The sequence below is a fragment of the Semicossyphus pulcher genome, unplaced genomic scaffold (assembly GCF_022749685.1).
Source record: "Semicossyphus pulcher isolate SPU_LCO1_2020_fin unplaced genomic scaffold, fSemPul1.0.p SCAF_18, whole genome shotgun sequence".
Classification (NCBI taxonomy): Eukaryota; Metazoa; Chordata; class Actinopteri; order Labriformes; family Labridae; genus Semicossyphus; species Semicossyphus pulcher.
In genome coordinates, this window is record NW_027211691.1 from 14,815,376 (window position 1) to 14,956,100 (window position 140,725).

A 140,725-nucleotide genomic window follows, 5' to 3' on the forward strand; every position below is an offset into this window, starting at 1 on the left:
AATCACAGGGCTGACACATAGAGACAGACAACCTTTCAGGCTCACACGCACACCTATGGGCATTTAAGGGTCACCAGTGAACCTAACGAGCTAATCAACCTAACGAGCATGTCTTTGGACTGTGGGAGAAGTCGGGAACCCTCGCATGCACAGAGTGAACATGGAAACTCCACACAGAAGGACCCACTTTGTCCGAACCAGGGTTCGAACTAGTAGGAACCTTCTAGCTGTGAGGCAACAGCGCTAAACACTGCGCTCCGTGGAGCTGTTTTATTAAGTCACAAAAGTTAGATATTTTCACTCATGATTTAGGCTTCACAGCACGTGAGACGCGTGTGCACGAGGGATGTTGTCAATGATTTAGCGTTTCAAAACAATCGATTGTTACCAAATGCCATCGGCACCTTTTACAAGCTTTAAAACAGATTTAGGTTCATTTTTAAAGGACTGCCACTCAATCAATGAATTTACAGTAGGGACGTCCAAATACAAATGCAACATATCCCATTAAATATAGTTGAGTTGAAATGCAAATACCTCAAAGTTTTATTTTTGTTACAGCACTTGTATGTAAAGACAATGTACTTCTTTTGTTTTCACATTTGCAGTCTTACATTAGTACTGAATTACATTTCTAAATGTTTATGTAAGAAAACTTTTCTGCGCTTTTCTCATTCTGTTTGTCTATCTTTCCCACAGACGTGAGCTCGGGAAGCTCTATAGACTGGGCTTACAGAAACGGGATCCCCTACACATTTGCGTTTGAGCTGAGGGACACGGGATACTTCGGCTTCCTCCTGCCTGAATCTCTCATCAACCCGACCTGCACTGAGACGATGAGGGCGGTGAAGGCCATCGCGTCAGGTCTGCTGAAGAAGTGTGAGACGGACAGGGACAGATTTCCATATATATGACAGCACTGCCACCCTCACGGTTACTTATCTCCACACCTCATATTCCTCTGAGATTTCATATTCCTCCCTGATATTATCGGGTGAGGCGACGATAAGGAACAGCAGAGCATGAATTTTAATTTGCGTTCCTTGTTTTTGAGGTTATTTTCCTGTCTGATAAGATATGAAATAGTGGGTTTTTTTGTGCCAGTACACACAAATCCTATTTATGACCATCCTGTTTACACAAACATAAACAGTGTCAGAGAGCATCCTGCTGGATCAGCGGGCTATTATGCAAATTATGTGTTGCTCTCTACTTACATACATGAATTATGCAGATGTTTTCAAAATATAAGCTTTTTAAAGTGAATGGTGGTCATGTGAGCACTTGTCATGATACAACAGCACTTTTTTTTAAAGAAACAGCTCAAATTTTAAAGTGTTATAATAAACAGCCTTAACACATTAAAGAGATAGTTTGGATTTTTGGACACTAAGTTGTATGAAATACTTGCTAGTAGTGTAGTGGATGCAAAGCAATTAGCTTACTCACCGAGTCCCGTGGTCGGAGTTCTGGCCGGTTCTAAACGTAGAATAAGTAGTTCAGGCGAGATGCCAGGGTCATGAAACCAAAAAGTTTTACCCTACAACACGCAGGCGATGGTGATCCATTTTCAACACAAAATCATCGTCCTACGATTTCATATACTGCGTCGTTCTTTTTGCACTATTTTCTCTCTTGAACAATCCAGTATTACTACGCCTGCTGCAGGCCGGTTTCTCAGGTTAGCCGACCTAGAAGCTGTTTCACGTTGATTCTGACAGATTAATGTCATTGTTGATGTAAACATGTCGGACTATGAAAGTGATGAGGAAGATTGTCAGGAATGTCAGGAAAATTAAATACGTGCGGTGGAAATTTTTTATTACTCCAGCCAGGAAAATCACAAATTCGCACCATTTCGACATGTATTTTCCTCTGTGACAACAAAAGTTTTGGGTTTCATGACCCTGGCATCTCGCGGGAACTACTTATTCTACGTTCAGAACCGGCCGGAACTCCGACCACGGGACTCGGTGAGTAAGCTGATATCTTTGCATCCACCACACTACCAAGTATTTCATACAACTTGGCGTCCAAAAATCTGAACTATCACTTAAACTGTTTTATGAATAAAACCCTCTCTCTATATTTACCCCTGCCTTTTATTTTGAAATTAGCCCTACCGAGTGCCAGTATAGATTTCTGACTATGTATTAATGCCTTTATTACTGCAACATTGTTGGTGTACATACAAAGCTATCACCAGACAATCTTAGGTTTAGTTTATTTTGAAAAGATTTTTTTTTAGATTTATTTTTTTTATTCTGAAATGTGTAAAGAATGACCTGTCATTTCAGCAGCTCACTGTGTCATTATTACTCAGGTATGGATCAATGACAGAGTCAGAAATGTTTACTTTTGACAGCTTATGTGCTTAATATGAGATTATAATAACTGTATACTATCTGACTTGAATAAATGTTGTAATAAAACAAACAAATGTTGTCACTTTAATCTCATCTTCAAACATCTACGTGTCAACCAATCAATGATGGGTTTTTCCGTCATGAAAATGTCACCCATATTTGTGTTTTATACATGTTTTGTACACATGTTGGTAGGTATGTTTAGCCATAAACATTATTTTAGTCACACCACTTTTATTATGATAACCTTACCAACCTATTTTATTGTGAAGGGATACCTTAAAGCACTTGAGATCAAGCTCTCTCTTTCAAACATCCTCCTCTTTCTTTTCCACTCCTCTTCTGTTGTCTCTGAGTCTGCAGCTCTGCTCGTATTTATGGACTCAGAAATGGTTGAACTGACACATAAGACATCCCAAAGTGAAAGTGAACTCTGCCGCCCACAACAGCCACATTTGGGTTTTGTCATATCGCCAGATTTCTGGATATATTTGCTCTCGGACTTTGCTAAATCTTATTCAAGGCTGCAAAAGGCCATGTAGCAACATTAAACAAGTAGGTAGGTACAGTCATAGGTGAGGTGAAGCATGAAGTAAACGAGATTGGGGTTAAATAAAGAGATACAATGATACTTGCAACACAATGACAATTACTAATTATAGGATGCAATCATTATTATTGCAGCAATCATTATTATGAGAATAAAAAAATGCTATTTTTTGTTCTATTTGAACGTACCTGCAATTTAAAGCTACTGTGGGGAACTTTCAGTTTGTGTTGATTTTGGCGCCCCCTGTGGATAAAGCCGTACCTCTTATCTCTGCTGTTTTTGTCCTGTACATGCTTAAGTGGTGTTTTTTAACAAAAAAAATGCATCACTTAATTTTTGCACTGGAAAATGTAAACAAAGTCAGCGTGCAGGTAATAACGTCGTCTGACACCTACCCCCCACCAGCAGTTTCATGCATTAAAATTTTATATATAGAAATAATCAATCTGGTCGCTGATGGTCTGGTTTGCTTTTGTAGGTCATCAGAATTAATTTCAGTCTGTTTCATAACCAGCGACAAACTCCTCACAGGAGATTTAACTGTTAAAAAACATAATGGGTACTTAATTTTCTCATTCAACTGGTTAACAACAATATACAGGCTTAAATAACTGCACTTACATAGGCCTCTCATACATAAGTATAGTGTATAGTGCATTTATTATTATGTGAGGAAAAGTTACAGTTTTATAAAAAAACATTTATAAAACAAAAAATCTGCACATTTTGAAATGCATACTTGGTTGTTGAATTAATTACATGAACAATTTAATTCCAGTTATTTTAATTTTGAATGATTTGAATGATCTGCTCGTTATCAACCAACTGAAGCGAAACATTCGAATCAGGTGTGTTAGAGTGCGGAGAAACCTAAAACATGCAGGAGGGTGGCTCTCCAGGAGCAGGGTTGGCCACCCCTGGCTTAGCAGTAAGACTACACTCATGACACCTCTCCTCTCTCTCCCTGCTGCCTCACTGCGGCCGCTCTCCAACGTACGTGACGTCGCTTCCTCTCTCCAACATGGCGCAGGAGGCAGGTCGTTAATGGAAATCTGAGGGATTTACCCCACCTTCTGTGTTTATTTATGTTTGTCTGTTAGGGGCTCTGCGGCTGACATTTGTAAAGGAATACATCTCCATTCGAGGCGGCTGCAGCCCCCCCTCCCCTTGGGACCAGGCACACCTCGCCCCAAATTCCGGTGCGACATGTTTGAGGGCAAAAAGACGAAAAACATGTTCCTCACACGAGCTTTGGAAAAGATCCTGGCCGACAAGGAGGTGAAAAAGGCTCACCACTCACAATTGCGCAAAGCCTGCGAGGTGGCACTAGGTGAGTTACCTTGTTTTAGCATCACATATGAGCTGTCTTGGACTCATTGATTTAGACACGTCATGCACCCTTTCACTTATTAACCGGTTATTCTGCAACAATGTCGCAGCGTTTAGCAACACAGCTTATTATATATCTATGGCGGCTGATACTGTCTCATTGTATTTTATTACAGTTCAGCAAAAACCTTTGTATTTAATTGACGTGGCATGAGCTCCGTGAAATGATTCCGTCTAAAACACGGAAATGGTGCAGCAGGAGGGGTGGGTGTTTGGAACATTGAACCGATGCTGCGAAACTAGTAGCGATGTGAAGCAGGCCGAGCACTGGACCGAAAACAAAGTTGCTAGTCGCTGTATCCTCCTTCAATATTCTGCCTACTCTCGACTGCACCTTAACCATTCGTCAAATGTGCACTATATGTATTTAAACTGGTTAATTTTACGTGTTTAACCTCATAAAGGTGATATGTTTGTGTCTCTTCCTGGTACACAGGAGTAGTGTTGTGACGTTCGCGAACGATCCGATTCTTTTGAACGGCTCTTTGGTGCGAACGACGGGAACCGGGTTGTAGTTGAGAGCCGTTCTTATTATAGTCGTGATCTAGACCTAGATCCACTCCCCTTTATGTTGGATTACCACAGGTAGCTTTTTCAACTGCAACTCCGCTATACTAGGTCATGTACAGCAGAATCATGTCACTGCAACATGGTGCCAACAGTGAGCAACATAAAGAAGCCTGCCAAGTTTGTTGTTTTTTTGTTGACATCTCTGTAGTCATACAGAGTTGTATCATAAATTATTGGCAAATCAATGACTGTAATTAATTGTTCCTAATTATTCTGCTGTTTCCTTTTTAATTTTATAAGCACAGAATTTTAAATATGTGTGCGTGTTGATAAGGGAGAATAGAGTGCAGGCACGTTAGCGAGTCCCACCGACCACTCTCTCGCCTCAGATCTTATAGAGCCATAAGATCCGGCTCCCTTCATAGAGCCGTAATTCCCAACACTACACAAGAGACGTAGCCGTGCCCGTTCAGTACAGGGAGTGTTGGAAAACATATTTGTTACTTTATTACATCTTTTATTTATTAACCAGTTTAATCATTGAATGCTCTTGGCCCTCCCCTATATTATAATGTTGTAAAATACATGTGAACTTGGGACAGGGAAAGCAAAAAGTGACAGCTGTCTGTAGCACCTTTCATGCTAAAACAATGTCAAGGTATCCGAAATTACAAAATACTACATCCGGTCAGAGCTAAAATTTTATTACATTTAAAAAAACACGTGAAATTGTCCAACATGTCAAAACTTTAAAATACATACTTGAAAAATACAAGTATATTCAAGAAATAATTAATGTGGAATAACATACAGTACTTTGATGTACATTTTCCCTCAGCGTTAGCATGGCCACTAGCTGTTGCGAGATTGACCGCGCTTTTATTTTGAAGTCAACAGCACTTAACGTCCGGTTTAAATTGAACAAAAAGGTGTTAGCTTTACGAAAGTATGTGTTAGCAGGTGTATTTTTGAATACGTCCTTTGTGGTGACTACTTATAATAAATCTAACATTTTAAGGCAATAAAGTCAAAACAAAAATGTACATAGGGTCAGACCAGATAAGATTTGATGTTATAAAGCTATAGCTAATGTTTCTTTTATCTGTTCTGTGTCATGGAACAAGCCGGGTTTTGTTGTGCAAAGGGAGTAATATGACACTACCAGAGACACAATGAGTCCATGTTGTGCAGCAGCCACACATCCTACCTGCCTGGAGAGTTGCTATCTCAGTGAAGTCATTCAGCTGTTGTAGGGTTTTGCACTGGCCTTGAATGTGTTTGTCAAGGCTTGCTCTTTTGTTTTTTACAACCATTCCACCCACACAAATTATATATTCCTTCCCCCACTGTATTGTGCATGGAGAAATATAAAAAAAAACAGAGCTGAGTGCAGGAGGTTAGCTTTCATTGAAATAGTGAGGCTCTGTCATGCATGAATTCAAAGGGAAAATACTCTATTTTGCATACTCGTGCTCGGTGATTTGTAGAGAGAGGCGTCTTTTGTTTTTTTTTAACTGGGAATCAGAGCATGAAGAGTTGAATTGATGATGTCATCAGGTGACTGTTTTCTCCATTGTGTGGGAGTTAATCACCCATCCTATGGGTTTTATTAAAATGTAGGTCATCCAACTGTGAGTCCAAAAATAACCACTTACAGGTAAAAACCATAAAGGTGCTGACTGTCGTATAGCACCATAGAAGTAGTCCAATTATGTATGTTAATGGAGCAGCTCCATATTTACTCCAGATCATCACTACAGTCTGTGTCTATGCTACTGATTTAAGCATCACTTAACACCCTGAATTCTATTTCAGGATGTGTTTTACCTATAAAAGGCAGAATTAGTCACACACTCAGTCATTGTGGGTCTTTTCAGGTCAGAACAGAAAAGAACATATTCAGGTAAAAGCCTTAACACTGTGCGAGATTACACTGCAGAAACCAAATAGTATAAATGCTCTCAATAATTAACTGTCTATCATTCTGAAGCTCAGCCTTACAATACAAACCTCCAAAATGAGAGTCTCTGCAAGGAGCGTAGCAGCTCTACAGTAGTAGTGCATATCAAAAACGACTGGGTGACCCAGTATACTGAGTGACTTACATAATCCCTTCCAGCTCTTGGGGCTCTGAGACATCTCAGAGAGAGTGCCTGTGCCAGAGTCTCCTCTTTTGCTGTCACTTAAAGTTCTCCTGTCATTCATAGACGCTATTCTTAAACTGTGTATTGTTTGACTTTTTCCTTGTACAACACTGGATGGAATTTACATTTAGCTTTTCATTCCTTGGGCGTCCAAGATTTCAACCCTTATGTATTTTTGGGTGCAGCCTAGATAGGGACTTTATCGCTGCAGGGTTATATGTGTAGGTAGAGGTAAAAGGATCTGCAAAGGCTACCTTTGGAGACTCCTGAACTGACCTTTCTCTTGGATTATCAAAATGTCACTCACCAGTTTCCCCAAAAAGAAAACCATCTCAATTTCTTACACGCTCTAACCTACAGCAGTGCAGGCCAGGGTCCTATTATCTTTGGATCACACAGTCGGCTTCTTTGAGAGGAGCTGTCTGATAGCCTAGAACAGAAAGAGAGTAGGACTGACAGGTAACTGAAAATATCAAAGGCCCTCAGGCTGTATGCCCACCACCTCTCAGAAGCAAACATAGAAGCTTTGCTTCATTGTTGTCATGTGTTGCGAGCTTCCTACGATGCTGGCTTTGTTGGTGGTCGCATTGTTTTTAAAACCGACCTGTCCTCTTTGTCTTGAGAGGTCCTCGTGGCTTTGCTGCTGCTAATCAAACTGTCAATGTAACCAGGTGAATGAGGGGACTCTGAGTCTGGCACACTAACAGGACTTGTTTCCGGGCTTGTAGTTACTTAAGAAGTCGAGTCCTGCTGAGCACATTTCTCATTATCTCTTCCCTTCTGAGGGTCAGCTGCAGAGGTCAGAGCAACCTGGAAACCCGTTACAGCTGCATTCATAATGCTTATGTCTGGAGCTTTGTTTTAATGTCAATATGTTTATGTTTGTTTTCTACTCACAGATTACTGAAGATCATTATTTACTCAGTACCTGTGGTTGTGGCGCACATTCAGTGGCCAATACATTGCAGTTAAATGAGTGGTATAACTGCTTAATGTGTAAGTTAACAATCCTAGTTAACAGACACAGAGCCACATGGACATCCCATGGGTACATCTAGAGCTGCAACAAATAGTCAGTTAGTTGATTAATCGACTGAAAGAAAAATAATTGACAGTTTTTATAATCGATTAATCGTCTTCCTTTTTTCAAGCAAAATTGTTAAAGGAGTAACTCGCCCCTTGAAAAAGCTACTGTCAGTCAAAGCTGGGGTTCTCTGTATTCAGTAGAAGCAATAATATTTGAAATTGGTGCCATGGTTGTGGAGAAAGTCATTCCCACAACACCCAGCATGCATTGCGCCCCTCCCTCTGAAAGGAACGGCCCAGCGAGAGACGCTGGAGTGAAATACTACCGTTTTTGCTGCGGGCAATTGCTCAGAGCGGTACAGAATCTGAAATACGACGAGAATATACCGGTGGATCATCTAAAAAATCTTGGGTCTGCAGTCTTTATTTCAAACCTGACGATTTTGAACGAGACATGACATCAGAGGCGGGCGTCCTACATTGAGGAAGTGAAGTTTAGCAAGCTCCCTGGCCTCCACCAGATGACGCGTTTAATGTAGTCTGGTGGAGGTTTTCCAGGACCCATTGGAGAAGCGATAGCGTCTTCCAAAGGCACAGAACAAAATTGCATTTTTTCCTACCATAATGGCATTAGCTCCACATAATAGCACGATAGGACTGAGGTTGAACATCGGTGAACTGGCCCTTTAAATATTTGCTGTTTTCAGATTCTTTAATGTGACACTAATCGGTAGTTGCAGCAATAGAAATGTCCTGTTTCGATCAGCCTCTCATTGCTTTCTAAATGCTCCATGTTTCTCATCAGGTTCTTGTTTACATCACTTATTTTAGGCAGGTACAGTTGGGTTGTCTGGGTTTACTTGCTCAAAAAGGAAGCATTTGGTTTTAAATGGGTTATTACGAAAGCAGTGTGTCAACTTTCATCTAGGAAGTTGTATTTTTTCTCGAGCAGCAGTGCTGACACTTTGCATGTCCGCTTGCTAGCTCTCAGATATTGACAGTCTGACTGCCTGTTGTGTGTTCCTGGTGGTCTGAGGGATTTGACATTCATTAAATCTGAATGTTCTGCAACATGGGGCGGTTATAAGAGCAGAATTTACAATCACCCAGGTGCTTGCAGCTATATTGACATGGACCACTGACTCTTGGCATGCTCTAATGGTAGTGTTTATTTCTGTTATTTGATTTATTGCTCCCTGTGTTCCCTAATCTAGTCGACCTTATCCTTTTCCTCATTAGAACATAATATCTCTTTTACATGTTTAATGCTTTTAAAAGTTTTTTGTTACCATATCATTTCTGGTTTTGGGGTGTTAATGGCGCTCCAAAACTTTTGCTAATATCCATTTACAATTTGTTGTTTCATTAGGCAACTTTATGTGTGTTTTTCATGTGTAGAAATCCCTCGAAGATAGCTGTAAATCAGTTGTTTTTGTAAAGAAATCCCTGAACTAGAGAAGCAATTTACTTTACTGGTCCTCTGCTATGTTATGGTTCTTCAGAAATGAATACTTCCAAACCCTACAGAAAGATAACGGACGTCTGTTTGCTGGACATAATCACATTTAAGATCTACAAAAATCTTAAATCAAAAGTGAAACATTAATATCCCTACTTGTGATGTACGCAACTTTCTACTTTTTAAAACATTTCCTGCTTGTAATTATTTGCCATGCTCAACTATTGCCACTACATTTCTGCATTTGTGGCGCATCTATTAAAAAATATTTCCCCATCCGAGGTCAAAGCAACATTGAATAAAAGCTGTAAGCACAGATGAAATCAACAACAGTAACAAGCTGTTCTTTTGAACCACACTCAAGGCCACTGCCTGCATGGACCACCTTTTCTTCAGAGTGTGCAAACCTGGCAGAGACGCCAAAGGGCCAAATGTTCCTCTGATCGTCAAGGATGACAAACACATGCTGCTTCATGATAAGCTGCGCCATAGTCACCACATGCTCGGCCGTGATAAGCACCAGGCTATAAATGATCCCGTTTGTTAATTAAGGTTTTTACCATGACTCCCTAAAGACCCAAAATATGAAGGGGGGCTGCTGTCACTGCAAGCCTGTTTGCACTTTTACTGAATTATAAAAGCTTTCCTGATTTGTGTACCTGACAACCTTTTTACCGGCATCCGTCAAATTCCTGGCAGAAATTTATCAACCCTGAAGTTGAAATCCGACAGGTTCATTTTGATTTCCATGCAGCTTCCCTGCTGACGAAACTTGAAGGCATCGCTGGCGATGAGAACGAGTGAATTAGGGAAGAAACGGCAGCTGTCAGCTACATTTTTATGTCACATATATTTGTCAGGGTGCTGTTAATGTTCATGGGACTATGTGTCATATTGAGGCTGGGCCCCTGCTTTGACTTAAACTGGTATTAGATATATGTGCAGCTTCAGATTCAAATTTTATCTCACTACAAAAGCAGAAAGTTACTCTTTTTTTGTCAACTTAATTTTCAGTATGAAAACTGACTAAAGAACGTGAGAAGTCTCACCTGGATTTGCCATACATGTTACACAGTACAGTACATATGTTGAGATAAATTGTTCCGTAATCAAGCTACTCCTACATTGCCCTGAAGTAAAAGGAAAAATGAGACAGGGTGAGGCCCCGTGCCTGGTTTCTGTCTCAATTCTCCCCTCCAGACTAAGTGCAAACACTTAAGCTGCTTGTAACCCCAAAGGTTGACTGGTATTCAGATAATGAGCAGTGGAGTAGTCAACATGGCAGGGCCCGTGCTTGCTCTGAAGGCATAAATAATCCTTTTTATCTATACTGAGAAGACAGTTTAGAGTTAAGAAGGAAGTCTGTTTTTTTGCCTTCCACTTTTTAATTTATTTTCTTACACTGATCGCTCCATACATAATGCATTATTTCTCTCCCTCTGATGCCTCCTTCAGTCCTGGGACAGGTGATAAATTAATTATACCGCAAACAGATGAGCTCTTTTTACCGTTTCGTCTCATGGTGCCTGTATTTATTTGTAGTATCCATCTTGTATTGGTCATCTGTATTCATCTGAAGAAAGTTGGCACCAAGCAGATAATACATCACCATTACTGAGGAGGATGACGGGAGGAAGAGGCAGTTAAAAAGATGGAAGGGCTGTGAACAAGGAGGCAATTTAACTCGGAGGATATTAGGATTTAATCATGTAGTTCATACCAGCAGACATAAGGGCAGTTAGCTTGTTAGCCCGTGCATAGCCTACAGAAGCTAGCCCTATGTTACCTTGACTCTGTTCAGCACTTAAGGTTATGTGTAATAAAACATTGAATGTGCTGCTAATAACTTATTTAGGCTTCTTAAAATAATGTAACATTCATCATCATGTACTTCATGCCAGCAGATATAAGGGCAGTTAGCTAGGGTGGCTGAAGGTTTTAGCCGTTGCATAGCTAACGTAAGCTAGCCTTATGTTGCTTTGTATCTCTGGACATGACTTCAGGTTATGTGTAATGACATGTTGAATATGCTGCCAATAACTCAGTTGGTCTTTTTAAGGGCCGGTATCTGTGCTAGCTTCCACTTTTTGAGTGAAAGCTAGTTGGCTTTGTTTGCTAGCTTCCTCATTCAGAGTTAAATCCATATTTAACAGCATGATGTTTGTTTCCAAAATGATAACATATTTAAAGGGGCAGGGGTAGGTTGAAATCACTTAAGTGTAACCTACTAATGTTATGTGGGCTTGTTGAAGTGGGGAAAACATTGTATCAATGCTAGTAGGCTATACAGGGCTCTAGCTAGCTACCACATCATGCAAGTTAACTTTGTGTCACCTAGAAACACGAGCTAACTGCTGCTAAGTGAGGCTTGGAACCTTAAAGCTGAAATATTTTTGTGGTTTATATTTCAAATGTTATTAATATTAAATATAAAGTGGGGGGAATTCAAAATTAGCTTAATTGAAGAAAATAAACAACTTATTTGGTGTGGAAGTCTCACAAAGGACAAACTGGTGAAGTTTTTACTCAGCTAAAGCTTGCCGCAAAGCATGCTGGGACCTTCATGAGGGCAGCTTGGATGAGAAAGGGCACATTGGCTGAATGAGTTGAGGAGGATGCAATTCAGTACACATATTTATCTTCCATTGACTCGCTATTAATCTCCAGCTTGTGCAGCACAGTCCTGCACACTCACAATAACCCCATTTCAGAGGACAGAAAGTGCAATTCATAGCTTTAGAGCCGAGAAGTGCCAAATCATGTATCAGCAGCGGAGTTATTAGACATGAATTCATTTCAATAACAAAGCCAACAGCTGAGTAATCAAGGCCTTGTGGAGGCCGAGTGCTTTGTGACTTTTTGGCTTGAATATGAGAGCCTTGATTCAGCCATGGGAGTGAGACTATTGATTAGACACAGGCTTATGCAAGTGCGAGTGAGTGGGTCGGTTGCACACAGACGCGACGCGCACATACAGGCACACATGAGCGCACACACGATTAGGTAGTCCAGACAACCTCTGCTAGTGTTTCCCTCTTCCCCTCCAAATGTAATTACTGCTATGCAACCTTTGCTTTCAGCCTGAACAATAGAAATGTCAGGGGGCTGATTTTTCTCAGGCTGTCCGTGGTGGTCGCAGCGGCCCTGTGTTTATCTGTGTTCGGTAGGAGGTGGATGTGGACACCTACACATAGATTCCTGCTCAGATTAGCCAATGTTAGCAGTGCAAACTAACAGTGTCGTCCTTATTATTATGCTCTTGGACTATTCTCAAATTGCTATCTCTTGATTACTTTCAAAAGTTGACGGCCTGGATAATCTGGTCAATATTGGACTCTGAAGGGAGATAAAAAATGTATTTTTTTACCATCATAAACGCACAATTTATGTCTGTCTGAGCCCTAAGGCTTCTTTTCTTGCCTCCTCAGCTTATTTTCCTCAATCTATAGCACCTTTTTCTTCAGCTCCTTGAGCATCCTGCACAGTCAGAGGTCTGTAAACACACCATCACTGTGACCATGGTGGTTAACTGAGGTGAAAGTAACCCGGGCACTGGATTGAATTTTATCTGATCGCTGCATACGGAGATGTTGGAGCCAACCGTGGGATGTATGCCAGATGCAGATGGGCTCTAAGCTCTTTGAAATGGAAATGCTTGCTGCAGAAGGCGAGGTGCCCTTTCTCAGTGTCCGGCTCCTTGCTCAGGTGATGCAAACTGAGTCAGGGAATGACCTCTGACCTCTCCTGTGTGTATTCAGAGATTGTTAAAAGCCAATTAGGAAGGAGCTGTGTTTACATTTAGCTGATTTTTGACCCAACAAAGGGCAGGAAGTGAATATCCTTTCAATTTTTCCTTTTCTATGCTCTTCCCTCTCTTTCTTCAATTCCTTCTATTATACAGGAGTTTAATATTGTGTAAGATTGAACACAAAAATGACCCAAAACACAGCTTACAACAGTGTTCAAATGAGACCTAGCTTCCTTTTCCCTTCCAGTGGCCTTGTAATATGAGCACCAACAAACACTCATTCAGCACGTGGAGCTGCTGAGCGACAGGTTTATATAGCTGATTTGTTTTGGATCCCAGCCTCGTCCTTGTCCCTGCTCTCTCTCTCTCTCTCTCGCTCTCTTTTCTCTATGTCTGGACCCCCGTCCCCTCCCGGCGAGCTGTTTTCTTGCTGCTGCTCTTGTGACGTAGTGCAGAGCCTCTCCAGAGAGCTGTCTGTTTATCTCCGTCCCTCCCGCCAGTGGAGCAGCCGTGTACAGGCTCTGCTCCGTCTTAATTGATGAAATGTTCTCAGGAGGTTCTTGGTGTGTGTGCTTGTATGAGTGCATGCGCAAAAAAATGTGTGCTTATACTGTTGTATTAGTGCATGTTTAATTGTGATTCTGTGTGTGAACTTCTTGCTGGAAGGATGTCTACTTATTGAATTAGTGTTGATCCAACAGCTTTAGTCAGCATGAATATTTGCCCAGGTGTGTGCAGCCTCAAAGGCCTGTCATTGCACGGCTCTACCTGCTGAATACACTGATGAAGTCGACTGAAAGATGATGCTTTTTAGATGAGTGCAGTAAATGGATAGAAGTACTTTATTGGGGATCGGGTTGATCAAGGCAGTTTTAAGCAGCTTTATAGAATACCTGCAACATAACTTTGTTGATTGTGGTCAAGGTGTACTGTCTTAATTGGTACACTTTCAAAAAACAAGAACCTTCTCCTGACAGCTTTGAAAGAGAGCCGCAGGGCTACATGAACAAATAAATAGCAGCCCGGGTATTTTTAAATGAAGTGACAGCATGAGTCTGCCAGCATAGCAAGCAGACCCCCCTTTGGGTTGAAATAATGGTCGATATGCCTCTGTGTGAACATTTTGCAGATGTACCGCACCACAGATGAACTGCTGCTCGTTGAAAATTGCATTTGGAGTTTTGTTTGTTGATAATCTAAATCCTGTCCAAGCCTTCTTACAAAACAAATTGACACGAGTACCTTTATAAACACTAGATCTCTGCTCACTTCCTCGCAGTCCTCTTTCCTGTCTTTGTTGGCGCATTGCTGCATATCTTGGCGTGTCCCCGCCACCTGTTGTTCAGTGGAATATTTCGAAACCATTGGCTGGACTGTTTCACGACACATGCATGTGCATGTTCTGCCTTGTGTACCAGCAAAATATAACAAAACATGAAAACACCACAGGCTGCGTTTGATTGGGGAGCAGCTGTTGTTTTTCACTTGCAATAGGGATCCTATTTCTGACTGTAACTGTAGACATACGAAGCAACATTACAAAGGCAACTTCATCACTAATTGTGGAGATGTTCCGAAACAATGTTTTCCTTTCTGATACCTTGACCTGAGTATTGGTCCATGCTGATAAATGATGGTATTTGCTTAATGCACTATTGCACAAGCACACATAACATGAACCCAAACACACAGCTGCAGAGAGGGGGTCGGACCTGGATTCCTGTGTTAATATATCTGGGGAGCTGGCGTCCGTCTCGTGGACACTCCCAGCGGCGTGCTCGGCTGCTGCTGCTGGCTGAGGAATGCTTTGTCACGCCACTAAGGCAGGGTAGCACCCAGGAAGAAGGAGTTAGCCTGCTAGTAGCTCCTGTCAGCAGTGAGAGACGGGGAGCAGGTTGTTTTGTCACGCTGCCTCGTGAATCAGGTGGACTTTGATGTGATGCATCATGAAAGCAGACGGCACTCTGCCTCTATGTGTTAATAGGGGTTGCATTTTTTATGATCAGATATTGTAGCTTATTAGCCTCTCTTTAGTGTTTATTTATTCAGTGAAGGGTGTATAATTATGCATGCTAATCTTTTATCAACACTGTTTACGTTCATCCAGATACATAAACTCACATTTGGATCATAGGGTGTAAGCTGCATTGCTCCGGGGATCTTAGTAGTGGTGGTTGCTGCACGAGTGGAGCGCATTCCTCATTCACTCGGCTCAGATTTTCCTCCAGATATCAGAGGGATTTGAACTGGTAACCCTGCTACAATCCTGCTTCAAACCTTTGGCTTAGGGTTGCCAAATACTTCCCCTGCTGATTCATCGGCCTTATCTATTACTGCCGCATATTTGCATCACAAGAGGCTGACTACACCATGGTGTACTTTATATCTAAGCCATGATCAGTTTGCTTTAGCTCGGTGTAAGTGTGACTGAAGGGATCACTTATAAGCCCCTTTGAAACATGTATTAAAGCTCTGCAGAAACCTGTGTTTGCTCACTGACAGGTTCAGTAACAGAGTGTTGTGTCGTTGTGTTTCTGTCTGAAACTGTGAGGTTGTTGTGCATTTGTTTCTCGAGCTAACAGCTATCTTTCTCGTAGGATTTCAGAAGCACTCACTTATAGCGCCCCATGCATTCTTTTCCCATGCAAGTGCAACATTATCCCTGCGCTCCGTTACGCTGACAGAGGTGGCATTTGGTTGTTTTGTGCGAGATGACTTCAGGCTGAGGTGCTGAACCTTTTCCTCTTTGTGTCGTCATCACCTCATGTATTTTTCACAGGCAGACGGCCTTGTTGTGTAGGTGTCGTATATCAGACTGTGTTGCACTGAGGGACTCCGTTCATGTTTGCTTCAATAAGTCTGCCACTGAGGCTGATATACAGGCTGGTTTGTCCTCACTAGAAATGGAGATATACAAGAATAAGAAAGATATGTGTCATGAATTAATCTTGTTGCAGTGGTTGGAAGCATTGCCTCAACAACTTTCATGTGCCATTGAATTAAAACAGTAGCAGATGTTGCAGAGCTAAATGTTTTCTGAAAATCAGGAAGAGTTTTATTTCCTCATCAGGAGGACAATAGCGCTATAATATCATCTGACAGGTAGGAAGTACCTGACTAGAGTGTGTGCACATACCCTGCTGCATTATTGCATTACCCCTCTGTACACTTGCTAGCTCTCAGAAACCTCCCTCAGCCCACTCTTTATTCAAGGCTTTCAACTGCAGTCACTCCAGAGCAAAGTGGAGAAATGATTAGCCGGCTTTTGAGTGGCCCGCTTTTTGTAGACCTAGAATGGATGACAACCACAGGATAGATGGGATTCATTCAAACTCAAACCAGAGTAAAAGTCTCACATTCACACTGTATCTGACCTGGCTTTGGTTTGAAGTGGATTGGTTAGCTCTCCATTGTGGACATTGCTGCTCTAGTACCTACAGCAGGAGCCCATTGTGATGATACACCAGAGCAAAAGACAGATTCTACATGTATTTGACCCACTTGTCTCCTGATGATGAAAGAATAAATGTAGGCCTTAAATGACTCTCTCCAGGGGGAACTTAATGTCTTACTGTCATGTACTGTAAGGATCTGGGTCAAAGTCAGGGTAAGAGCAAAAAGTACATTGAAGATGATGGAAGTGGTTGAGGTGAAACAGGGCTTAGCAGGCCTCTGTCATACATAATGCAGCTCTCAAAGGCTTTGTGTTGAGGTTTGGTCAGGGCTGTTTCTCACAGGAGAGCAGGGCGGCTTCCTCTAATGTATCTGGTCAGGAAAATAGCTGCCTCATACATGGCACTATCTCCCTGGGGTTTGGTTAAAGTCGTGGTTAAGCCTCAGTGTTTTTAAAAGGAGCATTGTGGGCCAGCTGTTCTATTCTCACCAGGAGCACTATTAAATGATGCACAGCAACATCCAAGTATTATGATTACAAATTTAAAGCAATTTATCCTCATTAGCAATGCCTTTCAGCTACGAATCAATTTGTTTTAAGAGTTTCTTTGAGTTAAAACTGAAATAATTAACTTAATTTTCACATTGATATTTTCACAAAATAGTTTTGCCCTCTTAGAGAATATGTGAAGGATAAAATGAATCCACCAATTTCCTGCCTTGCGGGGGTCTCAGTATCACATTTCTAAAGTTTCACCAGGTGTCCCACAAAGCCCCTCTCTGGGCCCCTGGTCTTTTTCATCTGCACTCATTACATTGAAAAGAGTTGAGCCATTGGGTTTCATCTGCACCGCTGTCGTCTTCTGTGACAGCAGTGTGCAGGGGCTTTTAACCACTCCACTGAACTGCTGCTGCTGCTGCTGCTGCTTCTCCCTGGATAATACCTGGGCCTTGGCACAAAACAGGGCACCGAGCACAGCGTCGTTAAGGTCAGCAGTACTTAGCTGCCGCAGAAGTGAGGTAGAGGGAAAGTGGGGTTGGATTAATCAGTGACAAATAGCTGCCATTTATGGGCTCTCGAAAGGCTGTAAGGAAGAAATTAGAGATGTTCACTCCGTCTACTCTGTTACCTAGACCTAAGTACTGATACCAAGTCCCCCTCTGATACTAGTGCGATGAAAAATATTATTCAACAGCTGTAGACTTTAAACCATGTATGGACAGACACTATTGCTATCGTTGTGATAGTACTGAAGGAATCTTAACCCTAAAATCATGCTAAGCACCTAGGGACAAGCTAAGCTAACGTTAACTGCAGCGCAGCTTGTTGCCTCTCCTGCTGTTCTCCTGTTGTCCACCATAAATGGTCATAGAAATAATGATTTTAAACATGAAACAGAGTATGTCCTATGTTTATTTTATCTTAACATCAAGTAAAAAGCTTTAAAATATGTGATTGGAAAACATGGATTGATTATAGTTAAGCTAGCTTTACCTAACATTACACTCTTAGCTAGCAGGGACATGCTGATACCCAATACTCCATTTGAGGCTGCTTGGTTTCTTTCATTGCAGCATTCAATACAATTATATCATGGCTAATTTGGTTAAAATTAGATATGTATGATTAAATAATTGTTTAGCCTTGCGTGTGTTAGTCCCACTCGGCTGTGTGTGCCTCCCTCCTGGCATACGTCTGCTCTCTGTGTGTGTTTGTTTTTAAACTGGTATCTGGCAGATCAGACGTGATTTCACAGCTTTAATTTTCAGCCTGCTCCCAGGAGTATCCAGTGCTTATATATATTTATATCTGTTCTTTCTCATCACTGCACACCGCTGCCATGGTTTCATTGTTTAAATCCTTGGGTGACATCAGCACACTCCTGACACACACCGAGCTAATTATCTGACAGTTACTTACACAGTCAATACGACGAACCCCACCCCTCCCATCAAACTGTCTGCTTGTGCGCCGGTCCGCCTGTCTTCTTGTTTGATTTATGTGTGTATTTGCATAACTCAGGCTTCAGAAATCATTTGACGTGAAGCTAATATTAAAGAGAAATAGCCGGGGTCAGTGCGAGTTTGTAATTTCACACATCCTGGAAGAGAGACCTCTGGAGTCCTGCTGTAGCTTTGATATTATAGACCACAGACGTGCACTGACACCAAACAGAGAGAGACAGACTTACAGCTTCTTCTTTCATTGTAGCGTGCCGTACAGTGTGATATTGCACTACATTTCTCCCGGGTCCGGCTCTATGATGTTGGCCTTTTTTGTCTTTCAGTGGAGCTAAAGAGAAGGGGAAGCTAGCAGAGATAAAAGATCGGACTGTGCTGATTATTCACTTTCAAGAGCTGATTGGTTGCGTAGAATCTCAAAGTTTGACGGAAATACACAGAGCGTGAGGATTACATGGATGAATATTAATGAGTATAGTAATGCAGTATTAATGATAGAGATAATAAGCAGAGAAACGAGTATTAATTTACTGGATTAGTAGATCAGCAGAAAATGAATCTGCAATCAACTGCTAAAAAGCAAATAATTTATTTCCTAAATAGTACATTTTGCAGCTTTTATCTTTTTAATATCATTGTAAACATAGAAACCCTTTAAATTTTGGATTGTTAGTGAGACGAAACAAGCAATTAAAGATGTCACTAAGGATTCTGGGAACTTAGGGAATACAGTATGTGAATGAGCAGACAAAAAGCAGCAGTAAAATTAGACAAAAAAGACACTTACTGTTTAAGTCAGCACCTCTAAAGAGCCAAAACCTACTCATGCAATTATGGCTAGATTTAACCTGCAGTGGGGAAGTTCAGATGGTATTCTCCAGAGAAAAATGCACAACACAAACACTATAAAAGGAAAAGTTTTCCTAAAAAGTTCCTGACGATAACAACCAAAAGGTCAACGCCGGTATGAGGCAGTCGTCTTCATTATAACAATTACATGAGCAGAGTCTGGTATCCGCTCCTACATACATCTCTCATCTTTCTGTTTTTGTTTGTTCCTCTTGAGTCTGATGCTACACACACACACACACACACACACACACACACAAACACGCACTGACTAAATCAGTCTGTCGGCTGGAGCCAGAAGTTCCATTCATTTCAGACTGAATGAAACCACTCTGTCCTTTTGTGGCAGCTCGAGTGCATTTCAGGCCAAGCATCCAGATATCCATCCTGTCAGCTTTAGTGCATTTACAGAACAAGAAATATCGGTATACCTGCTTTTCTCCTAGCCACTACAAATAGTTTATATGTAGTTTATTATTTCATTTATATATTAGTTAATTGAAATCACCCTTCTGACAATCTGAGGAGAAATCTGGATGGGGGGACTTGGACGAGCACGCACGTAGCCCAGATTATCCAGTAATGTAAGGTCTTACGGATCCAGTCCTAAACTCCCCCAACAGAGCCGCCATAATGATTTCAAACATGTTTCATGTTTAGTATTTAAAATCTGGATGTTTACGTCACGACTTTCTGAGCCGGACAGTTGTAGCAAATGAGAGAGAAAGGGAGAGAAGGAGCAGCTGACTATGACAGCTGACTTTCCAAGATATGGTAAACACTGTAGCCCCTGAGGCTAACGTTAGCTAGCATGCCACTGCTCTAACTTCAGCGGGTTGTAGTCAATGTGATGGGCACTTTTTTACAATTTTTTTTATAGTTTAAAGCAATTGTAACTTGCAGCCCTATTGTTTATTCATATTTCACAAGTGATTTCTCCAGAAAAACAAGAGAGCTTGCTAAACTACACTTCCTCAATCTAGGACGCCCGCCTCCGATGTCATGTCTCGTTCAAAATCATCAGGTTTGAAATGTAGACTGCAGACCTGAAGATTCTTTAGACGATCCACCGGTATATTCTCGCCGTATTTCCGATTTTGTACCGCTCTGACCCGATGTCTGCAGCAATCAATGTCCTTGACTGGAAAAGGGTAGTATTTCACTCCGACTTATCTCCCTGAGCCGTTCCATTCAGAGGGAGGGGCGCAATGCATGCAGGTGGTTGTAGGAAGGTAGAATGGGCGAAACCACAAGCTGTTTGTACAACTTTCTCCACAGCTATGGCGCCAATTTCAAATATTATTGCTTCTATCGATTACAGAGAACACCAGCTTTGACTGACAGTGGCTTTTTCCAGGGGAGAATTGCTCCTTTACAATGTATAAAATACATATGATAGACGCTTGAATCTTGAGTCAGATTTAGATCCACCGAGACCATTGAGACTGCATGTATGTAACGGATGAATGAATTAGCATCAGACAATTCCAAATCAAAAAGCGACACATGGCTTATCGTCTTCTTGTACTTGTGGCTTTTCCCCCTCATGTCCCACTTGGTTAGTACAGCAAAACACGGTTGAAACCAGCATTAATTTAATTCCACCGAGTGTTTGGCGCTAAATATCCTCGCCAAGTGGATTTCTTTGAAAGGACTGTTAGCCTTCCAGCAGTGAAATAATTGGGCTGTCATTGCGCTACTGCATTTTTTTTCCCAACCCATCCCAGGCTGGTGCAATTCTGTGAGGACTCTGCCGATTGCCACTGTGTTTTAAAAAGCCTCCTCAGTGAAGGCCCCCTTTAATGTCTAGTACCAATTGGCCTCTCTTTCGCTCTATTTCTGTCTCGTTTTCTCTCTCTCCCCTCCCTCTGTGTGTCTGTCTGTCTGTTTTTTTTTTCTCCCCTGCTTTTCTGTGCCAGTGCTCAGCGAGTTCATACAACTGCTTTCATGTCAGGAGATCTGTGAAATAAACACAAATGTTGAGCTGAGCTGCAGCTGAGGCAATGCATTTATCAGGCTCCTTTCTGCACTGTTGTGAGGCATCAACGAGACTATTATGATGGAGACACACAAAAAACACTAATTTTTCTGCTTAAATACTATAACAAATGTGTGCCTGAGAGCTGAAACTCTACTCTTGCATCTAGAATTTGTCAGATATTCAGATTTTTTACTCAAAGTGTCTGCAAATTGTAGTATGTAGCCTAATCCTCTGGGAGGGAAATTGGTTGCTGCACACACACAAGCAACTTCAGCTCCCACACGGCTGTGAAAATACCATCATGTGCAAACACTTAAGATGTGCATTTAGTACTTTTTAGATGACATTCTCTAAAAAACCGCCCTTCATGAATACGTCGAATCCTCTGCGCTGCTCGGCTTGATACGTGCTAATCTCCCCGTGGTATCATTAGCTGAGTAAAACACGGCAGAGTTTACATTCCCCCAAAGCTCATGCTTGACTAATTTAACATCTCTTCTCCTTCTTTTTCCATTTCAGAGGAAATCAAAGAGGAATCAGAAAAATTAAGGTAAGAAATGAATTAATTTCATAACACAGTAAGGCATGGGGGGTCATTACTGGGGGTGTGGGTGTCTTTCTGCATGCTCAGGCACTGTAAAATTCATGGCTTAACTGCAGGCCTGTCTGTTGCCTCCTCCTGTGGTAGGACTAGTAAAGGGGATTAGATCAGTTAGTGTGCAGCGTCCTGTGTGTTTTTGTTTGTGTCTATCTGCCTGGCTTGTTTCCAACAGCCCCTTGCCTTCTCATTAATGGCTTTCTTCACGAACCCCTGCCTAATGCTCAACTTGTTTTGTGTGTGTGTGTGTGTGTGTGTGTGTGTGTATGTGTGTGTATGTGTGTGTGTGTGTGTGTGTGTGTGTGTGTGTGTGTGTGTGTGTGTGTGTGTGTGTGTGTGTGTGTGTTTGCTCATGTATGTGCTGCCTAGTAACGTGGGCTTTGGAATGAAACATAGCATGGGTCCTACGCATCCTTTCTTCTTCCTGCCATTTCATTAATATATCCATCCTATAATTTATCCCTCTGTTCCCTTTCTCACACCCTCCTCTTCTTCTTTATTTTTACTTCCTGTTACATCGATCAAGCTTTTCTATTCTCTCCAATTTAGAGGCACATATAGCCAAATTCATTCAGATTTTACCCTTTCAGTTTAGGACTCATAGATCAAAGATAGCAGCTAGAAGCTGTCTGCAGCCACACCCAGCTCACTCAAACGCTCCTGCTTTTAGATTCATCTCAGGTACTTTACAACTCTCCTGTTTTTCATCTTATAAAGATGCAATAGTCTCACAGTTTTACTCAGGAATACAAATATGCTTTTGTGAGCCTGCAGTCCTGTTTAAATAGTCTCCCTTTGTGTATTCATTCTGTAGCGTAGACGCGTACGAGGCCGGATTTAACAACAGGATGTCTTTAAAATGTGAACAGTAGGGAGGGAAAATATGCATCAGAGTAAATTCAAGATAGAAACTATGAATACGGGAGATAAAGGAACAGATGGTCAATAGCACCCTGCAGTATACATACTGTGATATTTTTAGAACAACACCTAAATATTGTTTAACGGAGATATAATATAGGAATCCTTATGGTACTGTAGGAGAAGCTTTCAAAATACAGATATACAAGATTTTCTGCATTCAAAGACCACTTACTCTACTTATGGAGCTTTCAACTGCCTTACACAGTCTTCATTAGAAGATAAAGTTTGCACCATTAACCGTTAGCGTTACATGTTCAAACTTTCCCTCATTCCAAGTTATCGTTGGTCTCTTGGTCACTGTTGCCTTTAAATAAATACAGTCGAATGAATAGTTAAAACATTTAAGGGAAAAGTTGAGGCCATGTCAAACTGGGAGGAGACCCTGGGGTAGACCCAGAGCTCGTTGGAGGGATTATATATCCCACCTGGTCTGGGAACGCCTCAGGAGGAGCTGGAAAATGATGCTAGGGAGAGGGGCGGGACTCCCTAAAAACAGGGTATTTCACCCGGATGGGTGTGGCTTTGCAGGACGTAACAGTGCGCGCCACGCTGCTGATCGTCAGCCGTCTCAGCGCTAACTGTTAGCAAGCTAACTTTACGTTAACAGGTTTGCTTTGAAACAAGCCTCACGTGCGGAGCGCTTGGTAACATTTGCCCTATGGGGCTATGAAGAATGAAGTTACCAGAGTCTGTTGTTAACGTAGGTTAAATGCTATAATCCCAACGTCAGCAGTTTGTCAGCAAATTTAACGTTGCTCGTAATGCTAACGTTTGTGCTGCTAGCTTCAAACGCAAAACCCTACACTAGCACCAGCAAGACTAAGATGTCGTCCATTGCTGTCAGACCAAAACCAATTTAATGTCCATATTATGTTTTATAAGCAGGCTAAGTGTGACGTTGGGCTGATTATAGGGGAGCGAGGAATAAGCCCGAGGAGAGGAGCTCCCTGCAGACACACAGCAGCACAAAAGCAGAGAGAGGCGGAGAGTGGGTCAAACCGCACACACGAGCCTGTGGAGTGAATCACGGCTACAATTTGATGTGGTTGTCCAAAAGGTTTTGAAAATAATGAAGAGTCTATTACATAGAATTACATTTGACAAAATTGCTATATTTAGTATTTGTACCATCACTGATTCCCTCTCTCATTTGTGCTGCTCAGTGCCCCTCTCCTCTTTACTGTTTTTGCTGTTTTCTCCCTTAAGCTCTTATCTTTTCCTCCCATCTTCCGTCTCTCTCCGTGATCTCTTGATCTCCCTCTAATTCCTCTTTAATTCACGCTACTCGATGTCTGTTTCCTCCTTTGTTTTCAAATAGCCCTCTTTATAACAATTTATCCTCCTTCGCTTCCTCTACAAGGCACTTCATCCTCCCTTTCTTCTTCTGTGTCTCTCTCTGATTGCTCCCTGCTATACTTAGTGAGGTCGTCCCTCTGTAAAAAAGCTGAAGTCATCCTTTTTCATTGCCAAGACATAAACAATGCAACCCCTCCCTCCCCCTCTGTCTCCTCCCTCCCTCCCTCCGTGTCTCAGCCAGTGCAGTCTGGGTGTGGTGGGGATGCTGTAGACACATGGCTCCATATTTTACGTCTGTGCCTCCGGTCTTTAAAAATTCAGGAATAATATAATAGCTGTATCATTTTTATGAAGATTTAGTCACAGGCCAGGAGATGCTTTGTCAGCATGAACACGTGGCAAAGTCTGAGTCTGAATAACAAGCCTCTGGGATTAGAGCCCCTCCCCGAGACAGACCAAGTGAAACATTTGAAGCAGTCAGGCTCTACATTAAATTCAGTCTACTTAAGATTTTGTGACTCTGCATTTTCTCTGAGGAACAGGACGTTTTTAGGTTAAGCAAGTTTAATGTCTTGTGGATCAGAAGAGGTTGAAACATGCCAGTCTTCACTCTTTCATGCACTGGTGCTCACGCCAGGATGTCAGTGGGAGTTTAATTTATCCTCTCTGGAGACTCCCAGTTGACAGACTGGACCATGTGATGGCTGTGTTTATCTCAAAGTCTCTGTCTCTTCTTTCCTCCTGTATTGTTCTCTCCCTAGTCCGCCCAGTGGAGACAGCAAATCGGGCTCCAGCACTTTACCGCCAATCAAATCAAAGACCAACTTCATTGAAGCCGACAAGTACTTCTTGCCGTTTGAGTTGGCATGTCAGTCCAAATGTCCCCGCATCGTCATCACCTCGCTCGACTGTTTACAGGTCAGTGGCAGGACTCCAAAATGCCTACATGAGTGTTTTAGTGTGCTTGATTCTTCATTTGTAATATCCATTAAGACGTCACGTCTACATTAGCCAAGTCATGTAGAGAAACAGTTAGAAATAACAACGTCAGCAGAAGTATTTTAGGGTCATTGTGCTAAAATCCTCATGACATTGAAGGCTAGCAGGTCACAGTCTCAGGCATCAAAGGTTGTGCTTGTGTGTGTGTGGTTGTGCTCATGTTTGCATATGTGTCCGCTTTGTAGAAGCTGATAGCGTACGGCCACCTGACAGGCAGCGCCCCGGACAGCACGGCCCCGGGCAAGAAGCTCATCGACAGGATCATCGAGACCATCTGCGCCTGTTTCCAGGGGCCGCAGACTGATGAGGGCGTGCAGCTACAGATTATCAAGGTGTGCTGCTGTCCGCTTTCATTCGCCATCATAATCACAATATTTCTCAAAGCAAATCGTCTCTGTATTACTTTGAAATGAAGTCAGTTTTACTGATATGGAAAAGGGACCTTCCTCTGTGGAGTTTGCATGTTCTCCCCGTGCATGCGTGGGTTCCTCTTTGGGTACTCCGACTTCCTCCCATAGTACAAAGCGACAAGCTCATTATCTTAGTTGTTGACTCTAAGTTGGTGTTATTGTGAGAGTGAAAGGTCATCTGTCTCTATGTATCAGCCCTGTGACTGACGATGATCAGTCCAGGGTGTACCCCGCCTCTCGCCCAATGACAGCAGGGATAGGCTCCAGCCCCCCGCAACCCTGAATAGGATTGTTTTCGCTGGAGATAAGCAGCAAGTTGGAAAATGTTGCTACAAAGATAGACACAAAGATTTTATGTTGGTTTTGAATCACTCCTCATTGCCATAGCTTGATGCTAATGACAGGCATTGTGGGGTGAAAGTTTCAAACCCTCTTTAAACTATGAAAGCCTCTCAGACCATGAAATTTCATTCACAGATTTACAGTGCAATATGAATTGTAATACTGCTAAAACTGTTACAATAGGATTTTGTGGTGCTGCACTGTGCAGAAGAAGATTTCCCTCATACTTATGATCTTTATTTTAATAATTAAATAAAGAGCTATTGGAGTGCTAACCAGGTCCTGAGCAGGTAAACTCTCAGCCGGTCATGGCGATAGAGTCAGGGCTCTAGTTGACACTTGCATGTAAAGTTTCCAGAGTATTTATGAAGTAATACATGTGTGTGAAAAAGGCCTTAGAGACAAACTGACATTCTGAATACTGACAAGTATTCAAAAATGTTCCCATGGTTCAACAGAAAAACTACAAATTAACCTTGTCATAACAAAGTGAAAACGTGACTATTCAACTCCACCTTTGACCTCTTCTCCCAGGCTCTGCTGACGGCGGTGACCTCCCAGCACATAGAAATCCACGAGGGCACCGTGCTGCAGGCCGTCCGCACGTGTTACAACATCTACCTGGCCAGCAAGAACCTCATCAACCAGACCACGGCCAAGGCCACGCTCACGCAGATGCTCAACGTCATCTTTGCACGCATGGAAAATCAAGCAGTATGTCCTACCCTCTTATCTGGAAACATTTCACTTAAACACAAAATGCTATTTACGTAAATATCGCACAGAAGTGAGAGAGAGGGCGACTTCTCCCTTCAGCTATTGACACTAAACAAAAGCAAATGTAGCCACTTTTACACTCAAAAATCAGCAAGGTTGCAGTTTTAAAATGCTGCAACAAATTGGCAGATTTTGGCACAGAGTCAAATTGGGTTGTAATATAATGAAAGACATTATATTATTGTGGGAAAGTCTGATGTTTGCTTTGTGTCCAGAGGGACATTTTAGGTGTTGCCTTCAAAACAAAAGCTTGCTCTAATGTCATCTTTTTCTTTTTGAATGACACTTTTCCCCTCCTCACCTGCCTCCCTCCCTTCCTTTTGGACACATAGCTTACAAATCACAAGCTATCTTGGTCTCTGGCCTCCAGAAAGCGTGACCGCCAGGTAAAGCGTGCAGGACTGCCGTGAACTTGCCTGATCAGAACTCTTTAAACTCTTCTCTGTGTATCTGTGTTTGCGCATTACGCTTCTTTCCTCATCCATTCATGCACTCATCCGTTCTCTTCCTTTGCTCCTACACTGCACAGGAGCAGGTTATGCTGTGTAACTTTTTTCCACCGTATGCTTGCCGTGGCTTTTGTTGACTTGCCTACAAATCATTTCCCGCACCGATTTACATCTTAGTTAAGATCCACACCAGGGCGTGGTGAGTGTTTTATCGCAGGTCAACTCCGCCTGTTTCATTCCTGACAGCTTTGTGTTGTGTTTTGTTCCTCCAAAGGCTTAATATAGTTCTTCTAGAACAATGAGCGACTGGTATTGAGTCAGACGCAGACGGAGAAATATAAAGAAGCAGTCAGGGGTAGAGATAGAGAGACAAGGCACACTTTGAGGCAAAAGCCTATTGTTGTGTTGTGCTGCTGCACAGGGAGATCCACTTTCTGTGTGTGTGTGTAGATGGATCCTCCTGACTGCAGCTCAGCATGGTGTGATCATGCACACACACACACTGCCACACAGCCTCAGCCTTCACTATCCGACTGAGGTGGCATTTAAATAATGAGCTTAGTTTGTTTGTCCCCTCCAGCCGAGGTCGTTGTCTGTCTCGCTAATATTCAATACTAATTGTTTCATTGAGGATGCTGTGTTATTGAATCAGGTGCTTACATTTGAGTGTGACAATAGAAGCAGGATATTAAATTAGAGTGAAAGTTTTAAAACAAGACATAACAGGTTTAAGAAGTTTGTATATGTTTTAGATGTGAAATGCAGCTTTTGGTTTGTCATGTGAGAGAGATTGTATGATTGTCGCTTGAGGCTCAAAGTGATTGCTACACTGAGACACTGAGGCAGATTTATACTGTTAATTACAGGTGTTAATTTAAAGAGGGTGTATTATGCTGTTTCACATTTTAAGACTTGTGTACAATTTTACAATGTTGGATCTTCATACTAAGGAAGCCCTGAGCGGACATGCATCCATAAATTTTATTTACTCCGTTTAATCTAATAACGACTTATTTCTGGTCTTTTTTTCCGAGATCTCGACTTATTCATCTCGTTATCACGAGATAGCGACGCTGCACCCCCGTAACGTCATCATAACTCGTATCCCCAGAGCTGCAAAAGCACAACACAAACATAGAAACAGGCTTAACTTACCTCATTAGTGTTGGCAATGTCAGCATGACGTGTCCTGGTCAGTAATATCACAGTGAGCGGCCTGTTGCTCGGTTTTCTTGAGATAATGGGCCAAATTAATCCGTTCTAATCAAATCAGCTGATCAGAAAATCAGCTTTGTTATCCAGAGATAAAAAGAAATATAAGTCGAGATCTCCAGAAAACGACCAGAAATAACTCTATCTATCACGGTAAAACGGGGTAAATAAAATGTATGGATCAGGTCCACTAAGGGCTTCCATAGCAGACTAAACGTGGGTGAAGTTTCACATCTGTAGGTAAAAGTATGTTGGAGTAACTCCCTGGCTTCTCAGCTCAGTCTGCAGGCTGCTGTAAACGCCAGGTTTCACACAGTTTTTTCTACACTCTGCACTTTGTGACGTCACAGAGAGCTGGCCAATCAGAGGAAAGTGGGACTGTAGGGGTGGGGTTTCTTAAAAGGACAGAGCTAATTGAGTCGTTTCAGGCAGAGGCTGTATGAGGGCCCGCACAAAGCACCAGTGTGAGAAAAATGAGTCTTTTTTAACTGTAACTGATGCTAAGCTACTCCACAGAGTTAAATATGAAGCTTGAAATTAGCATAGTAACCCCCCTTTAAAGCTGGCCTCCTGTAGACAGAAGGATCTCCATCTATCACCACTGTTTTGTAAATGTGTCACAAATGTGTTTATATTCCATCTGTAACCTCACGTCTCTCTTCAGTTACCGTGCTTTTCCCTCCTCGAGTCACTCAAGTCTATAATTTGTTTTTTCTTTAACATTTATGCCCGACAAATCTACGAATGCACTTGGATTGAAAATGCACCATGGGCTGTTGTTAATTTATCTTGGCTGAGAGAACTTCCACTGCTTGTAATTGTTTGCTCTCTTTTCTTGGAACTTGTCTTGGTGTTTGCTATGAAATAGTGAAGTGTGTGACCTTGCATATAAGTGCATTTTCCCTCTTAGATCGGCAGCAGCGTTAGTTTCACTCTCCTCAAAATCCAATTATTATCGGAAATAGCAAAATATTCACTATCATCGCACATTCCTTGGGCTGGAAGCGTGTGCAAATGTCTTGTGACCCACTTCTACCTCATGGCCCACCAAGCTAAAGCATAGCAACACTTCCCAGTTCTCCATATCAGAAGCAGTGGTAACACACGCCAGCCATGACACATCAGCCAGGACACGGCTGTATGAGCCATTTTCCATCAGAAATGTAGTTTTCTGCCACCAGCCGACTGAAATAGACACACGAGCCAGCATGTATCGACTCCACAAAGTTTGTCTCATCGCTGTTTTAGTCGCATGTCCTACTTCTCAGTGAGCGCGTATTCATGTACATTTCCATGATGTATGCTGACACACTCAAGCTGTTAGAAAAAAATGTTTCCTCTTTGCTTAGACACCAGGAAGTGTTTGGGTTCAGTGCACCCACAGGGAATCTAGACAGGTTGTTCAAACTTGTATTTGCTGTTATGAGTGTGTTTACATAGTCCTAACCTGTCTTCTTTCTGTGTGTGCGTTTGTGTGTCTTGCACGTGCTTGTTCTTTGAATGCTTTTCTTTGTGCGTCCTTTCGGTGTGTGTGTTTTGGTTTGCTTTTATTTTTTTTGTACGCGTGTGTGCGTCCTCCAGCTGCAGGAAGCGAAGCAGCTGGAGCGAGAGCGTCACCGGCAGCACTCCCCGGTCACCCAGCACACCGAGCCAGACTCCCCGCAGCTCCAGACTCACATCCACCCGCCCGCCAAGGGTCCGAGCCAGGAGGCCAACGGGCCGGTCACGCCTCCAACTCCCAGCATCAACATCCCATCCACCCCGTCCACCCCGTCGACACCCGCCCCGGAGAGCAGCAGCAGGTCTGTGTCTGGGGAGCAGGAGGAGCAGGAGGAGCAGGGAGAGCAGGGAGAGCAGGGAGAGCAGGGGCCGGTGTACGAGAGCCCAGATCCTGAAAATGGATCGGATTTCTGCGTGGCTGAAAATGAGCAGACTGAGGCGGATCAGGCCACGACAGCAGCACAGAGTAAGACCACTTATATTAAAGATTTGTTTTAATTATTGTATTTTTTGCAATTGCAATGAAAGAGAAGAAATCAGCCTGAGTCAGTGTTTTCTGTTGCAAACATTTGATACCACATTCAACCCAACAACACTTCATCCACTGAGAGAGCTTCTGAAGGAGGATTAAAAATAGTCTGTCAGTCATATTTTAGGTTTATGCATGCTGGCCCAGAAAGCACCACGCTCAGCAGAACGCATGCTTTGATGCCCTCTGCACCTTTTAGTCAAAAGAGAGGGTGAGTGTTTTTCTCTTAAACTGTGTGTGTTGCTCAGATGCAGAAGCCCAGCAGCATCCAGAGGCGGGCGAGGAGGAGGACGAGGAGACTCCGAACTACGAGGAGAAAGCCCAGGAAATCGTCCAGAGTATTCTGCAGGAGGTGGTCAATACAGTTGCAGGAGGTGAGTGTGTTCTGCATGCAGTAGAACACATTAACAAATAGGGGTACAAAAGAATAGGTAACTGTCAAGTTTGTTGTGGTGCATTAGCTCAATTCAAGCACTTCAGCCACAGCTACCTCTCTGCTTTTTGTTCATGACAGCTCCTGTGAGATGTTTTCAGTTTACTGTCTGTTTGTGTGCTAGGTTTTGTCTGCAGAATATCAAATAACTGTGCAAAATGTAATGCAACTGACCCTAACGGTACATATTTAGTGATCCAGCAGAATGCAAACTCCTAACTTAAATGCATAAAGTAAGGACAAAGGTGCATTTAACTGATTAAACAAGCTGCACCCCAGCCAGCGAGAAGCGACCTGTGATTCCAGTCTGCTGCTTTTGTTCAATAAATAACAAGCACCTCTGTGGGTACAAAATGTGTCTGAAATACAAACTGTAAACCCAGCCCTCAGTCTGTTATTTTAGGTCAGGTCAAGCCCTCTGAAGTTCCCCTAGATGCTGACAAAAGAAGGAAAAGCACTCTGTCAAAGTCTGTTTTCTATGGCTGCAAAAAAAAGCTTTATTAACTTGCACACAACAAAGAATAGTGCTTGAGCTTCCTTTTTCAAATACACTTCACCCTTGAGCAGAAATTTGTCAAACAGGCCATAATGGTGGGGAGGAACATTGAACAGAAACAGCACTTTAGTATCCTCTTTAACCTGAAGGTCTCGCAAAGGCTGCTGAACATGCTGTTAGTGAATTTGTCACATAAAAAACATGTAGTCCTAACAAACAAAGTATCTTCCTATCAAGACAAATAATCAGCATGTAACGCTTGTCAATCCACCTCCTCCTTCTTCCATCATCACCACAGGACACTGCTTGGACCCCACAAACCTTTGCTCCGACACCAAGGAGTCTGCTGGCGAGAGCGAGCCGACAGAGTCGGAGCCGGCTGAAGCGGTGACGGAGGGCACCCAGAGCTCCCTGGAGGACGAGGTCACCCTGGGCAGCGACAGCGAGCACGTGCACGCTAACGGCATCCCCGGCACGCCTATTTCCGCCAGCTTCACCCCCTCGCTGCCTGATGACAGACTGTCTGTCTCGTCCAATGACACTCAGGTACAGGATGGAGGAGAGATTCTGATACGAAGTTTAAGATTTACTGGTTAAAGTAAGAGAGAGAAACAGCTGAATCCTTTTTTATGGGTTTAATAATCATGTGGAGTTCACACACACAACACAAAAAATATTAAATTCTTGTTGATGATGTAACATTTCGGCCCTGCCTAATAGCTCAGCTGGCTGAGTGTCAGAGGAGAAGGATCTACTTGATTTAATCAAAAGGAATAAGCTTGTATAAGCTTGTCAACACTCAGGCTTTAAGGACTTCTTATCATTAATCAACATTAAACAAATCTAATAGACCTCGAGGTGTATAATCTGCAGGATGTGAGTGATAGAAAATACACTAATTTCTACTATCTGTCTTGTTTTTCTAGGAATCAGGAGCAGCACCCGGCCAGCCACCAGGTGCAAAATTCTCCCACATCCTCCAGAAAGATGCCTTCCTTGTCTTTCGCTCGCTCTGCAAGCTGTCGATGAAGCCGCTGTCAGATGGACCGCCTGATCCCAAGTAAGCGGCATGCCAAATTGGGGTTGCACAATTATTTGCTTCTTCGTTTTTTGTTTAGTAATTTAGCTTTTCTTAATGAATTCACGCAGATAGTTTCCAAGTACACAATCATAAAGTGTGAGTGTGAGGAAACAGGGTGTAGTCTGACAGAGAAATAACTCAAGTGATGGTAACGGTGTTTGGATTGGTTGTGAATAGCTGTCCCTCCAGCAGTCACTCCAGGAGCTTTTACGCAACCTTGCAATTTGGGCCACTCTCTGAAAATTTGACCAATCAACCTATTTCCCCCACTGGTGTCGATGTGTACGTCACCTAATATTGATCTTCATAGGTCTGCGATGGTGTATAAGCATAGGAGAGTATCGTTAACTGTGCAGCTGCAGCGCTCTAACGAGGCTCCAGTGCGATCGTCTCCCTCTAGTGCGCTACCTGATCCAGCCTCTCTTTATTGAGAATCTATACAGTGAATCCATGATAACAAATCCAACACTCAATGTCTTCTTGTGGTTATTTATCCATGTTGAAAACTGTTAGAGCTCACACTTCTCTCCGAATCCTAACTTTCCACCAATCGGAGGCTGCGTTACAAATGTTAGTCAGTGTTGATCTCAAAGAGAGGTTGTATAGTGTAATGTACGGCGTCACCTATAAATGGTTTTATACAAGCGAAGCAGCCGAAATAACAAATACAACAGCTTGAATGTAATAATTAATGTGTAGATTCTTCTTTAGGTACATCGTCTTGCAATTGGCATATCTTTTACACATTTTATTACTGCAGCTTTATCCCAGTAACCGACAGTGCATGTTTAACGTGTTATACACAAAAAAAGCCTTAAAAAACATTGTGACTTGCATTGCAACTTTCTCAAAAATCTGCTGCGAAATCAGGCATTTCAGGCCGCAGCAATCAGCCTGCGAAATCCTGGAGGGACTGATATATTGTGAGCGAAAAGAGACTCAAGTGTACCTATGATTCACTGTGCTTATCTCTGAAGACCCCCGACATAAAAGATATTGCTGCTGAAATGAATCAACAACTATATTATTTTCAATTAATCATTTAAGACATTTTTAAGCATATTATTTTTTAAAAAAAAACCTTACTCTAAATGAGAATTTTTGACTTTTGGACTGTTAGTCTGACAGATTGAGCTAATTTAAACATATCACTATAGGCAACGGGAAATTGTGACAGATATTTGTTATTTATTAATGAAATCTTAATGACCAAACAAGTTCAAGAATGAGCACAAGTATTGTTTTGATAATGTGTTCTTTGTCATTTTGATTTTATCTCAGTTTTTGTTCCTAAATTCATCCACAGATGAAGCTCATTCTCTGCTTTGAAAATCTACATGTCTGTAGAAAGGCTGTCGAATCTGCAGAGTATTAGTATGTCTCCCCTCCCATTGCCTCGGTTGTTACTGTGTGTGAGTGTGTTGGGTTTAAGAATAGCCGTGACTCATGGTTTATAATGAGGATTGCTCCAGTGATAGCACCGCTGTGTGATAAATGGTGATGAAGGAGACAATGAGGCATCGCTCAGCCTTTTTCTGAATCACTTCCTGTTTTCATGAATCCACCATTTAACAGTTTCCTGTTTCAAAGCACTAGAAAGGGGTAAATAATGTGATTGTGCCATCATTCAGTATTTCTTCTGACCATGCTCCTGGTTCCAGAATAGAGGACTCTGATTGGCTCGTAGCTTTTGTGAAACAGAATTTCCTGCCTCTGGTTTTTGTGTGTAACTCAATTCACTCATTTTTAGTCCGTCTTTGAAAAAGGTTAAAAAACATGAATGTGCTACAAATGAAAGACGGAGTCTGATGAAGGCCATGCCAATTACCTCAGCACTGATGTGGCATGTCATTGGCAGACAAAAACCTTTTAGCCCTCTAACAAGGCTGTTTCACTCTCTGTCACACACACACACATACAGCACAGCACAGGCTGAAAAGCTTCATTATTATTACATTAACCATCAGAAACTGCTTCCTTTTATCCTCAAGGTGGATCAGAAGGCACAAATCTTTTCTCAAGAGGGATTATAATGAGACTTCTGCTATGAATTATGGAACAAAATGTACAAAAAGGTCCTCTGTTTGTATTTTCAGGGTTGTTTCAGGCAAAGAAACATAATATAAAACAATAGTATATTTCATAAATAAATTACCCTCTCTTGACCAGGGCCACATCAGACGCAAGGATTTGTCCTTCCTGTTACCATTACTTTGTGTGTAATCTCTATTTACAAATTCTACATAGAAATGTAGACACGTAGTAAGGGATGTGGATTTTAGGGATGGCAAGTCTGTAGTGGAGGGCAAAAGCAGACGGAACGTTGTGCGCCCTAATGACATCCCGGCTCCCATCAGCGGTCATCTGACAATGTTTTACCTTCTTATTAATCTCTATGAACAGACATCTGCAGCAAGTTCAGCTAACAATCTGCTCTAGATCCAAAATTCCTAAAACAAATTCCCTTGACGCTGTGTCACGAAAGCCGTTCAGTGTCTGGATTTTCCGACTTCATTGAATGCATCAGAAATGATCGATCCGACCGGATCCGACCTCCATTCAAAAACAAGCATTTTAAAAGTTCTTTTATTCCTGACAAAGCCTCATTTTTACTTTTTACTAATCTGCATCATGATGTTGTTATTTGCGGAAAGGTAAGACCCATTAATTAAAGTAAATCACATGAAAAACGGTTTCTTTTTCGGGTTCATATGGCAGTAGTTAGTTAGAGTGAAGCCTCTATGTGAATCACTAGGATCAGATGAAAGGGCTAGTAAGTACCCCATCCGTCCCGGCTGCCTGATCCGTTCTGCGCATGCTCATACTCGTTCCTGCCCGATTTGTACCTCACGCGTGAACGTTTGATGGCAGCAAGTCTTTTTTTTAATAACTTTACACAACATTAGAAAAATACACTACACTGCAATACAAATAACAATACGTGGTCGTTATTAGCCAACATAAAAGCACAGAAAGGTTGCACAACTGCTTTATTTTATTAACATTGACAGAACTCTGTATCATACATACTAATTAGCTAATTTGGTAAAACTAGTTAATTTGAAAGCCAACACAATGACTCAACTCTCTAATTTAATGTAACACGCCAATTCGACCGCCAGCACACGAACACACAGCTGACTTTTGTGCATGCGCAGAACGGATCGGGCAGCTGGGACGGATGGGGTACTGACAGGGCGCTCCTCCAGGGATCCATACATTATATTTACTCCGTTTTCTCATGATAACCAGTTATTTCTGGTCGTTTTCTCGAGATCTCGACTTATTTATCTCGTTATCACGAGATAATGACGCGGCACCACCATAACGTCAGATGACCATAACTCGTATCCCCAGATTTTTAAAAGCACAAACATAGGAACAGGCTTCACTTCCCTCATCAGTGTGGGCAATGTCAGCATGGCATGTCCTGGTCTGTAATATCACAGTGACCAGCCTGTTGTTTTGTTTTCTAGATGGCCGGAAAATTATCCCGTTATCACGAGAAAACAAGCTTTGTTATCTCGAGATAACGAGATAAGCAAGTCGAGATCTCGAGAAAACGACCAGAAATAACTCGTTATCACGGGAAAACGGGGTACATAAAATGTATGGATGCATGTCCGCTAAGGGCTTCCGTATTAATGAACCGAGAAATGACGGCATTTATTTTGCCGACATATCTAGAAGTGGAAAAATTTGCTTCACATTTGATCTGAAGACACGCTCGCTTCTCAAGTTACTAACGTCACTGTAAACAATCTAGCATGCGGAGAAGGAAGTCTTGACTGGAAGTCGTTTATCGCTAACCGGCACAGAGGCTAAATCGTCTCAAACGACAGCTGATGGGTTCTAAGATTGCTTTGTGTAAATGACAATGATATTCATATGAAATAATACTTTTTACAGCATCTCATAAAAAATTATATCATGAATATTATTTTTATATATATAAAAAAATATATTTCTACGTAGACGTTAACAATTTGAATGCATGTGCACATTTAGCCAGAAGTAGCACTTTTTGGGAGGGAAAAAGTCCATATTTTTGGCCACTTGAAGAAGAAGAAGTAGGGACACATTTTTGTTGTGCCACATAAATCCTTCTTTGTCTGCTCGCCAGAGATGGAAGACACTGCAGAGAGGCAGCCAATCTCAGCATATAAAGTAGCTGAAAGTATGTTTTTTTGAGCTCCGGTTTTTCTGTCCTGCTGCTGCAGAAAAACAGTTCAGACAAGCGGAGGCTCTGCACGCAGAGAGGCTTTGATTTAGTTGGCCTAGCATTTTCTTTGATGGCTGTTGAAGATCTTAACTCTCATATGGAGAGAGATACAGTGTGATGTGGTCTCAGTGTGCGATACACTTCAGCTTCTGTGAGGTGTAACTTTGTTGAAGGACAGATAATTTACCCAGAAGTACTTGGTTTTTGTGAGACTTCTTTATTGTTATTGCTGGATGTATTGTCTCTCTGAAATGTTAATGCGCATCAGATTGGACAGTGTGTTCCCAGAGTCTTGAGCAGATGGCGTGTAGTTTTATGTTGGAGCCAGCTTCATTCTCACAGGGCCTGACTACATACAATACAATATAAGAGCTAAAGATACAGACCGCAGCCTTCACTTAGAAATACACATATGCTCACTGAGTCATTCCTCTTCTACTCACAAGGCTGCGTTATATGCTGTCTTACATACATGGCAGCGCTGATTCAACATCCTCCTCTTCCTCCCCTCCGCCTCAGGTCCCACGAGCTGCGATCGAAGGTCTTGTCCCTCCAGCTGCTCCTGTCCATCCTGCAGAATGCCGGGCCCATCTTCAAGACCAATGAGATGTTCATCAACGCCATCAAGCAGTACCTGTGCGTGGCCCTGTCCAAGAACGGCGTCTCCTCCGTGCCTGAGGTCTTCGAACTCTCGCTCTCCATTTTCCTCACTCTGCTCTCCCACTTCAAGACGCACCTCAAGATGCAGATCGAGGTAACAAACTCACTTTTGCCTCTTTGATTTCAGGTTTTGTTGTCAGCATCTCAGACTTAAAGTGTAAAGGTTTGTCTGTTGTAGCGAACAACAATTTTCCTACTGACACTCTGACTAGACCTTAATGTGATGAATAAAACATCAACATTGTTTCAGGGATTTCTCAGGCTAAGGTCTTAACACACCAACGTAGTTTTTTAACAACTTCACTCCTACTACAGACACTCTTAGCTCTCTGCGACACAACAAACAGATACCTGCACTGGAAAGCTTTCAGTTTGATGTAACGGAGGCCGTACATACCAAACCACACACTGACAACTGCTGTCATTTATAAGCTGTGTGCTCTCCATGTGGTGTGCTTTTTTCATTTGGGTTTCATTTCGAAACAGAGGGAAGACCTGATGAACAAGTTGGCTTTGCACAGTTGCTATATTTATGAAAACACCCACCGCTTCTTGATGGGAGCGACTGTTTCACACCTTCTTCAGCCAACAGCCTTTCTGGGAAATTAAAGCCTTAAAACAGAAACATTGAGGAAGAGGGTGAAAAATATAAATAGCAACAGAAGACATGTTTAAAAGCGGCACTTTTAGTTTCTACCCATGTGCATCCCTTTCTAAATACATTTTTAAATATACAACAACTCACCCACAAAGTCCCAGAACCTGCCGGTTGTGTCGAAGTCTGTTCCCCCGACACATGCAGGAGGGATCGCCGGATATGTACCATATTGTTGTGTAATTTATAGTCTGATAAACAGTCATCAACATAATTTTGCTTCTTCTTTTTTCTTACATAATTCAGTTGCCGGTTAATGGGTGTCAGTTTTCTAATAGCAAAATTAACCGAAACTGACATCCCTACTCGCATGACCTTGATTGCTCTGTTGTATCGATTTGCCCTGTGCAACTCTGGAAAGATCAGACCCTACCTGTCAGAGCATGCAACAACTGCTGGTACAGGCTCTCGTAATATCACGACTACTGCAACACCCTACTAGCAGGCGGATACAGATGATCAGAACGCAGCAGCATGTCACTTTCCTGTTCATATCCCTCCACTGGCTCCCAGCTGTCGCTCGCATCAAATTCAAAACCCTGTCACTCGCTTACAAAACAGCAACAAAAATGGCTCCTGCCTACCTGAACGCCCTCATCCAGGTCTCCACTCCCTCCCGCCTACCTTGTCTGCCAATTCAAGCAGGCAGCTGACACAAGTGATGTACGTGAGACGCGGTTTCTCACACAGCGATGCAACATTCCTCTACCTCAGTGCAATTGCGGCTCGCACGATAACCTTCTTTCTGCTGCCGACTGTTATTATTCTCTTTGAGCTGGTTCACTGTTTATAATGCAGGACTTCCTGCTGTGTCGCCTGTGTATGAAGCGCGTCTGTCATTCTGGATAAAATCATGTGTTGTGTTGGTCATGCAGGCGGATAATGGTGTTTTCTCGCTCTGTCTGCAGGTGTTCTTCAAGGAGATTTTCCTCTACATTCTTGAGACGTCCACGAGCTCCTACGACCACAAATGGATGGTCATACAAACCCTCACCAGAATATGCGCAGGTTTGCCTCTCTGTTTTAAAGGACATTTTAAAACTGATCTTTATGTGTACTTAATAAATATTGCTCCTTTGATAATGAGGCGGTAATTAAGGGTTAGCAGAAAAGCTACTGGTACAAAGAAACCTGCTGTTTTGCAAAACACTTGTTGGCTAAATAAACACACAATTATTTGGAAAGGTTTCAATTAATTTAATGATTATGATTCACACTTTATAAACGGTGTAATTTCCTCCGTAACAGCAGTGTGCGCTGTTATTGATGAACTCCCTCTGCGTCCCGTCTGTCTCTCTCAGATGCCCAGAGTGTGGTGGACATCTACGTGAACTATGATTGTGACTTGAATGCTGCTAACATATTTGAACGGTTGGTCAATGACCTCTCGAAAATCGCGCAGGGCCGCGGGGGCCATGAACTCGGCACGACACCCCTACAGGTGAAGTTTAACTCTTACTCTTCTCATTATTTATACAGTTATGCTATGTGAAGATATTTGGATAACATTTTTTTTATCATTTTCTAGGAGCTGACCCTGAGAAAGAAAGGCCTTGAATGTCTAGTCTCCATCCTGAAATGTATGGTGGAATGGAGTAAAGACCAATACGTCAACCCCAACTCGCAGACCAGCCTCGGTAAGACACTGATGGATGAATTATTATATCAAGTCATGATCAGAAGTGGTTCTAACTCGCAGCTTAAATACAGATTGTACATATCAAATGTGCCTCAGTGTGATGTTTCGTCCGCTTTGCCTATTAGTCCTGATATAGTTTTCTCTTGCGCAGAACTGAACATGTGTTTTTTTTAATGCGTGTGTCAGAGGAGAGACTGCCAAGGTTGCTAGTCTCTCCCTCGATCAGCTCCGTTTTGGCAGCAGTTTATCATCAAGGTTAACTGGGGTTAAAGATAAAGCTCGCATCCGTCAGCTCGCCTGCAATCAGTTGCGGGATTGACAGTTGGCATTCATCAGGTACGGCTCTGAGAAGGAAGCGAGCATCCATCAGCCAGAGGGAGGCAGTGAGATAATACCCAGAGGGTCAGGCTAATACAGGAGGTTTCCTCTGAAACAGAGCCATACCTAAAGCTGAGCCATGAAGCATTTACAACACACATCATGTGTGAGGGAGGCGGAGAGTGGCCCATGGGTCTTCAGCAGAGGTGGATTTCTGTTGTTTTCCAAACTGAGGAAGGGCTGGAAAGATAACTCTCTGAATATTTCCATCGGCTAGCCCCGGGCTGAGCTGTCAAGGCTAACCAGCCGAGTCGGTTGTGTTCGCTCGCAGAGGCGTTATCTTGCCAAAACTTATAAAAACTCATTAGTAATCTAACAGGAGCTTATAGGTCAGAATTTGAATGTTGAATGTTAAATTTGCTCCGCAGGCTGCAGGGGAATCAGACTAAGATAATGTTCTCGCTCGTAGGTGGAAGTGCAGTAGGATTTGTGAATACAGAAGATTGAATTGCATACAATATATCACCTTCATCCTTTAATTAAAGCTTTCTGTGTAATTTTCTCCTCTTTTTGTTTGACTTCAAAGCGAGAGCAGGTAACAGTAGAAGAGATATCTAGAACGTGTTGCTGTGATGAGTGTTTTTACCTTGTTGTGCATTTAGCTTTAGAAGATTTTGAACTAGTTCAATCAAATAACCTATGTTTGTGGTAGGATTGTAACCCAAACTAGGTGTGGATTCAGTTAAACTAATGGTACAGGTGTGCATAAATATGATTCCTCTTATTCGTATTTTTACCAGCTTACACTCTCTTTTCCCCTCCTCCCCTTTATTCTCTCTCCTCTGTAAGCCCAACAAAATAAAGCTCAGCTCATGTTACCGTGACACAGTCCTGAATGTTTTAACGACTTTCCGATGGGTAATCAGACGCCCGGGCCTGAAGCTCAGGGTTACAGGGTGGAGCTGCTCCAGCAGCTGCAGGCAGCAGATCCCTGAGCTCCCCTCGGCAGGCTTTATAAACCACCTTTTCTTGGCCTTTAAGTTCTGGCTGCTTCCTCTTTGACCGCCTGGAGCTTTTTAGATAACCCACATTTTCTAATTTCCTCCCCTCATACCTCGCCTCGCACTTGCTCTGTGTGAATAAGTGTTTTCTGGAGTTTGTTAGGCTGTGGTCTTTGTGTTGCATGTGAGTAACGCCGGTGTGCATCCCCTCCGTGCTAACAACAATCATTAAGAAGCCCTCAGGGTCATTTTGTTCTCTGTGCTGCAGTTTCCCCTTTCAATTACTCAAGTCTCTCCTGCAGTACAAGATTTAAGCTGGCTCCCTTTTTAAGTCTCCAGGCTGAGTTTGTGCCAGCGACACACTTTCAATTAAAAACTCTCACCTTTGTGATGGTTGCAGGCGGTTTGCTTCTAACAGTACAAATAGAAATACTTGTTATTTCCACTCATCTTTCATCCCTTCAGGGTTGTCTCATCTCGTATTTTTTTGCTTGTCAGGTCAAGAGAAACCTTCAGAACAGGAGAGCACAGAGACCAAGGCCCCGGAGACCATAAACCGCTATGGGAGCATTAACTCGCTGGACTCCACGGCCTCGTCTGGCATCGGCAGCTACAGCACGCAGATGTCTGGGACTGACAACCCGGAGCAGTTCGAGGTCCTCAAGCAGCAGAAAGAGATCATCGAGCAAGGCATTGACCTGTGGGTTCAACACGCGCACTCAAAATGTTAATTTAATCTGTTGATACAGTGATACCGCAGCGGCTACAGTGTGTTTGTGTCTCGTACTCTACACAGGTTCAACAAGAAACCAAAGAGAGGAATCCAGTACCTTCAAGAGCAAGGCATGCTGGGTACAACCCCAGAAGATCTTGCTCAGTTCTTGCACCAGGAAGAGAGGCTTGATTCGGTAATAAATCATCCTGTGTGTATTGGATTGTCTCTGTGTGGACTGCACAATCTAAAGCATGTTGTTACTGTGTGTAAAGGTCTTAATGGACAATAGACAGCTCATTCAACTCCAGCAACTTTTTTGTTTGTTTAGTTTTCCTCAAGAAAATAAGCGACTAGCAAATTCCCCACAAATAGGCTCTGCTCTTTGTGCCCTGTGTCTCAGCTAACCAAACCACACAGAAGCCACAAAATAATCTAATTCCTGTCAACCGGCATTAAACAGCCACCCCTGCCTCTCTAGACCAGAGTCCTATAAGGAGGGTAAATGTTAACTCTAATGAGCAGCACACTCTGCCTTGATTGGACAGCCTCGAGGGTGTCTGCACGGAGCGGTAATCAGCGATAAAGAGCTTTCATAACATCTTGTTAGAAACGAGGGCCCTCAGATGCAGTGGCATTTAAACAGAGTCAAAACCATGAAAGTGTAACATGTATTTATCTAATCCACAACCAGAAACGTGTTTTAAGAGCTAGTGGAAACTGGTGAAAAATACTTTTTCCCCTCTATGAGAAACAGTGTGGCCTTGGACTGTCTTACTCTAGTTTTAATGTTACATGGATGGAAGTATTTTAGAATAAGTCTCACCTCTGCTCCCTTAGACCCAAGTGGGAGAATTCCTGGGGGATAATGACCGCTTCAATAAGGAGGTGATGTACGCCTACGTGGATCAAATGGACTTCCAGGGCAAAGACTTTGTCTCTGCACTTCGGATGTTCCTGGAGGGCTTTCGGCTCCCCGGAGAGGCCCAGAAGATCGACCGGCTCATGGAGAAATTTGCAGCGAGATATCTTGAATGCAATCAGGGGTGGGTTTACACCTCTTGCCGGAGGATCCTACAATATGCTGTTTCATTTATATGCATTCTGTTGCATTCTCTCTTTCCTTACCCTACTCTTCTCTCCAATTTTCCAGACAAACCCTCTTTGCAAGTGCTGACACCGCATACGTCCTTGCTTACTCAATCATCATGTTGACAACAGACCTTCACAGTCCACAGGTGAGCACTGCGCCTCAGCGAGGCGGCAGCCTTTTGGGAACGTGTTATCGCAGCAGTGAATCCCTTTAGATATCAGTGCAACATAAATCACAGGCAGCTTTTGACCCTTATCCTTCTTACTGTCTGCGAAAGGTGAAAAATAAGATGACAAAAGAGCAATACATCAAGATGAACCGCGGCATCAACGACAGCAAAGACCTACCTGAGGAATATCTCTCAGCCATCTATGACGAGATTGCAGGGAAAAAGATCGCCATGAAGGAGACGAAGGAGCTCACCATGAAATCCAACAAGCAGAGTGAGTCTCGCTGCTATTGGATGTCGGCAGTTTGACAGTCATCAGCATAGAAATGAAAATCAAACTTTAGAATATTCTGTCTAAGGCAATTTTTGTAAACAGTAAATAATAGTGGGCCCAGAACGCAACCTTGAGGGACCCCCCTTGTGGAATAATATCTCTGAGATGGCTAGCAATAGTTTGTTTGGTCGCTGTAAAAACTCTTTGTGTGTGTTTGATTGTGTGTTTGTTATCGTTCAGGTGTGGCCAGTGAGAAGCAGAGACGTCTGCTCTACAACGTGGAGATGGAGCAGATGGCCAAGACGGCCAAAGCTCTGATGGAGGCCGTCAGCCACGTCCAGGCTCCCTTCACCAGCGCCACACATCTGGAGCACGTCAGGCCCATGTTCAAGGTAACACAAGCAGACACAAACACACACACATAAACAGTTTCACACACAAATTGTACATCTCATCCCTTTGTTGTTTCCTCAGCTGGCATGGACGCCCTTCCTGGCTGCTTTCAGCGTCGGCCTGCAGGACTGTGACGACACTGAGGTGGCCTCGCTGTGTCTGGAAGGAATCCGCTGTGCCATCAGGATAGCATGCATCTTCTCCATACAGGTACTGCAGTCTGAACTGGGGGATTAGTGTCTTTCTGGATCTCCTGCCATTCAGTATCGTGACACAGTGCACTGTTTTGTTTTTGCAACAGTTGGAGAGGGATGCATATGTGCAGGCTCTGGCGAGGTTCACCCTGCTGACTGCCAGCTCTGGCATCTCAGAAATGAAGCAGAAGAACATCGACACCATCAAGACCCTCATCACTGTGGCCCACACTGACGGCAACTACTTGGGCAACTCCTGGCACGAGGTTTGTAGTTCTCATTTCAATTAAACTGTCAATCTCTGTATTTCCTCACAAAACTCTCTACTGTCTCACCTCTTCTTATTTTTTTCGTAATATCTTCAATTCCTGTTCAAAGCAGGGAGCCACAAAAAGCCTCAATTTCTGAAGGAATATTATGTTTTTTTTCTTGTAATCGTTGCAGGGAACAACATGAAACAAACAAACGCAGTCTCCTGTGGGTTGTTACTTTAAAAAGAAGTCTAAAAACAACAACACTGTGTTAAAACCAATACAGGATTTATCTCTCTCTAAACAAGAACTACAGCTTCAAAACTGCAGCAACCTAAAATAGATGCTGAACCCCAAATCACTGGATTTTTCATTTAAGCATTATGCTGTCAGTAGCTTATTTTCGCTGGGAATTGGAGGAGTATTTTACATGAACATCCATAATGCGTTTGTTACTCTAAATGTTGCCCTGTTTTGTCTCTTCATCTTCTCTCAGATCATGAAGTGCATCAGTCAGCTGGAGCTGGCTCAGCTGATCGGTACGGGGGTGAAGGCTCGCTACATCTCAGGGACGGTGCGGGGCAAAGAGGGCTTCATCACAAGCACGAAGGAGCAGAGCAACGACGAGTATCTTGGCCTAGGTCAGCACCATATGATAAATACATATTAGAGCTAGGGATGTGCACTTTAGCCGGTTAACTGTTAACCGACCGTTAAGAATTTTAACCGCTTAATACTACCAGTTAAACGGTTAAATAAAATGTTGTCTTTCTTTTTGGAAAACACATGTTTCGTTGTCGTTAGTTGAGCTGAGCCTGTGAGGAGTGCAAAATAAAATGAGCAGTTTAACAGTAAAAAAAACCCTGAAAAAACTAAACTTCTTAAACTTCTGCTCCTTGGACGTCGGTACCGTCTGAGCGGGTCTCACAGTCAACAGACTGCGCACCAGACTAACTGCACAGCATGTTAGCATGTTGCTCTTTCTTCATCAAAACCAGTAGAGAAACTGTCTGGCACATCAGATTGAGCGCACATGATGGAGAGCTCGTTGGCTGTTCTTTCTAAAAATGATATTTAATTCTTAGAGGTTAACGATTAATGACCTTTAACGGGGCTTGTTTATTGGTCAGGAAAAAAATTCTAAATTAGCATACCTAGTCCCCGACTTTTATCCAATCCAAAAAGTACATTTTAATCTTGTCGGTTAACCGGTTATGAACCATTGAGAGTGTCGATTAACCGGTCAAAACAAAATTCCAAATGCACATACCTAATTAGAGCACAAGTTCGATGGCGCAGCCTTGTCCTGCTACACTTTTAGCAGATAATTCTATGTTGTAATCCTCTGTGCTTTGCTCTGTAGTGGGAGGGACAGTGGACAGAAAGCAGATCGCCAGCATTCAGGAGTCCATCGGAGAGACAAGCTCTCAGAGCGTCGTGGTGGCTGTGGACAGGTACTACAGTTCTACTAATACTAACCCTGAACTGTGATAATAACAAAAACATAGACTGTGTTTCTCTATTTTTTCTTCTTCCTCTTTGTTTGTGGCAAAAATGCTAATCTGTGTTGTCTAACATCACGGCACGTAATCACGCTTTCTTTGCTGCAGGATATTCACCGGTTCCACCAGACTGGACGGTAACGCAATAGGTGAGTCAAGTTGATCTAGAAACATGCTGTGTTTTTCTAATACCTCCAAGGACAGGCACCTTCAAACTATTCCTGATCACTGTGAGTCACTCTGCCCGTACACTTTGCTTATTGCCAACATCTTCTGTCTGTTATCAGTGGACTTTGTGCGCTGGCTGTGTGCTGTGTCCATGGATGAGCTGGCCTCGCCCACACACCCACGTATGTTCAGCCTGCAGAAGATAGTAGAGATCTCCTACTACAACATGGGCCGCATCAGGCTGCAGTGGTCCAGGATCTGGGAGGTTATCGGAGACCACTTCAACAAGGTCGGAGAAATCAGAAGGATGTTTTTAAGACATTTTCTTATTGTTAGGGTTCTTCTTAATTTAATTGGTCGATATCTTGAGGATAAACTTTCACAGTTGCTTCTGAGTGAGCTGTAAAAGAAGGTGTTTATTTCTCACCCACCTTCTGTTTAACTGAAGGCTGATTTCACTCACTGATAAACACAAAGAGTTGCCAGAGAAGCTTTTTAGTAGTTTGGTTCATTCAAGGACACATGTCTCTCTGAGGCTTTTCACAGAGTAAGTGCAAACGAGGATAGGCGAGTGAAAATGAAATCCTCATAATATTCATTCATCATGTGAAAGTGGATTACAAGACGTATTTTTTCCTGCTGGTGAGTTCAAGTGTTGAATTTAAAGGTGGGATATTGTGCTAATTTCAAGTTTCATATTTCACTTTGTAATACCTGTGGAGTAGCTTAGCATAATTTACAGTTAAAAAATGTTACCAATTTATCTCAAACTGGTGCTCTGTGCAAGCCCTCATACAGCCTCTGCCTGAAACGACTCAGTCAGCTCTGTCCCTTTAAAGGGCCAGTTCGCCAATTTCCAGCCTCAGTCCTATCATGCTATTATGGGGAGCTAATGCCATTATGGTAGGAAAAAAAATGCAACTTCGCTCTGTCCACTTCTCCAATGGGCCCTGGAAAACCTCCGCCAGACTGCGAAAACGGTAGCATTTCACTCCAGCGTCTCTCGCTGAGCCGTTCCTTTCAGAGGGAGGGGCGCAATGCACTCTGGGTGTTGTAGGAATGTAGAATGGGAGGAACCACGAGCTGTTTGTACAACTTTCTCCACAGCTATGGCGCCAATTTCAAATATTATTGCTTCTATCGATTACAGAGAACACCAGCTTTGATTGACAAGCTGGCTTTTTCCAGGGGCCACTTGCTCCTTTAAGAAACCCCGCCCCTACAAGCCCACTTTCTTCTGATTGGCCAGCTCTCAGAAGCCTGCTGAGGCTGCACTTTGTGACATCACAAAGGCAAACAAACTTTGTAAACTTATATAGATATGTCTTAAAATGTGAAACAGCATAATACCCCCTCTTTAGGAAGATGTTGCTGATGTCTTTTGTCTCCGTGCAGGTTGGCTGTAACTCAAACGAAGATGTGGCGATCTTCGCCGTGGACTCTCTCCGGCAGCTGTCCATGAAATTTCTGGAGAAGGGCGAGCTGGCCAACTTCCGATTCCAGAAAGACTTCCTGAGGCCTTTTGAGCACATCATGAAAAAGAACAGGTAAAGAGATATTTATAAAGTGGATAAATGTTACCCCTCCCTTGTAGATGTGTAGTTGTGGGTGGTGCAAACACAAGGCGTGCACTGTTGCTTTAAGAAGATACTTTTTCTGGGCTGTTTCTCCCCTGGCTGCAGACTCTCCCCCTCTATAGCTCATCTGTTATTCACTCTCCTTGCTGTCTTTGTCTCATTCTCTCTGTCTTTCTTAAAGCAGTGAGTAAGCATGTTGTTTTGTTTCTCTCTCAGAAAAGCAGCAGCCAAACATTTGACTGACCCATTTCAGTCTGTTTGCATTACGCCTTTCAGTGAATTAATGTAAAAGCCTTTTTTCCCCCTCTTGCTCGTTCCCAGCTCTTTCTGAATGGATTTTGAACAGCTTTCGGTTATAAATGAGTTTGCTTCATGTTAATGTCTGCGTGCGGCACGTCAAAAGGCAAGCTGTTTTACTGCAGCACCCTTTTTCATTCATGTGAAAGAGGAGTAGCAGTGTAAGTATAAATCCACCCACAGATTGAACAGGCTGAGAGCTTCCACAGAGAGGAGATGGCAGGCGGCCATGTAAACCCTGCAGCGCAGTGTGTCCATTAGACTCACTCATGCTGTCCTCCAGTGTGCTGGTGTGTGTGTGTATCTGTGTTTGTGTGTGCAATGCTAAGTGGAGGCAGAGTTTTTCTCTCATTCATAACTACAGAGCAATTAGAAAAGCTCTTCACTATGGCAACAGTTACTGTAAAAACCTGTCGTGCAGAGAACAGCCAGAGCTGGAAGAATGAGTCCGCCTGAGAATGAGATTGAGGATGTTATCAGAAGCTTTTAAAGATAATTGACACCAATGAAGAGGTGAATTTCTTACGCTTCTTCCTCCTTCCACCACCTCACCAGTCTTTGCCTCTTTCTTGTTCGGTCTTCATCTGCCTTTTTCTTCTTTGTTTTGTGCCTGTCTTTCTTCTCATTCACTCTCCTCCTCCTCCTCTTATCCCCCGTCCAGGTCTCCCACCATCAGAGACATGGTGGTCCGCTGTATAGCCCAGATGGTGAACTCCCAGGCGGCGAACATCCGCTCAGGCTGGAAGAACATTTTCTCCGTCTTTCACCTGGCTGCTTCCGACCAGGACGAGAGCATTGTAGAGCTGGCCTTCCAGACCACCGGCCACATCGTCAGTAAGTACAGCTCACAGGCACAGACAACGAATACCCCTTTCCCACCTAAATTTAGCGTGTGGACGCAGATTTTTCAGACCTGGGAAGACCCGCTTATAGATGCCGATTGTCTCTTTTCCCACTGCCAGTGGAGTATACTCCTGTCGGTCATCGTCTGACAGTCTGTGTATCAAACTCGGCGTTGACAAATTTGGAACGATGTTCGAGCGCTGCTTGGACGGAGACGGGCGGAATTTGTAGCTGAGATGACAAGGAGTCACAGAAGTTACCAACGGAGCATAGCATCGCTTTGGAAAGGGGGCGGAGATTAGCGTGACGACACAGGTTTTGTGTTCCCATCATTGCCGATCGGAGCCGAGGCGATAATTACCTGAGTCTACTGCAGAGTCATTTGACCCGGGTCTAAATGCCGATTGTAACTTTTCCCACTCAGCAGAAAAGCCGGGTGTTAGCGGGTGTTAGCTGGTAATTCGACCAGTGGGAAAGCGGCTTCAGAAGTATGTATTAACTTAACCCTATGAAAGTGGGGCGGCCAGGGTAGATCATGTTTTGCAGACACCTCTTAAAATATATCTTAGGTCTGTCTTTCACTCATTTTTATGGCTGTGAAGCATTAGAAATAACTCCATTTTATTAAGTTCACTGCTTACATTTCTCTTCATCTTTCCCCCTCCATCCATCCATACCTCCCTCCCCCCACCCCTCTATCATACTGCCTTTTTGTCCCTCTATCCGTCTTCCAGCGAATGTATTTGAAAAGCACTTTGCGGCCACCATCGACTCCTTCCAGGATGCTGTTAAGTGTCTGTCGGAGTTTGCCTGTAATGCCTCCTTCCCCGACACCAGCATGGAAGCCATCCGCCTCATCCGACACTGCGCCAAATACGTATCAGAGAGGCCACAGGTCGGTACCAAGCCTGCTTTGTACAGAACATAATATATAGTAATATATAGTATACCTCCCCATGTCTATTGACATTTTCCAGCTAAGCTTAAGCGGTACTGCTACAATCATTTTCTTGCCTTTGACATCATAAAGAGTTAAATCTGTGCATCAGGAGAGAATAAAAGACAGTGTGTGGGTATAAAGCATATCAGGGGCACGTTCATCATTCATGGAAATGTGTATTTCCTTAGTAGGGTTAATTCTCCTCCCGAGGCAGATGCAACAATGAATCTTATTTCTCTGGCAGGCCTTCAAAGACTACACCAGTGATGACATGAATGTAGCGCCTGAGGACCGAGTGTGGGTGCGCGGGTGGTTCCCCATCCTCTTCGAGCTCTCCTGCATCATCAACAGGTGTAAACTGGATGTCAGGACAAGGTAGGTGGGGCTTAGGGCTCAGGCGTAATTGAAGGCATGAAAATGGATATTTAAATACATAGCAGTTGCAATAAAAACAAATGCATGTTTGTAGTTTGGCTGCACATCAGAAGATGCAGTAAGGCAAGACCAAACCTGTGTGTGTTCATGTCCCAGGGGTCTGACGGTGATGTTTGAGGTGATGAAGACATACGGGCACACCTTCGAGAAACACTGGTGGCAAGACTTGTTCAGAATCGTCTTCAGGATCTTTGACAACATGAAGCTGCCGGAGCAACAGACCGAGGTACAAGAAAACAAGTGTTTTACATCTGGAATTTAATGCAAACGATACTGATGTTCGTGTGCTGAATGAGTTTCTTAAATATCACAGTACAATCTCTGAGCTGCTGTATTGATTTGTGGCTTTTGTTGATTGAAAAAACTCACCAAGCTTGATTCCAACCCTCAGAAAGCAGAGTGGATGACCACCACCTGCAACCACGCACTTTACGCCATCTGTGATGTCTTCACCCAATACTTCGAGTCCCTCAGCGACGTCCTGCTGGACGATATTCTGGCTCAGCTCTACTGGTGTGTGCAGCAAGGTGAGAATACAGCCAACCCTTCCTCTCTTCTTTGCAATGATTCTCTGTGCAGTGTTGGGGTCCAGCCAGTTTGCCTATTTCAACCTCAGTCCTATCATGCTATTATGGGGAGCTAATGCCATTATGGTAGGAAAAAAAACACAATTTGTCTCTGTGTCTTTGGAGGACGCTATCTGCTTCGCCAATGGGCCCTGGAAAACCTCTGTCAGATTATGTAAAACACATCATCAGGCGGAGTAGTATTTCACTCCAGCGTCTCTCGCTGGGCCGTTCCTTTCAGAGGGAGGGGCGCAATGCATGCTGGGTGTTGTAGGAATGTAGAATGGGCGAAACCACAAGCTGTTTGTTCAACTTTCTCCACAGCTATGGCGCCAAATTCAAATATTATTCCCTCTATCGATTACAGAGAACACCAGCTTTGACTGACGGCGGCTTTTTCCAGGGGCGAATTGCTCCTTTAAGCAGTGACACACAAAACGCATGTTGATAATGCAGGTTATAGAAGTAAAAATAATAACATGTATTAGGACTGTTACTGGCATTGGCCGAGATGACCTGCGGTTGGAAATAAGGATAGCCTCATACAGCTTTTATTCTGCATCAATACTGCTCCACTTTATAAAAAGAGGAAGGTTAAGAAGAAGATCAATAAACCATCTGCGTGTTTTTCTGGTTGTTTGTTGGAAAGTAGATAAACAGGCGTAAATCTCTGCAGGCTTGATGTATCAATACATCTTTCCTTTTTTAAACTCTACTTTAATTTGCCTCTCTCCCTCCTCCTCCTCCTCCTCCTCCTCCTCCTCCTCCTCCTCCTCCTCCTCCGTGCCCCTGTAGATAATGAGCAGCTTGCCCGTTCAGGCACAAACTGTCTAGAGAATGTGGTCATCCTGAATGGAGAGAAGTTCTCCCTGGAGACCTGGGACAAGACGTGTAACTGCATGCTGGACATCTTCAAGACCACCATCCCACACGCGTAAGCTGCTGCACTGTTTATCAAACCACCTTCTCATCAGTGTTTACATGCACTTGTTTTAAGATGCATCTCTTCTGTCATCACATTTTTGTATTAAAAGCAAACTGGCATCTGTTAAAACTTAAACATCAATCAGCAGACTCTTTAAGGCCGTGTTTGGCTTGATGGATTTTCTAGCTCAGGCCATTTTCCAGCTTGGAAGTTGGAAGTTGTTTGTCATTCTGTCCGAGAATGAGTGTGATTTACTGAGTAAACTGTTTTTCAGGCTGTTAACATGGAGACCAGCAGGAGCGGAGGGAGAACACTTGACAACACAGAGCCTGTCAGACAAACAGCTGGTGAGGAAACACAGAGATTTCCTGCTTTCACTGAGAATGAATCAGTATTTATTCTGCTTCCATTCATATTTGTTTGAGTCTATTTGCATATCTACTGGAGAATTAGTTTCATAGGAAACAAAATATTTTTCCTCTTTTACACAGATTTCTTACACATAATTTTTATCCCTGTACTGTGTGAAGTCCTGTATATATACACGCCTGACATGTTCACCTCTGAGGCTATATCATCGTCAGACTATATCCGACGGGATCCGTGATTGGGCATGAACTGACTCTTTCCTCTTTGCTCTCAGGACTCCATTTCCCAGAAGTCAGTGGACATTCAGTCCCGCTCTGACGACCAACACTCCATCAGCAGTGCGGACAGGGTAGCCATGGAGAGCCGTCGGCAGAGTCAGTACAGCTCCGCCTCGGGCATGTTAGAGGACGGCTCCAGGAGCAGGACCCCAACAAGTACGCCTGTCACTTTACTCAAAGAAGGATAAATAATGTGTGTGTGTGTGTGTGTGTGTTTGTGTGTTCTAATGGAAGTTTTTCCTGTGTATCCCACAGAGGTCCAGGAGCAGCGCTTATTCTCAGCCCTGCTGATAAAGTGTGTGGTGCAGCTGGAGCTCATCCAGACTATTGATAACATCGTGTTTTTTCCTGCCACCAGTCGGAAGGAGGATGCTGAGAACTTTGCTGCTGCTCAGGTACAAACACACACAACACAGATGTTTCTCTGATATAGAAGTAGGATCACCTGTCTGTAGTTTTTCATTGAAGTGTTAGATGCTGCCTCTCCTTGATTTCTGTTTTTATCACTCTGTGCAATGAGATAAAGCCGATAACAATCTGTCATGTGTTCGTCTGCTCAAAGCGGGATGCAGGGTACGTAGCAGACGTCCCAGTGGAGACCCAGGACCAGGGCATGTACCGCTACCTGACCTCAGAACAGCTCTTCAAGCTGTTGGACTGCCTGCTGGAGTCGCACTGCTTCGCAAAGGCCTTCAACTCTAACAACGAGCAGAGGACGTTACTGTGGAAAGCAGGTAGAGCGAGAAATAACTGCATCTTTGCTGCTTTGTTCTGACACTGAATGTGGCTGTAATTAGCACATTACCCCGGGCTGTGTTGCTTCTTACAATAGTTTGGGGGATACTGTATGATAATAGAAACATTTAAAATTACTGTTACTGTAACTGTGTGTATATGTATGCGTGTGTGTGTTCTAGGTTTCAAAGGAAAGTCGAAGCCCAACCTGTTGAAGCAGGAGACGAGCAGCCTGGCGTGCGGCCTCCGCATCCTGTTTCGCATGTACACAGACAAGAGCCGGCAGGACGCCTGGGAGGAGGTGCAGAGACGGCTGCTCAAGTAAGAAACAAACGTGATGAATTCATGTCCCACTGCAACAGCTGATGGTAGTAGATCTGAGAATTACACCTACTCAGCCTTCTCCATTCATATTAAGTATGATTTGTAGATGCCCTGTTAGCACCATCTATAAAGGCTGAGTCTAGGCCCCTTTACTGCATGTCATGCAATGATTGAATAGCACAAGGATGCCTCTGTTAGTCAACACAACACACATTAGCAGGCATAGTAGTCTAAACTCCCTTAACAGGTTGACATACTGATCTTTGCAATGGTTTTTGTTCTGCTGCCTATTTTTATCCGACTAATGACACCACCTGCAGCTCATCACCTCTTTACAGAGTGCACTGATCCAGCTAAACATACTGTGTGTTGCAATTTGTGCTGTTGAAGTTGGTGGTTTGCAATATAAACATGATTAATGCATTCAGACAGGATTCTCTGCAAATGCGTGAATTTAAAGAGGGGGTGTTAAATTAAACTGTTTCACATTTTAAGACACATATATAATGTTACCATGTTGGATGTCCAGACTAAACGTGGGTGAAGTTTCAAATCTGTAGGTAAAAGTATGTTGGAGTAATCCCCAGGCTTCTCAGCTCAGTCTGCAGGCTGCTGTGAACGCCAGGTTTCACACAGTTTTTTCTACGCGCTGCATTTTGTGACATCACAAAGTGCAGCCTCAGCAGGCTTCGAAGAGCTGGCCAATCAGAAGAAAGTGGGCTTGTAGGGACGGGATTTCTTAAAGAGACGCGGCTGTTTCAGGCAGAGGCTGTATGAGGGCCTGCACAGAGCACCAGTGCAATATACATTTTTTAGATAAAGTTTTTTTTAACTGTAAATGATGCTAAGCTACTCCACAGGTGTCACAGAGTGAAACATTAAGCTTTAAATTAGCATTAAACATAACATTAAACACTCCCCTTTAAATGAACTCCATAAAGTCATTAAATTAGATGCATGGATGAAATAAACGGATATGGAAACTTTGCTTAGATTATAATTACAACATCAGGTATTTTTCCTGGGGCTCTGGTGTAGATCAGTTGGTAGAGCAAGCGCTCTATGTACAGAGGCCAAAAGTTCTTGACGCACTGTTCGCAGGCTCGACTCCCGATTTGCTGATCATTTGGTGCATGTCATCCCCCACCATCTACTCGCCACATTTCCTGTATTTTTTGCTCTCTTTTGACTTTATCCTAAAGAAAATTAGAATAATGTTCAATTTGAATATTGATATAGTTGCAGATATTTTAAGCCCCCTTTAACATAATCCTGCAGATGTTATTGCTAATACATCTGTAAAATATTAACATGTCTGATAGCCATCAGTTCGCTCCACCCTGTGTGCGTGAGTACATGCAAATGTTCTCCGAGCTAAGGGGCATTTCAGCGTCACATCGCGGTTAAGCCCAACACGTCTGTCACGCGTTCACCAACACTCCCTCCAACGTGCCAATAAAGCAATCACACTTCTCCAGGCGGATCTGTCACCAGCGACCTCATACGAAGGAGAAATCAGAAGACGGCGCGGGGAGAGGAGGGGTGTGGTTGATTTGATGTCACTATCTACACACAGTGTGCACAGCTCTCTGAAACAGACGCTGTGAGCTCTATAGATCCAAAGGAATCAGCAACACTGATGTTTCATTGTTCAGCCAGCACTGCTGTCATCGCTGCGTCTTTATTCAGCGCCTCACAAGCGGCCGTCACCCCCTTTCTCTCGCAGCAGCCTCACCCTGAAATGAATGATGCTATCAGGATAAAGCAGAATCATTGCCTGTCTCTGCTACTTGCAGTCATTATTAGCGAGAAGATTACAAAGAAGAGGAGAAGGAGGAAGTGTCTTGTATTTTGTGTTCCGTCCCTTCTTTTCAGACGTACGTCATCCTGTTATCCAGAAGCAAAACAGGCACACATTTATTCTTACATTGCACACTTTACCAGAGGCTTTGTGCCAGGGTTGATTAGTGCAAAGCAGATTTGGGAGACGATTAGGTCACAGAGAAGTGGAGTGCAAGGGAGCTGTAAGTGTGAAGGGAGGAGGAAGAGAGCGAGAGAGAGAGAGAGAGAGAGGGGGGAAGAATTGCAAACAGATGGCGTTGATGTCAGAGAAGGGCCGCGGGGTCGGAGGAGAAAGGTCAGAGGTTGCATCAGTTGTCCCGAAGCTCAAACTGAGAGGAAAAAATCTCTTAATTGTGTTTGTTATAGCCTCAGTCAGAGGCTTTAATTAGCTGTTACTGAGCAAAAACAATCTTCATCATCCCAGCAATTATGCATGTGAGAAGCGAGGCGGAGAGGCAGACGCTTTGTTGCAGGAATACATCACAGACTGTAAGACTCTGCGTTTCTATTTCTCTGTTCTCTCATGATTTTCTGTTCATTTAAATAGTTTTTTCTCTGTTTGTGTTGTAGTGTGTGCAGTGAGGCTGTAGCATACTTCTTGGCTCTGACCTCAGAGAGCCACAGAGAAGCCTGGACCAACCTGCTGCTGCTCTTCCTCACAAAGGTGCTGAGGATCAGCGATGAAAGGGTAAGGAGCCGAAACACTTGATTGTGCCCGTCTTGGCTGTGCAGAACCCTGTACACATATTTACCTCTTTCCCACCAAAATTAGCGCGTTGACGCAGGTTTTTCAGACCCGGGAAGACCCGCATATAGATGTCGAGTCTCTCATTGCCAGTGGAGTATACTCCTGTCGGCCTCTTTTCTGCTGCGTCACCGTCTGACGCCAGAAACGGTTAGTAAACAGCAAAGATGTTACGGTGGTGAGGTCCATATTGTATCCATTACTCATGCAGTCTGTTTATCAAACTCGGCGCCGACAAATTTGGAACGATGTTCGAGCGCTGCTCGGACGGAGACAGGTGGAATTTGTAGCTGAGATGACAAAGAGTCGCAGAAGTTATCGACGGAGCATAGCATCACGCCGGGAAGGGGGCGGAGATTAGAGTGTCCCATCAATGCGGATCGGAGCCGAGGTCGGAATGCCGATTGTAGCCTTTCCCACTAAGCAAAAAAGCCGGTTGTTAGCGGGTGTTGGCGGGTTATTTGACCAGTGGGAAAAGGACTATTGATTGAGTTACAACAAGGTCTGATATCCAAGAATAACAGACGAGGCAGCTAGTTCCTCTGTCATAACACTTTAGAGCAGACCTATAGAATTAGCACCAACATATGGATGTCTCTGTCTTTGTCTCACTTTGCCTCACTTTGTCTCATTCCTCCTCCCCCTTCAGTTTAAGGCCCATGCGTCCAGGTACTACCCCCTGCTATGCGAGATCATGCAGTTCGACCTGATCCCCGAGCTCCGGGCCGTTTTGAGAAAGTTCTTCCTTCGCATCGGCCTCGTGTTCCACATCGCACAGCTGCCTGAGCCAGAAGCAGACCCTCAGCCGGCACATGTTGAGCAGGAGGCAGACGCGGAGGAGGCCCAGTGATGCTGCACCACAAACAGCCTGGAACGCAGAGCTCCACCTCGGATCCTCCACGTGGTTTATGACAAACACTTGACTTGAATAGCTGATTATGAATTGGCTGATAGGTACCACACACCTGCACCCTTAACCCCGTCTTCAGACACACACACCCCTATACACACAAACAGCCCAGACGGAGTACATGACAGTGACAACAGTAATGTCTTGTACAAGGTGTAGCGATAAAACTACTGATTAACTGACAGTAATCATATCTGATCTGCTCAGAAGGAACATGTTTGTGCTTCTTACTGTATATTTAAAAAGTTAAGAAAGGTTTCAACAACATGCAAAAGGACATTTTCAGTAACTATGAAATGTGACACACATTGATAGTAATGATCTTCTGGCTAACATTAGCATCGATAGCCTCCTGGATGATACTAGTTGTACAGATCTGCCGCTATGTAACATAATCTTATAACACTAGATTTCATTTATTTTGTTTATTTTCCTCCTCTGGATTTGCTGCACTTGATCTCTTTTTTGAATGCACTGGAGATTTTACTTTTGTGATAATTTATTTGACTGTACCATCTCCTGCAGATTGTCCTATACAGTATGATTTGTAATTGAACCAGACCACGGAAAGTGAAGGGTTAAATTATTCCATTTTATATGTTCTTAGGTTTTTATCAGAGAAACAGTAGACGATAACTGGAAGAGAAGAGAGCGACCTGATTCTAGCTGCTTTTGAGTCACTAGTCTGTTTTTATGTTTAGTTTTCACTCATGTGTACAAAATCAAAAGTTAATAATATATTTAATGTTTTTTTTCTTTGGTTTGGGGGAAAGGTATATGTATAGAGAAGATGACAAACGTTAGCTGTGCTTTAAGTATGAATGGGATGCATTCCTGCTCATGGATGTAGAAAACAAAATGTATATGATACAGCAATGTAAAGTTTTCTATGTTGCAAAAAAGATTATGTACAACTTTCTGTACGATACATCATCTGGCATTCTAATCAGGTTCTAGGTCAATAAAGTTTTTGAACTTGGTTGATTTGAAAAGCTGAATCACTGACTTCTAAATGATCGCACTGCTAGCTGTTTGCTAGCCATTTAAGATGAACCAAGAGCACATGAAATAAGAACTTCTTTATTATGAAACATATATATTTTTTATTTACATTTATCACAAAAATAACTACATTAACACGGACATACATTTATTTATGTGCATTCACAGATAATGCATCTTACTTCATGGGCTGAATCTAATCTGCAGGGTTCAAAGTGCACTTTTCTTGCTGAGGCCAAACTAGTGGATAAAAGTAACAATTAAAAATTGTGTAAAATAACATTACACAAGACATTCATGGCTGTTGAAGCTACATAATCCAGCTAATTACAAGAGCAATGTTTGTTCACAGTAGCACCACGAACTACATCCAAACAAAAGGGGTTTTCTTGGACACATAAATGAAGAAATAAAAGCTATGTGACGCGGTGTGTCAGCCACGGTGGAGCATCTATCCTACTGTTAGGTCTCTCCCTGCAGCCTCCTCTCCCTTTCACAGCATCCGACGTGCCGGGCCGCAGCCAGGGCTCTGTGGCAACTGTATCAACAGAGACGCGCCTCTCGAGGGCAGAGCGCAGAGATAAGGCATCCGCTTCATCGCCATGCGGCCCCTCTGGAGGGTACAGAAGGTTATCCATCAAACATATCTTTAGGCATTTGAAAATAAAAGGATGCTCAAATTCAACATGCATCATTATTTTTTTACATTAAAATTGTTTATAATATTTTTACATCTGTCTCGTTTTTCTTGAAAAGGTGACAAAGCTTTGGAAAGAGGCTGTGGAAAAATGCTTTTGTTTAATCAGCACGCAGTTAGTTTAAATACCTCAAATGTAAAATGCTTCCTCTCACCTGATCTGCTCTTGTGATCACCAGTGCGAGTGTCTTGTCTTGTGATGTGGCGCTGGTTGTGGGGTCTGACTTTAGAGTCAAGGTTCAAACTGGTCACTGAATGCAAAGACTGAGCATCTGGCTGATCCGTGGACAGCGCCACCTCCTGGACAACACAAGAAGAGATCAGAGGGTGAGATCCACTTTTAATCAAGGTTGTACTATCAGATAACAAAGGGTACTTGTGTAATAGTTGTAGTTAGTCTGACTTTACTGATCAGCAGCATACATCATAGCCATGTCTCCTCCGAGGGGCTGTACTCCCTGCAGATGATTGACGAGATCTCTGCCGATGAGCCCGCTCTTCACTTGCATCCCCACTGTAAACATCTGACAAAGCCCAGCAAAGATTAGGGACCTTAAACGTGTCATATGAAAATCATTCCATCCTGCAAAACCTTCTGCTAAAAGGGCACGCCATGGAAAAGCACTCGATCGCCTCCCTTTCTGCACCAGGCTTTTCAACAATTTCTCATTCCCAGCGGCTGGCACTGTTCTATCACCACCCTGCAGCTGGCCTGTGCGCCTTGCGCCCAGCGCTGGCAGCAGCTGCAACACAGAGACACAGGCTGGCGTGTGCTACAATTATCCTGGCGCGGACACAAAGAGCTAAATTAGCCTGGCAGCGAGGCTGTTTTGGTGTGGCATTGTGACAGAGTATGTAGCTGACCTCCCAAGCCATGTCACCTTTTGTGGAAAATGACTGAAGCCTTAGAAAAAAAAAGGCCCAAAGCACATTGTGTTCCCACTGATGTAAACACTTTCTTTAAACTTGAAAGAAACAGACATTTTAACAAACGGCAGTGTTTAGCTCGGCTTACCAATAAAAGCACTCTGAGACGGCAATATGGAGTCTCTGTGCAGGAAGCGTCCAGGTATGTTCCTCTGAAAGAAGGAATAAACACACACAGGCACCAATTCAACACTTTCCCTTAACAGGAGCAGACACACACACAATGCTAGATGCTTTTTGTCATCACTTACAGGACGATAGTGGTTCAGATCCTGGTCCAAAAAGTCTGAAATGAAACACGGAGCAATGAGTTAAAGAGCACAACAGTCTGAGAAGTTTGCGTACGTTGTCTGCTCACTGACCGCGCTCTTCCTCTCTCTTCATGAGCCTGTTTTCACGCTGTTGTTCTCGAAGAAGAGCCTGCTGCTGGATGTCCAGACTCTGTGCATCAGTGGGAGGGTCAGGGTACATGTGGCGGACTTCTTTTCGAGAGGCTGTGTCTGACAAATACAGGAAAGGTAGTGTCTCAGACTTAAGGTCATATTTAAAAGAGAAACTAACAATTTATATATCTTTTAGAGTAATTGCAAATGCTCCGCTCTCTGAAACAGCACTTTGGTTGTGACTCAGCCCTGCAGACTGGCTACACTTCCCACTATACCCATCAATGTTTGACTGCACAGAATATATCTAATGCAGCTTTCAGATGTAAGGTCGTATACATCCGTTACAAATATGTGGAAGTTTGATAAGTGATTTTGTTAATTGCTCACAAAGTAGCATTTCTGTCTTTTTTCTTGGTTCTAACAAGCCGGGGCTCTGAGCGTCTCACAGACCCCTGCATTAGCTCAGTCTGGGAACACGTCCAAAGCCATTTCCTTGGTCGCTTGCAATAAATTCTCTGTTTATGCTGCCAAGCTGCCTTTTTGTGTACGGTGGTCTCACAAGATTAAAGTTTCAGTGTGGCTAGAGGGAGACAGACTTTGGAAAGTCTAAAGCGGTGATCCTCATCCTCATCGTGACCTTTCATCAACGCCACGACCAAAGCAATTACACGACGGTATCGCTTTTTAAAGTTGGAAAAATAGAGCGAGAGAGCAGACGCAGAGTAAGCAGCGTCCAATTGGTTTCAGATAAATGGAATTTGTCGCCAAAGATGATCTTAAGTACACCGCTACGATACGAGCGATAGAAGTAACATGAAGCGATATTTCACTTTCACGAAAAAGTAGCAAAAACTTTTAATGTAGTTTCTCAGCGCGTTGTACGACCTCTTCTTGCAGCTGTGAATACTTTGTTACCTCTGGGTCATAGAGAAATAATTAACACTCACCGGCAGGCAGAGGGTCTCTGCTCATGATACTGCGGGATCACACACAGATCGCTCATTAAACCCACTAAGGGTGCGTTTTTTGCAGTGATCTGAAGTGATTAAAGCTGCAAGAAAAAGTTACTTGCTATAAAATGAAACCAACGTCCGATCAGTGTCTGGTATTACCTCTGTATTTCAGCTGGTTGAACTCCCTGATATTTTGCATATGAACACGTGCAGCACCAGAAGAAGGACTCCTGATTGAAGGCTGAGCAGCTTGTGTGTGCGGCGATTCAAAGGCGTTCACCCTGGGTCGACCTCTGGGCCTGAGCAAAGGAGAGCACGCTAGCACATTCAAAATGCAACATGACAGCATGCAGTTCCACTTGATACAATGGCCCCTGTAATTGCGGCTCAATTCTAAAGGCATTAAGTGAGTATTGCTTAAAAATAGTAAGGACACAACACCTGGTTTGTGTGTGTGTGTTAAGCGTTTCCAAATGCTTTCGTGAGGCCTGAAGCTTGAGGCGTCTGTGTAAGCAGCTTATATTGGAAGCAAAGGAAAGCTGTGAAACTGGCAGCATTTCAAAGCTTTTCCTCTGATCATTTGCAACAAACTTATTGAATAGAAGCAGATATTTTAGCTTGTCGGACATTCCTGACTGTACATACAAAGTTACATGTTTTTCAGTTCGTTTAGAGCGGGTCCAAAGTAGCAAAATGTCGTGCTGACGTGTTCAGCGGCTTTCTGGCCTTCCGAGGCAAAGACAGGTGAAAAGAACATTTCCCTTTAGGGAGCACTCTGTGACATTACTGCCATAATGAGCCTCTGAAACAAATCTGGATGGAGATTAGAAGATAGCCAATTTGACCTCCATTAGCTCGGAGCGCGAGAAAAACCTCCTTAAATACTAATAGCAAATCAAATTTGCCATTTAACGCGACCGGATTAGTATTGTGTCTTCACCTTCATGCATCGTGGGCTGTATTAGGTGAAATTGGACCTTAAGGGGTAGAGCACGTCTAATAAGTTCTCTAAATGACTATTTTTTAAGCCAGGAAGTAAATGATCAAATCTAATTAATTCTGGGTGTGCTACACCTTCGCAAATTACCCTGCTGCTCAGGGGAGTGTGTTACCTGCTGGGGGGAGAGTAGCGACCGTCCTGGCGATCTGTCTGGCCGAGCTGAACCTCCAGTTGTCTCTGCTCTTTCCTCAGGTACCTACGGAGAGCCGACAGCTCTCGAAACACTTCCTGCTGATTGTCTGAAGCAAGCACAGGACAAAATGTACGACTTACAAGAAGCCAGGTGTTGATATGTTAATTGGAGGTAAGGTCGAAACCTTACCTTGTACATTTGCAGGGACGTTTCGGTAGCTTGGTGCCGACACAGATCGTTCCTGGAAATGTGAGCATTTTAATTCTAGATTTACATCCAAACAGCGTTAATTTAAAAATATTACATGCATGTGTAACTCAGTGACTTACAGTCCTGGAGGAGAGTTGGCTCACAACAGAGGGAGGTCTGGATGTCACGAGATTCGTCTGCTTCTTCCGCAAGGTTGGGATGGGAGGAGACGGCTCTCTCTGCACGCAGCACAAGCAGGATCACATCACTCAATGTTCAACAAAGCTGCATTGTACACTGCCCATGACTTCTCAGGCGTACTGTACCTCGTAAAACAGCGTCATTTTCTCCTCTCTGCCTCTGGCGCTATCAGGTTCTTTCATCCTCATCTCTTCTTCCCTTCTCGTCCTCTTTTCTCTCTGGGTTTGTGTTTTATGTTCATGGATCCAGTTTTGGTTTTCCTGCCTTTGCTGCAGAGTAAAGAAAAACTGTTCTTAATCGCAAGCCCGGCATGAGGAGACCCCATTAACTGACAGATGATGAACTCCTCACATCTACCTTCTTTTGCTTCCTTTGCTCCTCCTCGTATTCCCGCTGAATGCAAGCCCTCTGGTCCTCCAGCCTCTTCTCTTCTTTCTCCTCCTCAAGCCTCATGCGTTCTCGCTCCTCTTCCTGTTTTCGCTTCTTTTCCTCTATCTGGTGGTCAAGACGAGGTTAATTTGCACTCGTAACCGATAAAAAGTTTACATAGTTTAGAAAAGACATCATGTTTTGTTTCATTCATGCCTTCCAAGCAGTTTCCTCCCCAGGACCTACTTGTTTTTTCAGCTCTCCTTTGTATCCTTCCTCAGTGAAACCTGCAAAGCAAAGTGAGACACCAGGTGATTCATCTTTAAAAGATCGCATGGTATACAGTGCTCTAACAAATGCACATAAATGCACAGATCATCCGTCAACACTGAAATCTACCTGACAGTTGATGGGAGAGAGGAGCCCTGGCTTCACCGCGAGGAGTGTGTCCATTCCTCACCAAATAGCTTTGTGTATGTCCGCTGTCCCTGGGGACATGATTCCTATACGACTCCTCGTTGATCCTGTGCATTTGCGTCAGGTTACCTTACCACAAGGAGACATTTATAGTTAGCTTCAATATGCTGTATTAGTGTTTATCTTAAGTCATTTGAAGATAAAAAGCATCTCAGGTTTGGCAGCCCCTCATTAAAACGAAGAAGTGAAAGCCAACTTACTAACAAGATTGCCGTTTTGGTCTTTAATCGGAGCGCCTCCCCCACTTCTCCCCCAGGGGTTGTACGCCATCAGCTCGGCTTCTATCTTGGCATCATAACGCTCCTTCTCTTCTTTCTCTCGTCTTTTACGCTCCTCTCTGTCTTTAATCTGGACACAAGAAAGGCAGGATGTTTCAAAAGTTGGTGTCTGTCTGCCAGTTTTGCTCGTATCTCAAGACGGCCCCAAACACTTCTCGGTCACAAACTGTCATACCTGCCTTGTGATGTTAGTTAGTTTGTAAAGCATTGGCTCTGACATCATACCTGCTGTCTGAGTGCTTCTTGGTAGCTCTGCGTACTCTCTCTCCTCTGCTTGGACTTGTCTGGAGGAGCCTCTCCTATTATCAGCGGAGACGCTCTGTGATCAGTTACTCTATAAGCAAAGAGATGACAAATGACGAAGAGGTACATTTACAGGGGGTACTGACAGACAGCAGTGAGGCCCTCTTCTGCAATATACTAAAGCTATCACACACTGAGTCAATTAATTGTGAAGATTAAGGTGGTGGGATGATCACTGACTCTGTGCGGTCCCTGCGTCTGAGAGGAGGTGCTCTTTGAAGAGGGCTGTGGAAACTGCCAGATTGATGCTCCCTGTCAGGTGCGCCATCTATCAAACAAGATGTTAAATACAAACAGAATTAAGAGCTGCATCTGTCTGCCAGCTTTTTTTTCATTAAGGGGCAGAAAAGTTGCTGCAATAATTAAAATGGAAAGAAATGACTGTATCCAAGCAGACCAGCTGGATGAAGCTGGATCAATCTGCATCTGATGAACAATAAACTGTATATCCTCTTAGCAATATAATCAATTCTGCTGTAAAATCAGATTTATGAACTACTATGTCAAGTCCTCTTAGCTGTAAATGTGGTGATAGAGTGGCTCTATAATAAATGGTAATGTTCTCTACAAGACTATGAGATGTCTGGGAGTTTATTTAAACCAATGTAAGTAACTCCCATGTAAGGAAAACCCCCATTTTAAATAGAGAATGTTGTAACACTGTACTCTGATAGTGTTGAAGATTGGGATCTAATGGATTCCTGGTTCCATAGTAGTAATAGGCTGCATCATGAGGAGTCTTGTAATGATCCATTACAGCGGGAGGAACAGGCGGAGGAACAGCAGCAACCCTGAAAAGTTAAAAAACCCCACAAAAACAATGAATTTACAGCAGAGTTGTTTCATGACATAAACGGGAATACAAAGAAACAATTAGCTACCTCGGCACGGCCACCTCTCCCAGCGTGTTTGAGAAGTCCCTGTGGTAGTCCTCGTTAAAGTAGTCCAGCGAGGGAACACCTTGTGCTGCCCTTGTACCCGACCCAGACACTGTTGTACCTGTCAGCTGACTGAAGTCCACTTGGGAATTTCCGGAGGAGGCTTTACGTTCTCGGTGCTCAGTGGGTTTGTCATCTCCAGGCCTCGGATTTGGGTGCTTTCCTCTGGGCTCCAGATCTATTCCATGCTTGGAGGAGATGTCTTGTTTTCTGTTGTTATAGCGCTGATTTACACCACTAAAGTGCGTGATGCGGTCAGGCTGGAAGAGAGGATCCATCATGCAAAAGAGAAGAAGATTTTTTTTTTTTTTTGACATACAGCAAAAAATGCTGTGCTGAGTGATGACTAAGTAAGATGATATATTTTAAGAGTCACTTTTAGACTGTTCTTGCCATCCTGCTGTACCTCTTTCTCTGGGTCTGTTGCTCCGGTGACAGCAACCCTCAGCCCAAGCGTCTTCTCCCTGAAAAAAAAAAAGCATCCCATCCTTTGTGTCTTGTTAAAGTGCCACAGAAACAACTCAAAATGTTGATGAAGTGAATAAACACTCACCTGATCTTGTTCCTCTGCCGTTCAGCGATTTGTTGCAGCAGCTCTTGCTTATACTGCTCTTTCCTCAGCTGGGATGCCGTCTGCTCTTCTGCTCTTCCTGCAGGACAATAGAACGTACAACAGCTGTCAGTTATGATGTTTAAAATTGGACAAATTCATGCATTAAGAATAGTATTTACCAATCATTAACCCAGTAGCAAACTCGGCTTCATCCCGACTGGTAGCAGGTCTAGATCTTGCAGCCGTCCTCATTCTGTCTGGCATTTGGAGACTGTTTAACACAGACAGACAGATCCTGACACTCCACAAGACTCATCCAATTACAGGCAGGATATAAGGTTTACAGCACAGCTATCAGTTCCCCTGAGCCACGCCCTGCTACCGTGTTATATCACACACAAGCTCACTGTTTGCATGCACAGCTTTGTGTTCTCAGAGAAAGGGAGTGAAGCCTTGCGCTCAAATCAATCCAGCTCCTCTGATAAAACCGGGTTGAGTAAATTGTGTGCCTGGAGCTGGGCCAAGACTCATCCCTCCATCACGGCTCTACATGTTAACAGCTTACTCAGAGTGGCTCAGTGTAATGGCATAACAGGAAACAATGAAACAACAGCTTAGTAAGAGAAGTGCTGAAGAGCATTAATTGCATATGGCAGGAATGATCTATACATGTCTTTTGTTACCCTGTGTCGGCTCATTCAATCAGATTTCTTTATTGATTGGGAATATTTATGTGACTCTCCATGTCCAGCTCTGCATGTGCATACTGTTGCAATCAAGGATAATTCTGTTTCAGCACTAAAAATCTCATAATGAATCTTGTCTTACACTGACTCCCCAAACCGTTGATTGTTATTCTGGTCATGAACACCAGGGGCCTCCACCTCCTTTGTGTCCGGAGGAGCTCTGCAAATAAGAGAGACATGGTAGGTAAAGAGGATTTATCATACCTGACCTTCTGACAATGGTGTAAAAACTAGGAGTGAGAAATCTGCTGCCCTCACTTAGAGTAGAGTACTGACACATGATGCAATTATCATCCCCTTAAGTTCAATATTAACAAGATCAAAGAGCTTGTTGTGGATCACCAGAGGAACAGGAGGCCCCCTGTCCTGGTTGTCATCCAGTGAGAGGAAGTGAAAAGGGTGGATTCATACAAGTAGCTTGGGGTCTAAATCAATAAGAATTGGATTGGAGTGACAATATGAAGCATTATGCTGTCACAGTGAAGTTGACCTTTCAGCTTTTGGGTATAAAATGTCATCACTTCATCATTTTAAACCTATTGTGTGAAATTTGTTTGAAATGTCATAAGTAAGAGTATGAATTCTTGAGTTATGGCCACAAATGTGTTTTGTGAGGTCACAGTTGACCTTGACCTTTGAGCTTTGACCACCAAAATCTACTCAGTTCATCCTTGACTCCAAGTAGATGTTTGTGCAAAATTTTAAGAAATTCCTTCAAGGCATTCCTGAGATATTGTGTTCACAAGCATGGGATGGACGTGAGATCACAGTGACCTTTGACCTTTGACCAACAAAATCTAATCAGTTCATTCTTGAGTCCATGAGGACAATTGTGACAAATTTGAAGAAATTCCCTCAAGGCATTTCTAAGATATTGTGTTCGCAAGAATGGGACGGGCGAACAGACGGACAACCCCGAAAAAATAATACCTCCGGCCAAATTAAAATCACACTACAGAGAATTACCTGTTAGCTCTGTGCTCTCTTGTCCTCCTCTCCTCCTTGTAATCAGGAGTGTGTCTGTCTTGCCTCCTCCTGAGTCTGACCTCCAACTCCTCCTCTTTGTCAGTGTTAAACTCCTCCTCGGAGCTATACGGCTCCTTTGGTCTGATGAGTTGCCATCGCCTTCGTCCCCTGTGGCCTGAAACCCAAGTCCCTGTCCTGTTTCCATTATCCACTGCCTCAGTCAGAGTGGCTGCATCTCTTCTGGATGTAGGGCGCTCCCGGGGAGGAGGGTGATAATTTGTATGCATGTTGGGGATCAGCAGAGGAGAGGCTGGAGAGGGAATGGACACAGCATCTAACGCTTGGACATGCCCAGGCTGAAAGTGAAAATGTGAAAAAAAAAGATATACGTTAAACTTTTAATTTGTTTTGAGTGAAAGCAGAACTGCAATTATCTTGTAAAAAAATTTAACTATCAATTTGCATGTTTGTTCATTGATTATTCGTATGACCTTTGTAGTGACAGCAGCTACACCCCTCCTTAAGCTTCTGTTTTGAGCTTGTTTCTGTAAGAAGAGGTTGTATTCTTTATTCCTCTCCTCTCGTAGTTTTTCCTGTGAGAGAAACAAAATCAAAGTAAAGTCTCTCATCTTTCTAATCTAACTCAACACTCACATAACATATAACAATCAAACTACATTTACAAGGCCAGCAATATACAGAAGACATCTCAGATCCTTTTGTCCACTACATGGGTTCAATTTCTTGTAAGAGGTGGATTAATCATCCACAGGATATTGTTTCAATGTTTTGATCAGCCCACAATCAGACACAGATGGACTTTAGAACGTAATGTCTCCATAAACTTCAATCATCCTTTATATGTAAATGTGATTAAATCGACCCAGGTGGGACTCGAACCCACAATCCCCAGCTCCGGAGGCTGATGCCTTATCCATTAGGCCACTGGGCCACATGCACACATTAAGGAACCCTTCAGCATTTTGATAGTAAGCTTTAATTAGGCTGAAAGCACTAGCAAGCAATACAGTACAGTTGCTATGACAAACAAAACACTGTGCAGTCATATCAGCTTAAATGCAGGCTCTGCAGTAAATCAAGTCCAACTCGATGACAATGAAGAGTTACCTGGCTCCTGTTATATCACACAAAGGATTCTACACACACATAAGTGTGCTCAAAGAAGTAACCCCTCAGACACACATGCACACACCTGAACTGATATCTTGTCATCAATAGGTAGGGAGAGACCCTGGGGTTGTGGACGAGGTTCCCTTGCTTGCAGGTCCTTCTTCTGGAGGAAGAAAGAACAGGATAATGAGTCAGCAAAATACAATATATGTCTTAACATTTTGAAATTATCATTTAAAAACACATCTACAGACCGTGGCAACATATTGTTTGTAGTCCAACTGAAGCTCCTGCTTTAGTTGATTTTTCCTCCTTTCATAGCCTGTTCCAAGCGGCAAGCTTAAGCCCAAACCTGCAAAGTATAAAACATATAAGATGTCTACATAACACTATACTCAAATAATATAACCTACCCTGTATCAGAGGCGTATATAATACCTGTGTCTGCATTAGAGGATATTCCCTGTGCTGCTGATGCTGGAGGCATGTCCACCAATGCTGTTTATATTACCAGCCCTTCAAAGTAGACAACATTTAAATATTACAGTAAATCATTCAATATATTTGCTCTATTGTAACAACTAGTCATCCAAGAATTGATCATTAACGTATCTCGATTGGCAATGTGAATGGTGTATCACACTTAAATGATTATATATCTTTCCTACCTTCGAATGTGTAGATAAGTCCACAGAAGTCATTCATAACAATATCAAATGTAATATTATTTATAATCAATTGATAATTAATAGATAGTTTGCCTTTAAAGACTAAAACCTGACACACGCTCATGTCTAAAAGTGTCAACATGGCGCAAAGCATCATTATGTTGCTATGGGTAACCATGACACACAGGTTCCCCTGATAGAGGCTAGCAAACACGGAAGTCTGAAATAAAGAATACTTATCAGAGGCCGGACATATTCACTGAATAATAGTTGAAAAATGATTCAGTTATTCTGATTAATTGTCGTCGTTGGCTGCTGAAAGTGTTGTAATTGTATTAATTCCAGCAGAAATCAAGTAACCAAGTTAGCTAACATATCAACAAAAGCTAGCTTTCACGTACCAACTAGAAGCCGTTTGTACATGACATGCGGGCTTTGTTTAAATATCATCATTTTTTATTAATGAACATAAGCTGCAGTCTGGTCGTCATTCGTCAAATACCTTAAACCCCATTCATATAATTGCAGGGCCAAAGACTTGAAAGGGAAAAAAGTCTTCATGAGCTTGTTTCCTACGTGCGCCGCTAGATGGCAGTACATCCCCGGCGGTTGGATGAAGTCCTCCCAGGACTAAACCATGTTTTCTGTCAGAGGGGTGGCTGTATTTTTAAATGAGGGCTGACTGCTATAAAAATCGCTTTAGGTGGATTAAAAATGTCACATATGGTTTCATTTTCATGTCAAAAAATGCCCTGTAACATACAAATACATCGACGGTGTATTTGTTTAAAATTAGGATAAACGTCCCCTGCGAGCGCACTTTGATACATTGGTTTGATTCACTGTCATGGCTCCCTGACTGAGTCGGCATTTGGCCTGTTACGGTATCAAACTCTTTGGAAAAATACAACATTTCTTCGCGTATTTGTTTACAAGTAGGGGTATTGACGACTCACTTTTTTTGTGATTAGATAATTCATCATGGCAGGGAGTAGCACGGCTCAGAAAACATGGGAGCTAACAAACAGCATGCAGGAAGTACAGAGCATAGATGAAATTTACAAATATGACAAAAAGCAACAACAAGAAATCCTCGCTGCGAAGCCATGGACAAAGGAGTAAGTAAAAAGACAATAACGTAGCATTTAGTTATCAGTGTCAAGTGTTTATGTGATTGTTAAGCTAAATGCTTGGTGTCGTATGTTTCTCGTCTGTGTGTTGTTCGAACACCCTTGATAGGCTACAAACTAGCATATCCGTTTGTTTGTAAACAGCAGTCCAGCAAACGGGTTGTTGTTTGTATTCATGAATGTAATCTTAATAACTATCCTTGCTCTTCTTGATATTAAATATACGACTTTCTTTAAACCCATAGTCATCACTATTTCAAGTACTGCAAGATATCAGCCTTGGCCCTGTTGAAGATGGTGATGCACGCCAGGTCTGGGGGTAACCTGGAGGTGATGGGCCTCATGCTGGGGAAGGTGGACGGTGAAACCATGATCATCATGGACAGCTTTGCCTTGCCCGTGGAGGGCACAGAAACCCGGGTCAACGCCCAGGCTGCAGCATATGAATACATGGCTGCCTACATTGAAAATGCTAAACAGGTTAGATTAAAGGGAATCTCACAGATTTGAGAAAAGGGTAACTAAACTCTGCATATCAGAGTTAAAATATATTGACGTTACGATTTATGATGCATCAAATTCTGATGATGTAAATGATTCCAACCATATTTTTATTTTATTTTATTTCAAAACATATTTCCTTCAACTGTTCTAGAAAAACCTCCCTTTGTTATTTGTATTGTGGAATAGAATTACACCTACATTATTTTTGACCCTAAATGTGATTGGTTGGGCAATATAAAAATAAATATTAATGATATATATATATATATATATATATATATATATATATATTAGACCATTAATACAACTATTTATATCAGCCTTTATTGCATTGGGCCATTATGGGCAAAGTTGCTAAGCAAAAATGCGGACATACTATATGGTAATTTGGATATTTAATTATAATTTAAGGGGGATTCAATTTCAGGTTTAGTCAAAACCAAACATTATTACCTGGTTACTTTATCCATAAAAACAGATTTTTAAATGGACTATATCACTATAAGCTGATATTGAAATATGCAATTATTGTTATAACTTTTATATAATTGTTATATATCTTAATAACTGTGTAAAACACAGTTTCTTTTCTAATGTTGCTGCTTTTTTTTTCGTTCTCCAAAAAAATTACAAAATTAAACGCTATTTGTATTTTCTCAGTATACTGTTACTTTTGTATAAAGGTTTATTTCCTTGAATAATAACCTACATCTCTAATCCCCAGGTCGGCCGGCTGGAGAACGCTATTGGCTGGTACCACAGTCACCCTGGCTATGGATGCTGGCTCTCAGGCATCGATGTCAGCACTCAGATGCTCAACCAGCAGTTTCAGGAGCCGTTTGTGGCCGTTGTGGTGAGTCTGCGGAAAAGTTATTTTTCATTTCAAGCTAAATGCCTTGATTTCTTCTTGCACCCCATTTAACTGTAACTCATGAAAGTAAGATGCTTCCTTTCTAAGTATGACAGTATAAGTACATGTGTTTGTAACCGAGAAGGGGGCACGATTATTGATGTATGAGTTGTAGCCGTCTGATGAATATTTTGCTATTGCAACCATATATGCTATTTACACTTCATTACGTTGAGCCTTTGGTTTAAATGCCATGGGCGGCATATAATTAAGTGTGTATTTTCAGCGCTCTGACAGCCGTAGTAAAAGGCTCCTGGTGGCCAGATTTGAGTGGTCCCTGGAGGTTCGTATGACCCCTGACTTTGTTTTCCTGTTCTACTGTATCTTGCTTCCTACAGATCGACCCCACTCGGACTATTTCTGCAGGGAAAGTCAACCTTGGCGCCTTCAGGACCTACCCTAAGGTACAGAAAATCTGTTAATAGTTCCAGTTGTGTATTTCTTTTAGTTCTGTAACAGGATTCATGTGCACGTTTGTTTTGGTTCATATTTTAGTTTGAATTTGAGTTGTATTGCCCTAATATTCACAGTAATTAATGAGTGTAGTATTTACCTGTGTATATTGGTGTGAAAGATTTTTTATTTGTTGTCATTTCTCTCCATTTCCTCTTTATATTTTCAGGGTTACAAGCCTCCTGATGAGGGACCCTCAGAATATCAAACAATCCCCTTGAACAAGATTGAAGACTTTGGTGTTCACTGTAAACAGTGAGTATTTTTCTCTTTGTTACCATATATGAGATAATATAAATGAGATAAAACAGTACTTCTAGTACACATCAAGTTAAATGTATTGTTGAACATTAATATATGACTGTATCTTGTATACTGCTAATGTTTTTTCTTTGATTTGTTTTATTTAGGTATTACGCCCTGGAGGTGACTTACTTCAAGTCCTCCCTTGACAGAAAGCTTCTGGAGCTCCTTTGGAATAAATATTGGGTCAATACCTTAAGTTCCTCAAGTCTCCTCACGGTATGTAGGCAACTTCAGAAAAAGCAAAATGTTGGCTAATTGTTTGACATTTTGATTTATGGTTAATTATTACTCTATAACTCATTGAGACATGCGGTCACCCGCTTGTGATGTTGTGATTTATTGCAGCGTAGTAGCCAGGAGTCCCTGTTTATTGATTTTACTAATAAGCTTAATTTAACTTTTTAGCAAAGGAAGATAAGTGTTAAAGTTGGACCCGGCTCCAGTGATACAGATGCTGCCGTAGTTCACCATGGATCATCTCTCTTCCCCCCGCGGTTCATTCTAAAGATTGAAAGCCCCTCATGTGAATTCCCATTGTGGATGCAGTCACTCTGTCCCGAGCTTGACTAAACAGTCTAAATAGGCATCAGGCTTATCCAAACAGTTAGCTCTCCGGCATTCTGGATGAAGATGAATTGACTACATGTCAAGAACGAGCTGCTCCTTGGGTGACAGGCTTTGTCAGTTGCTACACTGTCGCCCTAGCCGGGGGCCCCTGTGTCATTGTGTTTTAATTACCTTTTCCACTAAAAACACGGCCTCACCTTAAGCAAACTTTCCCCCCCGACTTCTTTTCATTCACCAGAAGACTCAGAGTGGTCCTCCAGCTTGTTAGACCGATTTGTTGCCATTCTGCAAAATTCTCTTTCTTTGTGAAAAATCTGTTATCTGGCTTTTGATGGCAAATTGTGCATGAATGGGTTTCTGTGTGTTTGTTGGATGGTCAGAACTCGGACTACACCACGGGCCAGGTGTTTGACCTGTCGGAGAAGCTGGAGCAGTCGGAGGCTCAGCTGGGCAGAGGCAGCTTCATGCTCGGCTTGGACACACATGACAGGAAGTCTGAGGACAAACTGGCCAAAGCAACACGAGATAGGTAAACCTTTTCTTACAGAAAAAGAGGCTGCAAACATAAATGTATTTTGGGCAACATATTTTCAGTTCTTTGGCAGCAGCCTGCTTCCCCTTTGCTTACTTTATATTTGTGTTTTTACTTTTAAATTCTTTCAGGTGCAGTATTTGGCGATTCAGTTTATTTATTAAGGATACTTTGCCATAATGTTAAAACTAATCTTTATCTCATATAAAATGTATAGTTTTCTGCAACATTCCACAAATACTTTAATCTTCTTGAACACTGTTATGATGAAAAGCTGATAACGGAATTTTTTTTGTCTAATATTGACATTTAATTTTGTTCAACGTTTGAATCAGGGCTGAAACCAACATTATTTTTATCCTTGATTAATTTGCGAGTCATTTCCTCAATTAAAGCTCAATCACCGTATGCAGAGAGACTTTTTTAAATGATTTATTTCTGAAAATGTGTTTGAAACTAAAAGAGATTCAGTTAATTATGATAAAAAAAAGAAGAGAATTATTCAAATTTGTTAATGATGATAAAATAGGTGCTGATTAGTTTTCTGTTGATCCACTGATGACTCATTTTATGATCTATAGTCTTTTGAGTTTCCAACTGTTTTTTTTACAAGTAATGTTATTAAAAGAGCAAGAGAAAGCCTAAAGCACTGTAACATTTTCCATTATTTTATCTTTTCCAGCAATATTATTAAAAATGTCTATGATTCAAATTGACCATCAGACGACCTAAACCGAATAATCTCTTCAGCCATATCTGAAGCTTAGATACAAACATCTTTACCAATTACTGTTCTTGGAAGTTTACTGACACCGTTGTAGATGTAGCATCTCTGTATGCTGCATGTTTTCATTGGGTCAATTTAACCGATTTTGCACTTTGGTTTGTTTCAGCTGCAAAACAACCATCGAGGCGATTCATGGCCTGATGTCTCAAGTCATCAAGGACAAACTCTTCAATCAAATCAACACCTCTGCAAACTCAAACTGAACAACGATTTGGAATTCACCTGGATCTCTTGTGCATGTGGAGCACTTAGTGGTTTATCTGTAACTGCTAAGGGTAATATTCTCTGTGATTTCTTTAGGGAGTGCTTTTTTATTAAATTTCTTCTTATGTCCTAGAACTACAGATCATAGAGCCAAGACCCATACAAAAATAAAGCATAAGTGGAAGCTGTGTGTGTCTGGGTATTTCATACTTATATATACTTTAATTGCAGTCAGTAATATGCAATAGGAACTACTTTTTGTCTGGGTAATTGAACAATTCACCGGTTAAATGTTGGATATTTTACTTAACTTTTCTTTCACTTTTCTGTGTGCATATATTGTTAATTTAGCAGTATTATTTTTGCATGCTAGTATTCTTCTGCAGCCCGACATGTGACCACACCAGTCAGTCATTCAAGTGTCGCTCGTCACATCATTACATAATGGAACAACAAACTCTAACCTCTGCATAGGCTCAAAGGGAATCGGCTGCCATGTGTGGGATGTCTCTGCGGAGTCACTCCCCGCACAGTTTGGCTTTCGTTGGTACACACTCCGGCAGAGCGGCCAGCTCGTCAGGTTTGGTGTGGCAGTGATGCAGCGCAGAAACAGAAGCCGTGCACACTGGAGTCTATTCAGCCAGCGTGTCTGCTCTCCATCGAAGCAGGCACTCACCCAGTCTGCCTTTTTTTACAGACAGACAGTTTGGCCGGGGTTTGTGTCAAGTCTTTTTTTGTGGTATTGTAATGGCTAAATGTATATTTTTGATGTCATGTATCACAGAGGAGACAGTCCCAGGGGGATCCAGGAGGTGACTGTTTTTTCTCATGTGCATGAGCTTTGGCACCACTTCTTATAATGATTTTCTTTAACCTTTATTTAAGCCTTGTCCTAAATTGCAGGGTGTTCAGTATAGCGGTTTAGGAATAGGAAACTTATTAGATTATATTTAACGTAATTAAGAAAATCTGAAATTGTTGAATAGGCTGTCTGCACATGCGGTCTACTGAATAGCTCATGTTTTTGCCAGATATTTAAATGTATTACATGGATGACTGTCACACTGCTAAGGAAGTATTTGGAGAATGCTTTTCTAAAATAGTTTCACCTCTTGTTTGGTCTTTCTTGGTGATTTAAGAATCAGTGAAACATATTGAACTCGTTGGACATGTAAATATTGTGATTATCACCAGATGGACATTTGTATGCATGACTAAATGTGGACTAGGAACATTTATGTAAATTCTATTCAAGTCAAATTGTGGGCAGCCAAAAATCCATTACTTGTGTGTTTTAGCTTACTTTTTTAACATTTAGCGATTCTCTAATTTCAAAGTATGTTCCCCATTACGATAAAAAATGGGCTTCACAGATTGCAGTGGAATGCCTTCTGCTTTGCTGTCCACAGAAATATTAGGGGTGAAGGACTGGGTGATAGGAGAGCAGCAGATTAATACGGCCAAGGATAAATAGAAATGGATAACTACAATATTTAGGCCCTAAAGGTCTAGTGACCCTGCTATGGTCTGGACATGTTATGTTTAGTTTGGCTCTCAAAAGAATTGACCCCACAAGCCTGGAACCATGTGTGAAGAAGTTGATCCCAGCTAAGAAAGCTGGAGGTGCTACACTTCCTTTCCACCATGTGCTCCTGCATAAGTGGAAGCAAGTCACTCTAACAGGAAACTCAAGTCTTGACATAATATAGATTAGCAATGCAGGGGTCACTGGCAGAAGAGACTGATTAGGAATGTCACCTTACTACAAAAGAAAGCAAGATTGCAAATTAAAAACAGCATTAAATTCTAGTATACACTTAGCTTGGTGTATGTTGTCTGTGTTATATGCTTTTCTTAAGGCCGGTGTAAGACTCTTAACCCTTATATAGTTTGTAACTTTGCTGTTAAATCCCTAATGTATAGTAACCAATTCTTTTTTCAGAGCCATTACTGGGTTGTACAGTACAAACGAATATGGTGAATGACTCATTTTTGTCCCAACCATAATTAATTTGTAACCCTTATTCTTGCTTTTACTTACAATTCATGATTAAAATACGAATAAATCAAATTAGAATTATCTAATACAGTATCTGGTTTAGCAGATACTGTTATTTTCCTGGCGATACCAGTTTTGAATGTTTGATTCAAACCCAAATAATACAGTTTACGGAACCAAATGCCACTAATCATAATTAGTTCATTGTTTACTTCCGCTTTGCCGGGTGTTGCACCCAATTCTGTGACCCGTCGGATTCAGTAACTGACGCGTTGCTTCCGTGGTTTCCATAGCAACATGATGTCACAAACAAAGCAGTAAAGTAGCGGTTAGGTTGTTAAATAACTAACATAAACTATTTTGCTACGTCGCATTTAAATTTTGATTAAGAGCTTCAGAGGTAGGTAATTAACTTTTATTTTATTCTATGTGTCCAAATTTACTTTACAAAGATGCACGTTGAAGCTAAATGTGAACGTCAGTTTTACGATAGCTTTTAAGCTAACTTTTAAAGTAGTCATCGTAATGCACCGAAAATCATTGCCCTTGTTTTTTTATAACACCCAATTGAATCTTTCTGGGCCTCCTCCAGCTGTGTGGAACACATTTCCTTTCGCTGCCCTGTCTGCATTAACTTTGGCATTAGCTGTATTTCCTGTCTCTCATGTTCTGCACTATGACATCTTTGTTTGTCGCACTTTCTTTGACAGTGATAAACTGCTGTCCCCTTGTCCCTGAGGAGGGAAGGCCCAGCGGTATCTGTTCAGTTAGCATATAGCTTCTGTCCATAGTTCAGCTCTGGTCTATCGATCAGGGTCTCCTGTCTCCTATAACCTCAGCCTGATGCCTTTAGATCAAGTGTGAAAAAGACCTGCTGTCACGTCTCACTGCCTTTATCTACCCATCACATTTTGGCTTTACACACTGACTGCTGTATAATTAGCAGCTGGAGAGTTGATGTATGATTATACCTATTTGCAAAGTAAAACCAAACTGCAAATTTTCATATCTCAATGTCAGATGAGGATTATTATGAAGCCCCATGGGTGCTGAGTGACAGGAAGTAGTAGAAGCTCTGTTCAGTCGGCTTTGGGAATTGACTGCTCTAATTACAACATAAATTGAGTGGTCATCCAACCTTTGGCCTCATAGCAAGTTTCCTTGAGAATAATGATGCTTTTGTCATCGATTATCCCTAATTTTTAATTGACAATTCTGTTTAAGGCCGTTTAAACTTCTGTAAAAGGTTAATCTTGTCCTGTCATTTGCAATTACAAATGCTAAAGTAATATGGAATGTATAGATTCAGGTGAATATTTGTGCACCTGCTAAGGTGTATATCAGCTCACATGTGTCTGTTTTTCTCCCTTACAGACAGCTCTGGGCTCTGCCGTGCGCTGAATGCTTGGCTGACGCTGAAAAGGATCCTCTCTGAAGCAGCGTCTGTGACGAGCCACCATGGTGCGCCTGACCCTAGATCTGATCGCTAAATCTAAAAACCACTTCAAAAAGAAAAGGGGCCTCTCCTTTGCAGAGTATCTCAAGACCCTGACACACCTTCATTTTTCCAGCAAGAATATTGAGGATATTGTAAGTAGCCATTATTAATGCAGAGATTTGTTATCTCTGTGTGTCTTTCTTCTGTAATCCATTACTTATTCTATTTTCAGGGTGATCTCTCCATGTGTAGAAACCTCACTGTCCTTTACCTTTACGGTAATCAGATAACACAAATTTGCAACCTTGACTTTGCGTCCAACCTCACCCATCTGTACATGCAGAACAACAACATCACTCATATAGACAATCTCTTCAATCTGCGGAAGCTCTCCAAACTGTGAGTACACAAGTTTAACTGATTGTTTTCCCGTGCTTGGCAAATCATTTAAAGTCTAAGGTGTGTCTGAACATGTGTGTGGTTCTCCTGCTCTGTAGGTATCTGGGTACAAACAGGATTGCAGTAGTGGAGGGTTTAGAGCAGCTCTGTGAGCTGAAGGAGCTTCATCTGGAGAACCAAAGGCTGGCGCCAGGGGAAAAGTTGCTCTTTGACCCCAGGACTCTGCTCTCACTGGCTGTATGACCTATTTTTACACTGTTCTGTACAAAAGATAGCATGTGAAAAGGAGGATGATTCACACTCTTTAAAGAATTTCTTCATTTAATATCATATATTTTTAAGTACTTAAAATGTCAGAGGAAAGCCTTTTTTTTTTCTTTTTATACACAAATATATGGTATCAACTTTGTACGTTATCACATCCAGTTGAAAAGATCTCCGATTTCTCAGAGGCCAGTGATCTATGTGAGAGCAGTATTGTGCCGGGTTTGATGATGTCAAAGAGACCTCTGTAGCTCTCTCTGCTCTGACAAATCAGTTAGGTCCGTTCACTTCGTTTACCGCCCAGGCCATGGATAAACACACCAAAAGTCTCAGCTTCTGGTTTGTTTGGATAATTAAAGAAATTGCTGTGCAAATTTAAAGAGTTCCAGCGTATATAAATGTGCCATTATAGAACTTCAAACCTAAATGAATATTAAGCAACGGCACGAGTCGGAGTGGAGTCGGATTCGGACATGATCTTAGTACTTCAGGCGTGCACTTTAAGGGGAACAAATCTACGTGCTTAATCTGAAGTGCATATTTATTTTGTGGACACATAAAGGTGCTGTAACGTGTTTCCTGCAAGTATGTTTATGTCGTTATTCTTTGAGGGCCTAGAACAAATTCATAGTTATATATCTTTTTGACTCTTTCTGTTTGTTTTTATTACATATTTAATATAGAGTAGTCCACAAAAACGTGCTATTGTAATACAGTGTCATTGTAATAACTGCAATCTGAATTGTTGCACAGGAATCTCTTTGTGTCCTGAATATCAATAACAACAACATTGATGACATCAAGGACCTGACTGTGCTGAGGGAACTCCAGCAGTTTTCTGCTGCTGACAATAAGTTGCACAATATTGAGGTAAGTAAAGCAGTAAAGTAAACAACTAACAGTATCTGTAAAACCATTTAAGACTTCTTAATGGAAGTAAAAACTGTCTGCAGTCTCTGCGCTGCAGTCAAAGTAAACAGCACCGCATCACTGCAACTATGCATGACAGGGAGTATTAAAGTCAACACAGCGTCTTTTAGTTGATCGGGTCAGCATTAACATTGTTCCGTAGCTTTCTGCAGTCATGTGTGAAATGATATGGAGAACAGGGTTCTAAAGAACCAAATCCTGCAAATCCCGCCATAGGTTCCCAGTCTCCATGACTCGCACAGGGTCAGAATTATTCAACAAATCAGCGAGCTATTCCCCCGAGACTTTTCTCGCTGACAGCTTTAAACAAGCACAAGTTTCTCTCTTTCCTTGGGAGGCTGATTTTTCCTCCCTGCCTCAGAATCCTCTATTTGAACCTTAAACCTCCAGAACTTTACGGGAGAATCATCTGAAGAAGAGATGATTTATGTTCACCACGCCTTTGAAAAATGACCTGCTTTGTTTTGCTCACTCTCTGATGGCAGAATGTTTTCTGTTTAGATTGATATATTAACTGATAACGCTGATGACTTTTATGACTGACTACATTGCAGAGGCGACTTTTCTTAACGCGAGTGATTTCCTTTTGAGTTGTTGATGCAGGTAATTGCTGTACACGTGTCATTTTTAGCAGATATCTCCTTTAATTTATACAACCCGTCTGCCACTATTGATCCTGCAAAGACAGCACTCCAAAGGATCAATCCCTTCTTTTGCGCCATTTGCTCTGAATCCAGAGAAACATTATGGATTTTTTAAAATAGATTATGACAGGCAGTCAGCCAGGGTGACAAATGGGGAGCATCTTCGGAGGCCGTTAGCTGTGTGCAGGGCAGAGAGGACAGGGGAATCGAAGGCCTGGTCAAATACAGGTTCATAACTGGCCCATCATTAGTCCAGGCGAGCGAGCCAGCCGAGCTCGGTGAGTATCCTGCCTCTGCTGTTCTCCACGCCCCCGCGTGGGGGGCAATTTGGCGCTGGGCTGCTCTTCGGTGAGGGCCTTCTGAGTGACGGCCCTGACACGATCATTTATCAAAGCCTGGGAGCGCGCCGTGCTCAGGGGTCCCCTCTGAACTGATTGCAGCACGAGCTGGAAAAGTGGAAGCGCTTTGGCCAAGACAGGAAGGCAATGAACAATCAGAGCGTGTCCAGAGAGTATTCATATTTCCAGGCTTGGATTAATGTGCCTTTAGATAAACATACAACTGCAGGCAACTGGCTGGAGGAGCCAGCCTCACACCGCCCCAGGAGGAAACTTGTAGTTACATGACACCGGCGACACTGTTTATTAAAATGGACTGATGTGTTGTTTATGCACCTCCTTTGGCCCTTGTACTTCACATTAACATCCACTCATACCGAGTCTTTTAAAGTTGGCCTGGTGTTTTAGAAATCATATTATAAAAATGCATTATATTTGTTTAAAAGAAAGTTGTCCAGTTCTTCCTGTTTAGTAACTGAGCATAACTTTAGAGACACACTTAATAATGAGTGTTAAAACACAAGTTTCTTTTTGTGTGTATTTTCAGGAGTTGGAGGATGTGTTCAGCCTCTGGCCTCAGCTGCTTCAGATGGACTTAAGCGGAAATCCTGTGTGCAAAAAAGCGAAGTACAGAGACCGCCTGATAACCGTGTGCACAAACCTCGGTGAGACATTATACATGATCTTTCTCATTTGCACCCTAATCTGACTGACCCAGGCTAATTACAGTAAAGATACACCCTGTTTTATTTTAATTTTAAGATGTATTTTCCTTCATTTTCTTTCTTTATGTAGAAATTCTCAATGGAAGGGAAATTAATGAGTTAAACAGACAGTTCCTTATTAACTGGAAAGCATGCAAAGAGGCCAAGAAGAAAAAAAACAACCAACGTATGACGACCGGACAGTTGGTCCCTCATCCCTTATCAAGTAAGTCACTCTATTCTGTAGTTTTAAATTGCCACATTATCACAATTATCCACTAATATAATTAATGAGATCAGTTATATATATATGTGTATATTTGTTTAACAAATTAGCCCTTAAGAGTGAACGCATTTTTCTGTCACAACTTTAATTTAGTTGCATTTATCTGTTATTAAAAACCCAATAGCCAAAGTATTGACAGGCAGCTTCACCATAGTAAAACATATTTATCGTTCTTTCCTTAATTCTCATAGCTTTTTTTACACGTTTGAATGTATGTGTGTGTTAGCATCTTCTGGTGTGACTTTGTTTATATTCCAGGTAACATGGGTCAGGGTCCACATCCTGGTCACGTCTACAGCCACACTATGCAGAGGTGGAAGCCGGAGCAGTCTCTCAGGTCGGCTATCATAGCAGATCTCACCTACTAAGATGCTAAGAGACATTATATTCTTGGTGTTACAACCAGCCATCACACAGAATTCTCCCAAAGATGCAGAAGAAATATTCTTAGATTTGTTTGATGTAAATTTAATTTTTCTCTTAAATTATGTGTCTGTTGTTTCAATTTCCCCTCAATCTTCCTTTTTGACAAATTACTTGCTACTTTATGAGCATGATTTGCCCCCAATCTCAATTAAACATTCTTTGAAGTAATTGTACAGTAAGAGAAATGTGTCATTGTTGCTGACCCATGATAACATCATTCTTGTCCTTCTTTTTCCTCTGTTATCACAGGGCACATAAATTAAACATCAGTGGACTCCTAGGCCGTGTTGCTGTCTCACCATCCCTCATCAACGGTCATGGGGATGCGTAAAATCTCAACCGCCTCCACACGCACAATTGGTGTTTGGTCATACTCGCTGTGGATCATTTATCCTTTTACATTTAGCAGGACAGAGAAACAGCCAGCACGCTGCGATGTCCATCGCTGCAGAGTCACTGCAGTATCCTTCTTTCACCTTGTACATTCTAGGGGTTTTAAAAATGGATGGGTTTTTTTTGTACAGAATATTTTTTAATGCTTTGATTTTATCTTTCTGTTATAAGTGAATCAAAGTTCCTATAAATAAAATAGTGGATTCAGTAGTTTTAAGGGGAAATTAAAGAGTAAGAAAATGAATTAAAGGTGTGTGCACGCCTCTCCTGACTCTCACAGCTGGTTTATTTCTAACTACATTTTTAGGCTCTCAGGATATAAATAATCTATCCAAATTAAGCTATTTCTGGCTGATAGTCCTGTAAGTAGTTTTTCATCTGCGTGAATGTCAGCAAATAAGTGAACAAGAGATGCAGAGTGGCACAATCTAAATGATCTCTCTGCCCTCTTGTTACAAGGCTTTACATTATCTAAAGCTAACAATGCATGCCTCTGTTTAAACAGCCGTGATAAACGACTCTGTCCTTCTTTATTGCAAATACAGTAACGATCCGGATGTATTTATTGTCATCATTAAAAGTTTGAATGAGCTTTAAAGAGCCACGTGGGTGTTTGACTCCGGGAAGATGCGGGGTTATTAGGGAAACAAGCTTATTTAACCTCCTTCTACTCCTCTGTATAATTAGTGGCCCGGAGCAATACTGTTACTCCATCCTTACAAAAACAATGTTTATTAAGAACAGTCCGAGGATATACATATTATGAATAATTCCTTTCATTAATTTGCCGACATCTCCGTTTGGAGCCTTGGAAATCAGAGTGATTAATTTATGAGTCTCACAAGAATTTCCTCAATGCCTGCCTGTTGATTGCAGCGCCGGGCTTTATTTATTAGCTGTTCCAATGAGCTTTGCGATTCAACACACACTGGCAATTAGTCAAATGTTTTGCATATCGCCTTACACGTGTCAGCTTGTCTTCACGGTCTGCTGCAAATAGCGTTTTTGAAAGACTAACCTTTATTTGTGACCATGACGGGCACATTTTTTGAGGTGATTTTGACTAGCATTCCTCCACCCTTTGATAGGCTTATAAAGAAAATACAGGGTCAGGTTCGCAGCCAATTAGAGCGGGACATGGCCTGAACACATATGAGAGTTAGAGAGTCCTGCCTCTGGCGTTGAAAACGAGCCTCTGCTGCCCTCAGACAGAAGAGTTAGGAAAAGGGAGAGAGCAGTCCTCTCTTCAGTGTTATGGACCGAGTGATTAATTACTCCGGAGTGAAATACTTGTCCACCGCTTTGTGTATCCAATAAATTAAAGGCTCCTGAGACTTTTGCGCACACAGGTGAAGTGTTGGATGAGCGCGCAGGGACTGCTGCGCACCGCTTTCTGCAGACGCACCGCTTTATAAGGATACGCTGGACGCAGAGTGGGACTATATCCTGCATTGAAGACATAATTCTCCATCGAAGAACTCTTTGGATTGCCTTCATGACGGTTTTGAAGACAGTGGCTTTGAGAGAAAACAGAGGTAAACTTTATATCAAAGCAGCAGCCAGAAAGTGATCTCATGAGTTTGTGCACTGGCATTATGCCTGGCATGATCTTCATTTGTGTCAAACCCATACTCACCCATGTCTCATGAGTTACCTTTGACAGCTGTCTGCTGTCATTTGTTCTTTTTAGGATTTGTTTGTTTAATTTGCAGTATCATGCAATTTTTGATATGCTCCATAATTAAATGTACACCAAATAACTTAAGTTATGGTTTAATAAATAAATGCATGTGCAATAAGTTACATTTTCATTTAAATTACAAATTAATTTAAAGATTGAACTGGTGCATATTGACTACAATAAATAATTCATAAGTTGCCTCTGAAACAGTCCTATAAGTTACAACTTTTGCTTATGCAATATAAAGGCCAGGTTAGCACTAAAAGTGATGTTTTTCTCAGGTCTGTAAGTGCACCCGGATGGTTGGAAGACAGTCCCTCCAGATGGACAGCGCATCTTGCTCCGGGGTGGTGGTGGATGACAGCCCTACATCCAGTCCGAGCTCCAGTCCCAGTCCAGACGGCCGTCGTCGGGAGCTCCAGCGGGCCAACAGGGTGCTGCAGAGCGGCGGGCTCGGCGGCAGAGGACGCCCGGCAGCAGCTAACGCAGCGCGGGAGAGGAGCCGCGTGCAGACCCTGAGAACCGCGTTCCTGGAGCTACAGAGGACTTTGCCGTCCGTGCCGCCGGACACCAAGCTGTCCAAACTCGACGTGTTGATACTGGCCACCACCTATATTGCCCATTTGACTCGAACACTACAGGAAGAAGGAGCGGAGGAGGGAGAGAGCACAAAACAAACAGAGGCGTTACAGTCTTTGAAAGGTGACGGCTACCTGCACCCAGTCAAGGTCAGTAATGATAATAATAATTATAATAACAATAATAATAATAATAATGATAATAAAGGTGTGTTAGATGTCACTCTGTATTTGTTTTCAATTGTGAAACAGTATTTTTATTTTGAAATTGTTTTTTATTAAACGAACATTTTCACTGCATATGTCTACACTGCAAAACATGTAAATGACTGATCAGTTATTCTTAGTTGATATAAAAAAAAATTATAAAGCATGCGTCATACTTTTTAGAGGCGTATTTATTAACAAAGTAAATGTCTTTGCAGAAATGGCCTATGCGATCCAGACTGTACGTCGGAGCATCCGGACAGTTCCTCAACACCTCAAATCCTTCAGAGTCAGAGAATCAAGGCCCTTCATCCTCCACCTCTCACTAACAGGCTAAAAGCATTTATATGAGAAGGTTTCATATATGCATGAGTCCATGCTGTAAACAATACTTCCTTTACTTCCACTGAAGCCCTGCCAATAGAAATACATTGTAAATTAATATATGAATTTTAATGTATAGATTTTGAGGAGACATATATTATGTTTCTCTGTTGTTGTTTGGGTTCACCCTGTTTGCCCTGCATTGTGCAGCTCCATACATGTCCCAGGTATGATATTTGTAAATTCCACGGGCTAACGAGTCCGTCATGCTTGAGGTGTGCACTTTCAGTAGAGACTTTTGCACTAAATGCATGTGTGAATAACTCGACATCTGTCATGTGAAGTGGTCTGTCAGAGAGTCAACAATGGAGGCTCTTCTTCTCATGTTCCTTCTTATTTTTAACATGCATGGCTGTAAATGTGTTTGTGAATAAATGACTTCAGTGAAAGAGACGAGTCTCCTTTGACGACAATAGAAATTCTATGAAGTGTCCTTTTTATTAGCCTGTTTATGAAAATAAAAAACTATGGTAATTGTAATTACTGAAAGTAATCATAGAGGTTTTCAGCCAATAACTGTTGATTTTTTTATGTTGTAATATTGTAACACTTCCTTGCTATTTAATCTTTTTTGTGTTCACCAGACAGTTGGTTCTTTAAGTGACAAATAACATTAAGTAAAATTAATAAAATAGAGTGGTAGGCTTAATAAGGAATTTGTTTTTTTAATAGGCACAACACAAAACTTAAATGCAGCAAATTTACTGCTACTGAATTTTGTATAAGCAGTAGGCCTTTAGGTTAAACAATAATAAATATAGGCTATACATAGATGTGTTGTTTCAGCTGTGTTTATGTCAACATCAAGTTGACAGAAAGCAAACAACAATTTGTACAGATTAAATCTGAAATGTAAAGAAAATTAGCTCTTCATATGAAACATTTTTACTTTTTTTTCATTATTAGTATTTCAGTGTAATCAAAGGTGGTATGAAGTTGCCTGAATTTTTGACACTGACTGGAATATGTTTTAATTTACTTGGACAAAATGATAATATGATGTAACCTTCTAAAATAATGATAAATGAATTGGCAAACCGTTCCATGTTTAATGAAAACAGGGAATAATATGGTTATTGTAGCAAGATTGACAAATATGAGGGAGGCTTAATTTATACAAGTTAGCAGGTACAAAGCTCGGTGTCTGTTTTATCTGCAATGAGCTGAAGAAAAAAGATAATAAATTACTCATTCGTCACAAACATGTTGCGTAGTGTAATTAAATGTAGAGTATGCAATTATTGGCAATTTTCTTTTAAAATATCATCTTCAGTAAACAAAAAAAGGGATATAGGGAGTTGCTGCTGACGATACAATAATGCCCAGCTGCGCGCTTCATAAGCTGCAGTGCGCAGCTTTGGGGCGCAGCTAAAGGAGGTCGGATCCGGAAATCCTTCCTCTTCTCCTGGAGCTGCAACCACGAGCAGGGAACAGCCCTGCTCCGCACGACATCTGCAAACTAAGAAGCTTGAATCATGTTTAATCTTCAGTATGAAGGTAAGCAAAAGTGAGATGGCTTTTCCATGTGTCCTCAGCTTTTTTTTTTGCGTGTCGTGGACGTTTTTAAAGGCGAATTTGGAACTAGCTCCTGAACACGTTAGCAGCATGTTAGCTCGACTCTTCGCCACGTGGGAGAAAAGAGCCTAGCTCAACAGTTGATTTAGCTGAGTCTTTATTATAACTTAAGCCAAACACGTTATATATTATTATTATTATTATAACTTAAATTAAGTCTTCGTTTTACAACACTAAAAAAAATCGTGTTGTCATGAAGGCTTGCTAACGTAAGCGCACATGGGCTTGGTGTGAATTTAAAGCAGGGCCTGATCTCTAATTATTCTAACATTTACAGGCAATTATGCGGCAAGTCAAATGACCAATCCAGGACTTCAAGGCAACTTTATAATTATAATGTAAATCTTCAGTAGCCTTTACACAACATACTGCTAAATCTGAATCGATGTCTTACGACAGACAGGTCTCATCCCCGAAGTAATGCAATAAATCATCTTTAAGACAGTTCAAATGGGAAAAACGCCCTCTGTGTCATTCAAATTCTTGCAGACCTGACCATATCTGGTTATGTCCAGAGGTCAGCAGAAGAGCTGCTGGTCAGGGAATTGCCCTCTTCCATTATTTAACCAGTGAAAGTCATCATGGCTCTCTCGGAGGGCCTGAGGTCATGGCAGAGGTCGTGACCTGCTGTTGAACCCGTCCTCAAACCTGCGATGTTAGCCATGCTCCCAAGCTGTGTTACACAGCACCCTTTGACCTTAAGGTGATCAGTCATCTTTCGTCACCATATTGGCTATTTCTTGAGCACATCTTATTAACGCAAGCTAAAAATCAATGGGTCACTCCTGAGAGTAATTACTTAAGAGGTTTGGTAAAGTTGGTGCGATGGACTTAGTCAATCTTGTTGGAAAAGTCTCATGTCCGAGACTCAATGTATTTATTTTATACCATAATTGTTGCTTGTGTTTTTCTAATAGATATGCAGAAGCAGATGGCAAATTTGATGTATGACTGGTACACCTGATAGGGTAAGTTTAATGCAATTAAACAAAATCAAAATTAAATGTACTTTTAAAAAAAAAGGGGGCTGTAAATGATGAGTGATCATTTTCTTTTAGATGTCAGGTGACCTCTGCAATCTACAGATGACCAAGTATTGGCTTTCACCGCATGAACATGAAGGTAAGACCAAAGTATTTGACATTTTTTGGCTTGTTGTGTTGTAGCTCAGTCCTGCAGCTGGTATAATGATGACTTCACACTTTTGCCGTTTACCCATCAGACAATAAGGTGGTGAGACTGTGACTAACTGATAACCAGCGTAATAAAATCTGTCTGGACTGGTGTTACAAGAGAGTAAATTACAGATGGATAATGGTGTCAGTTTTTAAATTAATCCAGGTCCTGTTCATGTGTTCTTTCAGTTCAGACATCATGCTGTGGTCAGATGCACTGGATGTACTCCTTTGTCTAACGTGCTCATCAGGAGGTGAGTTCTGTACCACAGTATATTGTATTGAGTGTATTTATGCTGACTTAATGGCATTGTCATATTGTTAGTTAAAAAGCAATAGTTGGTGAGAATAGCAGTAATTATCTCAAAATGTTTTTCTGAACTTGCATTAATTTTTGATGAAATGACTTTGGAAGGCATTGACGCCAACCTGGTAAAACAAATAGTTTTACTAATTTTGCTGCTGGAATAATGATGACTTCACACTTTTGCCGTTTACCCATCAGACAATAAGGTGGTGAGACTGTGACTAACTGATAACCAGCATAATAAAATGGACTGGTGTTACAAGAGAGTAAATTACAGATGGATAATGGTGTCAGTTGTTAAATTAATCCAGGTCCTGTTAATGTGTTCTTTCAGTTCAGACATCATGCTGTGGTCAGATGCACTGGATGTACTCCTTTGTCTAATTTGCTCATCAGGAGGTGAGTTCTGTACCACAGTATATTGCATTGAGTGTATTTATGCTGACTTAATGGCATTGTCATACTGTTAGTTAAAAAATATAGTTGGTGAGAATAGCGGTAATTATCTTTCAAAAAAAAGTTCCAAACTTGCATTAATTTCTGATAAAATGACTTTGGAAGGCATTGATGCCAACCTGGTAAAACAAATAGTTTTACTAATTTTGCTGCTGGTATAATGATGACTTCACACTTTTGCCGTTTACCCATCAGACAATAAGGTGGTGAGACTGTGACTAACTGATAACCAGCGTAATAAAATCTGTCTGGACTGGTGTTACAAGAGAGTAAATTACAGATGGATAATGGTGTCAGTTTTTAAATTAATCCAGGTCCTGTTCATGTGTTCTTTCAGTTCAGACATCATGCTGTGGTCAGATGCACTGGATGTACTCCTTTGTCTAATTTGCTCATCAGGAGGTGAGTTCTGTACCACAGTATATTGTATTGAGTGTATTTATGCTGATTTAATAGCACTGTTGTACTGTTAGTTAAAAGATGCAAACCAAACGTAATTAATTTTTGATAAAATGACTTTGGAAGTCATTGCCGCCGACCTGGTAAAAACAAATAGTTTTACTAATTTTGCTGCTGGAATAATGATGAGTTCAACCTTTTCGCCGTTTACCCATCAGACAACAGAGTGGTGAGACTGTGACTACTGAATAACCAGCAGCAACTTTAGTTTTCCGCTATTAAAATGTGTCTGATCTTGATTATACATGTTAACAATAACAAACATGTTGCATAGGACTCAAGTAATTGTAATCTGCGTGATGGACGAATTGAACATTCTTCCACATTTCCCTACAGATGAGCAGCTGGAGCATGAGTGAAACAGAAACACACTTGGCGTTTGCTTCATCCATTTAGTGGTAAGTAACGTCCATATTTAACTGTTTGTGTTCTAACTTATCAATACTGCAGTGTTGGCTTTGTCGTTGAGAAGTAATGATGAGTTCATCTTTTCGCCGTTTACCCATCAGACCAAAATGGGCTGCTGAGAATGTGACTAACTGAACTTGTACATAAAGTTGTAAAACCATAAAAATGGACTTTTTACACCCAATCTGATAATATATTTTATTTATTGGCTAGGTTAAAGAGGACACGGCCCATGGAGAAGAAGATGGAGAAGCCTCAAGGTATGTACTAAAAGCAATCATTAAATCCATATCCATGTGCACTTTCTGTATATTTATATTCATGTTCATTTTGTTTAAACAGAGTTTTCACTTTTGTTACAGTGTTGCTGGTGCTGATGGATGAACATTTTGGGGGGAAGTCTTTGGCTTTTGACCAGAGTTTTTTTTTTTTTAACAATTGACTTGCATTAATAAAATCTGTCTGCAAAAAATGCTGTTATCTTGTTTGTTAATATTCTGTGTTCAGATCCTTCACCTTTTTGTTTTAAATTTAAGGTGGCTTTGTAGATTTTTTTTTTTTGCAGAGTTTTTAATGATGCGATAATAAAACTAATACACGTCAATAATTGGGTGTATGGTTTGAGCAATCTTGTGCCTACCTGTTTTTCCACCTCTAGAGAGGTCTTACTCCTCTGTGATGTATGCGTCTGCTCCTGGCGCGTAGGCGTAGATGAAGCGTAGGATATTCTGGTGGAGCTCGTCCAGGGTCACGTCCCTCCTGTGCAAACCATCCACGTCTCTCAGGTCACAAGGAAACACTGCGTCCGGTGGAATAACGAGAGCAGAGGCCCCTGTGGAAAGAGGAAGCCATACCTTGAAACGGCCTACGCAGAGCCCTTAGTGGGTATTAACAGAGTGGCAAATGTGGTTGCCTAGTTAGTTTCTTTTTCACAAGTGTAGATAATAAAACAAATCGGACAACCCATACATATAAAATACAGAAAAAAGTACCGTGCTTGAGAGTGACTGAGTTTTCACAGAGCAGCACAGCAATCACAGCATCTTCCTCCATCACTTGGGTTCTGAGACACAACTTGCAGTGAGCCTCAGCCAAAGAGATCCTTTGACCAAAAATACAAAGACCCATTTATGAATGCCTGAGTAGTTTCCTTTTAATATGAATGAACCAGTGGAATTGTATAAAGTAGGATATAAATTAAGTGTAAAAGATTTGTAGCTCACTGTAACATTTTTCTTCTACAGTAAAAACATTTATTTTCATAGTTTAAGCTCCACATTAAATATGTCAGCACAGTGAAATAGATTTGTAAACATTTGTCACAACCCAATGAAAAATCGCCTCTAGAGTATGAAAGTTCTCCACCTAGTGGATTAAAGCGACATTACACTGGACAACCACTGCTGATCTTTTCATACAGTTTCTGCTTGTGGTGCAGAAAATTGAGATTAAATATTAAAGCAGCAACTTAAACATTTCTAGTAGCTTACAGTAGCTTGATAGAAGCCACAGACATCTTGACAGCCTGGCTCTGTGTTCTGACTCTTCGGCTGGCCATGTAGTAACCGTGGATTATCTTCTCCGCTCTGGGGCTGAGCTCCACTGGCAGACTCTGTGCATGAGCCACCAGCTGGATGGCAAATAATTTAACGTCAATGTCTAAATAATAAAAACAAGGCGGTGTATTTTACAGAACATGTTTCTTCACCTCCTTGTAGTCTTGAGTAGAAAACTCCCAGCAGGAGGAGTAAAGGGGTTTTCCAGGCTGTACTGCCTGCTGCAGGGTGTGGACGGTCTGTGCAAGCAGGGCATGCTCTCCCACCACATCCCTACACTGTATGACCAAGCCAAAGGCGTCTGCCAGCTGAATTGGTACACTACCCATTTCCTGCTCATAAAGAGAAGATGGTAGCAGAATACTCTCTGGTGAGCTGCTTGACAACATTCTGGAGTGACAGACAATCATCCTTTAAATCAGAAAGTACACTGGAATGGAAAGCAGCACTGAAAGTTGTCATATGGTTTACTGTCAACCTTTCCTCTTCAAAAAGGAAAAAAACATAGCGTTGATTGTTTTTCTCAAGTGCCCTGCTGTGAGGTAACATCCACTGGGCAGGGCACTTCCTTGTAGAAAGTAAATTGTCTCAATTTCCTGTTTTGTCCTTTACTATCTGCAAATAACATCTGAGTTTAATTAAATGTTGGGTTTCCTGAACTAAGCACACATTCCCGCACAATCTGTTTTTCAGTGGAGACCTGATTCTGTACATTAAGATCATGTTTTAAGTGAGCAAAACAAAGGTAATAAAACACCATATTTTGATTGAACCCACTGCTGTTCCTAGTATGGCACAGTCTGACTTGCCAGACCGTCGAGAGGCATCCGTGATGGCCCAGAAGCTGCATTGCACCGGGAAGGAAAGCTGCTGGTCTGCCTCCTCACCATACTTCTTCCCAGGGATGAACACTGACACTGAGCTGCTCTCCAGGACTGAATATAGGTAAAACAGTGTGAAAGAACAGAAAAGTACAGGTGCTTTTATCCATAATGTGATTTGCTGACATAATCCTTAACCACTTTTGTGCTCTACCTGATTGAATGGCATCCAGTTTGTCCTTTCTGTAACAGCCCAGGTCTCCCAACATGCAAACCCCACCAGTAGCGAGCAGCGCAGAGCCAGCATGGATGTTAGCAGTGCCTGCCCCGTGACCGTCCCGGGAAAGAGATGCAAACATCTCCCCTGAGCCCTGATGCCTGACCCCACGGCACGCCAAGCCCAGGCCGTATGTCATGAGTCTAGCACAAACACAAGGGTAAGGGGTAATGAGGGGGATTAAATATCAGGTTTCATAAGCACTGTGTCCATGTACCTGTCCAGTATGAGAGTGTCAGTGGTGACAACGAGGAGGTCCAGGTTGTGAAATGTGTCCTTCGCATCTGCTCTAGTCTGCACCAGGCTGAGCAACAAGGCCAGCTTTACAGTGTTGTAGAGGCCTGGAGGAGCCACGTCCAACCCAAAGCAGTGAGCCACGATCGCAGAGAACCTCCAGGGAGAGCTGGCTGTGGCCTTCAAGAGCTCCTGGAAGCTGGCGCTGACTTTATGCGGACCTGTAAGTAGAGTTATATCAAAATGGTACAGCGCCTAATTGTTCAGATTCATCAGAATATACCCTATCAGATTCATAAATGTTATCAGTACGTCTTCAGGTGGGTTTTATGTCTTACTCTCTGGCTCCCACGGTTGGACGTTATTCGCCTCTACACTCCAGGTAATGCTGGGCCACTGGTGCACATGCGCAGGAATGCCTAGCACCCTGTAGAGTCGACCGATTCTCATTGAGTTACACAGCTCATCTGCGTGAATGGGGAAAACAAAGCAAAGGGGTGGATCTGTGCTGCCTGGTGATTATTGAAGAAACATGCACGCCACCTACAAACCAGTGCCAAGAGAAACACAGAGCGAGGCCTTCAGAACAAAGATTTCTCTGTGTAAGAATCGCGCAGCCAGCTAATGAGTGTTCCTTGCACTTATTAACATATATGTTTAGTAACGGGAGCCCAGTGTATTGAATTCCTCTACAGGACTGGGTCAACAGAATATGTTAATCTTAGTGCTGAGATTTGCTAAGCCCTCATGGGTACAATGTTATTAGAGGGGACAGAAACACTTAATATCCCACCGTGAGGCGCAGTGTGCGGCTGGCTGCACAAAAATCTATTTATTTGAACTCTCCCCCACTTAGTTTGTGTTCCGAAGTGAGGCTCATTTAGAAAGCCGGAGAAAATTAATGACAAACCTCAACGCATCTGACTGTGTGTAAATATCAGCTATTACTACCACATTTTTCAGGATCAGGGGGGAATATAATGGATGAGGTTCTACAAACAAATACCCTTTTAAATTCAGAGGATATTAATTTACAGTGCAGTACCTCCTTTATGTTTTCGACTTACAAATGTATTATTATTGCAGAATTTTAACACAATGGAACTAATTTGTTTTAGCTATACAAACAAAAAAAGGCAACGTTCTTTACGGTGCAGTGTGAGGTGTGATCAAGGACACTTCAGTTGACGTGGCTGCGTGTTCATATGGATGCTTGATGGTGAAAGCAGCTCCCTGGTTGATGTGCAGTCTCCATCTGTCTTCAGATACAGGTTCATATTTGTGACAGGGATTCCTTTTCATTCTCCATTAGAGGGAGATAAACTGATTTTGTAGGCTTCTGTTAAGGAGGATTTCTTATAGACTTTTACATGCCCAAAACGGAAACTAATTCAAATCCTGTTTGAAAGAGCAGAACTTCACTAAGAAGTAGCAAAACTTTCCTCTCTGCATATGATCATTTTGTATTGTGACGACCCTGCGGTTGACCTGTTCAGTGGGTGCATCTTGGTTACTGATGCTGTTGTTTTTTTAGGTTGCCTTTAAGTGGGGTAGAGGTCAGAGTCACCAAGACAGATTCAACACACTTGATCTCAGCTGTATTTAACATAGCTGCAGACCATCTTCCCTCTCTCACTCTCACCATGTGACACCCGGGGAAACACCAGCTCTCCATATGAACTTTCAGTTTTATTCTTATTTTTACAAACACTTAATGATACACTCATCCATACACTTTTGACACTACTGATAATACAGATGTATGTCTGGGTTTAAATATTTTGTGTGCTTTCTTAAGACTTAACTGAGTCACTAAGATCATGCGTCTATGTTGTTTTAGGATTAGGTTGCTATGGTATGAACCTTTGATATGTGTATTTGCTTGACACTGTTACTGTTGCTGATCATGATGTGTTATAATACGTGCTGCTGGTGCACTTTCTTTCACTTGCCACATAACCCACACTTTTCTCACATGATATACCACTAGATTTGTTTCCTCTCACATAGTATGTTGCTATGAATGGATGCATTTATCAAAGAAAACATTGGCAACCAACATTCGTTTTTTGTACATTTTAATGGGGGACAAAATTGTGTGAGTGTTTGAGAAATGTAAAGCTTGTACATTTTGTAACCTTATCTAATATAGACCTACCTCTGAGAAACAGGGTGACAGACTGGTACCTGAAGGAGCCTTGCTGATTGGCACTTAGAGCATCCAGTGCTTTTACATGGATCATCTCCACAAGCTGTTTATCTGCCTCCACAAAGACACATTTACCAACATACACATTATTACAAAGCACAAATTTGTCTTTAACTTCTTGCTTACTTCTCAGAAACAGTGACATTTAGTTTCTGCTATGTTCTCACCTCCCAGCACTCTAAATTTCACATCCTCTTTCAATGGGGAGCTGCAGATCATGCAGCTGAAGTCGTTTCTCACGGTGGCTGACTCTGTGGCTCCAGGTGTGTGGACACGAATGTGGTGTAACCCTAAAGTCAGCGTCAGGGAAATTAGGTCAAATCATGCAAGTCAATGAATGTTAGAGTTCTGAGAATTGCTAGAACATCGTAAAATTTTGTGTACAAACATCTTATTGTGGCCTGTTTTTACAGTTAGAATTACAAGAAGCTAAGGCGAATGAGGGTTAAGAGGTGACAATGTATCTCTCCCCGCGTACCTGTAGAGCAGGGACAGTCATCATTGATGCAGAGGAACCTGGCCCCCTGGGTGTATTTGGTGACCCTTGTTATGGCAGTGACCAGGCCCTCCATGCAGAGAGGTCTCATGGGACCATAACCACGAGGAAAACTACCAAGGTCCAGCATGTACTCGGGGAATGGAGGCAGGTGAGTCAACTTCAGAATTACATTTACCTCAAAAGGAACAACCACATGACACATTAATACATGATTAAGTTGCTGATCAAGTTTTAATAGCCTATCAGGTGCATTCACGTAGTATTTGAGGAAATGGACCATGTGACTCTTCAGCTTAAGGTAAGAAACACAGTGACCATGAACTCATACCTGGTTCTCTGTGTGTATTTTCTCAAGAAGTGAAAGTGTCTTTATGGCCAGGAAGCAAACCTGAATGAGGAATTAGGGAAATTAAGCTGGCCTTACAGTAGAAGTTTACATTTAATTAAAGCTAGCTCAACTTACAGACTGAAACAAGGCTGTTGCTCTGATGGGATCCCGCAGGATACAGTCACCTAATACAGCATCCACCTCTATTAAATCAGAGGGATTCACACCAATACAAAACCTGTAAACTGCCTCGATCCGTAGGGGGTCTGGAAAGAGCAGGAAAAAGTTAGCAGTGTTTATATCCTAGCTTAAACACAATTGTTAGCTAGTTTCTTATTTCCCTCTCACGCAGGCCTACCGTTAAATCTTTTACAGTCGTCTATCAGTTTCTGAAGACCACCACTTCTATCTAAATAAACCAGAACTGATTCCTTCAACGATAAAATGTCTGCCATTTTCACTAAATGTTATTAAAACTAGCTAGCATGATGAAGTTGGTGGCAATATTTCGTGTTTACATGTTGCTTTGGCGGGCTATCTTAAGCCGCGTTGCCATGGTGAGCAGAAGCAAACAGGTCCCGGATGTATTGCGTTTTTAAATGTAAACGTTTTCCACGGCTATGCGGATGACGTCATTGCGTTCGATTTTGTCACCCCACTTCCACCTGAGAGGGACCGAGATAATGCATTTATTTATTACAGTTTAGCAATCAAAGTTATTCGAAATTAATACATTTAAAAAACACGTTTCATACGAAATAAATAAAGACACTCTCCAGGTACTTTTCTTCGATGTTTTTATTACTGTGCAGGAGTACAGGCCTTTTAAATTGCAAGGCGAAGCAAAGTACTGTGAATTTAAAATTTCTGTAAGTGTGTTAAGGCAATGAATAGAAAAAAAACAATAAAAAACAATCCATTCAGTATTTGCAAATACAATATAAAGGGTAACTGTAGAAGTAGAAGAGATTTTGTACAAATGTGACCTATAAACCTAAATGCTTTATCCAGTGGTCTGTCAAGTAATCCCTATTTCCAGCTTAATAAAAATGAATATGATACATGAATTATTTTTTTTTACAGTAATTACATGGACTAACACACTTCAATCCAACAGTCAAATGTGTGATTATAAGTCCAGTGAACTTTTCAAGTTTTTCAGAAAACTGTATAAATTTTATTTAAGGGACAAGGCTTTGTATATAAAGGCTCAATATAGAAACCACCAGAAATAACATTAATAGAGGATGTCTGTCCTTAATTTTTAAAAAATATCATCTGTTATGTAAATATTTATATATTTATATAAATACAAATTGGTAAAATATAAAGACTTTATTGGCACATGTTGTTCCATCCAAAATCTATGTAAGTGCTGTGTCTTCTCAGCTGCTTGCTTTGGCTTCATAGAACAAGTTCATCCATGGTAGAAATTCTTCCCTTTAGTTAAAAGAAGTTATGATGGTTAAGGCAAGTGAAGTGAAGTCCTCATTAGGAATGTTTCATAGAAAAGAGTCATCAGAAGGTGGGGCATAAGAGAAGCCCACGAAGGCATCGTCGGCCTCCATCACACTGGCGTTGACTATGGAGTGGTCCTGAGACCAACAGATGGAGTTGGGGACCATCTCATCTGTGAACTCGGGATCGAAGTTTGAGATATCGGAGTAAGAGCTCTGGAAAACCATCAGGGGAAGAGGGAATGAAGACATGGATCATGTTAGCATTCATCATCAAACAGAAAGAGAACAAAATGCAAGTGTATTTCTAGACAGGGACAGACAGACACTTAATTTGACCATTAAAAAAGAATAAATCGAATAGAAATTCTTACATTTGCAAAGTGATATAAAGAGGAATAAAATAATTACCGGTCAAATATATGTGAAAGAAAAGAAATAGAAATTGAAAAACCTATAACACTATTTTTAATGACATGAAATTTGACGACTTTAAACAAATGACTTTTGTTAAAGCAAACAGACAGGATTTAAATTGGATAGATAAAATATATAACATTCTCTAAATCTGTTATAATGCAGCTTTTGTGTGCTGAGTGTTGTCACCCAAAAGTCTATTTACTGTAGAATACTTACAAGGTTACTAATTACCGGACAAGAGACAAATATTTACCACATTGGGCGTAAATGGGGGGGTGATTCTCTTCTGTTCAAGGTCATCCCAGTTGATGGAGGAGAAGAAGCTGTGTGATTTGATCTCATTCTGAAAAAGTAGAATAAATAACAACCTTATTTAAATAGGTATTTACAGGAAGTTGGTTTAAAAAAGATGACTAAGTTAAGTCATCAGTGACTATAAAATCTGTATTAGCAGCAGTGACATGATGTACACCAAACTGGCCACCAGAGGGAGCCCCAAAATGGTGAATTCTGCTGTAGGTATATGCAGTCTGTATCAGGATAGTGCATTTACTAATCCCACTCACAAAGTCGTCCCTGGACCCCAGTCTGTGCGTGCCGTCTTTCTCCAGCAGCCCCTGGAGGAGCGACCAGGCCGTGCTGGACGCACCAGGACGCATCGCCAACGGCTTGTGCAGGATGTTGTCGTACATTTCATGCGTGTCCCTGCTGTAGAACGGCGGCTGGATGAAAGTGGAAAAAAGAGAAGTAGAAGCATGCAATTGAGCGTGACCTCTGATATTAAGCAAGTAGTCAAGGCTGTAAGCAAAACAAAAATAACAGTCACTGTTACATGTGAGCTCAGAGTAAAAACTCACCAGGCCAAAGAGCATTTCATACAGCACTGAACCCAGACACCACCAGTCTACTGTGTTATCATACGGCTGCTTCCTCAGGACCTCTGGAGCTAAGTACTGGTCGGAAGAAGAACACAAACATAATAATATAACATTAACATTTTTTTCCCCGACTTAAAATACATCAAGCAAATGTATATCCATGACTATTTTTGCTCATTAAAGCCAATTTTCCTCTTTGGAAAATGTGACTCATATCTTACACATACAGAACTATGGCCTCGAGATGGAATACACTCACTTGTAAAATTATTAACCACACTTTACTCCAAAAACTGTTAATGATTATTATGCTTTGTCTTCTTTGGAACACATTGGCAGTAATCAGACATCCGAGTCAATCCCCATACCTCAGGTGTTCCACAAAACGTCGTGGTGGTGTCCGTCTGCGAAATGCCTTCCTTGCACAATCCAAAGTCCGTCAAAATGATATGCCCCTTTAAAGAGAGGACACAGGGACGTTTTTAGACAACATGTGCCGCACAAACAGCTCATTATCCCCGGGGACTGAGGATTCTATTGTTGCCCAGGAATGTTGGCGGCGGCGTTGCTCGGTCCCATTCACCGTTCACTCACTTTCGCAATAAGGCTGGGCAGGAAAATCATTAGTAAGACATAATCAAATTACACGCTCTATGTCCAGCTGGGACAGGAAATGATACTGCTGTCCAACGGTGGCACAAGTATGACAGTTGGCCTTTAGTGTATATTTAGCGTTATGACTGTAAAAGTGATTGTATTTCAGTTACACAGGAATGTGTATGATTAAACACATTAATACTCACTTCATGGTCAAGGAGGATGTTTTCTGGCTTCAAGTCTCTGGAAAGAAGGAACACAAATTAATGCATTTCAGGAAGTTAGCCCTCACATCCCTGAGAAATATTTGAGTAGCCAGCAGAAAAAGTAAGATGATACAGCAATCAAAAAAATCTATATTTTGGTCAACTTTATCTGCTCATATGATGATTTAATGCTGATTCAAAGAGATCTCTACAATGCCAGGAAGATAAATCTGGTGAATCTAAAAATATCAGCATTTTTTTTTAAAAGATCGTAGAATAAACTTTTCTTTTCAAGTCATTACAACCTCTAAAAAAACTCGAGCTGCTCTGATTTCACTCTTGACATGCGTCACTCTCCACAATCACCTGACAAACACTTCTTCCCAATTTGGCGCTCTATGTAAGCTGCAAGATTCTCGGTCTCTCCCTCTGCTCTGTCATTGCCGCCGCTGCCCTGCACCAGTACTGCGCTCATACTTTCAGCCCCACCACCACCCCAGCATTCACCCGCAGGCTCTGGCTATAGGGGGGTTTAAGATAAGATCTCCTCACTCCTCAAATTTCTGCATTTAAAATAAATCTGTGCGGAGCGATGAGGTCGGAGCCTAGACGCTGAACACAAACTATGTTCTGCTGCTGCAATAAACATTTTTAACTATCACAAACGTGAGTTGTCTGACTAAAATGTAAGCAATGGCTGTGAAGACATATTATCATTTGAGTTAGCCAACATGGGCCACATCTTCAATTGTATTTTAACTGTATAACTTTGAAAACTTCTTAGCATCAATGTCTGACTAAAGGAGCAGTTCGCCCCTGGAAAAAGCCACTGCCAGTCAAAACTGGTGTTCTCTGTAATCCATAGAAGCAATAATATTTGAAATTGGTGCCATAGCTGTGGAGAAAGTTGTACAAACAGCTCGTGGTTTCGCCCATTCTACATTCCTACAACACCCAGGGTGCATTGCGCCCGTCCCTCTGAAAGGAACGGCCCAACGAGCGACGCTGGAGTAAAGTACTACCGTTTTACTGCGGGCAATGGCTCAGAGCGGTACAGAATCTGAAATACGAAGCGAATATACCTGTGGATCGTCTAAAAGTCTTCAGGTCTGCAGTCTACATTTCAAACCTGATAATTTGAGGAAGTCTAGTTTAGCTAGTTCCATGGCCTCCGTCAGATTTTACGCGTTTTACGTAGTCTGGCGGAGGTTTTCCAGGGCCCACTGGAAACGGATAGTCCAAAGGCACAGAGTGAAATTGCATTTTTTTTCCTACCATAATGGCATTAGCTCCCCGTAATAGCATGATAGGACAAAGGTTGAAAATCGGCGAACTGGCCGAAGTGTAATAAGCCCCCAAACATACCTGTAAACAATGTTGAGAGAGTGCAGGTAACCCAGTGCGCTTGCCATTTCAGCAATGTAGAATTTTGCTCTGGGCTCTGGAAAGGTCCGCTCTTTTTGAAGATGGAAGAAAAGCTGCAATGAAAATGTTCCATTTGATTATTGTAATACACGCTAGCTGTGTTGTAGGAGCATCCAAAGCAAATCAAACAATCAATCATGATGTGAAAATGTTGCTAAAACTATTCTCATGTATACAAGTCATTTATCTGGTTCTTACACAAATAATTCTGACTGGCTGGTGTAAATATTAATCGGATTATATTTACATGTTGCTGGTCTTATTTAGAAGGGCATGAGGTAGATTTCCTTGTATACAGATTTCAGTTAGTCACTCTCACGCAGTCAGTCACACATGGCAGCTTTAAAAAGGCTGATCACACTTAAAGGAGATCAACAGAGGAAGTTGCACTCAGGAGCCGTGCTGAGTAATGTCGTGATCTCTAATAGGACTGTCACACATGGAGTCGTGTAAACGAGTTACACAGATTTTAGTAATCAAAGTTCTTTCATACGTATGCCATCCTCAGCCTTTCTTCACCTTGTGACTCATGTCTGTGTGAGGCGAGCGTATTATTCACAGTGAAACGACTCACTTCTCCTCCGTTGACGAAGTCCAACACGAAGTATAGCTTGTCTGTGGTCTGGAAGGAGTAATGAAGCCCGACCAGGAAGGGGTGTTTCACGTTCTTCAGCAGCACATTGCGCTCTGCCATGATGTGTTTTTGCTGATTGGAAGCAGTGATATAGTCGGATTATAATTCACACATGCATGCTGGACATACTGACAGTTTCATGGTTGTGTTTGACGGTAGTGTTACCTCTTTTCTGTTGAGAATGACCTTTTTCTGTAAGACCTTGACTGCATAATACTTTGCATCGTGTTTCCTTTTTGCAAGGAAAACCTACGGAGGAGAGAGCGTGTTGATCATCGCATCAACAGTTAAAACCAGAGTTGCTCCATATCTGATTCTCACTTCCAGCATGGAAAGGCCAACACATGCAGAACCAAAACTTGTGATAGAGAAACAACCCAGACAGCTCAGACTGGACACATATTTTAGTCACCATCTTTTTTGTTGATTCGTAAAACTGCTGTCTACGTAATATTACAATAGTACAATACGAAATTATTACATTAACGATAATAATAAATCCAAACAGTTCTATGAATTAGATTTTCCCCTGTGAGAACGAATAGAAAGTGACTTTTGCTTTCGAGTGTGGTGTTCACGTACCTTCCCAAAACTCCCCTTTCCGATGACTTTCAAAAAGTCAAAGTCTGTGGGTTTGGCACTGAAACAGAAATGAAACCACATTAATTTCACTTATGTAAAAATGTACTTTATGTGATTACACAACCGCAAAGTTTGATACGGTTAATCAAAAAAGAAAGGCAGGCGTCTTTGTGCTACATACTGTGGATTTCCAGAGGGTCCCAGGTTAATGTTTCTGGAGGTAGAGTTGTTCTGTTAAACAGCAGAGAAAACATGATCAAGATAGAACTACAAGCTAAAACTACAGAAACTCACCAATCCAATAATCTAGTCCTTTATCTGCTACAATAATGACATAAGGGACTCTTGTTTACTGTGTGTATTTACTTTGAGTCTATCAAGTATGAACCACACCCTGGGATACATGGCTGAATAAACACCTCTCTGGCACAGCCCGATAATTACACAAACAGAGGCGGAGGACCTAACTACTCCACACTAACTGAAAAGGTGCAGCCAGCCAGCAATTTAAAAGACAAATCAGAATTGGTCGATCAGTTTCTTACTTTGTCGTCCTCATCCTCAGAGGCGTCGGAAAACTGCTGCATTTTGTCCATCAGAAGAAAGGTCCTCACATCTGGCCTGTAAGGTTTAAGAGAGACCGAGCAGTTATATAAAAGAAGTTAAGTAATGGATTCTGACCATTCAAACTCTTCTTCTCATTATAGTCCAGATGTAATATAATGAACACTTACTGGTTGCAAAGCTGAGCATGTGACACAAGTCGCTTGATGAACTCATGAAGCCCGGCTCGTCTCTGCTTGATGAACTCTATTTGGTAAATGCATGCAGTGTTAAAAACATATAATTGGCCTTAATGCACATACATCAGCGGAATTTGAACACTTACCAGGGTCAAAATTGTCCCCGAATATCCTCTTGGCAGGAATTTTTAAGTTCATAGATGGAAACTGTTTCCTTAACTGCATTTAAAGACATGGGAGCGACAGAGAAAACGACTATGAAACGTCAATGGTTAGAAGTCAGCAGAAGATTTTTGGTGATGTGTTGTGTAACGTCACTCACTATGTTGTAGAGTTTATCAAACTCTGCGTAACGCCTGAAGACAAACCATTCCTGCTGTCCAACATTGACTATCACTTTGTAAACCTGAAAGCAAGGACAGTCCATGTAAACACAAAGAGTACTATAAAATGTTCAATTAATATGACTTTATCACATTTATTGCACGTACTGTGTAACGCTTTTTCTTGTCCCTCTGCTCGTTGTGGCAGGGTATGCTGACACTGGGGTGACTGGATTCTTCCATCTTCGGGCGCTGTCCGCATTCAAAGGGTGCAAGGTCAGGTCATAAAGTGATGCTTCCTCCTCAGGATAAGGCTTCAAGTGTGCTAGTGACCCATCTCCATCCTGGGTCACTGCTAGACAGGAGGAAAGAGAACAGACCACTCTGTTATTCAGGAAGTGAAAGTGGTGTTCTTCTACTGCTCGGTCTACTTGGTCATGTTGCCTGAACCTGGTATGGTATCAACTCTAACTTTCTTTATTAATTGATCTGATTCTGAAGCATGTGACTGAGGTTATTCCTTTGATGTTTGAGCTGCAACACGTCCTGTTGACTGTTGAACAAAAGCAAAAGCTGCTATCAAGCCCATTAGCCCATCCATGAATCTATCCCTCTATTAATCGCTATTGAATTCATAGCTAACTGCTTTGTTTTAGCCGTTACCTGACCAGGTATCACAGTATTACACATTGCTTGTCGGAATGTCGCTATTCCGGGATATTTTATCAAATCATTGTGATGCAAACAGGCAGTTATTTAGGGCATTAAGTAAAAAGCATCAACTACAGGAGACTTGCAAATGAATGTCACTTCTTCCCTCTGAGAGCATTGCTTGTATAAAACCTTGACTTGTGGTTTCCGTGCTTTCTGTGAGGACTGAACACTGTAGCGAGACAGCAAAGGCAACAACAGTAAGGTCAGTGAGCTGCAACATGACAGCAGGCGGGCTCCCTCCCCCCCTCAGCGACCAGTTAACTCCCTCCTTCCTCTGAGCATGAATACCTCATCCTCCCTCTCATCTGACACTTAAATAAACATTACCAATCAGATACTGCTTTAATGACTCTCATTCAATCTCCCTTGCATGAGAATTTCAGTTAACTCTCCATACGTGCCGCCTCTTCTACATGCATTCATCTCACACATATCTAGGGTTGCGAACGCCTACTCTCATTCACAAACACATCGACACACACGAGCGTTCGCACTCATGCTGGGTCTGTGACATTCTCCCCTGTTCCGGTCAGTAGACAGGCCCTTTTTAAATAGTCTTCCAGGAGTCTTTGAAGCTGGAGTTACACAATAGGTCAAGAGCAAGCCCCCCGGAGCTGCTCTTCCTTAACCTTTAAGGAGGTATAAATGGACTCCTTCCTCTGACAACTGTAGGATGGATACCTCATTTCCCTCATGGTGAAAAAGGGGAGACAGTTTGGAAATCATGTAATAAGTGAAGCAGTTGTGATGGATGTTATTTCCTGTATACAAATGATCCAAAGACATTATATGTGTAGGGTTAATCTTGAACCCTAAAAGGGAATATCTCTCTTCCTCTCCGTGAGTTATGCAATGTCTGTTTCTTCTACAACAAAGCTCTTTGTCCGCCGCTCTGACTCGTCCATTGTTTCATGCGAGTGAGGTCAGCCTTGCTTGTTCAGTAGTTTTTGTCTTTCTAGGCACAACCGTTCATACTTTCAGTGTTGTTTGCTAACAACACAAGGAAAACCTGCCTCGGGGTCAACCATTTCAGTCTGCGTATTGATCTTGAACGCATCCTGGAGGGGATTGCTCATTCTGCTCACGTCGGGGGTGAGGGTAAGGCAAAAGAGCGGCCCTCTTTAAGATGCATGTGTGCATTCAGAGGGACCTGCGCGCCCTCTTCATCACTAGTTTCTTTTTTGTTTCTACTTTTCTTCTGGTTTCGCTTTCACGCACATTCATTGAGACATATCACAAAGGCATCATCAACATTTCCCTGTCACACGTGTCTTTTTTAAAACCTGCAAGAGACAACTGAAGCGAGTTTGTGTAACTGTGCCTGTTACACACAAAAATCATCGGCTATTTCCCGGGCTGCCACACATCTGTACATGCTTTCATGGTTAATTGACTCTAAACGTCACCGGGTAGGACTCGCTTTTTAACATTCCAGAAATACCTTTGTTCATTCGGGGAAACACAACCTATAACCGTCGACTACAACTTACATTTTCAGCTGACACTGCTACTCCTTCATATGGAATGCTGCAGCTCACCACTCCCTTTAGAAATGTGTTATAAGCAATGAAAAATTGAAAAGGTGTACGGATTGATGTTGAGCACATTCCCGGGCTGCACTTTAAGCCCAGCGTGCTCTGCATTCACGCCCCAACATGAATTAACTTGTGCTGACAGGCACAAATATGCCGGACTACTACACAGGATCAAAAATAGCATTCTTCCTGCTTTTGCTCAAACACACATCCTTGCATGTGGATATCCTATGAGGATGTTGAACATGGTTTTTTCTGCGTGTGTGTGGTTGTGTGGCTGTCTGTCATTCTTAAGAAGAAACGTTAGTGGGAAACAAAGCAGAAGTCAGCCTACAATGGTAGATAAGATGTGAAAGCCAAAAGCACGCATGGATCCACAGACTGTTGTGAGACAAAATGGTTGGAGGAGATAACCACACAAGGACCTGAAAGAGGGGGGTAACCTATTTTTTAAAGAGCTGTTATTTGAGCAGGTAACTTAACTTAAAATATGTTTAAATTAACTTGTAATGTTTGAACTTTGAGCATACACCTGATGTGTGATTGTATCGGTTTCATTTGGGATAAAACTGAAAGACAAACATAATTCCAGTTACGAGGTATCTCATTGTAATGCAACACAGACAGATCTCCGGTTGAGGAAGTGCAGCTGCAGAAGTGTGAGGGGCATGAACTCAGTCAACCCCATGCAGTTTCGTGCAACCGACCTCAGCATCTGGACAAATTCCTTACCTAACCTGACTGTCCAGACGGCTCACACAGACATCCCCTGTGAGCAAACTGTGGCGCTTACTTCCTTTTACAAACAGCTTGTGCGCTGACTGAACTACAGGATCATCAGCGGGAGCAAATGAGATCACCAAAGGTAAAGTGATCTAGCTGGGCAGGCCTAAGCCACCTCTGTGAACAACAAGTCTGCGTGCAAGATCGAGCTCTCAAATGATGTGCTTTTGGATCCATCTAGCCATTTTCATAACATGAAACATGTCGTGTTATACCAAACATGTTCTTCACAACCACCTGTTACATCAAGAAACCAGATATTTAATTTGGGATGCACGATGTTGGATTTTTTGCCGATATCCAATATGCTGATATTTTCCAACCCTTTTTGCTGAATGCCGATTTCAATACCGATATATTAGGCTCATGTTTTTATCCACCTAATAGCAGAGAACATCAAGTCTCACCTGTAGTGGAATTGATATCATGCCTACTCTTGTTGTAGTGGCCCACTGGCAGATGCAGAAATAACACAATACAGAATAAGAAAACATAAGAAAACTACTTAAACTTCGGTCATGTACAAAAAATAACTAAAGCGCTATTTTATCGGCGGAAAATATCAGCAGAAAAATGACATCTGCTGATGCCGATATGTAATTTTCAAGCCATAATCTGCAGATACCGATAGCGTGCCGATAATATTGTGCATCCCTGCATTTCCACAACACACAGTTGAAATAAATGAGTCGAAATATTGACAGCAGAGAAGAGCGCATTGTGAATAAAGGGATTTGTCATGAAAAGTATCCTGTCACAAGAAATTTGTATTTCCCCCCATTTGTTGTGCAAGAAATTAATTAATTTTTAAAAGCTGTGTCTGCTGTGCATACCGTACAGATGAATCAACATCCAATTTGGGAACTTATTTCGACAGCCTATGAGGTCTGACACATGATTGCTACAGTGAGAGAACAGTTATATGGGGGTGGACATCATGTCCTAAGAACACAACTATTAAAAAGGCCTCGCCTAGGCCTACTTTTGTTTTATTTTGGCTGAGTCGTTTAGTAAGACCACAATGGTTTTCACCTGAGGCTGAGTATGTACCTACAACTTAGAAATCTCAGCATAGATCACGTGTATTACAGGAAAAAACATACCTTCTCCAGTCGAGGAGAGGAGGAGGAGGAGGAGGAGGAGCAGAACACACACGCACAAATTAAATACCGACACCCACGTACACACACGAAATGAAAGGGTTGACATGCTCTAACAAGCTCCAGTGTGTTCAACAAACTGTAAACATTACACCAAATTTTGAGTCCCCAATTGCACATATTCACGTTTTTACACTTACACAATATTAACTTGACTTTCTTAATTATTCGGCGAAGGTTAAACTTCCGTTAAGAACAGAAAATGTGAATGTTATGTAATAGTCAACAGTCATCCCTCCACTGTAAACTTCAAACAACTTTTTGTTACTTATATTTACACTGGAGCTCTATATGGTTAGTATAAATAACGCGACAGTTACGTAGACGAAACAAGAACAATATAACGTCTATGAACATCACGTACCTTACAGTATTTTGAAGCGGTGTTCATCTATTTCCGTTGGTCCAGTGGGGATGTTTCACTCTACAGCATTTAAACTGTCAATATATCGAACATTTTCCCCGTTTTGGTTCGGATAAAAGCCTCCAACCCCCCAAACTGAAAGTGTGTTTGCTTGCTGCCCATAAGCGTCTGTCAAGCAAGAGAAGCAGGAAACATCAGTCTTTCCTGGCCGTAGAAAGTTCCAATGAAATTTGTCACGGGACCGCACAACTGAAAACCACGACTATCCACATACACTGAACACACCAGCGTACTTCCGGTCCTGCTTTTCAAAATATAACCAGACAACTATAACAGTAACCAAATAGTGGAAAGTTGCCTGTGCTTTTAATCTATAAAGTACCAAAAATGTATATATAGCCTATACTTTGCAGATTAAGCTTTTGATATAAAATAATATTTTCATTTACACCAGTTCAACTGGCTATAAAGGAATATTCCTAATGAGAATATGAAAATAATGCAGAGATCAACTTTTTCAAGAAGGTTATGAAGCAGATCCGTATGAAAGCCATTGTCTACAATGAGTTAGTGATATTGTAATTTAATTGTGCATAGGCCTACATGCGCAAATCTGTCACTGATTATTAAACGTGGGTCTTTTATGAACTCTGAAAGTCTAAGTCATAGGGAATTTGCTCACTTTGCCAAGCATGTAATCCAGCTTTATAAACATTTCCTTATGCTCGCTAAATTGGTGGGAGGATCTTTACCCAAGGTGTAGGCCCATGTTACACATAATAAATTGAATTAGTTTGGTTAGGTAATTTGCTGTATTTGTATAAGGAGGACCTTAACCAGTAAGCAAAAGATATTGGAAATGAAGTCTAACACATCTTATTCCAAATATCTATCTATCTAAGGTGTAAGTAAACCATAGTGGCAGTCTGTAGAGAAAACTGTTGTATATTGATAAGTCGTTTAATTAGGCTTTTGATATGTGTTATTGTATATTTATCCAGAATTTAATATTTGTTTCGAATTTACAGAATTTTACTTTTTGAAGCACAATAACTGACATCCGGTGTTTTTGTGATTTACTTGACACGGCTACTTTTAAAGTCATGAATGACAACATTGAGAAGTCAAACAGTCAAACAGTGTCACCTACTGGTGGAAACCCTTCGAAAAAACTCATCCATAGTCTAATTTTACCTCAAGAAAAAAAATGAATGGATCAAGAACAAGGAAAGCTAGATAGCCTCCATGTTATAATCATTCATTATACAATAATGAGACAGTATAAATTAATGATTAATTAATTGTAAGTAACAAGTATGAAATTATATCTCAGCTTTATGGGTACTTTCAAATCCATACGGTCCCATTACGGTACTTATAAGGGTATGTCGCGAGTCGACCTATGCTTAGAGTAGTACACAGAAGCATTATAACCAGAGATAATGTGATATATTGATTAAAATTACTATATATGTAGAAATGCTAAGAGGACATAACTAATAAGAAAATATTTATTTTGGGCTTTACATGCATTACACCAAAAACAGTACAAGTTTTGTCCACAAGGTGTCAGCAAAACTCTTTGAAGGGGCTGCATTATTTACTGTGGATATGCAAGAGCTCGCTGTCAAAGCCAAAGGAAATAATGTACTATCATTTTGTTTGAATGCTGTACGTATTCTCTTTATCCTTTGTATGAAATTCACGGACTCAGTCTTCCCCCCAAAAATGATCCAATTGTTATAATAATCGTTATAATAATTCTTATGTCTTACAAAACACCATAATGAAGTCAATTTAATGCAGTGGTCTCATGGAACACAGTTTAAAGTGGATTTCATGACCTTCAATATATATTGATAAAATCAGCAATCTGTTATGTTAAGTAGAGCTGTTAACATGTTTAGTTAACTATTCCAACAGAATAACATCCGAGCATTGTAGATTATGAGGATGAAAATTGATATTGGCTTCATCTCGCTTGCCTCTAAAAATTGTGGCTCTGAGAACCCTCTGAAACCCCCTCATGGGCCTCTGAAAGTCCCCACACCCCACTTTGAGCCTCCACCGCCTTGATGAAAAGATCCATTCTGCTGCAGAAGGTGACAGTACAGTCATCTAACAACGCCCGCCTCCTCAAAATTTGACCAGTGAAACTAAACTACTTCCCATTTCTAGCCAATCACACACGAGCCTCTCCTCGTTTTTCATCCAATCACTTTCGAGTACCGACTCCTCTTTGCACTGCCTCAGTTCTGACCAATCAGAGACGAGGCCGCCTGTGCAGAGGGCTGGGCGCGAGAATCGGCGGGATGGACAAAAATCATAATGCCAAATAGAGGTACAGACAAATAAGATAGGAACAGCCCGGACAGCCGGGAATGAAAGTAATGTGTTAGGCTCTTCTGGTTAATATTGGCTTTTTTCTTTGCGATATTTCATTTTTAGAAAATAGAGAAAACAAGAGGACATATTTACGCCTTTCTATGGAAAGATGTTATCGACAGTGAATAAGGCTTTTACAATTAGAGCCTAATGTTATGGATTGTACACTAAGTTAGCTCACTGGCTAGCCGAACAGTGCTAGCTAGATGCTGCCGCGTCTCAGAAGGAACCAGCGATGACTGACAGCGTTTTCTATGGATAAACATCTTTTAACGTGGGATTTTATAAAACTGCCAAACTCAGGTTCGTCTTTAACAAGGTTCAACTATCCTGCCGACTGTCATGGACAACGTGAAACCACGCAGGTGAGTGCCAACACAATAATAATACAGTGCTGTTTTACGCAGTCCCCGGTATATCTATGTACCTAAGTTTGTAAAAAAATACGATAATAGGGGTTTAGTTATCAGTGTCCATGTTATACAGTGTGGTCATTCACTCTGCAGCAAGTTATGTCTTTGACAGCATTACGTGCATTGCATGTGCACCTGCACAGTCAAACCGAAACGAGATTTATGAATGGTGAGGTTAGCTGATGGGGGATACCAAACATGTTAAGAATTATAATTAACGCATTTCTCCCGGAAAATTTCTATAATTGGTTTAAAATATGCGAGACACAAAAATATAGCTTCCAATAAATACATGTTTTTAATGAACAACTTAACTTACACTCTTGTTTTCTGGATATTGTTTGAACAATAAAGTGACAGAATAGACTGCATAATATTTTTTGCGCCCAGCCTGCAACTGCAAACAAAAAACTTGTTAAGTGGTTATTTTTTTCTCAATTACAAAGACAGTAGCTGATAAGATAAAATATTTAAACAGGAAAAAACAAAGTTGTCACTTGACCTTATTTGAACACAGTTAAGAGAGACAGAAGAAAGGCAATGGGGGGAAGTACCCAAGAGTCACCTAAGCCCCTCTTTGAATTTCAAAAACCCTGGCCTAAAATAGAACCTGAGAGAACCAACAGATGTGTTGGTTTGTGATTACACTTGATAAGTTAAACAGGCCTGTTAAATGATGCTGGTTATTCATTATTCAGTCAAAAACAGTCAGGTGCACAATAATAAGGATGATTGCAATCAAGTGTTGCCAAGTTTCGATATTAACATAAAAAAAATGGCAGAATTTTTCACAGAATTTTATTGTGTAGATATTCAGCCTTTCTCATGAACTCTTATTGAAGAATTCATTTGAGGGGGTTTGGGTGGACAAAATCTGTGACATTGGCCTGTGCTTTGTATTTTTCAACATTTCATGGACTAAAGTGATCAAGAGATCAACAGTGAAATTAATTGTTAGTTCCAGCTATTGTGCTGCCAAATAGCCTCGATTGCCTTGTGTATTAAGTGTCTATGTTTCATCCTCATCACCCCTCCTTGTGTTCAAATCCGGAGAGAGATGGATGGCTTTTTATTTTGAACTTTAGATCAGCTCAAGGTTTGATCTGAGGAACAAAAATCCTGTTAACTGTTTATAATTGAAAAAGTGGGTAAATAATGTGCTAAACAAAATGCAAAGAGGTTACATACGTCAGCCTGTTTTTTATAACTTTTTGAACAACTGGACCGTTAGTACTTTGCCAGTCCCCTGACCACACCCCGGCGCACCGCCTCCTCCATCTCAATGACACACACACTCTCACACACCTCCAGAGGTGAAAGAGCCTGTTTATGTGGAATCGCCCCTCTCCTCCAGCCCTCCCCACTCCCCTCCTTCCTGTTCAGCCACAGGTCCAGACTCAATCGCCCACTTCTCTTTGCTCCAGTGAGGGAATCGGGCCACGGCAGAATTCAATTTCAAACTTCGACACTGAAGAAAACCTTTCATGCACCGAGTCTCATACGAGACATGGAGAGAACCCTGATCTCCCCTCCTGTGTGTGTGTAAAGGCCTGCTGTGCGGTAACAGCTCTTTGGAACAGATAGCTTAATTCATCCTCCATTTATTAAACTCCTCTCCTCCACCACAAAGAAAGTGTTGCCCAGCAGCAAGTTTTATGGGAACACAGAAGTACAGTGCTACCTGCCAACTTCTTGTGTCAGTAGAGAGGAATTTTTTGTTCTTGTATGCAGCCTTACAAGTTTCTGTCTTTTGTTTTTACTCTTGCCAAGGCTTGTCAAAAACTGGAAGTCTCCTAAATCTGTAAAAGAGGTTCCTTATTATTATGTCTCATATTTAGACCCACCAATTATACGCTTTATATTCAGCTATCTGATTGTTGCTTGCAGAGGTCTGACTCTGAATGCAATGTTGTCAGAGTCAGTGCTTTAGTATTGTGTCTGTTCTTTAATCCCTTTTAGACTTGTTGGAATAACTGAAAACTTCCTCCAAGTGCCATCCGTGTTTTGTATTTATTTCCCTGTCCTGCTTAATAGTGCTTCACCGCAAGGCGCACTATTCTCGGTAGCTTTATTGGTAACTTGCCAGTTTTTTTGCATCTTTTTCCACACTTCTTTGATAATGTACGCCAGAAAGAAGCAACCCAACCAAATGACAAATTAATTTTAAATATCTACTCCAAGCTGAGACTCTAATAGCAAACCTTCTTGCAACTTTCCATAGTTTACTCTTAACTTTAAAGCTTGCGCAACGCCAGGATATCTTACGCAAGCGGATAGCTTTGCATGTTTGCATTTGCATAAGCATATATACTCATCATGACTAATCAGGATGCTGTTTAAGTAAGTATTCGAATTAGAAACTAAGGTACTGATTCCAGTGTCTGTATTAGCGAGCTCCATGAGTTATAGTAGTCACATAACTACTGCTTGTAATAGTCAGTGACCTTAATAAGGAGCTCTACTTTGGCCCCATTAATAAAATGTGCGCTCTTTTCCTCGTGTGTTTCTAGCAATGATGAGGATGAAGAGCTGCACTCCACAGACCCAGAGAGCAAAGAGAACAGCAAAGATAAAAAGACCCTGTGCAAAGTGAAGTGGTCCCGAGATGAGGTGAGTTTTGCAGGTTATTAAAATGAGCGAAAGTGATCCTTGTACTGCATTAGATATGTATTTTAAACATGTTGAAGTGTGCTCCTGCTCCACACTGCTTAAAGCAATATTAATGATCATAGATGGAATAAAATAGAATAAAAGTAGACCGCTTGTTAATGTGGATAGAAAAGTGTTTTCACTCTCTGTGTCTGTTCTTTGTTTTAGGATGAAAAGCTGAAAAAACTTGTAGAGCAGCACGGAACGGACTCCTGGAAATTGATTGCTAACTTCTTTCCAGTACGTATAAATACCAGTATATATGTAGTTTTATCATAATAATCAATAAAAGGTTTTTAACTTTGAAGGTAGCCGCGTTTCCAGCTGCCACGAGTAGGTGTAACTGTGAGGTGGCGTTGTGTTTTGTGTGTGTCTGTCACAGGGGAGGACAGATGGCCAGTGTCAGCACCGCTGGCAGAAGGTGCTCAACCCGGAGCTGGTGAAAGGACCGTGGACAAAAGAGGAGGATCAGAAGGTAAGAGGAGCCGGGAGTTTCCTGTTCTGCGTAAAAAGAGGGGTGTCTAAATAGGTAAATGATAGCGGAGACAGAAGGAAGCTGCGGGGAGTGTAGAGAGCAGCTCAGTCGAAGTGAAAGAAGACAATACAAACACAAATGCCACAATGTGTTTCTTACCTTCAGGCTAACAGGGGCTGTACACATGCGCCAGCAGCTTCCCGCTAAAACTTTCTTTGCCTGCCTTAGCTTCTTTTTTTCCCTTGTTAGCAGAGTAATTGCTCCACTACGTCATCCCTAATAGAGCACAGACCTTCCAGGTCACTCGCTCAGAGCCCAGCCCTTCTCTGCACAGAGTCAAACTGTAACATCTTCCCCAGCTCTGCCATGAACAAAGCATTCCTTAAATGGTCCAGAATTCGTCAAGAATGCCAAGAATGGTGTCTCATTCCTCCAACATCTTGGCATCCTAACAGACCTATCAATAACAATACGGGCTGCCAGTAATGACATCACAACGTGTTTAAGCCCTGACAGACACAGCCAAACAAGCTCTGCTGCAGTCAAAGCTTTCTCTAAACGCTGCTGCTGTGGAGTTTATAGTGTAAATGAATCCAATCATGGCCTTTCTTTAGTCTACCAGAACATGCAGCAGTAAAATGAATCTACTTTTCTTACTCCGGACTTGAAACTCTAACTCTCCTTCTTTTGCTGATGTTTGTGCAGGTTATTGACCTGGTGCATAAGTACGGCCCCAAGCGTTGGTCTGTGATCGCCAAGCACCTCCAGGGAAGAATCGGAAAGCAGTGTCGTGAACGGTGGCACAACCACCTTAACCCAGAGGTGAAGAAGTCCTCATGGACTCAGGAAGAAGACCGAATCATCTATGAGGCCCACAAACGGCTCGGCAACCGCTGGGCGGAGATCTCCAAGCTTCTTCCTGGACGGTAATATCATCTCATGCTTACTCTTTTGTGTCTCCACTTCCAGTTAGAGCTGTACTTAAATGTTCTCGCTCTTCTCTTCAACAGGACAGACAACTCCATCAAGAACCACTGGAACTCCACCATGAGGAGGAAGGTGGAGCATGAGGGGTACCTGCAAGATGGCTGCAAAAGTTTATCTTCTTCTCACGCTGGAGTGAAGAGGCGCCACCACAGGCCGTGTCCACCGACTCCTACAGAGCCCCAGCACTGCGATCGCAGTCCCCTGCCTTTACCGGGACCCAACCAGGTCCACTTACCCTTCAGACTCTACACTACATGATGTTTGAAGTTCTTAACTTCATTTGTATTTAATTGTGATTCTCTGTATTTTAGATGGGGGGATATCCGTATGACCCTCACAGTGGACACTTGATGGACAGTCTTCCTGATAATTCAGTCTTCATGCAGGTGAGTCTTTGTGTATTTCTTTGCATGCTTGTGTCACATTCTTTATTTTTCCGGGCTATCTGTAGTTCTCCTTGTGTTTGCTAACTCTGGACTTCAAATTAAACACTTGAACGTCCTGTTAATTTCACCTCACATTCAATAACAGATCAAATCAGGAGTAAATCTCAAACTCGCTTGTTAATGTTTTTTTGTCTGTATTTTTTTAACCTCTTCCTTTCCTCCTGTCCTCTCGACTCCTCCTCCCTGACGTTTTCTTTATTTCAGCCATCCTGCCTGGATGATCCTGACAGAGAGCAAAGAATTAAGGAGCTTGAGCTGCTGCTTATGTCAGCAGAGAACGAAGTCCAGCGACAAGCGCAGTGCAGAGGTCCATGTGTAAGAACACACTCCGTATGTGTGTTTGCATACTTAGTCAGCAGAGCCTGCGTGTGTTTGTAGCTTACATACACTGTAAAAAGTTTCTGATCAAACAATGAGTCTCAACATCAAATTGAGATAAAGGGGGAATGTTTGAATTTTCCACTTGTTCATACAAAATTCCCGCTTCCATCTCCTCCGTGGACTTTCCTCTGCTTTGAGGAAACAAGATTTGACTCATTGCGATGGACTTTTTGCAGTGTATATGTGTGGAAAACGAGAATGGCGCACATGTATGTGTGTCTGTAGCCTTGATCTGCTGTAGTGTTGCTATAGTAACCACCTTCCCCATCTCGCTACTCATTCAGACTGGCCTGAAGCTGTGCTTGGAAGCCGCCCTTCATCCTCCCTCCATCACCTAGCTCCAAACATGAACCCACTCCTCTCTTCCTCCCCTCCAGTCCTCTCACCCCCATGCCCACGCTCAGCCAGCAGTTTGAACCGAGCACCCTCCTCTATCTCTCCTGTTGCTCTCTTTTCCAATTCATCTCACTCCCTTCTTGTACTCCTTCACAGTCAGTGACTTGAATGATTGAATGGTGATGATTGGCTTGATACATCTGCCGACCTCACACCATTAAATCAGACACCAATCTGCTGCTGGATCCAGAGATCTAACCCCTGTCTCCTCTCCTCCCGCCCCCCTCAGAGCCTGGAGCAGTACTCAGCCTGGTCCGACAGTGTCTCAGATGACACGCTGACTTCAAGTAGCAGCAGCCTGGAGGAGCAAGCGGAGAGGCGATCCTGGAGGGGCCCTCCACCACAGCTTCCTGTCTCCCCCAGCAAGTTCCTGGCTGTAGAGGCCAGCACTGTGCTCTCCACCCTGCAGACCATACCGGAGTTTGCAGAGACCATGGAGCTCATTGACTCAGTGAGTGAACCGAAGAACAACAGAGAACACATTTATTATCTGAGTGTTAAGTTGTTGAACAAACTCCTGAATGTATTAAATATCTACTGTAGATGTGCTTTGCGCTGCAGGACCCTGTCGCATGGAGCGACGTGGCCAGTTTCGACTTGTCAGAGACAGAAACGCCGCCCAGGCACAACCAGGCAGGGTATAACACTCTCCTGCAAGAGAGGACGATCGACAATTCAGTGGGCTACACGGTCAACAATCAGACTGCCATGTCTGATGGTGAAAAGAACTGTGCTCCGTTTGGTCTGGAAAGTGTTGCCTCCCTGACTCCTATCAACTCATCCAAACCCACCCAGGCATCCGCAGGGAGGAAGAGGAGGAGAGAGAGGAGCGAGGGGTCGTCTTTGTGCGACAGGAGCTGCTCCGCCTTCTTGGAAAATATCTCAAATTCTCCCAAGAAAACGCCCACGAAGTCGCTGCCGTTCACCCCGTCACGAGTAAATGACACACACACTCCCTCACCTCCAACCTCAGCAGACTATTACCTTTTTAAATTGATGTACTGAGGTTGCATAAAGCATGTGCCTGTCTGTGTGTTTCACCAGTTCTGCAACATATCAGGGGTGGAGCACCTGAACCTGGATAACCCCGCCCTCACCTCAACTCCTGTGTGTGGCCAACGTTGTCTCCTCAACACGCCGCTTCAAAAAGAAACAACACCTAAGCACCAGAAAGAGAATGATGGGTAAATAAATATATAAAAGCACTAAAAATAATGTAATGTAATTCAGTAGAAAGAGAGAATGATATTCAATGTCAACTTTCTAGTTCACGGACACCCAAATTCCGTAAAACTGTCATGATTCCGACGCCGAGGACACCGACTCCTTTCAAAAATGCTCTGGCTGCCCAGGAGAAAATGCACGGGCCCCTAAAGATGGAGGTAAGAAGTCATCCCCTTATTTTGTGCAGAATATGGTTGCATGATCTTGTGGTTATATTTACCTGTGTGATTGTGTTTTTCAGCCGCAGCCGTTGGCATTTCTTGAAGAAGACATCCGAGAAGTTCTGAAGCAAGAGACCGGAGCCGACTTCTTTAACAGAGCGGACCTGCAGCCAGACTACAGAGCATGGAAACATAATGTATGAGTAACATGCACACATGCCCCTATTATTATCATACACTTAAAGGGCCAGCGCTGATTTTTAACCTCAGTCCTGTCATGCTATTATGGGGAGCTGATGCCATTATGGTAGGAAAAAATGCAATTTGGCTGTGTGCCTTTGGAGGATGCAATCCGCTTCTCCAATGGGCCCTGGAAAACCTCCGCCAGACTACATAAAACGCGTCATCTGGCGGAGGCCAGAGAACTCACTAAACTACACTTCCTCAATCTCGAACGCCCGCCTCTGATGTCACGTCTCGTTCAAAATCGTCAGGTTTTAAATGTAGACTGCAGACCTGAAAAATTTCTAGCTGATCCACCGGTATATTCTGGTCGTATTTCAGATTCTGTACCGCTCTGAGCCATTGCCAGCAACGAAACTGTAGTATTTCACTCCAGCGTCTCTCGCTGGGCCGTTCCTTTCTGAGGGAGGGGCACAATGCATGCTGGGTGTTGTAGGATTGTAGAATGGGCGAAACCACGAGCTGTTCCACAGCTATGGCGCCAATCTCAAAAATTATTGCTTCAAATCCTTTAACTTCTCTCTGTTATCTTAAGGAACAAATATGTATTTAATCAAATCCTTTGGTTTTCAGATCGATGGCCCGGCGAGGAAGGTGCGTAAGTCTCTCGTGCTGGACCCCTGGGGGAAAGACTGCCTGAACGTCCAACTCTTCCAAGAGCAGCTCAACAACGCACAAGTGAGTCACCAGACTGGTTTGAAATCACTGGTTCAGATCCTGTAACTAGATGACAAAGCAAACTTAGTGACAACCACTGGTGTGTACAAAAGGAGAGCGTGTAACCACAAAAAGCTAAAGGGTGGCTGACAATAGTGAGGTGTGGTTGTAGTGGGAAAATGTTCATCTTTGAAATTGTTGGTAATAGTAGAGCTTCCTTTAAACCACGACTTTGTAAGACTTAAGTTCAGCATTATTATTTCTTGTATTATTTGTGTAGCGACTCATTGGACCTTATATTGCAGGTGTCCGATGAAAGTCTACTAACGAGTTCCTCCCTCATCAACCTAATCTCTGAGCAAGAGGAGAGTAGCCGTTCTTTGACTTCTGGGCGAGAGGAGCTCTCATTAGTCCCCGTTCATCCTCATCGCTTTACCAGCCCCCGGATGAAGAAGCTTCTTGCGTCCCACAAAGCTCCTAAACGCCCAGCTGTACAGGTACGTGAAGAGCTGTCATTGTCACCTGCTCCTTAGTGCTGTTAGAGGTCAAATCTCAACACCTATGCGTCAATACGTCCACGGTTGGCTCCGGTTGTAACTCTTAATTTTCCTCGCTGACGGTCGCTTTGCTTTTCAGACTGTTTGCCTTCAGCTGAGCGCCGAATTTGTTTCTTTTTCTTTGGATTTTCACCTATTTTTGAAGTTGTATCTGTAGTCATCGATCTTTTCTTTATTTGTTCAGCCATAGTAGATTACTGTTTACTTGCAACGCTTGCAGAAAGCGGAAAAGCAGCTGCTTAGCTCCGCCTACCCTCTCTGGCAGACCAACCACTGCTGGGTGACGGAAAACGCGTCACTAACTGGGCGCCGCTTGTGATTTTTTCCACCAAAGTCGCCACAGGCATCAAGTCTGTAATACTGCAAATGCAAAGGCTTTCATCAGTGGGCCATAGGCTCAGTCACCATTGTGTTACCTCATTTGGCGATAGATAGTAACTTAACATTTATTTAAATGAAAATCTTCGAGATTATTACTTTAAAAGGTGATCATATGTTGATACCATTGATAATCACTGCTTGACTTCCCTGCAGGTGAGCGAGTGGGAAGCAGTGGTTTATGGGAAGACAGAGGATCAGCTGATCATGACCGAACAGGCCCGTCAGTACCTGAACCCGTACCCGACGTCCGGCTCTACCTCGAGGGCCCTTGTGCTTTAAAGCGACACTACTACACCCCGTCCGACAACTGAAACCTCCACTGAAACCTGTAAGAGACAATCCAGTGAAGACAAATGACTTTATTTCCCCTTCGAAGCAGAAATGCACTGCCAAGGACGCCCACAAAACTCACGGCTGCTGGTATTATATCGCAACACATTTCTCGGTCACTGCCCGGGTAGTTTCTTCCATTTGAATACCTGGCAACAATTTGTACAAATATAAAGAAGGCTAGAATCGTTCTCTGCACTAGTCAGTAATGTTGAAACAACCTGCACATACAGTAGGCTTTAGTAATAGCGTTTATAACTAGCAGCGTCTGCTTCTGATATTGTTAATATATTGTTTGAAGGACATTTTATAACGCTACTCGTGTGTCTCCTCCAGCTTCTTCTGCTGTTATCAGATAAAAACCACGTACATGCAGAATTATTAGCTTTTAACGGACAACCATGTATTTTTAAAAAAACACACCGTGGGTTTTTAACTAAACACATAAAGTACAGACTTAACCATTGCTTTTAAATTAGACAGATGCAGTTGTGTGTTTTTTTGCGGCAGCAGTGTTGCGTTGCCGCGGCGATGTGAAGTGTTTGAGGGAGGAGATAAGAAGCTGTCAGTATTGCACTACTGAGTTGATTTTGCTGCTGAGAAAGGAGCAGTGTTTTTAAGGGCAAACTGGATAGCACTTGTGATGGTGTCTTTTTATTTTTATTTTTAACAACGCAGCGTTTCCTTTCCAAGGCCATAGTGTCCGTCGAGACATCGGTTGAATGTATTTCATTGCAATGTACATGTGTAAGAACCTCAAACGTGGAAGGGTACCTTAATGTTTATTTCTGTTTATTTATTATCTGACAGCTCTAAAGCTTAGATTTTAATATAAATCGGACACCACGAGTTTTTAAAGAAGTTTAACTTTGCTGACAAAACAGCCTAAAAACCCTCACTTGCAGCTCTCTCTGTAGCAGAGGATTGAACGGCCAACCGTTGCTTTGGTCACTGTGACCAGTTTTCATTCAAGAAGCATTTGGTCAAGAAGGATTTACTTTTATATGTGAAGGCTGTAGGTTTTTATTTATTTAATGTCTACTAATTTATTTATTTCTAAAAAAACAAATCATTTAAGAGAAATTATTGAAGAATTTTATTGTTTTTTCTCTTTCAAAATCAGGATCGGGCTACCATTCAGTTTCATTCCTCCGAGTTAGAAGAACATGCACTGCCACTAATTTAATAATTATTTTCCTTATCACCGATAATCCTTGTGTAGTCTTTCATCTTGTAATATATAGATAGGACTCGTGTTCTCCGCTGTTAGGTAGCAGGACTCCATCTCCGACCTCTAATCATAGACAAATTGCACTTTTTACTCATTTAATTTTTGTTCATTCTGACGATGTAGCTCCTTGTCCTTATTTTTTGTGTGTTTGTGTTTTTATGTTAGATGGTTGTCTCCCCGTTTTTTAATGAATGCTCACAATAAGATGTTGCTGCTTGATTTTTTTTTTAATGTCCTTTTTTTTCCCTGTTCGGCTGCAGAAAAGTGCGTTTAATTAACTCCTTTGACGCCTTTTTTAGACAAAATTTGAACGACTTTGTATCCTGCTGAAATGCCCTTAAACAAAACCCCATCCTTTACACGCTCACTCATTATTTGACACTATTATTAAGAACAAAATATGATGTAAATATGCACTAATGTGGGTTGTACTCTGCGCTGTGCTTCCATTTTTAACAGGCTGGTGTCGTTTTTGACCTTCCTGAAAAAAACTCTCTATAATCTGCTGAAGTAACACTACAGCTATAAATGGTCTCCTCTGTGTTATCAGTGGATCCAGCATTAGTTATAATCTGGATTATCCGGCATTAAGCATGGGAGTGAGAATAAGAAGGGAATCTTGTCAGGGAGATTAAGATCAGAAGTACGCAACAACTCTAAAACAGAAGGTCGACTAACATCCACGCGAGGCTTTTATTTTGAAATCTGGCGGCTGTGTTTAATCTGTATATACTTGTGTCATAATGTGTGTTTGTTGGTTTGTACATTCCATGTGTGAAGTTTGTGTGTTAACATGTGGCCATGTAACATCATAGGTTTTGAGGGAATTCATATACAAGGTAATAGCAGCTGTTTTATACTACTGTAGTTATGCATGAGCAATACACAAGATGCTGGACTTTTAATGAAGGGTGAATCACAGATGTAGCTCGCTCTGTCTTTTGTAGCATTTACAGACATGAAATCATAACCAAGGTACCATAGAAATCCTGCCAACTGTCTTTGTAACCGTGTATTTAATGTTGGAAAATAAAAGCACATGCTGCATGACTTCTGTGGCATTTTTCTGTTTGCATTCGAGCGGGTCTTTCTCTCTCTGCCAGGCGCCCCTGTACAAATTAGAGTAGCTTACATGGTGTTTTCCACATAATAAAGATTTCTGATGATCCTTCAGTTTTTCTGACACGCTCACAGCAGGCATAGCAATTCTCTTGAGCTCTTGCCAACAAACGGATTCCTTGAACGCTGCTTTTTTTTAAAAGTAAATCTTAATCCGCCATCTTTCCCTTTGCCTGTTTTCACCAGGTGGAGCTGACAGCCATGCAGGTGACTTGTCTAAGTTGTGCGTTTAAAAGTGATAGAGAGGTTCAAGCTGAACCCCCTGTCATGTGTGTATGTATATGTTGGGATGCTGTCAACTTGGCCTGGGGTCCAGGGGACACGAGCCCCCTCCATCAGAACAAGAGGCCTCTCCACAGGGTCAGCTGCTGGCCCTAAAGGGGCCCACTCACCCATGACTTAATGCCCCCGGGCTCCTTTGTCCTCGGGGCTGTTGGTTTTTACAGGCCCATTCACTCAATTGCCCCCCAAATGGAGGGAGGCAGAGGACGTGACGACTTGCCTTATGCCGGCGGAGCAGCAGCGCACACGCACACAAACAATGTGCACGTAAACACACGGGCGCCGCATGCACGCCATGTCCACTTAATCAATCTGTCCACCCTTCGCTCTCGTTCTCCTACAAGAGGGTCTTTTGTTGTTGTGTGACCCGCACTCAGAGCGGAAAGATGTCAGGGACCTTTTGCCACTTAATTGGTTATTGGCAGCGGCCCCTCCACCTTATGCTTCGTGCATGTGTTTAAGGAGGCAGTTCTTAGATTAGAGTGACTTATTGACATTAAGACCGATTATTTTCACGATTAATCGATTGATCGTTTAGACTGTAATACGTCAGAAAGTTGGAAAAAATGCTCATCACGATTTTACTGTCATGATGACCAAGATGAGCAGCAAATCTGCACAATTAAGAAGCTGTAACCAAAATATGTTGCCAGTTTTCAACTCAACTCAGCTCAAAAAATGGCTCATCGATTATCAAAATAGTTGCCTATTAATTATCTTTCCATCGATTAATCAGTTAATCGGTTAATCGATTGATCGTTGCAGCTTTAATGACATGCCATAGTGTGCACCCATTTTTATCACCATCCACTATTTCTCCTGTTATTGACTCAGCCTTTAATGAACTGAGTAAAGTGTGTGTGTGTGTGTGTGTGTGTGTGTGTGTGTGTGTGTATGTTTGTGTTCATTTTTGTGTCTACCTTGTACACTGAAGACATGAAACAGATCCTGCAGGCGTCTGACCTGCCTTCTTCCTCTGAGCATACACCCAAAAGAGAGAGCACAAACTCTCTAACACACACACACACACACTGTTTGCCTTTGTGTATGCTAGACAGCAGATGGCAGCCCATTATTGGGCTGACAGAGCAGTCATCTGGCAGGCACCCTGCTACCCCTCCTCCCCCTCTCCTCCCCCTCATCGCCCCCTGAAGACACCCAGCACAACACAGCGAGGGCAGGACACTTTTAGGCGGGAGAGTCCACATCCCTGGGAGTGTGAGTGTGTGTGTGTTTTAAAATTGGACCCTGGCCTTTCCGCCCTATATAGGTCACTGTTTCCACTTGAGTGTGTGTCATCACCCTGTGAGGTCAGTCAGGCTCACTCTGGACTGGGGGTGTGCAATTTTATGAAACGAAATAACTTCCAGAAGTGTGACCTGATCTGAATATGAATGAGTTACCTCCAACCATCCATAAGTGAGTAGTTTAATCAAAGGTCAAAATTTGAATGCAAACTTCCAATATTTGCAGATATTCCGCCCTCTTGCAAAAAGTGAGAGTCAAAGCTTAAGATAAGCTGCGAGAGGAACGGCAGCAGAAAGGCTCTCTCACATATTCTCCACATGAATCAGAGTGTACTCAGAGGACCAGTGACTCTATCTCTCTTTGTAACATTTACACCCTTCCCCTTGCAAGACATGCCGCCCAAACACTGGCCCCAGAGTGACTGCCTCCTACTGCCTTCATTACAAAGGATTATACAACAGTGAATATCAAACGGAGGGGGGAGAAGGAGGAGGAGTGTGTTTCTCTCACGGAGGTCAAGGCCAAGGTTAGGATTAGGTTTGCTTTTTTGTGTCCTCTGCAGCGAGGTAATCTACGGCCCACCCTACCGAGACCCTGCTACGTGGACATGCTGGGAGGCACCACAGAAGAAGAAGGAGACAGCTACATGCGACATCTGAGAGCTGCTTTGGCGTTGCGGGGGCAACCGGCACAATCCCCCGCTCCTTTGGCGAGGCTTTGAGCAGGATTCAATCACACTTCCTCTCGCTTCAGAGAGTTTTTTCCCTGCAGGACTGTTAAAGAGGAGAGAGGCCCGGTTACAGAGGCAAATGGACAGGAGCTGAAGTATGAGGTAATACACTGAAGCAGGTTTCAACGGAAATAAAAAGATGCTAGCCAGGAAGGGTTTACTGGTTTTATATGTACAATGGTAGTTGCATTTTAAGCAGCGGAATACAAACATATTTACAGATGTACATGAGCATTTAAGTTACATTTCTCTTGGGTAGCAGCATTAAAGTCGTGGAATAAGGCTACATGTGGCTCCTATGTTACACACTAGATTGCAATGATTGGAGTTATCTATTTTCCTAAGCATAAGCCTGGCATTCGATCACAGCATGATCAAGTTTGGCTAAACAGGGCAGAAAATAGCAGCTCTCTATACATTCAAAGGTGCAGGCATTTTGCACTTACGGCCCCGCCCCCCATCAGTGATGTCACATAAGGCAGAGCCCCTCATTTGTAAAGGACAAAACACCTTCTGTGACATCACTCGTTCAACCCTTTGCTTCTAAAATCCAAGCCAAGAACACCTGATGTGGTACTAAGTTTCTGCCCACATGAGGATATTCGGGACTTTTCCTCTTTCACTTCCTCAATTCACCCACTTTCTCCCACCAAAGCGAACCCAGCTCAGCCCTCTATCACAAAGAGCAGCGCCTCTTAGTCGCCCTCGAAGGCCCCGTTGGTGGCTCCCTGGCATTCACTCTTTTTCCGGCACTTGGACAGGATCCTGTGGAGCAGCCCCGGGGATCTGTGTGTCTGAGGTTGGGAGGCCACAGCGGGCTGAGCTGAAGGGATCTGGGGCCTCCGCACCAGGAAGGGGCCCTCGCTCTGGCCTTGGCCCCCATCCAGCCCCACCCCTCCACCTCCTCCTCGGCTCCCCCTCTTGAGCGCCTGCAGAATGTGTCCACTGGGGGACAAAGAGGAAATAACAAACACAAAGGCGCTGTTTATTCCTCATGACCCAAATTCCAGCGCGAGCAGACAAGACAGGCACGGAGCTGTGCTGAGGGCTCTGTGTGGTGTGTGTGTGTTTATGCGAGTGTGTGGGCAAAGTTCAGAGGCAGGCTGTCAAAAATAAAAGCCCCCTACTTCGTGAGAGATACAGCAGAATATCAAATAATATTTTCTGCAACATTAAATCAATTTCTTTGTTAAAAGTTATTTAAATTTTAATTATAGAAACATCAATAATATTTTGATTACATGTCAATTATTCTCAATTTCCTTTAAGATTGAAGACAACAAAGCGTTTCCTTTCCCTCCTGCTCATCTTCAACATTAATCAGATGCAGTGAGAGGGGACTGACTAGCTTGCGTGTGTGCGTGCGCGCGCGCCTGCATGCATGTGTGTTTAGGGGGGTTAGTAATCAGTGTGCTTTGTCGACTAATGAGGACTGAGAGGGGCCACCTGTTCAGGGGCGCTGGGCGGAGAGCAGAGGGATGGGATTTGGGGATGGGGGGATGTGTAGAGGTTCGGTGTTGGAACAGCTGCTGGGTGCTGTGTGTGTGCATGATGTGTGTGATGCACTTGTTGAGGGGGACGTGTGTTTTTGTTGTTAAGGCTGCTGGAGGAGTTGTACACTTACTTTGCTTGTTTACAGCGTGAGTCATTATCGAAGGAGGAGCTCCTCAGAGAGACACTCCGTCGTATGGCTCTTGGAGGAATATACACCTGAGAGAAAAAGTGTTTCAGTTCAAAAATGTCCGGTTTGATTGTAGAGTTGAACATGTTTTAACCGCTATATAATCTTTTCTTGCTATTGTGAAAAGCACAAATGAAAGAATATTTAGTCTCAAAATCATCAAGCTGAAAAGAAAACATAGGATACTACATTTCCCACAATGCAACAAATAATATTTTACTAGACGATCCCAGCACCGTAAAATCCCACTTATTTCTGACGCTACAACTGGCGCTTGTAGGAAAAACTTACACGAGAAACCCTGGTGACATCATTGTGACATAATTAGAGTTTTTTTGTTTAATTCGAGCACTGGAAGAAACTATACAGCTGTTTAGGGCTGAGTAGCACTCGTGACGACGGGACTGTACCGGTCTTAGTGTGCAAAATTGGTGGACTTCCCCTTTAAATATTCATGACAAAATATGCAAAAACAAAACCTAAAGTTTAATATGGGGAAAACATCCTTGAATAGTATATACCATCATAAGAAGGTGATTGATTATTAGCAAGTATCAATGGAGGTTTAAATCCTACGCACGAACAGAACAGAATAGAAAGTACAATCTGTCCTCTGACATTTAGCTGCAGCAACAACACCGTCCAGTAATGCTGCATTGCTGAGCTCATTCAGGCAGCCAACCAACCTGGCTCAGCTCCATCACACAGGAGGCGGGGAAGTAGCCCCGCCGGCCGTCCTGCAGCCGCCCAAACCACCTCTCCTCCTCATGTTTGGACAGAACCAGGATGACGTCACCCGGAGACAGCTCCAGCTCGTCCGGCCAGTGGGGGCTGTATCTGTGCACCGCTACCATCTAATGGACAGAGAGGGGATTACAGTCACAGAAGGCATTTATAATCTCAGCATTTTAGATAACAGATTTGTAACTACTGTTTGTTGCATTCTTTGTTGTGCTGTGAAAGATGCGTTCACTGTCTGTGTGTTCTCTGCAGACTCCACGTCAGATTCAGCCAATGAAGAGGATTATGTGTTAGGACTCTGAGATTAACTGCTGGGCAGTGAAATAGAAACCCTAAACCTGGGACTCCTTTTATTAACTGTTCCTACTAAATATGGTGCATGTTTGGAATTAGACTAGAATTAGAATTTATAATGGAGCCACAGAAAATTGATTTTACATAACATCAATGTCAAACACATATCAATCAATCTACAGAATGTAAAGGACTTAAAGTGACCTGTTTGTGTTCATATTTCTGCAGGATTAGACCTACGTGATATTAAATTAACAGCATACAGAAAATGATACATTTTTATTCATGCATATTAGATAAAATATTGATTAAAGAGAGTTTTTAACTTGCCTTTTCAGCTTCAGCTCTGAATTGATACCTCGCTGTTAACCATTGAGAGTGGAAATGAATCAGCAAAAAATGTTAGTTTGATTATTTTTCTTGTTGCTGCAAATGTGCATCAGAATCTCTCTAAACGAATGCATATAACACATAATGAACAGTCCACAGGGAGAGACAACAACAGATCTACCTCATCATTTATTAATCATCGGACACTGATATGACGTCTTTCTCTAACAGTGTAAATAATGTCATGCTACGCCACACTTCACTGCAGATATGATCCCACTCACCTTGGGGAGCAAGGACGGTGGTGAAGACTTCAAAGTGCTCATTGCTGTGCATGTAGATGCGCTGCATCTTCAAGATCTGACACTTGCAAACTGACCGGAGCTCCTGCGCTCCCTCTGCACTACCTTTAAATAAATGCAGCTGACTAATCCCCTGCAGCAAAGACTGGAGCAGGACACAAGCAACAACACGTCCTTAGCAGGGTGCACACACACGAGGATGCCCAGCACAAGACACGGGGCAAATAGAGTCTTAGTTTATGGCAGAATTCTGTGTGAAAATGTGATTCCTGGTTGATTTGCATGCATGAATTTAACAGAAACAGATTTATTTGTCAGACTTCATGTCAGAGATCTGGCTTGACCACCTCATCTTCATGCCACTGTCTATTGTTCTTGGACCATCTGGTCACATGTGAGAAAAGTTGAGAGTCTGCGGCTTCTGCTGCCTGACGAGGGTGAGAATTCATAATTCCACCTCGTCAACGGGTGCATGATTGATTTTAGGTTATTGACTGTGTCCCATTTTCCAGCGGCCTGGGTGAGCAGGGACAAAGATGAATGGGCTTGGGACGGGGTGCTCAACAGATGGTGATTTAAACAACCCCCCCACCACACACACACACACACACACACACACACATCTCCTCTCCCGCTCTGCTGCAATGCTTGGCTGTGAGCGATTAAAAAGCATCCATCAATAACATGAGAGATCACTCAGGAGGACAATCACATCAGAGCAATGGAGGTTTCCTGCAGAGCTCCAACAATTAAAAAACAGCATGTTAATGAACTAAGTGCATTTTATTTTCCTAATTAATTGCAATCAATGTGAGCAGGAAATAAGGTTGAAATCCTGTCAGGAGGGCGATGGATTAGCTTAGTGAATTGAACAAGGAGAAGTGTTTGTTCTGAGAGAGGAAAAGCCTATACAAGGATGACACGACTAATTAACCTCTTTATCTCTGGCCCTAATAGTCCTTCAAACACTGGATTGGGAAGCAAGCTCTGGCTCTCCTTCAAAACAGGCAGCACATTCAATTACAAACCTGCAGAGAAGAAACCCACACCAGTTATCGTCTTTTTTGATAGATAAAATAGCACTCTAAGTGCTTTAAACAGCTTTCTTTGCACTGTGAATGTGTCTAAATGTTCTGAAGGTGCAGATTTCAGCTCTCTGTACCTCCTTTCACTGCTGCTGATTCAGTGTGATGCCTCCCGTCTAGACATCAAGGCCGAGGCAAAGCCTTTACATAACCAAAAAGCACGGCTAAGCCGCTTTGAAAACCGATGAGATGTTTGCTTCTAGGAAGAAGAAAACACACGAGCACTGTTCAAGCAGTGGTAAGTGAAGTCGAGCCAGGGCAGCTGTTAGAGCGCACATGAAATGAAGAGATGGAGGTGATACTGTGGAACATCCTCCATAATCACTTTGCTGATAATATGTTTAATTTGGTAATGTGCTGCTTTCACTGTCCTCAGCTTGTGTTAACTGCAGTTTATTTGAGCAGCCTGGTATGAAATATATAGCATTATATTTGGGATGCACGATATTGGATTTTTTGCCGATATTTTCCAACCCGTTTTGCTGATTTCGATACCGATGGATTAGGCGCAAGTCTCCCCTGTAGTGGAACTGATATCATGCCTACGCAGATGCAGAAATAACATAATACAGTGCTTGTAAAAAAAAAAAGTAAATCAATCACTATATAAGATAAATATGTTCTATATATTTATTTGTTTGTAACATTTTCTTTCCTTTTTTTAGGGAATTATTGAGCATTTAGCCAGAATGAAAGCGTCGTTTTATCGGCAGAAAAATGACATATCTGCCGATGCCGACATGTCATTTTCAAGGTGTAACCTGCAGATACCGATAATGTGCCGATTAGATTGTGCATCCCTACATAATATATAATAATAAACGTGTATACCGTTAACAGATTGTCAGAATTGTAATACCTTAACACCATACAATTTGTATACCCTTAAGGATATAGTAGATCAAAAACAATTGAGCTGGACTGGTTACAGCAATATTGATGCTATTTTTGCATCATTGTGGTTCGGTAACTTGATTCGTCTGACATTTGATTTGATTTGGAATAAACAAAGAACAGACTTTGCAACAAGGTCTTAACATGGTCGTAAATTATTTGCAGAAAATTTACTTCATTATGATAAAAATGATCTCGACATTTTAAGATAAAACTGCAAAAACCATGACAGAATTGTATTTGAAATGTAACCCACACCTACAGACAAGTCTTCCTTGTTGCACATCAGCAGCCTGATTACATTAGAAATAAGTGGTTTTCACATGTCAGGTGTGATCAATATTTGACAACTACAGTCCATTTAGTTGTTTCAGTCCTTTCTACCTTCTAAAATGGGTAACTGGGACATTGCCAGTAATTTACTTGGCTCCTATTGTTTCAATATGCAGAACCTGTAATACAAAGAGCTGAGCACCCTCTGGATAAAAAGGAAGACTTTTATACTGAAAATTTTCAGACATATCACAGTAGGAAAAATGTAGACGTAAATGTTGCATAAATTAATTACTGCTTAAATAGATTTTACTATATTAAAGTCTTGTTACACTAGTGGGAATTGTAGTTTATTATCTTACAATCTAAAGCACTGGTGTAGTGTATTGTTTATTATGAAAGAATGCTGCTGTGTGCTGCATTTTTGGAGCAAATGACCGTTGCATACTGTAGTTACAGTTCCAATTCTATTTATTACTTTTTGTTGTTTTGCTGTTTGTTACACCTGAACTTTTCCTGTCATTAAAATTGAAGAATTAAAGAATTTAATCAATACAGGAAGGGAAACATAATCACCTGATTGTTTAATTTCAGTTATTAAAGTATTTATTATTAATATTACAAATATGAATCCGTTCTCCTCCATGAATGTCAAGACAGATAATACAGATTTGATGACACACAGTGAAAGAGCCACAAACATCCTGCACAGTCCCAACATGACACTCCAGTCATTTCATTTTGCATCATTAAGTCCAGTCTGATGTTTTGATGCCAAGGCACAAACACCTGCAGCAGGTAGCAGTCCTCAGCGCTTCCCAGGTTTGCCTTTGCCTTTCTTAAAGCCGCCGCCTCCTCCGCCTCCTGCTTTACCTCCTTTTCCTCCTTTTCCTTTCCCCCCCTTTCCTTTGCCTTTTCCTGGCATGTTTCCTCTGCGTCCCTTCTTCCCTGCTCCCTTCTTGTACTTAGCCGCGGCCTCCTCTCTGTCCTCCTCTCTCATCTGTTTGTTCACAGCCTTGGTGATGTCCAGCTTTGGCTTCTTACTGTCCAGAACTTTCAGGAGCTCCAGCTGCTTCTGCTTCTCGTTGGAGAAGTCACCGATGAGGGGCTCAAACTTCCTCTTTTTGCCCTGGTTTTTAGGTGGTTTCTCTTTGGGCAGACGGTCCTGGAACCTCCCCACGGATGCTGTGGAGGTTTTGGCCACGCTGACAGCTCTGGACAGATCATCTTTGGACTGCTGGGCTGTGGGGGTCAGACCCACACCTGGCACTTTGATCTTTTGTGCCCTGGCGATGTTTTTCAGCCTGTTGAACTCATTTTTCGCCACTCTCTCCTTCTTAGCTTTGGCACGTTTGGCGAACTGGTCCTCATTCGGGTCAGCGGTCTCAGGTACCTCAATCAGCCACTCCTTGGTGTCATCTTTTGCCCGCTTGTAGCCCCAGCGCCTCTTCCACTCCTTCGCAGTTTCATCCCACACTAAGTTGGTCTTCTTCTTCTTCTGTATGCCCTTCAGCTTGGCGAACTCTTCCCATTTTGTGGGAGGTTTGGGTTTCGGAGGTGGTTTCTCTCTGGGCAAGGGGGTCCTCTGGTCAGGTAGTTTGACCACTATCACCTCTTCCACTCTCTCCGTGGGCTGTTTCCAGATCTCGTTAATAAGAAGCTGCGTGTTGTCACGAGCTAAAGCCCGTAGGAAGTCGTCTTTCTTCTGCTCTCTGAACTCCCGCGACTCGATGCGGTTTTTGTCACAAGCTAGCAGGTTACCGATGTCAAACTCCAGGTCCAGCTCCTTGTGGACGGAGATACTTTTCAGTTTTTCTGCCTCTTCTTGCTCAGCTTTGGCTAACAGCGCTTCCACACTGCACGCGGCCATGTTGGTGAGTGCTGTTAAACGTTCACTCCACACGTGCGAAAGAGAAAAACACACCAAATCACTTCCGGGTCATAGTTGGCGTGATGACGTTCCGCCTGTCACCAGAAGAGGGCGACATCGTTCCATTTCGTTTTTTCTTCTTCTGTCCTCTTGGAGTTTAATTAATGCAACATTAAAAACAGGGCACAGACTCTAATATACACTGTTATTGACTTAATATTCTACCTTATATACATATACATACTGAAATATAACATACTGTATTTATTTGACACTTTTTATATTACACCTTATTTATACTGTACTATTTCATACTGCTAAATGTTAATGCTATTATCCATACATGTCACTTTATCCCATACCATGCCACTTTAGATTGTCACTTTTGTACACCAGTTGTATATACCTCTTATTTTATTTTATTGTAATCTGTTTCTATTAATATATATATGTATATTCAGCAAATATTTTATACATTAATTTAACAAATAGACACAGGATGTCTCACTTCATCTTCACTGTGCACAGGAGGTTTCACGTCTCCAAGTCACACATGTAATTTGCATTATCGAGCAACCACTGACTTTCAAAGTAGCCTACTTGTGACATTACGGAAAGAACTCGAAAGTACACGCCTTAATCTTAGATTTAAGAAAAAAACTCTTGGTTTTGCATGAACAACATATTAAACGTCACATCGTGCTTATCGTGGAGTCAGACATGTTCAAATTCACAGACTTCTCGACCACTTTAAGGACCTCTCGTCCATGTTGGCCTTTAAGATGAGGGGGAGGGTTAATTCAGAGAGGCTGACAACACATGGCGATGATCAGGTGATCTACTGGATGGAGCGGGCGGTGACACTAATTTGTCAACTGCTTCCATATACTGTATATAGACACTGTGTACTTAATATTGCTCATCTGTAGCCCCTTCTGTCATTTTATTTTTTAAACAACATTTAAATTTAAGGTGGTGTTAAAATATTTGCATTTGCAATTATTGCATTTTATTGCATTATGTATTTTACTCCCCTATGCTGGATATAAGATAATAAAAGTGGTATTCTGATGGATTTGGGTGTGCAGACTCTTGCATCAGTGACAAAACTAAATACCCATGAAACATAAAAAGCTCAAATATAGACCATTCAGCCATTAAAAGAATTAAATTTGCAATTAAAATGGAGCCTATTGAATTTTTCCCTCTTAAAAAATCCAGGATACTTTGGAGGTTTTTGTACCCGAATAACCGTCTATTAAGAGTTGATTTATGTCTGAAAATACAGTATAATATAATCTTAGAATGGCTGCACATCATTTAAAAGTAATGATAGACTTCCTAATAGGATTACAATGAGTGTTCTCATGAGAGATTAAATCCCCAGAATCCTCCGCTGTAATGTATTCTGTATGTGTTTCTCCCATAGATCTAATAACTCTATTTCTGTCCTTGTCTGCACTGATATGGAGGAGAAAGAGGAGGGAGAGGAGGAGAAAGAGGAGGAGGAGGGGGTCCTTTGGCTGCTGGTGGCTGAACGACGATGGTGTTATTATTTTGGGCAGCAGTAATTATATTCATCGCCACACTTGCCATGTGAATGCTAACAGTGTGACAGCACAGAGATAAGGTCACAAGTGATGCTGTGTTTGGAGATGTGAGGAGGAAATGCGTAATTAGTGGCCCAAAGTCCCCGTCCTGATCCGGAGAAGGCTATAAGGTCCTCTGTGACGTGAATGTATATCGTCTAAAATCACCCAATTTAAACACAGTCCACTAGTTAGCTGCTGTTCCTCGCTGCGTGTGTCGCCCTCCGTCTCCACAAGTGTTGAAGGCTTTTTGCTGACTTTTGATCCGCTGTGAGTTCAGCCAAACAGGATTACTTTTCCAAGCTTTTGTAGAAGAATACACATCACAGGCCGGATAAAGTCCTCTATGAGCCGTGACCACATCGGCACCCCTCTGTGAATGTGCTTAAAGGATAATACACAGAAATAGTTCCCTCTGTAACTTATTGCTGCTTTCATGTGAAAACTCTCTTTTCAGGTTTGATTTTTCTATTTGTGAAACTGAATCCTCTTCAGAAAATAGATTTTTTCCCCTAGGATCCTTTAAACTTGCCATTTTGGACCGGCAGGAGGGTTTTAATCTGATGTTGTGCATCTGACAGAGTCCCTGAGTGACAGAGTCGCTTAAGCAGAAGGGACTATATAATGGTGGAAGAATACTGACACCTTACTTCAGTAAAAGTAGCAACACCAGTATTAGCATCGAAAAAAGTACAAGTTCTTATAATGCTAGATGGCATATATTCTGTTTTATTAATCTGAATCTGCAAACTCAAGCTCGAGTAAGTAAGTAAGTATTAAGTAAGTATTATTATTATTATTAAGTAAGTATTAAGTAAGTATTATTATTAGTAGTAAGTATTAAGTATAGTAAGTAGTAAGTAAGTAAGCATATTTCAAATGTAGTGGAGTAGAAGGATAATGTGGAGAAAACAGACAAATCCAATTAAAGTAAAGTTGTGCAGTATGTTCACAAATGTACTTGGTTATCACCACTGGTAATACAACTAACAGAATAATAACAAAAGACATAACAATTGAACTTGAATTGTTAAAAAATGAAACCCAAAAAAGCACAAAACATCTCCTTCAGCACACTGTTTTTTCTGCTCTGGATTATGTTGACATCCTGCACGAGGTTTATCCTGTTTGTTATTCGGTCCCTGCAGGAAGTTGCAAAGCTGTGTTCCCGCGAACTTTCCCTCGACCTCACAATTTTGGCCAATTGCCGCAATTTTTCCACAAATTTGACCGATTGTCCCATTGCGTAACCAAACTTCCTTTGTTATTCAAAATATTGATCCCCTGAGATCTGCAATGTGCAATCGGTGGCTATCTTTGACTGTCTAACTTCTTAAAGGTGTTATTTAAATACATACACTGTACAGTGACATAGCAATCGCCTTGTCTCTTATCCATTGCTTTATGTTGCTGCTGCTGCAGCCGTAATAACGTGTAGAACAGTAGAAATGTAATTAATAACATGTAGATCCTCCTGTCAACATATGGACAGCATTGAATGTTGCATTTCATAGCTAAGTGTCATTCAGTTTTTACACATTTTATTTACACAGAATTCGAGTTGAGGTGATGTCAGAAGACAAACAGCTGGCTCAGCCAGTCGATGGCTTTATTGGAGTGTTTGCCCCACTGACTCACAGCGTATGTTTAATGTGTTAAACATACCACGTCACGGTTAAACTTCTTGTCTCACCTTCTGAAATGCTTTGTCTTATTTCAAACAGCCGTCAGACCCTCATCAAGGCGGAGTTGTTCCACACATACCCTGGGATTAGAAAAAAGTACATGACAAGCAACATCTGGAAATATCAGGTATTAAAACACCACATTTAAAACATGTTTTATTTAAAGTCACACCCATACCGGCCCTAAGATTCCGCGTTAATGTGCAATATGTGAATAATTTGCATGTCATTCTGTGTATTAGATGTTTTAAAGCTTTCTTTTTCAACAGATAATGTATCTCTGTTGAATACATTCCCGTCTGCATGCATTTAAATCCTCCCTGAACATACCTTTTCATAACTACTATGCCTTTATGTTCCTTTCCCACCATGTTTATAATTCATCTGCATCTCCGGCGGGCGTTGTCCTTGACGTGTTTGCGAGCGCTCTTTGTGTCACACTATACAAACCTCTCCTACACAGGAAGAACGCAGCGAAGAAACATTTCTCTGGACGTGTACAGTAACAACCTCAAGCGTCTGACATCCAGGTAATAGCGCTTGATTCTCCCACACGTCATCTGCTCTCCAGTGTGAAAGAGGTCCTGAAATAACTGAGATATGATGACGACTTCAAGCACCTTTTGCACATTGCTCTTTATGAATGAATACAAGTTGTGAGTGGTTCACTAAGCAGAGACAAACCCCTGACTCTGACGGGATCAGTGGTTTGCATTATTTAAAGGACTATGAAGATCATTCATGCCTCATAATGTGGACTATTCATAGAGTCAACGCACAGAAGCAGAGAATATACCGCAGCTTTCTGATTTATTTGAACGTTTTCACACAGTTTTTAAGTTTGTTGTATGAAGATCTGTGCTCAATCCTCGCCTTTAAATACCCGCCGACTTGCAGCCATCAAGACCCATGAATCACAAGAAGGGTAAAAAATAATTCACGCAATAACTATCCCGAGGCCTGAGACTTCTTCTCCTTCCAAAAGTGACCCGTTAGCATCAAAGACGAGGTGAGAGCGCTGGAGGGCGACATACAGAAGGAGTGCAAAATAATCTCATCAGCACCATCCTGGCGTAAATCAGACGTGATAAGATGCTGACAGTTTGCTCGTCTATTTATAGTCGTCGTATTACATAAAATAAATTTTTTTGCAGGATTTTGTGGCCCAACTTCCTGTTTCTTGTCTTCATAAAACACCCTCAAACCATAGGCTGAAGTGACTCTGCATGCACAGGAGGAATTTCAAGGTTCACACGTGTCACCAAGGCGTATGTGGGAGGCTTAGAAACATTCCCTGAACATACAGTGAGCTGTAGATCCATCACTGTGGTAAATATCATGGCTAACAGCTTCACGTGACATGATTTCTCCGAGAGGAATCAGTGAAAGGGGACTGTCCGTCCAAGTCAACCCTGAGCTGCTCACGCAAATATAAAAAAAAACGATCCACATGACTGCACTGTGATCTGATAGGCTTAGGCACTTTCGTAGATTACATTCCCCTACTTCCTGTTTCCATAGCGAAAGGGAAATGAGCGTCCCCTGGCGAGGAGAGTTGAGTTGGCTGACAGTTGAGGTCAGAGCCTTTATTGATCTGCTGCTGTGGTTGGGACTGAAACACCATTTGGCTGTGTGCAATGCGTCACAGCTGCTTAACTACCGCCTGCTCCACATGCGATCTCACACCCTGAGAGGGACGAGCAAGAAGATAAACTGAGTCATGTATTTGTTGCAGAGTAATGAGGCATTGAAAGAGAGGGCGTCATGTTTTAAGAAGCCTTGCTGTGGCGGATTTTACCCACAGACTGTAGAAATAATGGACGTAGCCACCGTAACGTTACCCATTGGTTGTTCACTGCCTTTATGTGTCCTTTGGCAGTTTGGCATTCTGGCAGCCGCCATCTTGGTTTTCTGGAGCAAGAAGTGACCATATTTGGACTAGGGGGTGGCGCTGGAGAGGAGCGAGGGCAGGCCACATTGTTTGTCCTACTTTTGGGAGAAATTCCCAACAGGCACCGATAGCAAAAACACAGTGGAGAGGGTACATTCAGTGACTGAATTAGCTGAGTTTACACCTTGCGGACAGCTAAAGACATGCTCCTAGTTATGTCAAGAATCTCAATTCGTGACCATTCTCTAGCTAAGATGTTTTGATGATTGGTTGATAACAAAATAGCAACATATAATGATTTAAAAACATAACATAAAAATGCTGATACTTATTTTTATCTCAGGATAAAAGTGTGTGAGTAACAGCTACTTTCTTGAGGGGACAGTAACCATGACAGTCCCGGAATAGCCCGTCCCCATTGTTTAAACCTTAGTGTTTTATATATCATTTTAAAGTTAATATCACAATCTACCAGAATAAATGATCACATATAGTTTGAAAAGTATAATATATTTAGAAGGTGTCTTTAATGGACAGTTTTTGATGAAAAATACATTTTCCTGTTCAAAAATGTGTGAATTTGAGTTTGCCAACTGGGTGGCAGCCATCTTGGATTTCTAGGTTAGAATGTCAGAATGTCAAATTGATGTCAGAAATGGAATCCTCTTGGTCAACTCATATGAAAAAGTGTCTTCAAACATGATTCTTGGTGCTTTGGTTCGAAAGTTTATTTTTCCAGATGGCGCCGGCGGCCATCTTGGATTTGGCCCTCTGGCAAAAAAATGAAAAAGGATTTTTGGGACGGACCTGGAGGCTAAATTTAAAAAAAAAAGTCAAATTAATCATCAAAACTTCTTAGTCAGGGAATGGTCACGGAATTAAGATTCTTGACTGAACTAACCTGTCACTCAAAGCCATTAAACCCCTAATTATGCAGTTTTAAGCTTTAATATAACTTAAACGGGTGGGTTATATATAAATATAACCTCTATACAGTTACCATGAATAGAGAAATGAGCTATAAAGAACCAAACTGTAGTTTGTACCAGGCTGTAAATTTTGCTATAAAGTTTAGCATTTTTAAATGGGGCCAAATGGGATTGACTCACCTTTTGAACTAGCCTCAAGTGGCCACTCGAGGAACTGCAGTTTTTGGCACTTTCGCATTTGCTTCCTTTCTCAGCCCTGGAGGTTAATGGTTCGTATTACCTCGCTCCCTGGAGCCAGGTAACATCTGTTGGCAGGTGAGCAGGAAACACATCTGTGGTCTAGCGGAGGTGCACACCCTCTCCGCCCAGCTGACGTGCGTAAAACAGGTCATCTGCTCCCCAAAACCTGGCTGGGATCCTAGAACCAGCACGACATGGAAGGAAGAGTCCTTGAGATATCATTCCAACCAAATTACCACAATATGTCTCTGTGTGTGTGCGTGTAAGGGGGTTCACGATCATGCAAATGAGTGTATGACGTATGTGTGTATGTGCTGCAGAGGCTCCATGCTGGATGTCGGAAGCAGACAGAGCAGGTTAGTGCATGCCTGGTGTCATGGCAACTTCCAGAGGTCGTCCCTCAGTTTGGTATTCAGCAGCACTGCGGGGGCTTATCGCAGTGACATCATCGGGTACACCCTGTTCTCTGTTAAGCCAGGGCCTTCACCAAGTTCCTTCAAAACTTTGGGGAAATAATGATGAAACATTTAAAGACTCTTTCTGTCTCCTTCATCAACATATCCAATATTTTTGCCCCAATAGTCCCTCAGGATTTAAGCTGTAGATACAACATCTCGGACACAGCCAGTCAATATCATAATCAAATCCAGAAGTGCAAACGCAACCGTAAGTGTTATACGACTGTTTACCCGACTAGAACTTTAATAAAGAAGTGAACTTGACCTGGAGCCTGCTCTTTATCTCTGCTTGAGGCTAGCCGCTCTGGGCTACATTAGCCACTACTAGCATAACACACTCAATTCTATGACCAAAATGACAGAGGTTGAGTTGCATCGCGTTAAACATGATGCTAGGTTTCGACATGGTGGGACTGTCTGGAATGTAAACTTGTTATCCACGTTGATACTTTTTGTATGTGAGTATGACAATGCTAAATTTGTTGTGTACAAATGAAGACATGCTTTTTGCTAAGAGTTAGCTAAGAAAATAGGCTATCTACTGCTCTCATAACATAAAGCTAGCACCGGCAGTCAGTTAGCCTAGCTTAGCCTAGCACAGAGACTCCCATGCCCATCCCTACTAACCTCACTCACCCTCCAAAAGCTGGTTGTACAAACTTTGTTTTTCATGTTTATGAACGTACAGATTTCTCGCAGTCCCGTTCGCTTTTATATTAAATTCCTCAGCCAGAATATGGTCAACTAGGTGTCGTCTTGCTAGCTTCCTAACAACTTACTTTCTTCAACCTGATATCCTCTTTTTCATGAATGCCTGGACGCTTCCCTTAATTATACCCCCAGGTAGAACAGCTACACTCACAACTCTGTCAGGCTGAATTAATTAAGTCCCTTTTTGAAAGAAAGACGCTTCACTGAAAAAGGAGGTTATAGTGAAGAGATTCACAGGTTCCAGCATTGTTGTTTACTAGCGAACGAAGGAGCGGTTGGACCCGGAAATGGATTAAACGTCACTGGTGACGTCAGACTTAACAAGCGGATACAGAGAAACTCCTAGCTAGGCTCTGCGTCTCGGAAGCTAACTACAGATTTGATATTTGTGGTAAACGATACAAAACACACGGTTTTACGATGGACTATGTGCCGGACTTTATTTTGTAGCCTCTTGTTTCCACGCTTGCATCTATTTGACCTTTGGACGAGACATTTACTGTTTTCTCATTAATTGTCTTTGTGCTTCAAGCTAATCAAATATTAATAAAATAGCTTCATCATTAGCAGACAAAAGACTGGTGTCATCTTGTTATTTAACTCTCTGGAAGAGAGCATATTAGTGTCTACCTTTGTCAAATTGATTCCTTAATCTGCACACAGTAACGACATAGATGAACATTGCAGAGGCATTATGGTTAAATTTGTGCTGTGACAGATTTTCTCCAGTCTCTCACCTCATAATCATGTTAAATCTCCATCGGGCCGTATGACTTGTGGAGTGTCTTTTAATAGCTTGTCGTCTTCTTTTACAGCCTGTGGTATTTTTCACATACTTATAATCAGCTCCAACAACACACACGCACAAATACACACACATACACGCACAGGAAATGAGTGCGAGAGGAGAGAAAACACCAACTTTTGCCAAAACTGTGCAGCCTAATGTGTCATCCAGCCCCTCGGGTAGAGCCCGAGAAATCCTCTTTGAAGCTTCGGTGCAGCTCCAATAATGAGGGGGCTCAGTGCTGGGGCCCTGCGTGATCCAGGGCCCTTATTGATCCCCTGTTAATTAGTCCATAGGTGCACATTGGCGCATAATTAGACTGATGCTGAGCTTAATGAATGCAGACAGCAACTGATTCCTCAGGGGAATCGTTCACTGCAGGGAAGATGTAGAATTCGGTCAATCAGACATTATTTTAGGAAAAAGTACGTCTTTTATAGACTTAATCTATGCAGATAAATGCAGAACATGATGTATGAAATTTAATGTAGCATATAGCACTGATTTTAATGCAATTTAATGAGCACTTATCAGTCAGTGTAAAGTGTGCTTCATGAAAAGAAAGCTAGCCACCCTGATGACGTCCTCTTCACATGCTTTATCAAAGACAAGAGGGCTTTTAGCCTCTAAGTGCTACTCAACTTGACTCCAGCTGATTTGATGGCAGTGGACCGTGGGGAGTGTAAGAAAAAAAAGTGATAATGAAAGAAACAGTTTCAAACAAAACAGACTTTCTGACGTGCAACAAATTGGCCCTTTCAGAGCTGTGCTGAAGACACAGTGGAAGTGCTGTCGTCTGTCCCTCGTGGGCTGCGAGTCATGCTCCGCTGGTGGTTCAAGGGGGATTTGTAGAGTCATTTAGACCTAATCATTTGTGACCAGAGCAGAAAAGTTTTGAGTGGGAGAAGTCGGGATGTAAAGGAGGGCTGCAAATCAGTGACACGGCGCTTCTTTGGTAACACACCGTCATTTCTACAATCAAACAATCGGTTTGTATTTCTTTAGCGCCAAATCACAGCAAAGGTTATCTCAGTCTAGAACAACATATTTTTTAAAGACACCCAACATTTATCCACCACTTAGAAAGCAACAGTGGCAAGAAAACACCCTTAAACAAGCAGAAACGTTGAGCCAAACCAGACTCATTTGTAGACATCCATCTACTATGACCGGCTAGTACGGCTAAAGCTAACAAATTGAATCTGCCGCATTTTACCCATTAATATCTCTCTAATTTGACAATCCATTGATCAATTTCCTTCCTAATTCACATCTGCAGCAGGTGCCGCAGGTGATTGCCCTCTTTTGTATGATATACTCACGGGCAGAGCTGAATAGGCAGAGATTCCCTTGGGAATACTGCACTATTCAGCAGGAGCGACTCCGCCTGTATCAGTCAATGTTGTCGAATGAGTCAGAGGTGCGGGGCTCATTAGCAAAAGGGCAGAAGTCACCTTGCTCCTCTCATCCTCAGGGCCGCTGACACTTAGCGCTAACAAAGTGACAGTGTGTCGCTGGCATGCTAACTATCCCTGTATGACCAGATCATGTCAGCGCTAACAAACAGCGATGCTAACATACAATCCTTCCCCCCGCTCTCATGACTTCTCCCCTCAAAGTGACTCCTGTCAGCCAGCTCGCTTTGTTCTCCAAAAAGTTGTCTGATCAATGCCGCGATTAAATGTCGGTCACGCATCGTGCAACCCTTTGGCCCGCCGTGATGCAACAGTCGCTAATTGTAAGCTACATTCACCCAAGTGTCCTCTTCTTGTAGCATGACAGACGCCGAGCAGCATGAGGATCCCAGGGGAAGCTCCTGAGCTATAAATAATATGGATCACATACATCTATGCAGGGACCCTCAAGCACCGGTACGCTCGCTTTGATATGGAAATGAAATCCCCCACATGCCCTGGAGTTTGAGTAAGTGAAACAATTTAGAAGAATTTCTCAAGGTGTCTCGGGTTGAGAATACAAATACTTGTGCTTCCTGAAATAACATTTGATGTTCGAGCATTATTCCTGTTAAACTGTGTGACAGCGCAGTAACAAATGTTGCTAAAATTCCCTTTATGCTCAGATTTAGTTATGATGATGCTTTTAT

General features: G+C 42.1%; 10 protein-coding genes, 1 long non-coding RNA gene and 1 other non-coding gene across 16 annotated transcripts in view; 7 read left to right on the top strand and 5 right to left on the bottom strand.

Moving 5' to 3' along the window:
* cpa6 (carboxypeptidase A6) overlaps positions 1-914 on the top strand; it is a 17,690-nt gene extending 16,776 nt beyond the window's left edge. The window contains exon 11 of the mRNA XM_069667617.1: positions 700-914. Coding sequence (XP_069523718.1) covers positions 700-914 — 215 coding nt within the window. The remainder of the gene's footprint in view (positions 1-699) is intronic.
* Positions 915-3,953: 3,039 nt separating this feature from the next.
* On the top strand, positions 3,954-57,440 carry arfgef1 (ADP-ribosylation factor guanine nucleotide-exchange factor 1 (brefeldin A-inhibited)). Of its 2 annotated transcripts, XM_069666993.1 has the most exons (40): positions 3,954-4,246; positions 21,897-21,927; positions 24,957-25,113; positions 25,380-25,526; positions 26,481-26,660; positions 27,056-27,109; positions 29,966-30,350; positions 30,662-30,787; positions 31,641-31,888; positions 32,269-32,402; positions 37,165-37,399; positions 38,869-38,968; positions 39,262-39,401; positions 39,489-39,597; positions 41,417-41,618; positions 41,715-41,826; positions 42,471-42,676; positions 42,784-42,868; positions 43,001-43,166; positions 43,407-43,558; positions 43,641-43,769; positions 43,861-44,019; positions 44,501-44,645; positions 45,368-45,458; positions 45,615-45,655; positions 45,794-45,963; positions 47,070-47,221; positions 48,210-48,382; positions 49,126-49,286; positions 49,576-49,706; positions 49,863-49,992; positions 50,158-50,293; positions 51,128-51,266; positions 51,532-51,604; positions 51,901-52,060; positions 52,160-52,299; positions 52,467-52,638; positions 52,822-52,960; positions 55,376-55,493; positions 56,200-57,440. In XM_069666993.1, exons 1-40 carry the CDS (start codon positions 4,123-4,125, stop codon positions 56,398-56,400), a joined length of 5,853 nt encoding a protein of 1,950 aa, XP_069523094.1. In that variant the 5' UTR covers positions 3,954-4,122; the 3' UTR covers positions 56,401-57,440. The 2 variants fall into 2 exon arrangements, with proteins under 2 accessions (XP_069523094.1, XP_069523093.1); XM_069666992.1 differs by lacking the exon at positions 27,056-27,109.
* A 257-nt stretch (positions 57,441-57,697) lies between these two features.
* LOC138596271 (centrosome and spindle pole associated protein 1) lies at positions 57,698-68,196 on the bottom strand. Its single transcript, XM_069667898.1, has 25 exons — positions 68,148-68,196; positions 67,964-68,061; positions 67,792-67,872; positions 67,070-67,171; positions 66,579-66,934; positions 65,046-65,137; positions 64,867-64,963; positions 64,720-64,777; positions 64,257-64,573; positions 64,042-64,166; positions 63,556-63,643; positions 63,298-63,406; positions 62,995-63,142; positions 62,717-62,863; positions 62,564-62,604; positions 62,306-62,443; positions 62,074-62,217; positions 61,888-61,986; positions 61,748-61,799; positions 61,538-61,664; positions 60,585-60,724; positions 59,449-59,586; positions 59,338-59,372; positions 58,315-58,459; positions 57,698-58,075 (listed from the first exon to the last, which is right to left on the bottom strand). Exons 1-25 carry the CDS (start codon positions 68,194-68,196, stop codon positions 57,879-57,881), a joined length of 3,123 nt encoding a protein of 1,040 aa, XP_069523999.1. The 3' UTR covers positions 57,698-57,878.
* On the bottom strand, positions 67,458-67,530 carry trnar-ccg (transfer RNA arginine (anticodon CCG)). Its single transcript has one exon. It is a non-coding gene; the product is annotated as a tRNA-Arg (tRNA).
* Positions 68,197-69,220: 1,024 nt separating the features above from the next.
* Positions 69,221-73,954, top strand: cops5 (COP9 signalosome subunit 5). Its single transcript, XM_069667274.1, has 8 exons — positions 69,221-69,495; positions 69,753-69,987; positions 70,736-70,864; positions 71,260-71,325; positions 71,544-71,629; positions 71,785-71,896; positions 72,628-72,776; positions 73,673-73,954. Exons 1-8 carry the CDS (start codon positions 69,359-69,361, stop codon positions 73,767-73,769), a joined length of 1,011 nt encoding a protein of 336 aa, XP_069523375.1. The 5' UTR covers positions 69,221-69,358; the 3' UTR covers positions 73,770-73,954.
* A 3,273-nt stretch (positions 73,955-77,227) lies between these two features.
* Positions 77,228-81,803, top strand: ppp1r42 (protein phosphatase 1, regulatory subunit 42). The gene is made up of 8 exons (XM_069667275.1): positions 77,228-77,359; positions 77,440-77,606; positions 77,705-77,843; positions 78,624-78,740; positions 80,330-80,447; positions 80,578-80,712; positions 81,031-81,109; positions 81,448-81,803. Exons 1-8 carry the CDS (start codon positions 77,228-77,230, stop codon positions 81,527-81,529), a joined length of 969 nt encoding a protein of 322 aa, XP_069523376.1. The 3' UTR covers positions 81,530-81,803.
* A 1,768-nt stretch (positions 81,804-83,571) lies between these two features.
* On the top strand, positions 83,572-84,386 carry LOC138596108 (transcription factor 24). Its single transcript, XM_069667710.1, has 2 exons — positions 83,572-84,000; positions 84,276-84,386. The coding sequence occupies exons 1-2, from the start codon at positions 83,572-83,574 to the stop codon at positions 84,384-84,386; spliced, it is 540 nt and encodes a 179-aa protein (XP_069523811.1).
* Positions 83,859-95,200, bottom strand: mcmdc2 (minichromosome maintenance domain containing 2). The gene is made up of 15 exons (XM_069667709.1): positions 95,104-95,200; positions 94,881-95,011; positions 94,746-94,805; positions 94,397-94,592; positions 94,086-94,208; positions 93,868-93,969; positions 92,048-92,176; positions 91,693-91,930; positions 91,413-91,618; positions 91,155-91,312; positions 90,530-90,709; positions 90,312-90,451; positions 89,814-89,923; positions 89,462-89,653; positions 83,859-83,907 (listed from the first exon to the last, which is right to left on the bottom strand). The coding sequence occupies exons 1-14, from the start codon at positions 95,198-95,200 to the stop codon at positions 89,487-89,489; spliced, it is 2,037 nt and encodes a 678-aa protein (XP_069523810.1). The 3' UTR covers positions 83,859-83,907; positions 89,462-89,486.
* LOC138596171 (uncharacterized) lies at positions 85,855-89,287 on the top strand. Its single transcript, XR_011308574.1, has 7 exons — positions 85,855-85,938; positions 86,934-86,984; positions 87,075-87,138; positions 87,381-87,445; positions 88,750-88,811; positions 89,035-89,081; positions 89,184-89,287. It is a non-coding gene; the product is annotated as an uncharacterized lncRNA (long non-coding RNA).
* Positions 95,201-95,528: 328 nt separating the features above from the next.
* sgk3 (serum/glucocorticoid regulated kinase family member 3) lies at positions 95,529-106,771 on the bottom strand. 4 transcript variants are annotated; one of them, XM_069667416.1, is made up of 17 exons: positions 106,572-106,771; positions 102,179-102,362; positions 102,010-102,093; positions 101,834-101,906; positions 101,679-101,754; positions 101,490-101,565; positions 101,126-101,175; positions 100,945-101,002; positions 100,528-100,611; positions 100,303-100,434; positions 99,669-99,781; positions 98,304-98,340; positions 97,869-97,955; positions 97,480-97,575; positions 97,189-97,344; positions 96,876-96,965; positions 95,529-96,418 (listed from the first exon to the last, which is right to left on the bottom strand). In XM_069667416.1, the coding sequence occupies exons 2-17, from the start codon at positions 102,251-102,253 to the stop codon at positions 96,248-96,250; spliced, it is 1,458 nt and encodes a 485-aa protein (XP_069523517.1). In that variant the 5' UTR covers positions 102,254-102,362; positions 106,572-106,771; the 3' UTR covers positions 95,529-96,247. The 4 variants fall into 4 exon arrangements, with proteins under 4 accessions (XP_069523517.1, XP_069523516.1, XP_069523515.1 ...); XM_069667415.1 differs by having other exon boundaries at positions 102,179-102,365; XM_069667414.1 differs by having other exon boundaries at positions 106,567-106,771.
* A 2,505-nt stretch (positions 106,772-109,276) lies between these two features.
* mybl1 (v-myb avian myeloblastosis viral oncogene homolog-like 1) lies at positions 109,277-118,411 on the top strand. Its single transcript, XM_069667687.1, has 16 exons — positions 109,277-109,316; positions 111,875-111,974; positions 112,182-112,253; positions 112,396-112,488; positions 113,194-113,414; positions 113,499-113,700; positions 113,787-113,861; positions 114,126-114,236; positions 114,928-115,149; positions 115,242-115,634; positions 115,743-115,882; positions 115,966-116,080; positions 116,164-116,280; positions 116,900-117,004; positions 117,289-117,480; positions 118,075-118,411. Exons 1-16 carry the CDS (start codon positions 109,294-109,296, stop codon positions 118,198-118,200), a joined length of 2,307 nt encoding a protein of 768 aa, XP_069523788.1. The 5' UTR covers positions 109,277-109,293; the 3' UTR covers positions 118,201-118,411.
* Positions 118,412-128,934: 10,523 nt separating this feature from the next.
* rrs1 (ribosome biogenesis regulator 1 homolog) lies at positions 128,935-130,343 on the bottom strand. Its single transcript, XM_069667530.1, has one exon. The coding sequence runs from the start codon at positions 130,329-130,331 to the stop codon at positions 129,270-129,272; it is 1,062 nt and encodes a 353-aa protein (XP_069523631.1). The 5' UTR covers positions 130,332-130,343; the 3' UTR covers positions 128,935-129,269.
* Between the last annotated feature and the right edge of the window lie 10,382 nt (positions 130,344-140,725).

What these genes read in the sequence shown, in the direction of transcription:
- ppp1r42 (XM_069667275.1), top strand. Translation starts at nt 77,228, where the DNA reads ATGGTGCGCCTGACCCTAGATCTGATCGCTAAATCTAAAAACCACTTC. An exon ending in ATAAGTTGCACAATATTGAG is followed by an intron (nt 78,741 to 80,329) that starts GTAAGTAAAGCA and finishes GTGTATTTTCAG; the next exon opens with GAGTTGGAGGATGTGTTCAG. An exon ending in AACCGTGTGCACAAACCTCG is followed by an intron (nt 80,448 to 80,577) that starts GTGAGACATTAT and finishes TTCTTTATGTAG; the next exon opens with AAATTCTCAATGGAAGGGAA.
- mcmdc2 (XM_069667709.1), bottom strand. Translation starts at nt 95,200, where the DNA reads ATGGCAGACATTTTATCGTTGAAGGAATCAGTTCTGGTTTATTTAGAT. An exon ending in CAACAGCCTTGTTTCAGTCT is followed by an intron (nt 94,806 to 94,880) that starts GTAAGTTGAGCT and finishes TTCCTCATTCAG; the next exon opens with GTTTGCTTCCTGGCCATAAA. An exon ending in GTGCCATACTAGGAACAGCA is followed by an intron (nt 90,710 to 91,154) that starts GTGGGTTCAATC and finishes CTTTATGAGCAG; the next exon opens with GAAATGGGTAGTGTACCAAT.
- LOC138596108 (XM_069667710.1), top strand. Translation starts at nt 83,572, where the DNA reads ATGGTTGGAAGACAGTCCCTCCAGATGGACAGCGCATCTTGCTCCGGG. An exon ending in GCTACCTGCACCCAGTCAAG is followed by an intron (nt 84,001 to 84,275) that starts GTCAGTAATGAT and finishes ATGTCTTTGCAG; the next exon opens with AAATGGCCTATGCGATCCAG.
- LOC138596271 (XM_069667898.1), bottom strand. Translation starts at nt 68,196, where the DNA reads ATGCCTCCAGCATCAGCAGCACAGGGAATATCCTCTAATGCAGACACA. An exon ending in AGACGCAGGGACCGCACAGA is followed by an intron (nt 63,407 to 63,555) that starts GTCAGTGATCAT and finishes CTTTGCTTATAG; the next exon opens with AGTAACTGATCACAGAGCGT. An exon ending in CGCTACTCTCCCCCCAGCAG is followed by an intron (nt 60,725 to 61,537) that starts GTAACACACTCC and finishes TCCTTTGCTCAG; the next exon opens with GCCCAGAGGTCGACCCAGGG.
- rrs1 (XM_069667530.1), bottom strand. Translation starts at nt 130,331, where the DNA reads ATGGCCGCGTGCAGTGTGGAAGCGCTGTTAGCCAAAGCTGAGCAAGAA.
- cops5 (XM_069667274.1), top strand. Translation starts at nt 69,359, where the DNA reads ATGGCAGGGAGTAGCACGGCTCAGAAAACATGGGAGCTAACAAACAGC. An exon ending in GCGAAGCCATGGACAAAGGA is followed by an intron (nt 69,496 to 69,752) that starts GTAAGTAAAAAG and finishes TTAAACCCATAG; the next exon opens with TCATCACTATTTCAAGTACT. An exon ending in TTTGGTGTTCACTGTAAACA is followed by an intron (nt 71,630 to 71,784) that starts GTGAGTATTTTT and finishes TGTTTTATTTAG; the next exon opens with GTATTACGCCCTGGAGGTGA.
- sgk3 (XM_069667416.1), bottom strand. Translation starts at nt 102,253, where the DNA reads ATGGAAGAATCCAGTCACCCCAGTGTCAGCATACCCTGCCACAACGAG. An exon ending in GAAAGGGGAGTTTTGGGAAG is followed by an intron (nt 100,612 to 100,944) that starts GTACGTGAACAC and finishes TCTCCTCCGTAG; the next exon opens with GTTTTCCTTGCAAAAAGGAA. An exon ending in CCCCATTTACGCCCAATGTG is followed by an intron (nt 96,419 to 96,875) that starts GTAAATATTTGT and finishes ATGGTTTTCCAG; the next exon opens with AGCTCTTACTCCGATATCTC.
- arfgef1 (XM_069666993.1), top strand. Translation starts at nt 4,123, where the DNA reads ATGTTTGAGGGCAAAAAGACGAAAAACATGTTCCTCACACGAGCTTTG. An exon ending in ACCTCAAGATGCAGATCGAG is followed by an intron (nt 37,400 to 38,868) that starts GTAACAAACTCA and finishes CTCTGTCTGCAG; the next exon opens with GTGTTCTTCAAGGAGATTTT. An exon ending in AGGAAGAGAGGCTTGATTCG is followed by an intron (nt 41,827 to 42,470) that starts GTAATAAATCAT and finishes CTGCTCCCTTAG; the next exon opens with ACCCAAGTGGGAGAATTCCT.
- mybl1 (XM_069667687.1), top strand. Translation starts at nt 109,294, where the DNA reads ATGGACAACGTGAAACCACGCAG. An exon ending in ATAATTCAGTCTTCATGCAG is followed by an intron (nt 113,862 to 114,125) that starts GTGAGTCTTTGT and finishes TCTTTATTTCAG; the next exon opens with CCATCCTGCCTGGATGATCC. An exon ending in TGCCGTTCACCCCGTCACGA is followed by an intron (nt 115,635 to 115,742) that starts GTAAATGACACA and finishes GTGTTTCACCAG; the next exon opens with TTCTGCAACATATCAGGGGT.